Raw genomic sequence first — 144,179 nt, forward strand, 5'->3', positions numbered from 1 at the left:
ACTAGTTCCAAATCAGTTTTACAGTGAAAAGGGCAGGAATTTGAAACCGGCACTAGGAAACAGAATGAGATACCAGAGTAAGTGTTTCTCCTTAAACCTTTTCCCTTTGTGCTAGATGAACGAACGTCTCCCCACTTGCTCAATTCTGAGAGGAAACTGTGTGCGTAAGCCGTACTTCACCTAGATTGTTGGAAACACAAAGTTTCTTTTTAGCTGGAAAATACAAAATACACATATATATGGGGAGGTACTAGCTCCAACTCGGTTTTCAGTGAAAATTAAAGGAAATTCAACAGGCACTAGGAAACAGACTGAGAAACCAGAGTAATTGTTTCCCCTTTAAACCGTTCCCTTCGTTCTAGGTGAAAGAATGTCTCTCCACATTCTCAGTTCGGAGAGATAAGTGTGTGTGAAAGACATCCTTCACCGAGCTTGTTGGGAATGCAAAGTTTCATTTCAGTTGGAAACAACACTTCATACATATATTTGGGGAGATACTAACTCCAACTCATTTTTACAGTGAAAACGGCAGGTACTTAAAAGCGGCACTAGGAAACACACAAAGAAAACAAAATATGTGTTTCTCTGAAAACTGTTCCCTTTGTGCTAGATGAACGAACGTCTCTCAACTTGCTCAGTTCTGAGAGATATATGTGTGTGAAAGCCGTCCTTCACCTAGACTTTTGGGAACACATAGTTTATTTTCAGTTGGAAATTACACTTCATACATATATTTGGGGAGGTATTATCTCTAACTCGGTTTTACACTGAAAACTAAAGGAACTTCAAATCGGCACTAGGAAACACACTGAGAAACCAGAGTTAGTGTTTCCCCTGCAAAACGTTCCGTTTGTGCTAGAATAACGAACGTCTCCCCAGATGCTTAGTTCTGAGGGATATGTGGGTGTGAATGCCTTTCTTGACCTGTTCTTTGGGAACACAAAGATTCTTTTCAGTTAGAAAAAACATTACATACATATATCTTGGGAGTTACTAGCTCCAACTCGGTTTCAGAGTGAAATTTTCATGTACTTCACACAGTCAGTAAGAAACAGAATGGGAAATCACAGTAAGTATTTCCCCTGCAACCCTTACAATTTGTGCAAAATGAACAAACGTCTCTCAACATGCTCAGTTCTGAAAGATATGTGTGTGTGGAAGTCGCCCTTCACCTAGCATGTTGGGAACACAAAGTATCTTTTTATTTGGAAACAACACTACATATATCTATATGGGGGTGGTACAAGCTCCAACTCGGTTTTTCATTGAAAACTGCAGGTATTTCTATCTGGCACTAGGAAAAAGACTGAGAAAACAGAGGAAGTGTTTTTCCTGCAACTATTTCCCCTTGTGCCAGATGAAGGGACATCTCTCCACATGCCCTGTTCGGAGAGATAAGTGTGTGTGAAAGCCGTCCTTCATTTAGATTTTTGGAAACACAAGTTTCTATTCAATTGGAAGGTATAATTCATACATATATAGGGGAAGGTATTAGCTCGAACTCAGTTTTATATCGAAAACAGCAGGACATTCAAAGTGGCACAAGGGAACAGACTTAGAATCCAGAGAAATTCTTTCCCCTACAACCCGTTCCCTTTGGTCTATGTGAACGAACGTCACTCCACATGCTCAGTTATGAGAGGTAATTGTGTGTGAAAGCCGTCCTTCACCTAGCTTGTTCGGAACACAAAGTTTCTTTTCAGTTAAAAAATACAGTATTCATATATATGGGGAGGTACTAGCACCAACTCAGTTTTAAAATGAAATCGACAGGAATTTGAAACCGGCACTAGGAAACAGATTGAGAAACCAGAGTAAGTGTTTCGCCTGCAACACGTTTCCTTTGTGCTGGATTAAAGAACGTCTTTCCACATGCTCAGTTCTGAGAAATAATTTTTGTAAAAGCCGTACTTCAACGAACTTGTTGGGAACACAAAGTTTCTTTTCAGTTGCAAACTACACTCCATACATATCTATGGGGAGGTACTAGCTCCAACTCGGTTTTACAGTGAAAACTGCAGGAACTTCAAACCGGCACTAGGAAACAGACTGAGAAACCAGAGTAAAAGTTTCTCCTGCAACCCGTTCCCTTTGTGCTAGATGATAGATCGTCTCTCCATATGCTCAGTTCTGAGAGATAAGTGTGTGTTAAAGCCATTCTTCACATAGCTTGTTGGGAACACGAAGTTTCTTTTCAGTTGGAAACTACACTACATATATACATATATATATGGGTAGATACTAGCTCCAACACGGCTTTATTGTGAAAATTGCGTGAACTTCCAATCGGCAAGAGGAAACAGACTGAGAATCCAGAGTATGTGTTTCCCCTGCAACCCGTTACGTTTGTCGTAGGTTAACGAACGTTTCTCAACATGCTCATTTCTGAGAGATAAATGTGTGTGAAAGCCGTCCTTAACCTACCTTTTTGGGAACACAAAGTTTCATTTCAGTTCGATACCATACTACATACGTAAATATTGGGAGGTACTAGTTCCTTTTCGGTTTATTGTGAAATCTGTATGATCTTCAAACCGGCACTAGGAAACATATTGTGAAAACAGTGTACGTGTTTCAAATGCAACCCATTCCCATTCTCCACATGCTACGTTTCGAGAGATAATTTTGTGTGAATGCCTTCTTTCCCCAATCCTCTAGCGAACACAAATTTTCTTTTCAGTTGGAAACAAGAATTCATTAATATATATGGGGAAAAATTAGCTCCAACACTATTTTACATCGAAAAATGGATGAACTTCAGACCGGTATTTGGAAGCAGACTCTGAAACCTCACTAAGTGTTTCTACTTCCACCCATTTCCTTTATGCTAGATGATCGAAAGTCTCTCCACATGCTCAGTTCTTAGAGATATGTGTGTGTGATAGTGGCCATTCACCTAGCTTGTTGAGAACACAAAGATTCTTTTCAGTTTGAAACAACACTAAATACATATATATGGGGAGGTACTAGCTACAACAGTCTTTTACAGCGAAAACTGCATGAACTTCTGACCGGCAGTTGCAAACTTAGTGAGAAACCTGAGTCTGTGTTTCTACAGCAATCCATTCCCTTTATGCTAGATAAACGAATTCTCTCTACATCCTTAGTTGAGATAGATTAGTGTGTGTGAACGCAGTCCTTCACCTAGCTTGTTGGGAACAGTAAGTTTCTTTTCAGTTGGAAAAACCACTACATACTTTTATAAGGGGAGTTACTAGCTCCACTTTGATTTAAAATGAAAACTGCATGAACTTCAAACCGACACAAGGAAACATACTGAGAAAACAGAATAAGTGTTTCAACTGCAACCCATTCCCTTTATGCTAGATGGATGAACGCCTCTCCACATGCTCAATTTCGAGAGATAACTGTGCGTGAAAGTGGTCTTTAACCAAGCTTCTTTGGAACCCAAACTTTCTATTCAGTTGAAAAAACTCTACATACATATATAGCTGGACGTTCTAGGTCCAATACGGTATTACAGTGAAAACTGCATGAATTTCAAACCGGAAGTTGGAAACAGACTAAGAAACCAGAGTCAGTGTTTCTACTGTACTAGCTCCAACTCGGTTTTACAGTGAAAACCGCATGAACTTAAAACCGGCACTAGGAAACAGACTGAAAAACCAGAATAAGTCTTTCTACTAGAAACCACTCCCTTTAAGCTAGATGATCGAACGTCTCTCTATATGTTGGATACTTAGTGTTAAATGTGTGGGAAGTCTTCAATCTTCTAGCTTGTTTGGAACACATTTTCTTTTCAGTGGATAACTACACTCTATACATATATATGGGAAGTTAATAGCTCCAACTCGGCTTTACAGAGAAAACTTTATGAAATTCTAATCGGCTTTAGGATAATTTACTGAGAAACCAGAGTAATTTTTTCTACTTCAATTGGTTCCGTTTATGCTAGATGAACTTACGGCTCAACACATGCTCTATTCTGAGAGATAAATGTTTGTGTAAGCCATCAAAAACCTAACTTGTTGGGAAAACAGTTTGTTTTCAGTGTGTAACTACACAACATGCATATATATGAAAAGGTATTAGCTCCAACTCGGTTTTACAGTGAAAACTGCATGAATTTCAAAGCGGCACTGGGAAACATACTGTGAGTCCAGGATAAGTGTTTCTATTTCAACCCTTTTCCTTTTTGTAGATGAACGAATGTCTCTCCACTTGCTCAATTCTGAGAGTTAAGTGTGTGGGAAACCTTCAATAATCCTAGCTTGTTTGGATCACACAGTTTCTTTAGGTTCGGGAAATTCACTACTTACATATATAATGGGAGGTACTAGCTCCAATTCGGTGTTACAGTGAAAACTTCATTAACTTCAATCTGGCAAGAGGAAAACATACTGAAAACCCAGTAGAAGTCTTCTTAGTAGAAACCATTTCATTTAAGCTAGATGAACGAACGTTTCTCCACATGCTCATTTATGAGATTTAATTGTTTGTGAAACCATCAATCTCCTATCTTGTTGGGAACACAAAGTTTCTTTTAGGTGGGGACTACACTACTTATATATATATATGGATGTACTAGCTCAAACTCGGTTTTAGAGTGAAAACTTCATGAACTTCAAACCGGCAGTAGAAAACATACTGAGAATCCCGAGTACTTGTTTCTACAACCCATTCCCTTTATGCTAGATGATCGAACGTCTCTTCACATTCTCAATTCTGACATTTAAATGAGTATGAAAGCCATCAATCACGTAGCTTTTTGGGAACACACAGTTTCTTTTGTGTGGGAAACTATGCTAAATAAATATATTTTGGGAGGTACAAGATCCAACTCGATTTTTCAGTGAGAACTGCATGAATCTCCAACCGGCACTAGGAAAACATACTGAGAAACCAGAGCAAGTGTTTCTTCTGAAACCCATTCCCTTCATGCTAGATGAACGAACGTCTCTCGACTTGCACAATTCTGAGAGTTTACTATGTGTGAATGTCTTCAATCAGCTAGCTTGTTGGGAACACACAGTTTCTCATGAGGGGCTAAATTCTCCACATTTGTATAAATGTGGAGGTTCTAGTTCCAACTCGGATTTACAATGAAAACTGCATGAACTTCAAACCAGCACTAGGAAGCATACTGAGAATCCAGTGTGGTTGTTTCTACTGCAAACCATTCCCTTTATGCTAGACAAACGAATGTTTCACCACATTCTCAATATTCAGAAATGAATGAGTGTTGAAGCCATCCTTAACCTACCTTGTTGGAAACCCAGAGTTTCAGTCCAATGGAAACTACTCTTCTTTCATATATATGGGGACTTACTAGCACGGACTCGGTTTTACACTGCAAACTGCTTTTACTTGAAACCGGCTTTGAGAAACATGCTGACAACTCAGAGAATATGTTTCTGTATATCACTTAACCTTCAATGCTGGATGAAAAAACGCCTCTCCAAAGGCTTACTTCTGACATCTGAATTTGTTTTGGAGACTTCCTTCACCTAACTTGTTGGAAAACCAGAGTTTCTGCTATAGGGGATCTACGCTACTTACATATCTAAGGGGAGACACTCGCTCCAACGCGGTTTTCCACAGCAAACTAGTTTTACATTGAAAAAGGCGTTAGGAAACATGTTTAGAAATCAGAGAATTTGTGTCTAGAATACCACTTCCTTTTATGCTGCATGAAGGAACGCCTCTCAACGTGCTCAATTATCAGATCTGTACGAGTGTGAAAGCCGTTCTTCACCTAGCTTTTTGGAAACCCAGTGTCTCAGTTCAAGGTAAACTACGCTGCTTTCCAATATATGGGGATGTACTAGCACGAACTCGATTTTTTCACTGCAAACCGCTTTTACTTGAAACCGGCTTTGAGAAACATGCTGAGAAATCAGAGTACTTGTTTCTGTATGTAACTTAACCTTCAAGGCTAGATGAAAGAAGCCTCTCCACAAGCTCACTTTTGACATCTGAATTTCTCTTGGAGCTGTAATTCACCTAACTTGTTGGAACCCCAGAGTTTCTTGTATAGGGGAACTATGCTACTTACATATGTAAGGGAGGGCTCTCGCTCCAACTTCGTTTTCCAGATCAAACCGCTTTTACATTGAAACCGGCATAAGAAACATGCTCAGAAATCAGAGAATGTGTGTCTAGCAGTCCCTCTGAATTTTATGCTGGATGAAGGAACGCCGCTCCACATGCACAATTTTCAGGAATGTAGGAGTGTGGAAGCCGCATTTCACCTAGCTTGTTGGAAAGCCAGATTTTCAGTCCAAGGTAAACTTCGCTGCTTTCATATATATGGGGATGTACTAGCACGAACTCAGTTTTTCACTGAAAACCACTTTTACTTGAAACCGGGTTTAAGAAACATACTGAGAAATCAGAGAACGTGTTTGTACATCTCACTCTGCCTTTTATGTTTACTGTGAAACGCTGGTTTGAAAGAAAAATCACTTTGCTTTGGTAAAGTGCTTTGAACCGAGTTCTTCCGCTTTGATATGTAAATTGGGTAGTTCCCGTATTCCAGAAATTCTGGTTTTCCAACATGTTAGGAGAAGGACGTCTCCAACACAAATTCAAATGTCAGAAGTGATCTTGTGGAGAGGCCTTCTTTCATCCAGCATTGAAGGTTAAGTGACATACAGAAATACTTACTCTGAATTCTCAGCATGTTTCCTAATGCCAGTTTCTAAGGAAGAGCGGTTTGCTGTGGAAAACCGTTTTGGAGCGAGAGCCTCTGCTTAGATATGTAAGCAGCGTAGTTCCCCTAGACCAGAAACCCTTGTTCTCGAAGAAGTTATGTGAAGAATGGCTCCAACTCACATTTAGATGTCAGAAGTGAGCATGTTGGGAGGCGTTCCTTCTTCCACCATTGAAGGTTAAGTGACATACTGAAACACTCACTCTGATTTCTTAGCATGTTTATGAAATCCGTTTCAAGTAAAAACGTCTTGCAGTGGAAATGCGAGTTGGTGCTAGTTCGTTCGCATATATATGAAAGCAGAGTTGTTTCCCTAGTCCAGAAACTGTTGGTTCCCAACAAGTTAAGTGAAAGACGGCTTCCATACATATACAGATTTGAAAATAGAGCATGTGGAGAGGACTTATTTCACCCAGCATAAAAGGCAGAGTGACATGTAGAAACACATTCTCTGATTTCTCAGCATGTTTACTAACGCCGGTTTCAAAGTAAAAATAGTTAGCTGTGGAAAACCGCGTTGAAGTGAGTGCTTCCCCTTAGACATCTTAGTAGCATAGTTCCCCTAGACCAGAAACTCTGGGTTTACTGCAAGTTAGGTGAAGGACAGTTCCAACACACATTCAGCTGTCAGACGTGAGCATGTGGAGATGCGTTCTTTCATCCAGCATTGAAGGTTAAGTGACATACAGAAACATTTACTCTGATTTCTCAGAATGTTTCGCAAAGCCGGTTTCAAGTAAAAGCGGTTTGCATAGGAAAGCCGAGTTGGTGCTAGTACGTTGCCATATATATGAAAGCAGCGTAGTTTCCCTAGTCCAGAAATTCTGGATTCCCAACAAGCTTGGTGAAGGACGGCCTCCAAGCTTATACAGATGTGAAAATAGATCATGTGCAGTGGCGTTCTTTCACCCAGCATAAAATGCAGAGTGACATGTAGAAACACATTCTCTGATTTCTCAGCATGTTTACTAACACCGATTTCAAAGTAAAAGCTGTTTGTGTGGAAAACTGCATTGGAACGAGTGCCTCCCCTTAGATATGTAAGCAGCGTAGTACCCCTAGACCAGAAACTCTTGTTTTCCAACATTTTAAGTGAAGGACGTCTCCAGCACTCATCCAGCTGTCATAAGTGAGCATGTGGAGAGGCGTTCTTTCATCCAGCATTGAAGGTTAAGTAACATACTGAAACACTCACTCTGATTTCTTAGCATGTTTCTGAAATCCGTTTCAAGTAAAAACGTCTTGCAGTGGAAATGCGAGTTGGTGCTAGGACGTCCCCAAATATAAGAAAGCAGCGTAGTTCCCCTAGTCCTGAAACTATGGTTCCCAACAAGTTAGGTGAAAGACGGCTTCCATACATATACGGATTTGAAAATAGAGTATGTGGAGTGGCGTCCTTTCATCCATCATAAAAGGAAGAGTGACATGTATAAACACATTCTCTGATTTCTCAGTGTGTTTGCTAACGCTGGTTTCAAAGTAAAAGCGGTTTGCTTAGGAAAACCGTGTTGGAGCAACTGCCTCCGGTTAGATATGTAAGTAGGGTAGTTCCCCTAGACCAGAAACTCTGGGTTTCCAACAAGTTAGTTGAAGGACAGCTCCAACACACATACAAATGTCAGAAGTTATCATGTGGAGAGGCGTTCTTTCGTCCAGCATTGAAGGTTAAGTGACATACAGAAACACTTACTCTGATTTCTGAGTATGTTTTTCAGAGCCGGTTGCAAGTAAACGTGGTTTGCAGTGAAAAACCGTTTTGGTACTAGTGCATCCCCATAGATATGTATGTAGCGTTGTTTCCCTACCCCAGAAACTGTGGGTTCCCAATTAGCTAGTTGAAGAACGGCTTCCAAACTCATACATATCTAAAAATTGAGCCTGTGGTGTGGAGTTCTTTCATACAGCATAAAAGGTGGAGTGACATATAGAAACACTAACTCTGATTTCTCAGCATGATTCTGAAAGCCGGTTTCAAGTAAAAGCTCTTTGGAATGGAAAAGCCTCCTGGAGCTTGTGCCTCCCCTTATATAAATAAGTACCGTAATTCCCCAAGGCCAGAAACTCTGGGTTCTCAAAAACCTAGGTGAAAGTTGGCTTCCACTCACATATGTTTCCAAAATGGGACAAGTGTAGAAACATTCCTTTATCTCACCTAAACAGCAAGGCTTCATCTCAAGCAATTACCATGATTTCTCTGCATGTTTACTTGAGTAGATTTAAAGCTAAAAGCATTTTTCACTCAGAAACCTAGTTAGAGTTTTTTCCTGCTGTAATATATATCAGTCGGACAGTGCCCCAACACCACAATTCTTTGTTTCCAGCAGTGTTGGTGAAGAATGGCTTCCACACATATTCGGTTTTCTCTCCTCTTCACTCTTCTGCTTAGACATCAATGCAGGTTGTGTATTGTGGAAGCCAAGGAAATTTTTTTCAGTTAGGATCAGCCTCGGAGAAAACTGACGCCTGCTTCTGCTACTTTTCCCTGCTAGATTTCCTCTTGGTACATTTCCAATCCTCAAGAGTGAGTTCCTTTAACCAAGTAATTATTTCAAAAAAATGAGCAGGTTTCCATAGGGCCACTACTTCTTTTATATTCTTGCTTTTTAATACCTCCCTTCCATATCTTTATCTCCAGGTGTCTTATTTCTATGTCCTTTGGCTTGGGCTGATGGCTAATCAGCATTAGTGTAGAAATTGTTGCTTGATATTACTGATCTATATTCTTTCCATGGATATTTGATTTATCATTGGATTTTAGGGAAGATAGTTTCTTTAAATAAATTCTGGTAAGTAACTTGTGGGGGATTCTGATTCTCTTTGGCTAGAATTATAATGCTTAATTTCTGAATAAGTGATACTTTCATAGAGCTCAAAATTCCACAGGTTTGAGTGCCACCACTGTCCTGAAGCCTTTTATACTTTTCTATGGGGGCACCCAGACCTGAGTGTGTGTGTGTGTGTTTGTGTCCTTCTGGACTTAGTTTAGCCTGAAATGAGCAAAGGCAAGTACCCCCCATTTTACACAAACAGACGACTTTCACAATTTGATACCTTTTAAAAATATATGAACTGTAATGTTGCAGAATTTGACAAGAGGCAGTGACCTTCAGGGCTGTCAGCAATGGAGGCAGAGCAGTTGGAGGGACAGCAGGTGCTCGTGCCCAGAGGCTGAAGTCACACAACATCCACAGCCACCTCTGGTTAATCTTATACAGTTGGTGCTGTATGCAGGCTTTCAGGGCTGTGCCCACCTCCCCACCAAACATATATCTTAGGAAAAGTGGTGAGCCTCAGTATGAGAAACAATAAAGAATTAGTAGGGGAAATGAGTTTATTGTTTTTAAAAAAAAATTAGCATCCAGGTAGTTTAATTTCAGCTCCTAATAGACTGATGTGTTGACATTCACAACGATGCGTAAACACCTGCAAGATCATGGGGCAGGACCGGAGACTCTGAAGCAGCAATCACCACACACAACTTTCACTGCTGTCCTTGACAGCCTTATAGAATTACTTGATTAAGAAAAGGCCATAGATGTTAAATATCATCATTTTGAGAAACCAGTTCTTTTGAAATCTTATATACTAATGTAACTGAATTGGATAAAGAAATGCTAAATGTGTAATAAAGTATCCAAAGAGGTAATGATTACTGAAAACACCACAAATTGGAGAAGACCACAGCATAATGTGCGTATATATTTTAGTGATCTGGAAGAATCAGCTCAGCAGTGTATTCGAGACATCTAGAGATGATGTCAAAAGGGGGTGTCCTTGGATAGTTTTTGTGAATGTTAGAGTGAAGTCAGGGTCAGGTACACAAATTTAGTTTAAAAGCAAAAGATGAAACAGATTTCTTTTCAAAAATCTATTGTGTCTGGTTAGAAATAATCAATTCCAGGGTCAAGGGAAGGGAAAAATAAACCTAGTGACAACGTGACTGTTTCAGGAGCTGGTAGTAAAATGACAGTTGACAATTGTGTAAATTAGATAAGATCTTGATTTCCAACTGACCCAAAGATTTTTAGTCCATGTGCCAAAAATATATCAAAGAATAAATAGTGATCTATGTTTTATCAGCTCTGTTATCCCCCCTTCAAGCCTGCATTCTGATTGGGAAACTAAGAACTTCTACTGCAGGGAGGGGGATTTTCAAAAATGGAGTGTCCCCCAACCGAGAAAATAAAGAAAATGTAGCCATACACTGTAGAGACACAGGGAGATCTGTTGAGCCAGATGACACTTGCTTTACTGTCAACTAGTAGGAGGTGCAGCTTTTTGATGACTTGGGTACCACGTTGCTGCCTTTCTCAAGGTATTGCCCACGGCTCTTGAGAAGCGATGAAGTGGGGCCAAGGAATTAGCCTCCGAATGCAATTTGCCATGGAAGTTGTCTCTATTCTCCACTTTTCAGCTTTAGCTTAGACAAGTTGCCGTGTCTTGCCAAGTGAGCTGCAGACAGTAAGCGCGTCTTGAAGCACACAGCTCTTTCCTCCTCACTGCAGCAGAGAACCTCTGCATTGGAGCATCCTGAGATGTCATCGATGGTCATTTTTCATGTTAGGAATCAGTAAGGATGCTATGTCCACATGGATGAGGAGGGTAAGATTTCAGTCTCTAAAGTGGTAATGATGGGTTGACCTTTTCACTTAAAGAGTCTCACATCAACAAATACGTGTCTGTTCTGGACCAAGAAGAAACAAGTGCTTGAAAAAGAATAGCTTGAAAGGTCAGTGGGACATGTCAGGCATCTTCTTCATGTCCTCAAGTTCGGGTATCCAACATGGTTTTCCTATCCTGAGTGATACTGACAATTTGCAGTGCTCTGTGCCTCATTTATACCAAAGGCTTTCCTAAATAAAATATCTAGAAACGGTAACATTCTTGATATGTGTTAAACCGGGGGAGATGAATGAATTAAAATTAGTTCCTAATGTGCAATGATTTTTTTAAAGACATCAATTTTATAGAAACTTTTGAAGAATTAAAGTGACAGAAAATTACAAAGCACCTTTTCCTTCTTGTAAGAAAGGGTTCTGTATTCCTTTATTGATGAATGTAACATAGAATCAGTACTAATATTGTTTGTATTGTATTTAGTTTTTACAGAGTGATTCACAGATATTCTCCTATTTTATCTGTGTAATGACCTCTGGAAGATAAGATTTCCTAGTTATTCTTTTTAATGTCTATTTTTAACTCTGTCTAAAAGCAGATTGATTGAGCCCCATTTGCTCAGTTTAGAAGGCTGGACTGATTAATTGTGTCAGAACATTCCAGGAGGCAGAGGAAAGGAAGAGACATGGGTTCTACATGATGGAAGCTGCTCCTGAAATGATTTGACCAGCAGTCTTATCCATTTTTCCCAAGGCTGGAAACAAAACACAACCAAAGACATGGAAACCAGGGAGGCCATGTGACTCCAGCCTTGGCACGTAGAGTCACGGCTATACTTCTGTGTCTTGGAGAGGAGGATGCTTTGGGTCTCTGTTCTACAAACTCTGTTTTGCTTTATCTCCACACTGTCTTGTTTTATTGGCATATGCTGAAACTTGATTTACATTTCATAGCATTAAAACAAAAATCAAGATCTCTTTATCATTTATTTACTATTTGGTAAATAGTTTTTGGTGAATATTTAACTTTATTATTAGGTCTTACCATGGCAATGTACAACACCTAGTTCCCCAGATAACAGCAGTAGCTTAAACATGCGAAAATTGTATTTCCCTCTTACATAAAGAAGTCAAGCAATCGGTAGCCCAGGGCTGGTTTGCATGATGGCCCCTGGGTCAGAGAACAAGATGCCTGTTATCTTCAGCCCATCAACATGATGGCCCAAAGTGGCTGCCTGAGTGTCAAACATCAGGTCCAAATTCCAGGCAGCAGAGAGGAGGGAAGAAAGGTGCTTCAGTTCCATTTTGGGATGGTTCTGTAAACTCCCATGTAGCTTTCCTGCTTTTATCTTGTTTTAGACAGAGGGCTGAGAGACAGCTTGCTATGAGGAAAGCTCAACTCAGGACCAGACATCTCCCTCGATGGGAGGGGAGGGAGTGGGCTGGGAGGAACCGATCATCCTGCACATGGTGTAAGACACCACGATGAGCCGCCGGGGGCCTCTGCAGTCCTTCCATTGCTTCGGGCTGCACTGATCGTTTTGTAACGGTTGAGATTTTCACGTAGAGGTGCGTGTATGCTGGGACAATTGCTCGGTTCATTTAAACTAGTTGCTACCAGAGCAAGTTGGAGAACACATTTGTTCTCAACTTCTAGCCAGTGACCCTCCCGCCAGGTTTCTGTCCTGCTCTTCATTTCCACATTATTTTCCAAGACTTCCGGAGGAAATGTAAGCAGGCTGATGCTCAAATGCTTTTATGTGTGATTCCCCCCTTGTTCTTTGAAGGAACAACAAATTGCCTAGAGAAGAGTGGACGAAATTCCTATCCTCCACTTCTTTAAAGCTCTGAGATTTGGTGTTAGGAAATAGAAGAAAATTCCAGAAAAACACTTAACAAACATTATTTCTTTCCAATGTGATTTGGAACAGCAAAGACAATATATTTTATAGAACAATTTTTAAGACAACTGATTTGGCAGTAAGTTCACATAATGAAACTTCCAACAAGTCTTTATATTTCTCCTGGAATTTCCTTGGTTCTTGGTGTAAATTATTAATAATTAATATCAGCTTTCTATTCTTTCTCTTCCTGTAGTTGTAGAGTTAACGTGAAAATAGCTTGTTGTGTCACTGAGAAAGCCTCCTGGTCAGCCTTCTAGTTAAACAGCTTGTGTGCGTTTCAGTGGCAGGTGTGCTAAATAGTAGTTTTCAGGCACTTGAGGGATGCCCATCACACCAGCATTGTGGGAGCCTATTTCTCACCCACGACCAGGTGAGACCCTCCTTTCCTCCGCTGCCTCTCCCAGGCCCCCGCATTCTGGTTCCTTCTTACGACCCATTTTCATAAAGTTCAGCCCTGCACCAGCAGAGCAAGTCTTGGTTTCTCAAGGATCAGGATCTTAGTTTTAGGCTTTCTGTTAAAGGACAGTGTATAAAATCAGGCAAACTTATGTCTTTTGAGGTCTCAGGATCTCTGCAATTAAAACAAGAACTTGAGTTAAATACTATTCTTTTCCACTTCTGAATTTCTATAACTCCACACAATAGCTTTTTTATTAATTAGCTAAAAAATTTTTCCAGATTATGTTTTCCTAAGATTCACAAATATCTGTTACTTTATATTTAAAGATGCTATATTTAAGAAATGGAATAATTATTTACTTTTAAAAAGTAATTTAAGTCAAGAAATGTTTGATACTGAATGTTTACTATGAGTTCAAGTATGTAAGCTTAATTTTTGTGGTACTGTCGATAAACCACACAACATGAGAGTTGTGGGTTAAGTTTTATCTGGGGCAAAATGAAGACCAGAGCCCAGGTGACAGCATCTCAGAGAGCTCGGAGGAACTGCTCTGAAGTTGAGGGGTGGCTCAGCATTATATGAGATTTCATTGAAGGGGGACGTGCAGTCAAGTATACGTTAAGTCAGAGGCTGCTGCTAGTCGAGGAGCAGGTGTCTCTGTTAATGATTTCAGTGCCTTTCTAGATAGGACGAGATGCAAGAATTTGGGCTCTTAAAATTTCCTGGAAATGTCTAACTATCTGAAGGCTTTTCTGCCCATTTTCCCAGAGCACAGAGCACCCAATTCCAGATCTCCAGCCAGAACTACTTTCAGAGGGTGTTCAAGGTCAGCAGCTGCAGTGGCTCATGACTTAATCAAATCAGAGGCAGATGACAAGTACCAATTTTTAGTTGACAATATGTATATATTGTAGGAAAAAATTTACTTTCCAACCCTACCCCTGTTTTACTTTTAGTTAGAGATCAACTGATAACTGTTAGATGACTTAAGTCAGACGAGGGGGCGACGGAGTCGTCTCTTGAGCCGGCCAGTGATCTATGTCAGCCTCCTTGAACACATTCAATTTTCTTTCTGTTCAAACAGCATGCATCTGATTTTATGAAGTTTGGAGCCTGTCCTGAGCACATGGGTCCTGGAGGTGGCCCTGTTCCTGTGGTCTTTGTTTATTCTGTGAATTATGGTGTGAATCTTTATGTGCCCAAACTTCATCATAATTTCAAACTTTAAGGAATTAAATATGGGAGATGGATGCCAAGTTCTGGGAATAGATTTTCAGGATAACAGCCAGGATTGGTAAAAAGTAGGGAGAATGGATACAGTCTTTAAAAAAGATATGCTATTTTACAATTTCTGCAGATAAATTAAAGTTCTTGTTGGGATTCTATCAGGAATGTTTAATTGGGAGACCTACCTCCCATTTTCATGAAATAAAATAATTTTATTATTTGTTTAGTGCCTACTGTCTAGCAAATAAGTATCCCCTTTGCATATAGTTTTATCGTTTAATCTCTACAAAGATTCCCTTGAGAACACACGTGTCACAGGTGAAGGAACCAAGATCATCCAGGGTAAGTGGCTGGAAGGCAGATGGGCTGGAGGGCTTACCCTCCTTCAGGCTGAGACAGAGACACCAAGGTTTATTGACAAGCGTGTAGCTGAAGTGGTTTATTTAATACTTTGCTTCCTTGATGAATTGGATCTCTTGAAATTGTTTATGTCTGGCTTATCTTCCCCTCTCTCCTCTGCCTTAGGACTTCTCCTCGTAAGTAGTATGAATTCAGCCAGAACTGATTCAGGAAAATCAGAAAATAAAAAAATAGCCCACACAAATGTCTGATTAGTCCTTGTAATTCAGTACTTCCTAAAACTCTTAGAAACGCAAGGAAGGTGTGTTACCTCAGGGACTGAGTGCATTTAAAGAGTGGGAAATGTAAGTGTGATCTGGTAAAGGCACAGGCTCTACAGACAAAGATCCGGGTTTGGATCCTGGCTCCACCGAGTACTGGAAACATGACCACCCAGAGCCTCAGGTTCTTCATGTGTTAAATGGGCTGATGGAGCTCACCTCCAAGCGGTCAGGTCAAAATGAGATGGTACGAGTGACTCTCAGGCAGAATGCTTGGCAAAGTGCTAGTTGCTCTTGCTGCTTTATAATGTCCTCTTAGGTAATTCCATTGTCCATTGGCTTGCAAATACCTCCTCATTTGATTTAAGAAAAATAACATGCCTTAAGAATTTTAAAAATAAGGAATGAAGACTTACTGATTAATGCTGGGTGTATTTTTATAGGTCATTTATTAAAAAAAGTAGGAGTTCTCTAAAGAGAATTTATTCAGTGCACCTAGAATATGATTCAGTTAAAAATGATTTTCCTTTAAATACTTTTCAGAAATTTTCTGTGATATTTTTCTTGAATAGTAGTTGAAGATTTCTGAGGAGGTTTTACATTTAGAAAAGTTTATTCTTGTAACAATCGGCACATTAAATAAATGATTTGTAACCCTGGACAGCATAAGGCCCTGGCTTTTATTTTTTTTTAATATATATAATTTTGGTGGTTAGTTCTATGACATTTTATTGGGTAGAATTATCTCCCATTTCCATTTTACAGGCAGAGAAGATGAGTCATACGATACTCAGTATACAAAAGCAGCAGAGGCTGATTAATTTGGGCAGAAGAGTAAAAGGGTGTGGAGAAAAAAATCCTTGATTCTCAAACTGGACACATCCTGCGGTGATGTGCAGCTGAAACGGATTTGATTTTGCTTCTAGGTTGTCCTAGGTTTCGACGCATGTGCCTGGGAAGGTCTCTCGGGCAAAGATGTTAACTTAAGAAGGTTGTCATTGTAAATGCTCTTAAGAGCATTAATCAAATTCCACCGCAAATAAATGAACATGTTTGGAAGATTTTCCACCCTCATGTAATTTCCAGAAAACAGACATGATTCACTTGCTAAACCAAACACACAAGTATAATAATGAGCCTGGCTCACATGACTGGACAGCACGGAGGGAGCCTCATCTATTGGCGTCGGTTATGCTGCAGGAAGCGGACCTGAAGTTTTAATTAGAATTTATTTCCTGCGAGTGCTGCCTCCGTGTTTTTCTCCCCAAAGTAAGGAAGCGCCCTCCTTGCCTGGCCATTAGTCTGCAGAGCCCCGCGGCTCACACACTCCCCTGCTCATCAGAAGGCTGATGGAGCCAGTTTGCTTAGACACGCTTAGCTACACTCGCAGCGGGGGTCATCAGTCTCTTCTGTGTGTTGACCTCCACGTGCAGGGGAGAAAATCAACTTTAGCTGCTGACAAACGCTAATTAACTACCAGTTGTTTCAGAGGGACTGTGAAGTTGAAAACTGGTGTCACTTTCATTTTTATATGTTGGATGCTGACAAATTGCACTGCGACACCCCCACTGCAAGTACACCCACCAGGGAGGGTATCGGAGTTTGAATCTGTGTGTTTTAGTATTCAGATCCTGGCACTGGTCAGCTTTCAGTGTTCTCACTGGGTTTGGGAGACTGTTTCTCGAGCGATTTCTTTGGCTTCCAATAAATTTGCAAAGCCGTCTCCTTCAGTGGAGTTCTGATGAATTGAGTTGGGAGGAGCATGTGAAATTGAGGCGGGCAGAGAGGTGCAATGAAAACTGGCCACCATCTGGTTACCTCTCATTTTTTATGGGCCAAAAATGCTTGTCTTCTTTTCTTTTCTCCTCCATCCATCCCTTCAGGTCAGGGAGTCGTCTTCAAGAATTTCTTCCTAAAATGTAAAGTAATGATGAAGGCAGTGTGTTTCTGTGGTTGATTTCATTTGATTTGGGTTCATTGTTAAAGGTTTTCTGGTGAGGTTCCTATGAGCTCTTAAAAGCTGGAAGAGCAGCACAGCCAAGGAGAGAAAGTCAGAGAAACGAGTCAGCGGCCCCTGTGAGGTCTGGGGGATGAAGGCAGGAGGTGGGGCAGATGCAGCACCGAGGCTTCCCCTGCAGCCCTGAGGGCAACGTGCGCATGTAAAGCCAGCGTCTCTTGTCACCATGTGTTCTAACAGGACTCCCACTAAACGAATGCGAGGAGATTTGGGGAGGCCTTATCATTTACCCTCTTGTCAAACATCTTTAATGCTGACTGTATTTATTCAAGATGACACAGAGATCACCTGCAGAGCGTGAGGGAGTGGTGCTTGCTTCCTGTCTTGCCCGCCCCAGGCTCACTCATCAGACTCCTGATTCTCGCAGGCACTGCAGTGCCCTTGGGGGGAGCTCTGCTCCTGGGGGTCTCTGCTCCTGTGGGGGGAGCTCTGCTCCTGGGGGAGCTGGGCACGGGAATGCGCACATTGGAGCCGGTCGCACCAGCGCTGATCCCTCTCCACCTGATGAGCCCTTTGTGTAAGTAGTACAGGTGGGATCCAGAGTCTTCCTGTGTCTACGGAGTTCTCCAGTAAAGCCAACTTCGAGGAAAGAAAGAAAATGCCTAATGTTCCATGACTGTGTCCTAAGGGTTTAAAGCTCACTGCAGAGCACACGTCAGATCTCATCCAGTAAATACTCTGGGGTCTTTACTCTGACTTGTCATAAATTTGGCATTTTCATAATGTTATTTCTCTTAAAATATGTCTAAGCAATTATTTTTGTGTGATGGTTATTGTGCGTAAGGGTCCTGAACAAACTGTTGTGGATGGAAGTGTGGGCATCAGTGGTACCAGGAGGGCTGGTGGCCCTGAGGGCTGCCCGAGCTCCACACCATTTGTTACCAGCAGTCTTTCAGATTGCATCTTATTCCAGAGCTCACCGGGGCTCCCATCTCTCACTTCGTGTCTTGAGAGAATATTTGTTCAGAGGGGAGGGGACAGGGTGCTTCCAAGTATGGGTTATGGGGTTCCCTGTCTAAAGGTGGCACTGGCACAAATCCTTTATTCATGGAGCAATGAAGCCCCCCAGTCTCGTGGCTAATTGGGCCTCCCTGTCCTTCTTCATGTTAGGAGCCGGAGGGCTTGGGTTAGGCCCCCAAACCTGTTTTTGGTGAGCTTTCAGCCCTATCACACCACCTGGCTTGTCCCGTTTCAGTCACATGACTTTGATTTTTGCAGGTAGGTGTGAATCCTGGATAGTGCCTGGGACTTCCAGGTTTCCCCTACAGTAGGGACACTGAAGAAATTTCACCCCATAAGGTGTGTTCGGGGGCCTCGAGGACAAGTAGGGACCCACAGACAGGTGTCTGGATGGTTGGCGATCAGGCCCAAGTATTGGAAGAACAGAGATTCCATTACTGTTTTAACAGTGAAATTGAGGGAGTAATTCTGGAAGGTCTGATATAACTGAGATTAAAATTATTATATGGTTTTTATTGTTAGCAGTAGTGGTTTTTAACCCTTAGACCCAGTCCCCCCTGTTTATAATAAATATTTTGTAACCTTTCTTTTCTGGTGCCCGGAAGTGAACGTCATATAAAATGTAACCTAACTATAAATATGATAAACAAATACGTAGATGGAAAGATGTGGTGCCTAAATTCTTATATTATGGGGTATTTTACATTCTATGCTAATTAGTGGCCTCTCAGGACAAAAGGCACATACAAAGGGAGTCACTTCTAATAAACTATTTTTCCAAGCCTTACCTAACTGGGAAACAAGTGGCTTCACAATGTTTGAGCAACTCCCAGGTCCCCGGAGAAATCTCCTTGTCAGAGTCACACTTGCTGATGGTGTCCTGTGCTAAGTGCAAGCAAATGCGGTTCGGAAGCTGCCCGGGGGCTGACTCCGGGGATTCCTTCTCCGTCGCAGCTGTGAGGGAGCCTTGTCTTTCCTGACCACAACCACAGAGGCGATTTTGAATCTCTGAAAACTGCCATACCAGTGTATAGCACAACCCTCACAAGATATGTTGAATAAAGTAGAAAACTTTAAGTGTCTCCTTTAGGATAGAAATAGGGTATAAAAGAAATAAATTAAAAAATTCTAGTGCCCGAATAAGTGCTACATTACACTGGCTGCATTATAAGGTTAGAAAACTTCATTACCGCTTTACATACCACATCTTGTAGTTAGAGTTTATTAATCTTTTTTTCCCTAAAGAAAAAAAAATCATTTGATATGTTCTTGTGTCAGAGGTGACGAGCAGAGAGCAAGTGTAAACCCGGGAATTGTGGTGCTGGTTAGGCTAAGACCATCTCCGTCACTGCGCAGATCATCTTTACTCATTTTACTGCACTTTTTAGAATCACCTTCTCACTTGGAAAAACCCCTGTGTCAGTTGGATTTGTTAGTAAAACAATTCTTTTTCTTACCTAGAACATCTGTGATGTTTTCAAGATGATAAAAAAATTTGCCCATGGCATTTAAACAGTTGCTTGTTCCCATAATTCATGGCTCACGGTCTCGTATTTGTCACAATTGGAGAACTGTGTTTACTTTCTGCAAATTCTCATTGCTTTGGTGATGAAGGGACACATGTCCTTACTGGATGGAGTATGACAGTAGTTGTTTGCATTCTCTCCCTAAATCTGGAGTCCTGTGTTACGTTTCCTGTTAACTTAAAAAATAGGAATATTGTTATTTACCTAAATATCTAACCTCACACCAGTGGTGCATATCAAATTGGTCCAAATAGGAATTCCAATATTAAATGAGACAGTAATTTCACAACCCACTGTTCCAAAAATTTGGATTGATGGTTCAATTCTACCAGGAACATTAGCTGTTTTAATTGAATGAATCATTGCTTTTTCAATAAAATTTTCCATTCCATCTGCTCTTTTGGTTTATTGTTCTTCAGTTTCATTTGCTTTCTTTCCCAAAAGTATATGATTTTGGCTTTTGTCATTGAAAATCCTTGCTGGTTTTGCTACCTCATGCTGGAGAGGAAGGCTTGTGACTGTTTTATAGTCACTGGTTTCATGGCTTTCTGAGTGCTTAATGCCACGTTGCAAGGGTGTGGAGACCTAATGAAGTGTGTACATAAAAGGTTTAGTCTACACTGAGTGCAGGGTTAGTGTTCACAGCCCACGTCATCAGTATCATAATTAATCCATTACAATCATCCTCTATTAATCAGTGTTATCCTTCTAACGTCTCGAGGAGAGGAAATTTAGTAGTCTAAATGCAAATCTTTGCCAAACTTTCAGTCAATTCAACACCTTTAAAACTTTGCTGTCAATAGGACTGTGTGCCTGCTATCCCTGCTTCTGCTCCTCCTGACCCAGGATGTGGTCTCCACAGCTGATGATCCGTGAGACAGTGGATTCTTGATCCCATGGCTCTGTGTGTTCTGAGACATCTGGGGACTTCAGCACTGTTTTAGGAGCTTTGGGTCCCACCTCTTCATAGCATTGCTGAGATGAGATCTGTGGGTTCACCCTCATTCTTGAGTGTACGGTGCATTTTTTCTAGAACCAACACACACCACCGTGGCAGCACTGCTTTGACCACGTGCTGGGGCAGTGTGTGCTTGTCAGTTCTTGGGTTTAAATTTTCTGTTCTAATTTCTAAAATGGGGTATATTAACAGAAACACTCCATGTAAACAGAAGCTCTGTGGGGTTTTCAGCAACTTCTAAGATCATAAATATTCCTGAAGCACCTAACCTTCCTCCCAACAAGTGAGGAGCAAGCCGGCAAGTACTGGGTGCCTGTGGCGGCCAAGCTCTGCAACCCAGGCTGCTCACCGAGGAGCAAGGAGAAAATCTTAAAAACCTACTTCCATGCTGTCTTTCACAGGATCGTAGAAATGAACGTTTTAATATCTACAGAGGGGTGATTTTTTTAAATAAATTTTTTATTTTTTTCCTTTTTCAATTTTATTAGGTAGAATTATTACAGTTCAGCTTCACATACACATATTGCATGTAAATACATGTATAGAGTATACTGCATTTTTTAATTTACATATATGTACTAATTATTCATTCTAAGAACAGATTAGAGATTTAGATTTTTAAAATTACAGTTACCAGAGGATTAAGGACATCTAAAAAAGAATAATAAACAGAATATGGTAATCCAATCACAAAGGACAGTCAGATGTGCTTACATATATTCAAGAAATCAAAATAACATTTAGTTCATTTGTGGTCTTATTATTATTGTTATTAATATTAGATTCCCCATAAATGAAGCCATATGGCATTTTTCTTCCTCTTTCCACCCTACTTCACTTAGAATAACAGTCTTCAGGTATATCCATGTTGTTGCAAATGGCATCTTTTATGGCTGAGGAGTATTCCATTGTATATATGTATCACCTCGTCTTTATCCAGTCGTGTGCTGATAGACATTTGTGTTCTTTCCATGTTCCTTGTTCTATGTCCCTTCTGGCAACAATTACGGATTTTAAATATTTTCCACCTTAACAACCTTCCTGAAGGAGATGTGGTAACTGGAATCAAAAACAGTTACAGCACAGGGTTGTGTGTGATGGGCCCTGGGGGCTTGGTAGAAAGGTTGGCAGAAAGGATTTCAGATTCTGATCAAATGAGTCCTCCTCTTGTAGCCCTGCTGACTGCCTCTCTCACGGCCTGCCCTACAAGTCTGACCAGTCCCTTCTGTGAATCCTACTCTATTGTGCACAAATTTTGTCCAATTGGTGTCATCCAGCAGGGACCTTAAGTGAGGCACCCAAGCTCCTGTGTTGCTTTCTTCCATCAGCCCTTAACTTCCTTGGGAGGCAGGACTGTCTCATTGCCCCAAGGATCCCTAATGCCTAGTGAGATGCCTGATACAGCTGGTACTTAACAAGCACATGGGTCAAATGGAAAAACCTGATCAAAGAAAAGGCCCTCATTTCTCAGACATACCTACTTGAGTACATAGGGTAAAATGACATGTCTTCTTGGATTTGCTGTCAAATACTTCAACAAAGGACAAATAAAAGAACAAAGGTCTGAATAAAGGAAATATGGAAAAGTTTGTGAATTCCTTAATCTCGGTGATAGGCTTATTGTACTATACTTACTGATGTATACTTAAGTTAGTTTATAATTTTACTGTCGTTAGCTGAATAGCAAGTATTAATACGTATTAATTGAAATCCTTAGAACTGACCAAACTTACCCCACACAAAATCCTTAATATCCTAGTAGTTTGTCTTTCAGAAATCTTTTCCCACAAAGACAGGAAAAAAGGGAAAGGCAGATCCGTGGAGTATTTCCACGTTGTCAAAAGACCAAAGGCCGATAAAAAAGAAGAGATTGTAAAAAAGATAAAGAGGCTGAAATCAATGTCCGGAAAACCTAGCTAACACTCCTCAGTGGCGCAACTTAACTCACCTCAGCACTGCCGCATCAAGAATGGGGCAAATAGAACCTAGTGGATTTGTTTTTTTAATAAACACATAATGATCCATTTCCTACCACAGGAAATTATGATAAGACTGAGTATAAGTTCTAACAACAAATATTGTACAAATCATAATTTCTACTTGATTCAAACTGCTTCTTCTATAAAATTTGAATCTTTTTATTCTTAAGACAGATTTGTGGCATACGACCTAGTGATAAAATTTTCAACTGGCTTGTATTAAAAAAGTTCACCATAGTGAGAGTTTATTACATCAACTATTGCTTTTTGGGAAACCCATATGCCTTGTCACTCTCTTTCATAATATTTCCTGTGGAAAATTCAATCCCTCATTCACAAAAGGGCTGAGAAAACGGTCTGATGGAAAACCTTCATACACTGCAACACAAGAAAATGAAAATGACAGTGAGCAGCCCGTGAAGCCGTCAGACACACACAGCGCAAGGCTGTGTTCCCGCCGCGAATTTCTGTAACCAGCAGGGAAAATGTGCATTTCAAAAAATAGACATAAACACTTTTCAGGAACTGAGCACACAATTTCCCTTTCAGGGTTTAGTGGGCTTCCATTTAATTCTATGAGAAATGTTTAAAACAACAGAACAACAGCTGAGATAGGGTTTAAAGTACCTATTATGTCTTAGTGAAAATAAAGCCAACTGATAGTTATCATTTTTACTTTATTTGATCTCACTCTCTTACTTTACCTCCCCAACCTCCTCCACAAAATGATGGTGAACATCCCCTCCTGGGTCAGAAGGCTAAGTAGAAAGTACCAATCACATGGAGGTGTGCTTTGTTGTTTTCTTTTTCAAAACAAACAAGTTTCATTCATGTGATTCAATAATTAAGATCAGAAACAAAGTCTACTCAATAAATGGTAGCCAAGACATGTCGTCATAGCTGCCCATCAGGTTTGGCCCCACGTTACACACTTTTACATGGACATGTGCCATGTGCTGTCATGGGAAATGATGAGTGGGGATAGGGCATCTGCTCTCACAGGGCACACAGCCTGGTGGGGGAGGCGGTGTTCAATCATTGCCCTTTTTTTAATGTACTTACAAATTATGGGAAATGCTATTTAAAAAGAACAAAATGAGTCAATGAAAGTGAAAAATACAAGGAAAGTATTTAGGCTGAGGGAAGACAGGGAACATCTTTGAAGAGCTGACACTCCACTGAGACCCAAAGGACAACTCCGGTGCTGCAGGTGAAGGGCAGGGACACATTGATAAAGGGCTGATATCCAGAATATACCAAAATCTCTTTAAACTCAACAAGAAGGATGAACAACCTGATTAAAAAATGAGCAAAATGCCTGAACACACACCTCATCAAAGAAGAAAACTAGATGCCAAAGAAGTCTATGGAAAGATGCTCCACAGCATCTGTCATCAAGGGGATGCAGACTGGAACAGCGAGGTACCACTGCACACCTGTCAGAACTGCCAAAACGCAGAACACTGACAGCACCGAATGCTGGTGAGGATGTGGAGCGTCAGGAATTCTCATGCATTGCTGGTGGGAATGTAAAATGGCCCAGATACTTTGGAAGACGGTCTGGCAGTTTTTTACAAAACTAGATGTACTTCTAACATATGATCCAGCAACTGTGCTCCTTGGTGTTTACTCGACGAAATGGAAACTTATGTCCACACACAAATCTGCATACAGATGTTAATAGCAGCTTTATTCATAATCACCAGAACTCAGAAGCAACTAAGCTGTTCTTCAGTAGGTGAATGGATAAACTGTGGTCCAGCCAGAAAATGGACTATTATTTGGTGCTAAAACGAAATGAGTTATCAAGGCATGGAAAGACATGGAGGAACCTTAAATGCTTATTACTAAGTGAAAGAAGCCAATCTGGGAAGGTTCCGCAACTGTCTGATTCCAACTGTATGGTGTTCTGGGAAAGGGAAAACCACAGAGACTAAAAGATCAGTTACTGTCAGAGGCTAGAGGGGAAGGAGCAATGAATGAGGTGCAGCACGGAGCACTTTAAGGTCACTAAGACAGACTACTCTGTATGATGCTGTGACGGTGGATACATGTCATTGCACATCTGTACAAACCCACAGAGTGCACACCACCAAGTGTAAATCCTAGTGTCAAGTCTGGGCTCTGGGTGATGATGACGTGTCAGTGAAGGTTCACCCATTGTCGCAAATGCACGCTCTGGTGCAGGCGTCAATAGTGAGGAGGCTGTGGGGACCAACTGCTGTTCATACACCGAATCCAGCCCCAGCCACCGCTGTTAATAAAGCTCTGAGGGTGTGTGGAATGTCCGGCTGCTCTGGCGTCTGAACAGCAGAGCTGAACAGCTGCACCAGAGATCAGGAGGTTTGCAGACACTGAAATACTTACTCCCAAGCCCTTGACAGAAAAAGTCTGCTGAGCCCTGTTCTAAACGAATCACAATTCACCCTGATGAGACAGGACAGCAGGGCCCAAACCAGGCATGGTTAATGGGACTGATGCGATGTTTTAGTTCCAACACCTTTGCTGAAGTCCTGCGGAAACAACGACAGACTGTAGCCAGGAAGCGACTGCAGAAGGAGTCGGTAGCAGGCCTTCCCGCCAGGCTCCGGGATGCCGGGGGCCGCGCGCTGCACGGGGGCCACCCGCTTGAAGAAGGCGGACTTGCGGTGGAAGCCGATCAACTCATAGAGCTCGGAGAGGATGCTGCACTGCTGAATTCTCTCCTCGGAAAGCTGAAGCACAGGGAGAAAAGCAACAAACATCTGAACGAAACATGTAAGTGAAAAAAGACCCGTAAAAAACTTTTCCCTTAAAACAGAGACCCAATGACACAGGAAGGAAGAGGACGGCTGACTTCATGCACTGATGGGACCGGATGCAGAAATGCAGGGAAGCAGCGCTGTGCAAACGCTCCTGACCCCCTCTGGGCCCCACCTCTCCACGTTCCGCCTGTTCTTTTATTAGAAAGTCCCATATTCCCTGAAACAGAGGAATCTGATAACTAAACATGGGACACAGAAAAGGGAAAGAGGAAAAGGAAGGGAAAGTAAAGGAACAACAGTTCATCTAGACCCTAGGGTTTGGGCGGGACTTTCACCAAACACACAACCTCTCAAAGCACAGAGCACACAGTGAGAAGCTGACAGAGTGACTGCAACTTCTGCTCCTTAAACACCAGCTACCTGCCAGCACACGCTGCGCCCGTTACTAAGTCATTACAATCATTTCAGAAACTATTACTACCCCGGCTCACAGGCAAGGAAATCTGAAACTCGGGGAGGAATTATTATCATCCTGGACAAAGTCCCACGGCCCAGAAGTGTCAGAGCCTCCGGCAGACACTGGACTAAAATGCTCCACATCTCCACAGGCCCTGAGCCTCAGGCTGAGGCCAAGTCAGGTCTGCACGGACCAACAGCACGAGTCTGTGGGACAGGGAATGTTCCCACTCGAAGTGCCAGGCCAAGGCCCTCAGGAACCTATGTAATGAAACCAAATCCCCAAACTCATTTCCAACGCACTGCCCTGTCCGGGAGGACTGCTCGGCACATCTGGCTTATCACCTGTGCACAGGCTGTGCAAGGGTCCCAGACAGTGACGTGACGTCCCAGTGGAAGTTGCTCGGAGACCGCTTCATCACAGGACAGACTCTCCCGGCTTCCAACGTTAACTCTCCATTCTATTTCCAACTGTAAAGTAAGTTTAGACTTGTTTTCCTCTCCAGAAACAAAGAGAGTGTTAACATCAGCGGGAAACTCAAGACTGAGGAAGAGTCTCCTGGCCATTTGGAAGGATAGGCCGGGGAGGGAACGGAGACAGGGATCAGAAAGACCCGTGTTCCAGTCCAAAGTCTGCACGTCACTCGCTTTGACAGTTTCCTTTTTAATACAGGTGATAAAATCGAATTATGATTGTTGGGAAAACTAAATGAAATAACGTATGCCACTAGCATAGGTGTAAAATCATCCATGAGTGTTCCAGAAATGGACGTGACCGTTGTTAGTTACTGTCTGCCAAGTCTTGGGTGTTAAGCCCACATCAGCCAGCCAGAGATGTGCCAGAGAATGCCTCAACAGCCAGCAGCCTTCTTCATCTTTGAAACTCACAGTGTCCGAAGATCAGGCAGTGGTGGAAACTTTGGGGCACTCTGGAGGTAGCACTCAAATGATGACTTTAAAAAGCTGGGGAGAATTTAGGGGACCATACAGTTCAAATACAGAAAACTCATTCCATGTCTACAAATATTCATCTCTAGCCATGATGATTCAGAGAGGAAATACATATTCAAACGTACATCATTTTCCCACATAAGTGCATCAAAACAATTTGGAAAGAATGTAACTTTCTTCTCTAGATCACACAGTGGGGATTACAAGGTTTGTACTGAGAGCCCTACTTGTAAATCATCTGCAAACGTAACTGGGTCCACTATCAGTCATCATCATTCGAAGGGAAGGATGGAAAAGAACAAAGCCAAGCTAATACGCCCCAGTCTTTGTTTGGTTACGATGTCACAGTGGAGACGGACAGGTCTTCAAGGAACCACTCTGCTGTGATCACGGAGCCGGGGAGCAGGATGGGCGGCAAGTTGTATGACGCAGCCGTAGCTGTGCCCGCGCTTCTAGGCAGGTACCCAAAGTCGCCTCGACAAGCTGTCAAACGCTTGTGCCCACGTCCTCATCACCTGACATGTATTAACGAGAAATGGAAACCTATAAACGGCCAATACCCTCGGTGGGCACACCGTCCAAAGAGCAAAGTCACAGTTTGACAACTGGCCATCTCGGTTCCCTGGGATTCATCCTTGGAGAACCTTAAAAACCACTCCTCTGTCCTCAAGAATTGCTGCCTACTTGTCCTATCTTTGGCTCAGGGATACAGCACGTTCACGTGGACTTTAATATCTGCACAGATTTGACTGTCTTTCTCCAGGTTCACTTGTCCATTCTGAAGAGGCCTGAGTTAAGTCCAAATTCCATAAGATCAATTCCCTCCAGTGACAACTCAACGAGCCTGCAATTAGAAACCAACTGAACAGGACTGTCCTCAGCTAAAACTGTCACCCACCCTTCACTGCTTTCTTAATCTCCTCTCCTGGCTAATTGCAACAGACTAACACCTCCCTCCACCAAGTTCCCCAACTATGTCAAATAGAAAGTAAGGTCCATAAAAGAGGAGACAACTCCATAGTCACCTCTGAATTCCTAGCACAGGGTAGTGTCAATAAACAGAACTATGATTATGGCTTCTTTCCTTTAAAACCTTTCTGGTTATTTAAATGAGACCATGGAAGGGAGGTGTTTGGGTCCAGTATCTTGATCCAGAAGACTCTGGAGGCCTTTTTTGGAATGGCTGTCCACAGATTCATTCAAAACACAACTTCTCTTTCCGGGAGGAGCTGTGATTTTCTGCCAGGAGTTTGTTGTCACTCTCATGCCAGAACAGATTTAAACTAAATACTTACATTGGATATGTTATTTTTCCCCGCTTCCAAAAAAATTGACTTTCCTTACTTCCTTGCCTTGAGGAATGCTTTTTTACTTTTCTTTCTAATTCACCCTTTTATAAAGCAGGATTCTCAGGATGTGCTTGGCCTTACATAAGAACAGCCATTCAACTCCCAGTGTGAGAGGCCTCGGGCTCACCTCCTGCCCTCCTGTCAAGGCAACTGAAACTCAGTTCAGGAGCGAACCGGCCCCCCAGGGCTTCTAAGGCTCACGTATCTCCCAGAATCCCTGCTTTCTGGTTTGTCTTGGCTTCTGAGGATTTCCCCTCACTTTCTTGACAATTTGCTGTGCAGCTTGAAAGATGAGGAAGGAAGGTCTTATTTCTTAATCAGCATCATAAGGAACTTATGTAATGAAGGTTTTCACGAGTTTCTAGAACCCTCCATTGCCGAGACAGAAAACACACTAGATATTTTCTAAATTTAGCTATCATGTGCATTTTTCCTTTGCTTTTGTTTTCTTAACTGCTAACAGACATTTTTTAATTAAAAAATAAAATAAGGCCCCAAATAGGATAGAACATTGAAGGGGCAAAAAAAATTAAAGGGCAAAGACAGAAAAATGATAAGTACTCTACAAAGTTAATAGAATACATACACTATGGATCAGATCAGCAATTCTCAGTAACAGCTAATTGAAACCTGACCATGAGGTAAAACCCCTCTCCTGTCAGGAGATGGACAACAGAAGATAGAATTAAATGAACAAACTAAAATTCTAAGTCTGGCGAGGTACAGAAGGCTACCAGCAAAATGTGTCATCTTCTGGAAAAGAGGGAGACTCACCAGCTCCTTTTTGTGGAGCCTGAGCCCAGGTGAGGACGGTGAAGTGAGCTCTCTAAGTACCCAATTAGCAAAGTGAGTGATGAATAAAGAGACGTGAGCTTTGATGACAGAGATGATACCACTATTCACTTGTCCTGTAAAGTATGTCTTCATGTTCAGTGATCAATACCTCAGCGTCCTCAGGGATTGAGATTATAGGAAAATGCACAGCCCAGGCCCAGACCTCCTCTGTGATTGTGACACTGCACTTAGATGTCTCAAGGGCACCTCCAACTCCACCTGCAAATAAATGACTTCACGGTTCTCCTCCCATAACCGTCCTGCCCAGTACTCCTGGTCGGGGGGGAAGGTCTCCCTGCCTCTCCCAGCTCAGGCCCATCACTCACAGATGTGACTGGACCCCTCCTTCAGGGCCCAATTTCCTCAGTCACCGAGTCCCACCACCCACACCTGTCCAACCAGGTACTCACTGGCACTCCCTCAGCACTGACTCTGTGCTGGGGACCACGCTGCACACTGCACACATGTAATCTCACTGGATCTCCACAGCAGTCCCGGGAAGTCGGTACATCACTGCTTCAATTGATTAGATAAATTGTTTCACTTCCTTGAGTATGTCATCCAAAGTGACACGGCTCCTGAGCCACAAACCTGGGACTGAAAACCACTTGAAAACTGAACACTGCTACACCTCGCAGCCACCCTACTCTGATTCATCACATCACCTCCTGCCGAGCCTTCTAAATGTTTCTAAGCATTCTACAAGACAAAAGTGATCTACGAGAGCACCCCACTCCCCTACTTAAAATCTGTCAATGACGGTCCACTGCCCTTAGGAGAAAGCCCCACCAATCTCGAGCACAGCCCAACGGCCCGGCATCCGCGTTCCCTGCGCAGCCGCGCCGCCTCACCCACCACACAGACCTACACGTGCCGTGTCCAGGACAGGGATGCTGACTCAGTACAACCCGGGGCTCGCCTCACTCGAACAATGATCACCCTCTTCAGTGGTCACCCTCTTCAATGCTGACTCTCAGAAAAATATTTTCTCAGGATGAATCAATCTTTTTCCTTACAACTTCCCATCATTGATAATGAGCTCCCCCCAAAAGAGAGAAGACCTAATCCTCAGTCTCCTTATCTGAGAATAACAAGGAAATATGAGAGGTTTTATGTGAAATAATATTCATGTGAGGCTGAGGGACAATTCCCAACATACAGTAAGCACTCAATATGTGCTTACTTAATATTAATAAAATAGATTCCAATCCAGCAACCTTAAATCAATGCTTTATGGCTTTGTCCAAAAGACTACCGACAAACTATTGGACGAACCCCTTTGAGCAGATCAGCCCAAGCGTACTGGGATAGGTAAGCCTTGACTCCAGTTACAACTGCAGCCAACCAGCACTACGGGGCTGGGGCAGTTTGCTCAAACTCTTACATGTTGCTTGAGCATTTAGTTGTAGTTATTGAATAAAGACAGGTATTATATAGTCAAAGCTCATGAAACATAAATCTTCAAAGATTGATGCAAATTAGATTTCAAGTACAACCCTCTCACTAGAAATTATTTGAAAATTATAGTCTTAGCTCCTCCGCACATCAAAAGGGCATGTTCTTAATATATCTGACTATATACACTGAAAGAATTGTTTAAAAGAAATTAAGATGAAGCCATCCTGAATAAGCTCTCAGTATCATCTGCACAAAGCCCCAAACAAAGGTCTCATTTCTCACTTCCACATAGGTGTTCAGGTAGCTTAACCTGGGTCTTGGTTTCTTATGACACGGGGGTGGGAAGAATTGTGGATAGATTTAAGAAGCAAATATACATCTAGGGTATTTGCTGTGTAGGAATCCTAGAAATAAATAAATTGATATCTAGTCCCACCCTTAGGAAGCTCAGCCTTTCCAATTACAACAGCATTAAAAATAAAATGAGAGATATATTTAACAAAATTTTACAAGATTTGTACATTGAACATTTTGAAGTATCACCAAAAAAAGTTTAAAAGATCTACATATATGGAAGGCATCCCATGTTCATGGAATGGTAGACAATATTGTTAAAAATGTTAAGACTCCCCAAAGTGATCTACAAATTTAATGGAATCCCTATCAAAATTCCAGCTGACTTCTTTGCAAAAATTGAAAAACTGATCCCAAAATTCATATGGAAGTGCAAGGGACCCAGGTCAGCCAAAACAATCTTGAAAAAGAAGAGCAAAGTTGGAGGACTCACTCAAAGGTTACTACAAATCTATAGTACTCAAGTCATTATGGTACTGGCATAAGTTTGGATGCATAAATCTATGAGACACAATAAAAAATCCAGGGGGGAAACTTACATTTACAGTCAGTTTTCCAGAAATGTGCCAACAACACTCCATTGAAAGAATAGTCTATTCAACAAATGGTGCAGAGACACCTGGGTATCTGAAGGCAGAAGAATGAATCTGGAATCTGGACCCCCATATTTTATATAACAAATAAAATATTAATTCAAAATGGATCACAGACAGAAACATAAAAACTAAATGTATAAATTTTCTAAAAGAAGACATAGTACAAATCTTTGTGGTCCTAGGATAGGCTATGGCTTCCTAGATACAATACCAAGAGCACAAGTGGAAAAAAAAGATAAAATGGACTTCATCATAATTAAAACCATTTGTTACAAAGGGCATCATCAAGAAAGTGAAATGAAAGGGGAAGGGGGTAGCTCAATTGATAGAGTGCGTGCATAGCAAGAAAAATAAAATGAATAAATCTAATTACCTCCCCTATAAAGAAATTATTTTAATGTTTAAAAAAAGTAAAGTGAAATGACAATCTGCAGAATAGGAGGAAAATTTTACAAAGCATATATCTAATAAAAGACTACTATCCAGGATATGAAACAAATGCTTACAACTGACCAATACAAAGAAAATCGACCCAATTTTTAAATATGCCAAGGATTTAAATAGATACACAATTGGCCAATAAGCATATGAAAAGATGCTCAGCATCACTAGCGAACTCAAAATCAAAATGATATCTCATTTTAAACCCACTAGGATGGTTATAATCAAAACATGGACAATAACAAGTGTCGGTCAGGAGGCAGAGAAATGGGAACCCTCAATACACAGCCGTTGGAAAGGGGCAATGGTGCAGCTTCTTTGGAAAAGCCTGGTGTTTCCTCAAAAGGTTAGAGTTATATAGCTCAGCAATTCCACTCCTACATATAGAGTCCTCCCTCAGTATCCTCGGGGGTGTTCGTTTCAGGAACCCCCCACCCTGGATTCCATAATCCAAAGATGTTCGAGTCCCTTTACAACCAGCCATCTGGATCCATGAAGTGGAAACTACAGATATGGCGGGCCAACTGTACAGCCAACAGAATGAAAACATATTCTCACAAAATCTTGCACATCAATATTCATGGCAGTATCATTCAGAGTAGCCAAAGGTTACAAACAATATCCATCCATCAATGAATGGATAAACAAAATTACCAAGAATAGGCCCACAAACTTTTGGTCATTGAATTTTTGACAAAGGAGGTGAGAACATACAATGGAGTAAAGACAGCCTCTTCAGCAAATGGTGTAGGGAAAACTGGACAGCTGCATGTAAATCAATGAAGTAAGACTACTCCCTCACAGCATACACAAAAATGAATTCAAAATGGCTTAAAGACTGAAACATGTAGACAAGACACTACAAACCTCTTAGAAGAAAACATAGGCAAAACATCTGACATACATCTCAGCAATGTTTTCCTAGAGCAGTCTACTCAAGCAATAGAAATACAAGCAAAAATACACAAATGGGATCTAATTAAACTTACAAGCTTTTGCACAGAAAAGGAAACAAAAAGCAAAACAAAAAGACAATCTATGGAATGGGAGAAAATAGTGGCAATAAATGAAACTGGCAAGGGCTTAATTCCCAGAATATGTAAACAGCTTTTACACTTAATAAGAAAGAAAAACAAACAATTCAATCCAAAAATGGGCAGAAGACCTAAAGAAACATTTCTCCAAAGAAGACATACAAATGGCCAATAGGCACATGAAAAAATGCTCAATATCATTATCAGAGAAATGCAAATCAAAACTGCAATCAAGTATCACCTCTCACCATTCAGAATAGCCATCATTCAGAAGTTCACAGACAGTAAATGCTGGAGAGGCTGCGGAGAATTGGGAACCCTCCTACACTGTGGTGGGAATGCAGTTTGGTGGAGCCATTGTGGAAAACTGTATAGAGGTTCCTCAAAAGACAAAAAATTGACCCCCCATATGACCCAGCAATCTCACTCCTGGGCATATATCCAGAAGGATCCGTTATTCAAAAAGACACCTATACCCCAATGTTCACAGCAGCACTATTTACAATAGCAAGACATGGAAACAAACTAAATGTCCACTGACAAATGACTGGATAAAGAGTTTGTAGTATATTTCTCCAATAGACTACTATTCAGCCATAAAATAATAATAAAATAATGCCATTTGCAGCAACATGAATGGACCTGGAGAATGTCATTCTAAGTGAAGTAAGCCAGAAACAGAAAGAAAAATACCATATGAGGTCGTTCACATGTGGAATCTAAACAAAACAAAACAAAACAAAACAAAGAAACAAAAAGATAAACTTATCTACAGAACAGAAAGAGACACAGAGACATAGAAACCAAACTATGGTTACCAGAGAGGAGAGGGTGTGGGAAGGAATAAATTGGGAGTTCAAGATTTGCAGATACTGAGTATATAAAGAATAAACAGCAAGTTTATACTGTATAGCACAGGAGAATATATTTAATATCTTATAGTAACTTGTGTTTAAAAAGAATATGAAAATGAATACAGGTATGTTCCTATTTAACTGAAGTGTTGTGCTGTACACAAGAAACTGACACAACATTATAAACTGACTAGACTTCAATGAAAATATTTTTAAGTAGACCAAAAACGAAAAAAAAGAAAAAGGATATTATCAAACAAAAAGAATAAAGCACTGACTCAGGCTACAATATGGATGAACCTTGAAACTTTATGCTAAAATAAGCCAGACACAAAAGGGCAAGTAGTGCCATTTAAGGTGAACTGTATCTAAGCGTTTACTGTAATACTCCTGTAAATTTTCCGGAGTTTTGAAGTCTATCAAAATCAAAATAAAATGTATTATTCATTAAAAACATAAAATGATTCCTCACAGGAGGGCTTTAATTATGAAATGCAGAAATGCTTGTAAAGCTCCTGGAACAACACTTTGCACGTCCACACACAGACACTGCTGTCACTGCCGCTCAGAGGGTGGTGCCAGCGCTGATGAGGGCTGCCTCCACTCGCTCCCCTGCAGACAGTAGTGAAGGCCTGGGCTCTGACAGGCAGGGTGAGCGTGAACCTGGGTCAGACACAGCCACGTCCCAGACTCTGCATTACCCAACTTTCTTATACAAACTGCAACATGTAATGCAAACATGCTAGAGGGATGTACCTTACAACACAGGGAATACAGCCAATGTTTTACAGTAACTATAAATGGAGCATCTATTGTACACCTGAAACATATCATATTTTAAATCAGCTATATCTTTGTAAAAAATTAAAAAATAATTTTAAAATGTTATCAATTTAATATTCAATTCGGTTTTTAAATAACTACTAAACAGCTTAGAATATATAAAAGCATTTAAGTGTGCTGTTTGTTTACATATTTATTTACTTTCAGCCTCCTGCTAAAAGAGAAATTAAACAATTTTTTTAAACACAGCTTAACAACCATAACAACAAAAAGGCAAAACTGAGAGTGAAGAGAAAATGGAGATCCAATATTTAAATGAAACCAGGGGGAGGTAAATTCATAAAAATGGATTCCATGAAGTCAGGGCAAGTGTTAAAGGCCGACTAGAAATTCAGATGTAAGATTCTTGGCAGCTAAAGCAAAAAGAAAAAGATCATGGGGTGGGTGGTAGAGCATGTGCTTAGCGTGCACGGGGTCCTGGGTTCAAGCCCCAGGGCCTCCACTCACAGATAAATACACCTAATTACCTACCCCCCCAAAAGAGCCCCAAAGAAAAGAAAAAGAGAAATTTCCTTACAAAAAAAACCCTGATATTAAATTTGGATTATACACTTTAAAAAAAAGAAAAATAGAAAAGATGAGTGACACTGTGAAGGAAAAGCCCAGCTGGGCTAACGAGCTAAGTCACAAATCTTAGTGTGATAAGTGTCGGTTTAGTGATCTAAGTTCTGCCGGGCTAACTCGTAAATCTGAAGTTTAGTGTCAGTTTACTGGGCTAATAAGCTAACTCATAAATTCAAGGTCAACAATTGTCAGTAACGTGATCTGTTCCAAATTGATAAGTTCCAGTGTACTGATTCCTTGCTATTTGTTGTTTGAGCCTTATTGGCTAAAACCCCATACTTGTAATTAACCCTATAAAACCTCATGTGCAGGTCTTGGAGGTGCTCAGAGCTTCGGAACAGAAGCCCCTCTGAGTCCGCCGGCGTAATAAATCAGAGTGTTTGTTTCTTGGCTGGCCTGTTGTTTCTGTAACAACACAAGCGATAATGCCCGTGAGATAAATCTGCGATGGCTGCTGGCAGGTACCCATGTCTCACATGGGAAAAGCTGAAACATCCTTCTCACCACTCAGAGTCATCCTCAGCCCACCACACCCCTCCCTCTGTTAAATGCAGGAGCACAGGCAGGGCCCGGCCTTTGCTCTCTCTGTGTCATCACAGTGAGACAGGATGGAAGGGGGCAGAGCACAGCCATTCAAGGAAGGCCACAGCAATTAACATCAAAATGGTGAAGGATTCAACCCCCAGTAGGCCTTGAGGCTCAGGATGAAGAGATTTAACTTCTAGCAGAGCTTGAGCTTCATTATACATCCATTGTAATAGTAAAATGGTGAATAACACGCCCCCAGGCACAATGGCAGTCCCAAGGCTAGCCACAAAAGTTCACAGGGTGGGAAATGGCCAACTCCCTGGGAATCCCAGCCCCTTGCCCTTAGGCTGGTCCTTCTACTTATTAGCATAAGAAAACACCAAGCCCATGAAAACCAGCAACACAGCGCCACCTCGCGGTCACCCCTCTCTCTCCCTCTTCGGAGAAGGCCCACACTCTGTCTGTGGAGTGTGTACCTACTTTTAATCTGAGCATCAAACCCCCACACCTCGTGACGTTTCTCTTGCCTTTCAATGTATCTCTCTGAATAAATCTACCTTTACTCAACACTGGCTTGTTCTTGAATACTTTACTGCACGAAGCCAAGGAACAAAATCTGGTGGGGCACATCCCAAGGGCTCAAAAAAAGCCTGGGACACAGCCCTTCTTATGCCTCACGTTTTCTTTTTTCTTATATCAACAGGACTGGGTTGTGAAGGGAGCTCTGAGGCCCCAGCTAAGGGACAGAAGCAGCCCCCAGGGCTCGAATTGGCGGGCAGCCTCTTCCCCAGCAGGGGCTTTGGGGTCTGCCCCGTTCTCTGTGGTTCTCTGTTGTGCTGACTCCCCAGCCACAGAGCGTTCTCCCTAGGTCTGTCCCCACAAAACCCTTCTCTCCAAAATACAAGCACGTCATGTCACAGTCCTCTTGTTCAACCAGGAAATGTTCAACCCAATTTTTCCCTCCACAGTAAAGTACCTAACTGTCCTCCCTCACATCCCACCACTTCTTTCTTTGTGAGAACTCTTCACTCCCCACACACCATCCTGAACGCAAGTGCCTTGCTGGCTGGGACCGAGATGATTCAGTCTCACACAGCCTGCATCCTTTCACTTTCCCCTTGTTACCTTAAAAAAGCCTTTCCTGAGTCACCCATCCATCTGATTCTGAACTTCATAAAGTGCTGAGTTTGCACTCACTGTGTGCACACCTCCCAGGTTTTGGCTAGTTTTCCTTCCCAAGATCTTCATTAAGGAGCTGCATCTAGAAGTTGAAAGAGGCTATTCTTACATCTGAGTGGAGGAGCCTGCAAAAAATTTAAGTGGCTTTGAAGAGAGAGTTAACCAGGGACAGAGAGGTCGCAGGTCCTAGTCAACAGTGTCATGAGGCAAACTGTTCTTCAAAGACTCAGAGTGGCTTCTGAACGCGGAGACGGCAGGGAAGAGGTGACAGGCAGTGAGTGGGGTGAGTGACACAGGGTACGCTCCCCCAGCTGGGGAAGAATTGGATTTTGTTCTAGTTTTCCATACAATTCCTTACTATCTTTTTCTCTTATTCTCACATACCATTTCCTACGAATTAAGAATATCAATGTCAGTCATTTGCGCCACTTGGGAGAAGCAACACGATGCCATTCACAGGGCTGGGACATGACAGCCAAACCAGTTTAGGTTGAAAGACCAGTGGGGGTATTTCCAAGGTAATCACAGGCATGCAGCAAACTCCCCAGCTTCAATGACCTCATCTCAAAGGTGGGCCAATAAAACTACCAAGAAAAGTGCGTGATGATTATGGCTGACATCTGTTTACTAGGTAAGTGCCCGTGACAGCTGCAGCTTAATGGGGAATGAGTATGATTAACAAGGCCCTGTCTACCTGGCCACACGCTCACTGCCTTCCTGCCTTGGTGCAGCAGCAGAACTTGTTTAGCTGAGATGAACGCCCCCAGAGCAGCCCCGACGGGAAAGCTCCCAGCTCTGCACGGCGAGATGTGTTCCATTCCTTCTCAGTGCTGATCACAGTTTGCTGTCCTCTGTTTTTATGTTTATCCCTTTTGTAACTGCCTCTCCTCCGGAGTTTTTGCTCAAGAGGCGCAGGGCCAGGTGTGTCTTGCGGCCTGACGGATATTCTGGGCTGGGAAACAGCCGACCACACATCTGGCTCTGGTGCTGAACGGAGAGGGCAGAAGGCCCTGGGGCCCATGCTGAACCGAGGACCCTGCACCCAAAATTATGGTCTGACTTTGGGCAAATTACACAGTCTTCTTTACCTTGAGATTCCTCATCTGTCCATGAAAATAACTGCCCATGACACACAGAGTTACAAGGATTAAATGAAATCCCCAAATTCACAACCTATTCAAGGGGCCACCAGTGCATCCTCAACAGACACATGCTGCCTTTACGGCTCTGACACACGCCAAGCGGGGCGGCCGCACACAGTGAACACTGCTAAGTGCCAGTGTGTTAAGTGCTCCATGTGTGCTACAATACTCTTTAGAACTTACAACAATCCCAGGAAGAAACGAATATTATCATGCCCATTTCACAGATTCACCAACATGTTAGGAGAGGTTACATTCTAGTCCAAGGCCCTATGGTGAGGAAATGGCGATTTAAACCAGAATCTGGGCCCAGGCCTAGGCTCCATCTCTCTCCCATCCACCTGACCACTTGCCTATGTATTCCACCTGTCCAATACCTAAGTTTTCAGCCGGCCAGCTCTTAAATGCAATGTGTACCATCGTTTGTCAATGTTGGTTAATTACCATAAACTGTTCTCAGAAACCACTACAGTAAAGAAAGGTGGACTTAAGGAATGCAGACATTGCGTTCTCCTGTAATGTGCAGAAACCCTTCCCTACACCACCAAATCCAAATATATGCTTCCTCCATGTTTATGTTTGCACACGGCTTATTAAAGAAGAAGTTACCTGCAGTAATTCCATCTTGGTTGCTTTCCAAGGTTGCAGATTATCCATAATCAGTCCGTGGACGAAAATACTACAATGTAAATGAAAATACTGCAACCAGGTCAGTAAACAAAGAATGCTGAAACCAAGTCATTAGCGGCTGCAGTCACCCCCCAGCAAAGACAGGCCCCTGCAGTAACTCACAATGGTGCCCTCTGAGCAGACTCAGAATAAGAAAGGACAGGATACTGGTCCTAGATAGCTAGGTGCTTGTCTAAAGAATGAATTCATTGAGTCCAAAATATTTGCTTCCTCCCATACATAGAAAAGCACTAAATTCTTGAACTTAAGATACCTGGCTTTCTTTAGATAACAAGCTATCTTTTATTGTTCCAACAACCTGGTCTTTGTTGTAAAGCTCCTATATATCCTAGCTCCTCCCCAACCTCTTGGGAGCAGTCCCTCAGAGAGATCTGAGAGGCTGTCATCCTGGCTCGAGTCCTCCCACCAAATAAAACATAACTCTTAGCTTTTAGGCCGCACATGTATTTCAGTCAACAGTTTTGGACACCATGAAGGGACCCAGAGCAGACTTTCTCCACCTGAACTGTCCGAGCAACAGGGGCCTTTGTACCAGCAGTGGCCCTTTGTTCCTATCCGCCTCCTCGGGGAGTCCATATGAATTTCGGTGAGTCTCTCCTGGTTCTCGGATCTCACATATTGGTCGATATTCCTGAGATTTATTTGGCGGTGTTTCCAGGTATCTGGCCCTCCAGTTGAAGGAGACTGGGGGGAATTACCAACCCAGTGGAGATATACTGGGTGGGGCCTGGTTGAAAGATAACGGGAAATACCCACCTTGAGACGTCCGATGTGGTCTGGTGGAAACATATCAGGAAAATAATCACCCAGTGGAGACATCCCGAGTGGGTCCAAGTTGAAAAACACTGGGTTCAGGGCTGAGTGGTTAGGTAAGTGGCTGGTCTAATGTTTTCCTCAATTTGGTTACATCCATTGAATTTTTCAGGATAAAAGTAAAACTCTTATGAGGAATCTTTCAACTCCAAAAATGGGACCCTCCTCCTGGCTGGTAACAGTTTCTCGGGTGACAGAGAATCTTGCAGGAATGGTAGAGGCAAAGACTTCATGCCATAGAGTTGTCCCTGAGGGAAATCTTACTAGCAAATTTATTCTGAGAACCCGACCTTACAATGGGGAATAGAACTTTCAAAAAAAATAAAAATCAGAAAAGAAAAGAAAAAGAAATGACAGATTGCCAGCCTCCAACTATTACCCCAGCCAGGTTTATGTACGTACAAAACTTAAAACATTAATTGGAAATTAGAAAAAAAATCTCACTCTGAAAGTAACTAACCAGGCCTGATAAAAACATTTTTTGGAATTCTGAACTTATAAAAACAAAATCCCCGTTAGGGGGAACTTGGATTTCTCTTCCTGTGTCCTTGCAATATAAACGTTTTATCTTTCTCTGGGTTTTTAAGTGTGTGTATGTATGTATATATATGTTTACTTTCTTTTTAAAGGAAACCTTGGACTCTGCCATACAAAAGGTACAAGTATCGTGTACATATGGTGGCCACGCAAATAAATTGGATTCTAAGCAATTCTTTGATTGTACCAATTGTCAGATATTTTGCCATCTTAAACTTTGTTTCATCAGCCTGGACCACAAAGGCCTTTAGCTTTTGGAGAGTAAACCTTTGAATTTTATTTAGGCAACACCCCCACTCTCATGTGGAAGAGCCTCTTCATCTTATTGGTTTAAATATATATATATATATATATATATATATATATATATATATATATATATATATATATAAATTGATGGCCATATGATGGATCCTTTAATTTGGAAAAACTTTTAAATTGGTGAAAGTTGAAAGAGATATCATTATAAACAGCTGTTTTATTGGTACCTATTAAAATCAATTTTAAAGGTAGAAAAATATATCTAATGGTTAACCTAATAACTTAGTGAGAAAAATAAAACTGGTTTGAAAAGCTACATTTGTGTTTTTCCTTTCCGATAAACGGTTCTAGAGATGCTAATAAAAACTTAGAATAATTAATGTTAATTAGGTTGAATAACTGAAAAAGGATTGTTAAAATGTCGAAAAAAAAAAGATAAGGGGCTTATCCCAAGTGGATAAATATTTTTATATGGTTATTTTGAATGAGATAAATAAAATGGACATTTTTGGATTTAGGTACAAGGTTTTGATACTACACTACATAAAGTAAAAAAAAGGGCCGAAGAGATAACCTACTGCCCCCCAACATTAAAGTTCAAACAAGTCCGTTTTATTTGCCACAGTTTAAAATATATGTATATATAGACTGAAATACTTGATCAATGATTGGGACAACAGACCAATTAATCAAATTAAAAACAGAAGGGTCTAAGCTCTTTGGCTGAAACTTGGGCATCTAGAGACTTTTCTATAAAATTAGATACAATGCACACACAAAAAAAGGCTTCTGGCACTCCTTCTAGAAATAAGAATTATTGATTAAACCTAATAAATACAAAAATTAAAGGTATAAGACAATAAAATTGAGATAAATTTTGTAAAATTGGTATATTTAAATGGTCTTTATATAAAACTTTTGCTTAATTATGTTGTGGGATAGATCTGTTTCAATGGAAAAACGCTTCCCCTTCTTGGTATTATAAGGCTGGGCACATATCTGTCCCTCAGAAAATATTAATTGAACAAAGTAAAGGAAACCAATAGAGTTACATGAGCCGTCCAGTATAAAGTAAAACTAAAAACTAATATTCAGTGGCTAATAAAAAATTATAGTAAGAGGTTTACCCTGGGTTTAACTTATAACTCAAGGAAAAGAGACCTTACTAAATGCCTTATGCAAGCTTTGGAAGACATGATAAAGTAAACCTTAAAGTTTTAAAACATGGAATTCTTTGTTTACAGCTCTTCTCACTGATAAAAAAATGCCAATTAAGGAGATAAAATTGGGTCTGGGTGACAGAGCAGTTCTCTGGGGAATTGGAAGAGTGTGTCTTTGTCTTGCAGATCAGAAATGTAAATACAGCAAACAGTGACCTAGGACTGAGCCTAATTAGCTCAACGAAATAAAACTTAAGGCCAAGAAACTTTTGGCATTTTAGAACTCAGAACTCTGACGGGTCCTTCAGACTTTGTCAAGAAATCTTAAATGTCTGTTCCATAAATAGTAAGCCTTAGTGATTTGAGCAAGCAAATTCAGCTTACTCCAAATATTATTATACCTATCTTATAAGTAAGTTTTAAAGTGAAGCTATGAGATCTCTAGCTTTTGTCTTTTTATAAGACTGCATACACATTATAGATGTGAGATACTTCTACAGCTAAAAAAAAAAAATCAAAGTCAAAGTGCTCTGCTTAATTGATGTAAAACATAAGAGCTTACAAATTAAGTATTTTTAAAATAAAAACTGACCAAATTGAATTTCAGCTTCACGTGAACTGGAAAATATTCAATATTAAGATAATATTTGATATTGTTTAGTTTAAGAATGTTCTAATTAATATAGACATCTTTAAAGTCATCAATATTAAGTATAATATCTTTACTGTACCTAGGTTTAATGAAAGTCAAATACTATCCTGTTATATCTGTTGCAGATTGGTCAAGAAAAAAAACAAACAGTAATATGGTGTGGTAAAATTTTAAGTAAATTAAATGCAAATGAGATGAGAGCTTTGGGTAAATTTTTAAAATATATTTTTAAAATGTATGCTTAAGATAATCTCTAAATGTTTGGTATCTTTAAATTCTAGAGTTGTACTAAATTAAGTCAAATGATAGGATTTTATTAAATAGCTATGCCATTTTCAGATAAAACAAGATTGAAATATGAATTACTTAACATGTAACTTCCTCTTACAGAGAAACTAAAGGTGTTTAGAAATATTAATAAATGGTTGGTGCCACCCTGAAATAATCTCTATTATTAAGGGATGATCTCAGTATCCTAGGAAAATAAGGTAAATGTGTAAAGAAGATTTAAGAATGGAATTATATTTGTTAATGAAAAATAGTGAATTTCTCCTGAAGCTGGTTACTTCTGAATGGAAGAGAAAATAAGGGACACACTAATATGAGTATAGAAAGCTGTGGAAGGCTTGTGGAAGAGGAACCCTGAAGAAAGAGTTTCGCACGTGGTCGGAATTGGCTAAGTTTAGAATCAACTTGGGCAAAGTAAATGAATCTTAGAAGTAAGCAGGTACAAGACTAGATTTGGTTTTCTCTCTGTTAAGAGGAAAATATTTTCATAAAATGTTAATCCACCTTCAGTAACAGATTGTAAATCTTCTTATACCACTTAACTGATCTGTTCTGCCTTTACTTTGACGCATTTTCTTGTTAATGAATTACTACTACTTTACAGTGATCTATATGTTTATCTGACCAAGTGTTCTGAAAACTTTTAACAAGCTCCCCAAATATCAATTTCTAATTAAAGTTCTTTTAATCTCCACTTAAGTTTGGGATGCTACAGAGGGCCCCTGAAACATCCCAAAGAGAGATTTTAATCTAGTAAATTTCATTTGGCATGTTAAATAACACGGTATTGTCAAATGAATAATAAATCTTCTAACATTATATTGTATGAGAAAATATTAATATAGATATTGTAGAAATTATATGGACTCCCTAAAATTCTGGTATATCTGAAATGTTACCAGTGATAATTCTGGGTATAGTGACCAGGTTTCTTTATCGATTATAGTGTAACAGTTTAACCATGTTTTAAATCTTTTGTCATTTATAGACAGTTAATGGTTGTCTTCTGATGGTTTTGCAAAATGCTTTCTCTTCAAGGAGATTTACTGATTTCTAATAAATTTCAAACTATAGCAGTGAACTAAACTGGGTAAGAAATTTTAAAGTTCCAATGAAAACTGTGATTAAAAGAATTAGTTACATGGGACTGAGTAAACTGGTGAATATGGTTATAATTTTTGATTTTGTTTAAAATACTACTGGCTTTTAACCTGTTTCCCAGACATAAAGAATCTCTTTTCTTTAAGCTAGTTATGATTCACAGCAATTTGATAAATTATACCTATGTAATCAGACTTGGAACAGTTATCTTTTCTCTCTATCAGATCCCTCAATAGACTAAAAACTCTTAGGTCCCCAGTGGCTGTATCAGACAAATGAGGAAGATCATCTCCTAACAGATATAGGAATCTCAAGGTATTTTAAGGATTTTAAAGAGAAAAGAATTTACCTAAATCTATAAGGCAGAAATCCATGACAAGCCCTTGACGGGGCTTTCCTGGCCTTAGCAAACCTTATTAACATTCTACCCTGAGACTCCTAATTAAAAGTTCCAACACAGCCAATTTAAAAAAGCCTATATGATCAAATAATCAGACTTAACTTGTAAACAAATTAATCTTGACATGGCATTATTTGAGAAAAATGAGGGTAACTTTAGAGAGAAAAAAGATTATAATTTAGTGGATATTACATTCTAGTTTTGTTAATTGAGGTCCGTATTTACTAAGACACTTCCCAGATCATTCCTTGCTGTTATGTCACATTGCTGTACGGTTTAATTGAATTATGAAAAGGATACTCTAGGTTTGTTTCTGAAGCTCAGTAATCTATCCTTGGGTAAATTTCCAATGCCCCATGACCTGCAGCCAGGGGATTATACATACTGGAACAGGCATGACTTAAAGAACTGTCTCCAACCTGAATGGAAGGACCCTTTATCAGGTACTCTTAACTAGACCATACACACCAAAGCTGAAGGAAACGGACTTTCGGGTTCATTTCCTATCAAAAATAGACCCTGCAGTACACTGGCCTATAGAGCACTGCTCACCTTAAAACAATGCCCAAATGGAGAAAAAGTTACCAGGCCAGGATGAGAAGAAGACGACATCTGAGGTAGAGAGCTGACCCAAGACACCGGACCAGGGCTGCATAACAATAACTGTGATAATTTCTCCTACCTTTAATTATGAACTACTCCAATTGTTAAGTTTATGGTAAATTACCTATGTCTAGTACTTCTGTGTTACCTTGGTGGGTTTCCCTACTCCAAGGCTCTAACAAGATAGCCCTCAGAAACGTTATTCTAAAAATAAATTATAGTTCTGTTTAGGCCACTGTTAATCTTACAAGGTGGGAGACCTCACCTGGCCAATTAATACCTGCTCTGAGCCTGACCATAAATATGAACTTTCTCATAAGATCACTCAAATTCAATCAGAAACACAAGCAAAATTTTAACCCAAAAATACAACTCCTTGACTATTAAATTCTTACTAGTGACTTTATTAACGTTAGTAGCTGTATTACTGATATACTGCCTATTTTATAAAATTGTTGTCTGTTACATTTCCCAATGTGTAACTAGGCCTACAAGACTGATGATGGCTAAATATCTTGAAGAAATAGATAAAATTTATAACCCTGAATAAAGTAATTGTAATAGTGTGATTATAGGTATGGGAATGAGCAATGAAGGGTAAACACTTCTTTGATCATACTAGACTAGTAAGACAGGTGATCCAGAGAACTTATAGTATCAACAGGGCCTGATAAAAAAACTAACACCTTGAATGGCAACTCAGAAAATTCTTCACCTGAACTAGGATTGAGACATCCTAGCACCATGGGACAAAATTGGTCATGAAATGTCTCTCAAAATATTGGTCGAATTTAGGACCAAAGGGGAGCACTGTGAATGAAAGTACTACAATGTGAATGAAAATACTGCAACCATGTCAGTAAACAAAGAATGCTGAAACCAAGTCATCAGCGGCTGCTGCCACACCCCAGCGAGTGCACGCCTGCAGCCCAGCCTCTCAGCCACTCACAGTGGTGCCCTCTGAGCAGACTCGGAATAAGAAAGGACAGGATACTGGCCCTAGATAGCTAGGTGCTTGCCAAAGGAGTGAATTCAATGACCCATATGTTTGCTTCCTCCCATACATAGAAAAGCACTAAATACTTGAACTTGAGATATCTGGTTTTCTTTAGATAACAAGCAATATTTTATTGTTCCCACTACCTGGTCTTTCTTGTAAATCTTCTATATATCCTAGCTCCTCCCCTACCTCTTGGGAGCAGTCCCTCAGAGTGATCTGAGAGGCTGTCATCCCTGCTCAAGTCCTCCAGCCAAATAAAACATAACTTTTAACATTTAGGCTGAACATTTATTTCAATTAAGTCCCAGAATAGACACAACTCATCAATTCTGTAATGGAACACAGTGGATCAGGAACCATAAGCGTGTTTTAGTCCATAAAAACTACGGTTTCCTCTTTCTTCCTGTCATTATACAATCCCACCAGAACTCATTAATTTGCTGTCGGCTCATCTGGCAACCAAACTCAGAGAAGAGTCAACTCAGCAGAGTGCTCTACTGGGAAGAACACCCCGCAGCAGCACTGCAGGCTACCTGCCCTCTCGCACGCTCTGCTGACCCTTGGTGTCCTCCCTGGAGACCAGGCCAACAGAGCTGTACCCAACAGCAGCGAAGTCCCACACGTTAAATAAATCATTTTATTTTATATGATATTTTACTTATATACCCATATCTGAAAACAGATTTGCCAGAAGCCCAAATCTTCAGCATCAATCTGCAAAGGCAAATCCAGTCCGCAAGGGAAAACAAGACTTAAGACGAAGCTAAGACGTCCAAAGTACTCTCCACGACCTAAGGCCTCCAAAGTCCCCTCCAGGACCATCAACCAAACTGCATGCAGGTCTGCAGCTGCAGGCGGCAACATGTCTGCATTTAAAGCAACCCCTTCCTGCCCTTGGGCGCTACAATGTCCCTCTACGCCCTCCCATCTCAGGGTAAGAGCAGCCGCTGCAGAACCTCACAGGGCAGCACTAACAGGACTGGACAGAGGATCAGAGCTAAACTAAGCCTTCTGATGACACGAGCTTGTCACTTTGTCACTTTACAGACGAAGATATATATATAGAGAGGTGGGGTGATCTTGCTCAAAGTCACACAGCTAATAAGTGGCAAAGTCTATAACTCTGCTCCTCCCTTCAGCGTGACGCCCCAGCTGGGACGCCCACAGGGTTCTCTTGTGCCTGCCTGAACAGTCCTTTCCTGTCACTCATAACACACCAAAGTGTCTGACCCTAGCCTGCCTTTTCAGCATCTTTCCCCTGCAGTCTCGCAGGAACAAGGCGGTTCGGGCCATTGTATGACTTCTGGCTCCCAGAAGCCTCCGTGCTCAGGCTGGTCTTGCCTGTGCATCCTTCCCCCTGCTCAGAGGCTCTTCCTCCCCTGCAGGAGGTCGCTTCCAGTCTCCACAGGGACACCCCCTCAGGGAAGCCCTCTTCTCACCCTCAGCAAAGCAGGTGTCCCAGGCCACATCCTGAGCTGCCCCATTAGGACTGCGGGTGCCCAGGTTTGCTAGTCAGACCAGCAGCCTCAGAGCCAGGGATTATGCCCGGGTCACCCTGCAAACCTACTGCCCGCCTCACAGCCCCCAGCCAGCAGGTCACCTGGAAGTCGCAGCAAGTGCCCCACCCAATCCAGAAGTCTCTTCACTTGCCAGCACCGCTGATGACTGGTCTCCAACCTTTGGTCAGTTTCGGACAAAACAGCAGCTTCAACTGTGAAGCAGGGGGTTTCCTCTTCTGCTCCCCATCCTTACTGGAAACGTCAAGGGAAATGAAAAGGTCTTTTCTCAACCCTTTTCTGATGACACCCTCCCACCCACAATACTCACATGCTCAAGAGCTTTGGGCCTACCTGATTTTGTTTCCCTTACGCTAAGGGGCTCAAAACACTGCGGGATTCTTTCTCTTTTGAGGGTATTTGTACTCAGCTTCTCGGCTTTAATCTGTTTTTGTCTCCTTCAGTATCCCTAGAAGTTGCGACTTCTTACTCCCTTCAGCAGCCTCCCTCCCAACATCCAGTCTAGGAAATCAGCTGTGATGAGGGGCCCGGGGGCAGTCACAGAAGATGCAACTAAGGCACAGAGAGGTGACATAATTTACCCGAGAAGATCAGCTTCAAGCCCCAACACTGTGTGTCACGTCCCTCTGTTTAACTCTTATGCTAAGCGAGCTAACCTTTTGTAGATTATGGTTATAAACAGATGAGGTATCAAAATACATACAAGGACACACATCAACTCTAAGATGTTCATTAACTCCACTATTTTGTTTCTATTTATTTTATTTCTATTAAAAAAATTAAGAACCTCTGCAGTCAATATACCAAAATGTTACTGGGCTTTAAATACAGAATATAGAGGTGTTACGTGTGTCATTACTCATCCTTATTTGTATGTTCACAAGACAAACTGATTTGAAAGTCTCTCTCCCCTCCCCCTACTCACTACTGGCTCTCACCAGAGCTCCCAAACCACACATCTAACAGCCTTTCACTTTACCTATAGCTGAACTCATCAGTTTTCCCCCAGAACTCCCTCTGCAGCTTTCCCTCCTCAGAGCACTGCAGGACCATCATTTACTTCATTAATCCACCCAGAAACCTGGGCCTTACTCCATCCTAACTTCACAGACAGTATTCATCCTTTCCTTTTTACCATCTAAACATGCCCTCTATCTGTTCGCCTTTACCCACTGACTGTCCCACCGCTCAAGTCTAAACCACCAACACTCCCCACCTGGACTCACGGGTCTCCAAAATGGCCCCACAGCCACTCTCCCATACTTGAGACAAATGGGATTGTGTCACTCCCGCGCTTTTTGGACTCCTTTCAAACCCACTTTTCTTAGAAGAAACTCCAAGTTCTTCACCTGATGAAGGTCTTTGCCATCAAACTGTCAGCTCAGGGAGGGGAGGACACGCCCTCTCCCCTCGGCCCCACCCTCTGGCAGAGCATCAGCTTGGGAGGACCTGCTGAGCTACACCAGCCTGTATTCTAAACCTGGTCTTGAGTTCTTACCAAACTGCTTCACTTATCCATACAAATCCAAGGTAGAATAGAAAGATTTTAGATGTTGAGCTAGACTATTGATTTGGGGATTTTGCACTAGCAACCTGCAAGTACATGTTCTAATGATTCTGTCTTCTTAAAACCACACCCAGATTTAAGTAGTACTTGTGGAATGTCTTCGGAGTAAAAGGGACTGTACTTTTACAGACTTTATGTTTTATAACATGAACAACTCGGACAGGGTCACAAATGGAACTGCCTCACAAGTGACAGAAGACAGGTGAGAGGCATATAGCAACAGGTCACAAAGATGGTAAGAGCAAAGTTGTTTCTCCAACCCCTCAAAAAAATTTTGAAAGAACCGAAAACTCTGAATTTTGAAAGTAAAATACTATCATATAAAGAAATAAAATAATCCTCTTCATCAGGGTTTCAAGATCTGACTCCAGAATTTTTAGCATGCAATATTGAATCCTAGCACAGAAAAATCAGATGGACTAGTGGTAAGTAAGTTCCAAGAAAACTGCAGTAATTCCTCCACTTATAAACGGACATAAACTCACCTGCTGAAGGTGAATGTAGACCGCATTCTGGAGAATTTCGGAAGCTTCCAGGCTCCGCTTCTCGATGGCGAGGACATGGACAGCTTCAAAGCATACTTCTAACTGAGTCGCCAGCATTCTTACACTGCAGCGGGAAACGGAGGCCCTCAGTCAAGAGCAGAGATGTTCCTGTCGTGTCTCGCAGGCCGTGCCTCGGGGACTCCGTGCCCTGTAGCAGCCCGGCCCCAGGTGAGGACCCGCAGCATGGCCCACCCAAGCAGGAGGGGCACTGTGCTTGAGAAATCCCATCCCCGATGGGGGCAAGAGGGGCTGGTGGGGTTGAGTGAACATATAAATGCCCACAGAAATATGCCTGCATTCATTCAAGTGATACGATCAATAGTAGCAGGCTATTTAACAAAATTTCAATTGTCAGTGGAAATTTACCATTCCTTTCCGCTTGTCCCCCACTCTGAGACAGGCTTAGGCTCTCTCACACCGGCAGCTCTGATGCAATAGTTGTGAAGTCGTTTCACTTTGCTTCAAGTGTCCTCACTTCCTGTGTCGCTGTGATTGTCATCTCTTAACACAGTCAGATGTCTTCATGGATCTCTCCCTGCGTTCCTTGCTCCTGCTCCTCAGATCCTGACATAAAGGGCAAGTGAAGACACATGACCAGAAAAGGCACCGTGGACTTGAACGAAGTCCTCAGTGATCCCCTAGGTGAGTGCTGCCCACCACTTACCTTCGATTCTCAAGGTTCTGCCCAGGGTGACATCCAGACAGGAAAGCGTCCTGGCCAATTAAAAGCTGTGTGGCCTGGGTGCGGGGACAGGTGCAGGAGCTGGTTCCAGAGCCGTGCCCCTCCCCACCTCTGCTCCCCTCTCTCCCGAGGCCCCACTACCAAGCCCCCAGGCTCCCTGATCTTCTGTCCTTCTCGTCTAATCTAATCCAAGCCCTTTTCCTCTTCCTTTATTCCCTAATTATCCCCAGTTGAAGTGGTTTTTCAGTCACAGTATCTGAAAAAAATTCCGGCAGCTGAAAAAGAGGTCTCCAGAGGTCAATGCCCATACACTGGTTCCTGAAGACAGCCCCTGATTAGGGGGGCCCTCACCAACACTCACGGGGCATCAGACATGTTGCAGGGCTGGCCACCCCCAACAAGAGTTTGCTGTGACACCAGTGCCCGCAGAGCATCCCTGCTCTCATAAATGTATTTGGCCCACTTATCTGTTACTAAGAAGCAAAAGTAAAAATATTGCTCATGTTTCTTACTAAAATTATTTATGAGGTAGAAAAAGAAATTGTAATAGAAAAGAATAAATTTGACTGCATGTTAGATCTGTTCCTTTGGCTTTAAACCTGTGCCGTTTTCTAGGCTCATACTTGCTAGCTCTGTACCTTTTGTAAAAGTAAGCTGCCTTTAGCCTGAAATATCCAGGAGAGCCTATTCTCCGGGCTCTGAACTTTCAGGATGTTAACTCTTCTACACTTATGTAGAGATGGCAAGTTGCAAAATAGAGAATAATCTTTTTTTTTTTTTTGGAGGTTTTACAGGGGCACCATGATTTGACACACATGGACAGCTGCAAGAAAAAAGGACTCCAAGAACAAACAATTCGTACAGCAAGAAGTTTGCAACAACCAACCATACCCCCGCCCCTTTTTAGTCTAAAAGGAGACTGAATTCTGACTTGGGGAAGAGGGTTCTCCAGGATATCAGTATACCATCTTCTAAGTCTGCCAGCTTTTCAAATAAAGTCACTATTCTTTGCTCCAACACCTCATCTCCCGATTTATTGGCCTGTCATGCAGCAAGCAGAACGAGTTTGGACTTCATAACAAAATGACTGCATTGGTGGTAGTATGTCTCCACTCTTTCCTCAATTCCAATATGTCACAACCTATCAATTTTATATGCTATTTAACAACACAACCAAAAAACCTATCATAGGGAATTGATTCTATGGAAATAAAGTTATTTCTATTCCTTCAATACTTGTTTTTCTTTTCTATTTTATTTTGTTTTGCTTATTGAAAAGAAATTAAAAGTGAAATCATTTTATTTCACCTATTTTTTTACAGCTACATATTTTAAATACTACAGAAAGATTTAAATTGCATTAAAAATTGTTCATATATTAGTATAAAGATATATACACAATCAATGCGGATTAAGAAAGGAATGGATATTTACTAAAAATACACTGCACATCCAGTCTTTTACAACCATATCCTGGAATATAAGCTCTAGAATCCAGGGTTCCCCCACTCCCTTTCTCACTGCTGAGTGCCTTAGTAATCAACAACCAAGGCACCATCATAGAACAACGCGATCAGTATTTTAGGTATAAATGAGGGAATTAGCTCATTCAATTCTAAAACAAAAACCTTAAAATAAATACTGAACTTATTTACAGACAAAAAAAATTGTACACAAAAAGTAGTTCCTTCCCCAAGGTCAGAAAGCTAATAACTGGTAAAGGCAAGATTTGAACTCATCTGCCTGATTCTAAAAACTAAGGTGGAAATCACATTTGATTGTGGAGGGTCCAGCAGCACAGCCTATAACCCTATCTTTGTTCAGATCTAGCCATAGACAGCCTGAGACAGCACCCTATTCCTATGGAACTCGAGGGCTAACGATAACACAAAGGATTTTATATCCAGTAGTTTCTTAGGTCTCATTTATTTAAAGTGTCAGCAGGTCAGCAGAAAAAACTCTGGGAAATATGAGTGGGTTCAGAGCTTTTTGCTGATTAGAAACTCTATTTATCAGGACAGAGTGACCTTCCCATGAGAGGCCACATGGACCTAAACTAAAGGCAGGTGAGCAATGAAAACTAACAAGACCCTGGAACTCAAGCAAGAAGGATCCCTGCCATCCCCCACCAAGTTGCCTCTTCACCCGCGTGGACACGATGGCAGAAGATCCAGGTTCTTGTCCAAGTTACACTATCATGGATTCTCACCCATAAACAGTTATGACTCTATGCTGTCTTAAGGCCTTCCCAACACAAATATGATGACACCAACGTCTCAGCAGAATGTCTATGTCTCCACTTCCTCTCTTCTATTAGGAGAATAATTCTATGGCCACAAAGCAGAAATCCAACTAAAAACACCATGCACGAAGCCAGGTGAAGTCTGCGTTACACACTTCGCTCTCATGGTCAGTGAATGAAAACTCAGAATAAGTGGTTCTTCTCCCTCAGTAAGTGGGAGGTAGGCTGATTGTGTGTGTGTGTGTGTGCACGTGTGTGTGTGTGTAAATCAAATACAATGAATTCTGGGATGTGTACAAATTTTTTTTAAGTTACTATCATTTCATGAGGATGAGACAACCTTTAAACTAATTTGAATCTAGTGTTCTGAGACAGTCTCAGGCTCTTTTGGTGGAGGAGGGGAAAGGGGAAAGGAAAAGAGGAAAGAAGTAAACGAAGCAAAGGAGTAAGAATACTGCTAGTGAAAGGCAAGACATTAATTTTGTTCCTACTTGCATCACACACAAATTAGGGACTGGCTTTCCCCTGATGTCTTGTCGAGCACTGAGTTGCAGAAGAAGAGGCGACAGCCCATTTCTCACTGAACCTGTGACAGTACTTGGCATCTTATAGACACAAAACATTTACCCTGATCAAACACTCTAGCAGCAGGCCGTAATTCTCCTATTTTGAGAGACAAGAAAACAGGAGTTCAAAGAGGGTATATAACTTGACAAAAGTCAGAAGACCAGTAAACAAGAGAGGATGAATTCAAACTCAGATCTGAATGCAGAGTCTGATCTTCCCACTCCCAGGGCTGGAAAATCCTTAACACACAGGCTTCCCAGCTCCCCTGCAGTGTTCCTGGCACCAAGCATTTCCCATGGTGATGGTCTCCAGTTCTCACAGACACAGTGCTCTGTGCAGCCAATGACTGCCATCGGACCTTGTTCATCTACCTGCCACGCCCACCAGGCTTCACCATACAGGCAGGAAAGCTGGCTTTCAAGTGCATACAAATCCATCCCTGGTCTTACCTGGGCCCTTCGGAGGCCTCTCCAGCCTAAAGGCAGCCATGAAAGTGCTCACAGTTTGTACATGCGCCACACTACCTCTCTCCATCTGTCTCCCCACCTATACTACTTAGCTATGACCATTTTGAGAATCTTGGAAACAAATTTTGAAAAACAGAAAAGAAAGGATTCTGGAACAAGTATTTAATACTTACAATTTTAAATGACAAGTTACAAAGTGAGTATTGACAATCCGAATCTGCCTTCCTAGGTGTCAGTTTAAACAGTTAAAAAATATAATCGCAAAAAATTCTCACTTACAAAATTAACTGAAACATAAACAATAATCCGGAATAAACTCAAAAATAATGCCCATGTTCTACATGGAGAAACTACAGGACTGTAGTGAGGGGTAAAGTAAGAGATGTGCATGTAGAGACATCAACATATTGCATGGAGGAAAGCAGTTTTGTAAAGATGAAAGTTCTGCTAAAGATAATTCAAAACTTACTAAAAAATCCTATGAAAACCCTTATCTGTTTTTTTTTTAACTTGAACAAAGTATTTTAGAAATCTTCAGGAATAATAAAGTCATAATACTAGCCAAGAAAATTTGGGATGGAAGGAAAGAATCAAAAAAAAAATTGCACTTTCAGATATTAAATAAATTTTTACATTACGTAAGTTATGGTGCTGGAATAAGAAAGTAAGATTGACAGAAAAAACCATGAGCTCAAAAAGAGACTCTAGTGTACATAAGTAATTTGTACACGTGGGAATTCAAATCAAAGAAGCAAAGTATGAATTCAATAATTGTCCTGGGACAATCAGAGAATCACCTGGATAGAACAAATTCTATTCCTGTCATAATGAACACCAGAAAATTTACAGATAGTGATGTAAATATTAAAATGTACTAATAACAGCAAATACAACTCTTTGCTCATATTAATTCAACTTCCCCTCATTATAACAAGTACTATTATCATCTCCATCTTAGAGATTACAAAACCTACAGAAGAGATTTGTACCATTATAAGAAAGTATTTCTGAGAATAATACCAAAAATAAAACCGAAAAAGAAGACATTTACTATCTTAAGTATATTTTGGGCCACAACAAAAGTAAACCTACTGAACAAAATGAAAGGCAAGAAATGACAAGTAAAAGCTGTGTGATGCATGTTGATGAAGACAAGGGGTTAATGTTCATAACATACAAAGAGCTGTCACAAAGCAACAAGAAGCTCCCTCACTTAAATGTGTGCAAAGGACAAAAGGGATCATTCACTTTTTAAAAGTCAGATGGCTAATATGTGAAAAATGCTGAATACCTCACTTGTCATCAAATGCATGCTAAAACAATGAAAAAGCACTTTTGCTCATCATATTGGCAAATATTTTTAAAAGATATTCTAGCTAGTGTCCATCTGTGAGAGAACAAACTGTGAGCGACGTGTTTGGAGGACGACATGTCAATGGATATGTAAACTCTGAAAAACGTGTGTACACACAGACTCAACTCCACTTCTAGGAATCGTTTCGTTTAGAAAAAAAATCAGTTCAAAAAGATGTACTCATCAGGATATTTTCACAGCACTGTTTACAATGGTGGGAAGAAAAGCTGAAGTGAAATCATATCCAGCACTAAAGAAATGGTTACATAAGTAATTCTACATCTTTTCATTCCCCACTGGAGAAGAAATTTCTAGAGTCACTTGAAAAGAGCCAGTGATGAATGTAAATGTCACATCCAGGGACTAAATTTCCAGAAGACTTAACTAAAGGAATACTCATACGAGTTCACAGGAATATTTGCAGAAGAAGGATGCCAGTCAAACATCTTTTCTGACCGTGGAAATTGGAGAAAACTGAAGTGTCCACCATCAAGACAATGATGCGGTAAATCACTGTGAGCTGTGGGCTCCGATGGGGCCGGCGTTTCGGCATGGTCCAGGGCCTTGTCCACAGCACTCTCCCACCATAGGTGTCCTTGCACAAGAGGCCACACCTGAACATCAGGGGACCCCTCCACTCTATCTGAAAGGACCGGGTGAGTCTGGAGTGGGAGGACATCTATGATATACCCCTGAGTGAATAAAGCGAGCTGAAGAAAACATATAATATGGCCTTATTTTTCAATAAAGCATATATACACACACATATACATAGATTTCTCAGATTCGTGTATGTATCTATGTATGTATGTATATATATATATATGAAATATATATGTCATGAAATATATAATGTCATGAAATATATACACCACATTGTCAACAGCTTTTACCCTCAGGAAATAAGGGGAAGGGATATAGGGGCCTATCGGTACCACCACAGTTCTCTTTTCAGTATTTCAGTAATGTATACTTGGAATTTAAAAGTTTATTTAAGTCCGAAGCAAAATGGAAGATGCCTCCACAAGACAGAATGCTATACCGGTCATTAAAAATCATACCAGGGGAGTTAGAATATTGTAGTAAAACGTATAAAAATCCGAATGGAAAATGGAGGTCTCCACACAGTAAACAGGCACAGAGTGCTCGCTGGTTTTTATGAGATAGTTGATACACACTGATGAAAATGACAGAAAATAGATGTTAAATTGTTAATTATTATCTCTGAGTAGTGGGACCAGGATAGCCTCTTTTGTCCCTTTTTTCAGACTTATTATATTAAATACACATTATTTTTCATCTGAAAAAAGCATTTTTAAGATGTGTAGTACCACACATTGAAGAAAATACACAATTACATACAGAAACAAGTAACTAGGAGGCACCGCAGCAGCGCCACACAATGTAGAACGGGCGATCCTGATTAACACCACGCAGTTACATAAGGACCCACAAAGTGAGAGCACCTGCTGTAATAGGACACGGCCCCCTTCTATTTGTCGGTTGTGTCTTCAAGGCTGAGGCAGTTCTGAGCACGGACACTGTCAGTGCTGGTGTCTGGATGGATGCCACTGTAGGTGAGGGCACCTGCAAGCCGAGAGGAAGAACAGAAATCATCCTCTGCTTTTTCTGTCCTGTTTCTTTCTTACCTTAAAAGAGAGGCATAAATAAGATAAACTGTGAATCTTCCCTACTGAAATTTCAGTAATGAAACCTTTCTTAAAATCTTCACAGCTTATATTCTGCCTATAACTGTCTTTTCAACAAAGCATCATATTTATTAAATGTTAATTAACTCAGTTAATTAACTCCCTGTTGAAACCATCTATTAAAGAATATGAAAAGCACTACGTAAAAGCACCACGCCTGTAGTGACTACCTTAGATGTCTTGACGGCAGTGCAGTCAGCCCCCACCATCCCGTGGCTCTGAGCTCCTGATGCTGCTAAGAGAGCACGCTGTCGCCTCAGGTGGAGAGAAACGGTGAAAGCGTTCTCAGAAAACTACAGCACTGACAAAACTTAACTGATAAATCCCAGGCTCCTTGGAGGCTGTCATTTTCTGTTTCTGTCCAGACACAGTCAATGAGCAGAACCACCCCATTCCCGAGCCATGGGACTCAGGTGGGAATGAGTTTTGGAGAAATTTCCAGGAATAGAATGTAACCAACTATATGTAGAACTCTGACAAAATAAAAGATGCAATACTCTGATTTTGAAAACACTCAAAATATTCTCCTAAGCCTTAGTAGCTGGAAAGGCTGGGCTTCTCCTCAGCCACTTATTTATTTCACAGCCAGTGAGCATCTCCCACAAACCCTGTTTCCCTGTGTCTGTTGGGAGCCTCAGGCACACACTTGCTGTCGATCTTATAAGTCACAGGGCAGACGCGTGTGTCTCACGCCTGCAACCCTCACACAGGCTCGAATCCTAGCCTCACGGTCTGAAATTGGCCCCATTTTCTCACCTGTTTATTTGGTATCTGTTCTTCTGTAAGCTGCCTAAAATGCTTTTTGGAACAAGTCAGAAGAATGAGTGGGTAGAGAAATGGACAGATGGACAGGTGAGAGATGGGCAGACAGACAGAGAGACTCCAAGAAAAGGGGAACAAAGAAAATTTCCTGTGCAAAACCCTCTTCTAGTCAGGGAAGAAAACCACCACGGAGAAGTGTGAAGAGGCAGGTGGCTTAGGGCTGTTTCCTGGATTCCATGAAAAGTCACACCAAGAGATGAGAGGGTAGAACTATAAATAATAAAAGAAAAATCACGCATGCTTGAAAAATATATCTACAATATGTACTTTCTAAAGAATAGATTCAAATCAGAAGAGCCCAATAACACAATCATTGGGTATTTACAGAAGTGAGAATCCCACCTCCAATCCACAAGGCATTCCTTTGGAGCACTGAGGGTCTACACGGTACGGCCATAAAGCCGTCTCCGCAAATCCATTCTATCCTGCACTTACGAGGAACGAGCAGCTGTGCTCGGGCTGCCACACGCGTCATTTACACCCCACAGCACCTCTAAGGGGGAGGGACGCCTAGCGAGCCCCATCTCTGCAGGACAGAAAACAAGTCCGGGAGAGGCTAAGCCGACCTACCAGTTCTCCATCTCACAGGACTGGTCACTCCATAGCAGGACTCGAACACGGACCCACGTTTGTAATCACAGTACTACGGTGCTTTGTGTGCTTTTTCTGTGTATAATACATTTGTTTCCGGCATGAAAGGATATTTAACAAATGTTCGGTGGTCTTGTCTATCTCCTTAGCTCACAATCAATCTTTATACTGTTGAGTTGTACTCTTCCCCTGGAGAAAGTAACGGAAAGAGCAGGAGTCAGAATGAGGTGGGGCTCCATCCTTTGGTACCTCATCTCATCCAAGTCCCCAACGAGGGAGAAGGAGCAAATGTTCTCTTCATCTTTTAAAGAGAGGGCTCCACTTATGGTGACTTACTCAACTCCAAAACCAAGGCTGGGGGAAGGGCACAGGCAGCAACCAGAGCAGTATCACCTGTAGGAAGGCGAAAAGTGCTCACGGGAGAGCTAAGGGGTGTGCCTCATTTAATTTCAATCGATAAAAGAATACCACAGTCTAAAAATACTAGCATGCAATGGATTTGCTCTTCCTTGACATCTAGCAAGTTTCCACAGCCCCCATGTAACATCATCATGTACCAGTGAAAGGAAGAGTCTACAGACAGGGAAAATCTGTACCACAGGCAGGCTGAAAACCAGGCTGGAGGAAAGGAAGAGAAAGGGCATAGTTAAGAAGAGGGGAAAGGCTGGGAAAAAGACATCATCACAAGGACTCTCAAGCATCATCCAACAATCATATAATCATTCATTCAAGAGAGAGTTACTGAGGTCTTATTTTGTGCAAGATCTTACACAGGGCAAAGCAAGAGCACAGTGTCCATGGTGGCAGCAATTGGCGGGGATCAAATACACTTCTGATCCCGGTACCTGGCACACTTGTCCTCAGTATAAAGGAAAAGAATAAAAAGTAAAATAATACTCTGTAAACTCAACGCATTGTTGAAAAAAAATTAAAGAAGACCTAAATACCTGGACAGACACACCACGCACATTCATGGATCAGAAGACAGCGCTCTTGGGATGGCAGTGCTCCCCAGAGCGATCCGTATATTCTACGTGGTCTCGATCACAATCCCAGCGGGCTCCTCTGCAGAAACTGACTAGCTGCTGCTACAATTCATATGGGAATTCGAGGGTCTCAGTAACCAAAACATACTTGAAAAAGAAGAACAACGTGAGAGGACTTGTAATTCTCAATTTCAAACCTTACAACTGTATCTCCACGTGAGTTTAGACGCCATTTTTAAGTTATTATTGTGTTTATCCTTATTTTCCAAATTCTGTACAATGAAAATAACTGTTACAATAAGAAAACTAAAAAGTAATGTATCTTTATAACATGCACAACGATTCATTCATTGGGAAAAAAATATTTTAACTTTAAAGAGTTAAACAAATATCTAGTGAAAAAGGAATAATTAAAAACAAGAGTGCATTTACATTTTTCATAAATTGAACACTGAAAAACACAAACACATCAAGTTTCTAGAGAGACCGATGCAACATATTAATAGTTATTTCCAAAATTCTAATTTAATGATGAAAACTCAAGAAAGAGAAAATCGTGATTGACAGCCAACTGCAAACACATGGAGAGCAAAGGCCTAGAAATCACAGTTCCTTTAAATCTGCTACTAACTCAATAGGAGAGGAAATTCCTCACTGAGGGGACAGTGGAATCCCATGCATAAGACAGTATACACAGTACAAACTGCACTAGAATCGGGGGTGATTTTCTTAGAAGAATTCTAAAGTTACAACATTGCTGAAAAACTATAAATACACTGATAGACAGATTAAAAGACACAGTCATATATATTATATAGAAACATATGAAGTCTGCTCCCATGTTGCATAGATATACAAACATATTTGTTCATTTATGGGCACTGATTACTTTTTCCCAGGTAGAGTATTTCAACTAAAACAATCAATAATGCACTCCTCCGGTCAAATCTAGTTGATAATTTACTCTGTTATGTAACCATAATGTGTCTAAGATAGATCTAAAATTAGTGAAAAAGAGCTTTGTATGGCTTCTTGAACTCTTCTCAAAATTCCAATCTTAATTTTAAAATAGATCTGAGCAGTATTTCTATATGATCTTTTCCCTCGTGAAATAAACAATACAGTCTGTTGTCAAAATTCTGTCCTTACAATGATTCACGAGCACCGTATCCTCACAAAACTGCTGGACAGCAAGGCACTATCCAGACACTGTGACCAAACAAGTGAAACACAAGGAAGACAGTGACCCTATTCTGGAGGGCTTATAATCTGTGCCAACACCGGGGATTTTATTTGATTGGTTTGATTGGGTTGCAAAATGAAATCAATCAAGTACTTTCTTCTTTGAGCATTCTCTAAGTCATGACTCTGCTGTTAGTGTCATGAGCAGGAAAGACTTAAGCATGACTTGATTAGGTCAACTAGCAACAATCATCACAGGGGAGTGAGTAATAAAGAAGTAAACTGATAGCAATGCTTCTGCCTACATGAGAAATAAAATAAACCTACACTGATCTCTGCAACAAAATGAGGAGATGAGGTCCCCAGTGAGAAAACAAACAAGAAATCATAAAAGGAAAGACTTTTTTATTAATGATTCCAGGAAGGAGTGGAGCATGCTGGTGAAGAGCACAGATGCTTGGGACAAACATGAGGGTCTGAACTCCCACAGTACTGGGTAGCTCTGACACTGATATGTCAGTGAAATTTTCTGCATCTCAGTCTCCTATCCATAGACTGAGGACAACAACAGCACCTGTCTCCTAGAACGGTCCTAAGAATTAAGTTATTTTATATATTAAAGTTTAAATAAAATACTTCAGATTTTAAATATTACCCCAAAAGCACAAGGAACAAAGAAAACAGTGATAAATTGGAATTCATCAAAATGTAAAACTTTGCTTCAAAGGACACCATCCAGATAGTGAAAAAACAACAGATAGGAGAAAAGTTATTCAAATCATTTATCTGATTAGGAATTTGTATCTTCAAATAAAAAAAAAACCTCCTACAACTCAACAGTAAAATGGTAACTCAATTAAAAGTGAATAAAGGATCTGAAAATGTATTTTTCAAAGAAAATATACAAATGGCCAATAAGCACAATCAAACGATGTTCAATATCACTAGCTCTAAAGGAAATCAAATCAAAACCACTAGGAGAAACCGCTTCACACTCACTACAATAGGTTATAATAAAAAAAAGAGTAACAAGCACTAATGAGGACACAGAGGAAGCGGAGCTCGCAGCAGTTGCTGGTAAGGATGTAACACAGCGTGGCCACTTTGGAAAACAGCCTGGCAGGTCCTCAGAGAGTTGAACATTTGGTTTATGAATGACGCAGCATTTCTGCTCTCTGGTCACACACGTAAGAGAACTGAAAACAAATGTCCACATAAAAACTCCTACAGGAATATTCACGGCGCCATTACTCATCACAGCCAAAAAGCAGAAACAACACAAGTGTCTATCACCTGATGAATGGGTAAACAGAGGGGCCCAGCCATACAGTAGAATATAATTAAGCAATAGCAAAGCATAGAGTACTGACACAGGCCACAACGTGGACAAAGATTGAAAACGTTACTCAGTGTGAAAGAAGTCAGTCACAATAGACGGTTCCATTTACATGAAATGACTCATTTTACATGAAATGTCCAGCACAGGCAAATCCACAGAGAGAGAACAGTGGCTGACTGGGGCTGGGGGAGGATGGGGAAGATGGGAATGAATGCTTGTGCATAAGGGGCTTCCTGTTGGGGGATGAAAATTTTCTAAGATTGACTGCGATGCACAATTCTGGGCATAGAGTAAAAACCGCTGTACATTTTAATGGGTGAATTGTATTAAAAATGTTAAGGACAAAAGCACGTAGGGCCAGTACCTTCAAATAGTAAATTCAAATTGCTAACTTTTATTACAGGAAGAAGAAACTGCCCTCAGCATGAAAGCAGCAGATCAGCAAATATGGGTTAATTGAAACTGGACAAGAGCATTTCACTTGAAACAGTTGCTGAGTGTACACGAAATATTCAGAAATAGGAAAATCATCTTGACATCACGAAGAAGCATTCTGCTTCAAATGCAGATCAAATATTTAGCAAGCCCAGCTGCTAGAAATGACCAGAGAAGAAACCTGGTTCTTAAAACAAGCACCACATCCAACAAGGAAATGGTGGTGAGGAAAGCAGGAGGCTGAAAATCTGGAACAGTTAGCTACAAATAATTTCTCCACTGAAAATTCAAAAATAAAATGAAAGTGACGCAATGCTGTGCTGGCCTGATGTGAATGGGCTTCCTCCGGTGCTCGACAGTTCTGTAACCCCGAATGAGAGACTCAGGAGAATCAGCATGGCTCCTGGCAGTCCCCAAGTGACTGCCCACCAGCACGCCGACCACCATCACATCTGCCAGGGTTGAATTGCAGAGAAGAGACCAACTTCTAAAAGGCACAGGAAATTTTGACAAGGGAAGAAAAGGCTGTGGTAAGTCCCGGGACAGAGGCCCTATGAGCAGAGGCCAGAAGGCTGCAGGTGAACTGGGGTGGCCCTGGGGCAGGAAGGGACCACGGAGGAGCAGCTCTCAATTCTCTACTCTCTCTCCCTCGGGTAGGAGAGATAAAGCCTGCATCCTTCTCACCTGGAACTGTGGGTTCTGGCTGGAATAAGTCTTACCTACAGGGAATGATTACTCAATACTCTGTGGAAAAAGTCAAGAAAGCGAGAGGGAGTAGGGAGCCAACTCCACAAGCCTCTCCAATGCTCCCATATTTATTGTGTATAATCAAAGGAAAAAGTCATTAACAGTTGTGTGATAGTAAGCAGGAACTTGGGGAAAGAAGGGATGAGACAGAGATTGCAGAATCCACCATGAGTACAAAGACTTAGTGTATCTTTAGGGAAGTCATGGGGTGAGGGGAACAAGATACATTCTTTAGATATGTGAATTACAAAGCAGACCACCAGACCAGCCAGGTCCTTGTTTTGGGGATAATAGACTATCTAACTGCACACAAGCCCAGCGTTTATAGCTGAGGGCCTGGGTCATTGCTTTGCAATGAGCAGAGTGCAATCTAAAACCTCAACTATGCAAGCAAAGCATTGTCTCTGCTTTTTAAGGCAAGGAGACAGGAGTGAGGATACACAGGCCCCTGCTTGCAAAGCAGTTACTAAGCATATATTTTTCTTCTTAAAGTTGACAGGCAGCTGGGGTCTGTTAAAATTTGTTAAACCAATCATGGGCTCCCACATGAAACCATTATTGAGGACACCCTAGGGTGACAAATCCTGGCTTTGGGCATTTTCCTGCCAGCTTCAGCCACTCTAGCAGGATCTAGGCACATCCCTGAATAACGATCCCACAGTACCACCCACACTCTTAACTCCTGGTGCTTGAAACTTAATTTTAGCTCTACACAACTTAACGTAGAAAAGTTTCAGAAATAAAAGATATTATATTCATTTTATATCTCATAATCGGACTGATTTTTCTGATTTCTCTAAGCTGCTTCTTCTTGGTAAAGCACCTAATTCAGCAGGTGAATTCCGTACTTTCCTTTGGGCATAACTAGCCAGTTTGGTCTCGCTAACTTCTATTGGTCAAATACCGATACACTTAATTGATTTCATTGTTCATCAATTTCAGCTGGGAGTAGAGGGAGTGTCACTTTGATCCTCAGCCCACCCTCAACTCTTTATCATCAGCAACTCAGGCCTCCGGAAAACAAAAAAAAAAGCATTTGTTTCCCTTCTGCACTTTCAACAAACCCAACAGGATACATCAGCCTGGAGAAAGAATTCAACACATATGTTAAAACAAAAATCTATAAACCTGAAGAAACTCCATCTCTGAATCATGTTACACAATGACATGAAAGTAAGTGTGTCAGGCACAAAGCATGGGTGAGCCTGACCACCTGATTTCTATTCTTCAAAGGAAGGAAGGTTTTCCCATTTTTAATTATCACTCTGTCATTGTTTCTGATTAAGCCAAAAAATAGTTTATGAAATAATTAAGCACTGCAATAACAGATTATTGTTGTATCAATTACAGAAGACATTCAGAGGGGTTAGGAAAACCCACCTCTGTAAAAAAAATGCAATATTTCTTCCCCTGTGAAGAACACGTATACAAAATGCAACAGAGAATTCAAACTCTTGTGGAGAGGAGCAAAACCCACAGAAACAAAGCAAAGTCATTAGTATGAGTCAATTCAAAATTCACTGGACAATCATGTTCAATGCATTCAATGAAATTTAAAGGCACACTGCAAACCATTCACTTAATGATCTGCAGGCTAGAGGAAGAATTTCTCTCTTTAACAGACAACAGTAATAAATAGGGTGAACCACCAAACAAGGACCAAAGAACAATCAGGTTTTTAACAGTTCTGATAAATCAGCATGTTCTAAAGATCAAAATCCAAAAATTTTAAACATTCATTCACACCACAATGAAACAAGCACTTAAAAAAAAAAAAAACCCAAAGAAACTGAGCACATAGATCATGTACCTGGATCAATGAGAACTTCATGTACCGCTGGAAGAAAGAACAAGCTATAGCCTTTTACTTGAAAAATAAAACTACTTTTAAAGATAAATGCTAAAACACATTTCATCATTCATGTTGCCTTGAAAAATCTGAGGCACTTGTATCTCATTAGAAAAGCAATTCTGAATAATAGTATGTTACGATTCAGTGCCAGTTTGCTTTAGAATAAAAAAGAAAACAAAAGCTACTATTTCTCACATCCTGCAGTGTGTGAAGTGCCTCCCTGCCTCTTTCTCCTCCCGTTTTCTAAGCTCATGCTCCCCAACCCTTCTGAAACAAGTATGAGAACCTCTTATTCCCACCAATATGCCAAATGACAAAAGAATATCAATTTATTTGTGTAAATATATGCCTACAGCTTAAACTAGAGGAGAAATATATCAGAAGTCTATATGGAACTTCTTTCTACCTTCCTGAACTCACACACACAATCGTTCTCACACACAGACATATTCCCCCGGGATTACTGGGCACTTCACAAGCTTAGGATTTCCAACTTCTAGAAGATAACTTTGTAGTTAGTTTAAAATACAAAACTGTCAGCTTTTGAAAGCCTTGTTCATCTGCTAAACCATCAAAATATCAAAGAGACCCAATTAGCCTTCTCTGTAGTACGTAATTCCCCATGATGGCAAAACAGACCCTAAGAAGCACTGGATCCAAGTCTCGTGTTTATCACTAGCTATGATAGTTTTTAAGCACATTAGCATATTCAGAAAGGTATGTCCCAACAGCATTTATTCTTATTGAAATACAATACGTGTTCAACTGCCTATATAGAGACTAAGTCCCATGATGGTGTTTAAGAGCTATTTTGTGTATTGCAATATGTAGTTTTAAGTGCAGACAAGGAGGGTGGGTATTACTCAGTTGTAGACCACCTGCTTAGCATGCACAATGTCCTGGCTTCAGTCCCCAGTACCTCCAAAAAAATAAATAGAAATAAGTGCATATTTAAAAATAAGAGTAAAGTTATAAAAAAAATGCAGACTAAAAACCACTGCCATCTAGGAGCCACAATTACAATAAAAAACAAGAGTTTCTATCAAATATTGACTATATGCCAATCACAGAGACAACCACAAATCACACCTGACAACCATCACGTGTGATTCTCAGCAACCCTACTAAGTAGACACGGAAGAGAAACCCGACACTGCGGATGAGGAGACGAAGCTCGGAGGAGCCGGGGACGCTGACCGTCCTGCTCCCCGTGACAACACGTCAGCCCAGGGCAAGCTCTGACAGAGCTGTACTGAGGGGACACCCAGCTGCATGGAATCTTGGGGAACTGGGGAGTCCTAGAAAACTCAAAAAATTGTTCAGTGAAAAACCAGCTCAAATATATTACACAGTGCCACATCCTTTAAACAAGGAACACAACTGAGACCTTTTTGATGCCTCCGTGTCCTTTCTGCGATCATCAGTTTCTTGCCCTCTCAGCACGACCAGTGATGATTTGGACCCCTTATGAAGTGCACTCAGATGGCAGAGCTTTTAAAGCTGTTTTATGAAGTTTGTAAGACTCTGTCTATGCCTCACACAGGCGGTCACCCATCACTTCTCACCAGTGTGGATGTACCACCTGAAACCACTCCTTTCTGCTTTTTAAAATCCCTTCATCTAATCCAGACATTTCAACAGCAAAGAAGCAGCTCAACCATAGACAGTGGACAGCTCTTCACCAAATTACTCGAACAGCCCATTGGACTACCTGGAAGCCCTTTTCTTCTATTAAAACCACTTCCAGGTACTTCATCATTTTCTGATTGGTGAACTTGGCCGCTGACTGGCCTACTCAGAGAGCTCCCAGCCTCACATACAGGGGTGGGCGAGGACCCTGCTGTTGGGGGAAATCAGTGAGGAAGGCGTACATCCTCCAGTCAGGTCTGCACGGGTAGAAGTGCCACAACGTGCTCAGACATTATACCGTCAGCACCCCTGGGCTCCCATGGACTGGTTTCACATTAACCAAACTCATGACACACTGATGCAAGAAAACCAGAAATTTAACTTATTAATGTAACAGAAGGAGTGAAACTATGAACCAGACTGCAATATCAGAGTTCAACCATTAGTACATCTTCTCCTCAATGGCCCAATCACGGGCAGGCAGTCACATGGCAAGCTTGGATAGAAACAGAGCAGGAAGGGTTTCTAGATAAATTCAATGGACTAAATTTCTGTTATACCAACAGATCTACTGCCTGGAAAACAACGCTAATCATGGTGCACTTTTCATGGACAGTGGCCGAGACACGACTGTGAGCACCTGTGTGACTCTCCTTTCTCTGTCCTTTCTGGGCTAACTGATGCACAGACGTTTAGAAATCCAAGGATGCAGATACATATAAACACCCAAAGCCCATTCTAGAAGCCTCAAAACCAGACAGCCAGGGTTAAAATACTAGCTCTGCCACTAACTAATTTTGTGACCTTGGCCAACTTATCCTCTGTTTGCCTCAAATTCCACACTGTAAAACTGGGATAACAATCAAACCTTTCTTACTCGCTTGTTGAGAAGATTGAAGGATTCATTTCTGTAAAATGCTCAGAAATGAATGTAGCACATTTTTGGTGCTCAACAAATGTCAACTTAATATTACAGTGGTTTACAAGTCTCCTTTCTAATCATCTTCTCTGTTTCCTGGCTAGACTAAGTCCCAAAGGAAATCCTTATTTCTCCTTTTATAAACTCTTAGGGTCCACCCTTCTGTTCCAACCCACCATGTCTTTAAACTGAGGGAGGGGATGCTTCCTCCCCACTCCTCTGGGCCACGGAGAGTGCTTCCCCCTTCACACCCCTGACCCCTGGCTCACAGCTAGCCCTCCTCACACTAACAGAGTGAGTTGTGATTCTGGGGAGACAAGCAGGGCATGTGAAACCCTTCCTTTCCCTCCAGTGTTGGCCACCCTTGGGAAGCACCTGGGATGCTCAGCTCCATGGCAGAACAGCCCTGTGCATTATGGGGCTGATCCTCTCAAGGGAAGGCTCGCTGTGGTCCAGAGCTACCTGGGACAGGGTAAGTCTCTACTTCTGGGACACAGTATCATGACACTCATTTACCCACAGCCCTGAAGTTCATGGAGAACGTGGCTTCATCAGTAACAAAGAAGACATTTATCGCCTGCCTAGTCTTTTGTGTCATCTCTCAGTTGGCTGCTGGAGACAACATGTGTATAAGTATTGGGTCCCCTTAGGCCCCAACATATATGATGTAACAAAAAATTCTGTGGCTTAACGTTGGTTCAGGGCGACTGTGTAACAGTTCTGATTCTGCTGATGCTAAACTATGGGTATAGAAATTATAGAACCTCCTCAAATATCTTTCATCATAAAACCAACTTTTCTTATTTACCTGTTTCTTAGTAATTGTCAAAGACCATCAAATGATGGCTTCACATAAAACAGCAGCTAAAGTTTATGAGCCCTCTTGACATACCCACTGTGGTAAACACTTTACATAATTTCTAATTATCACAATTCTACAAAGCAGATACGAGCGTCCCCATCTCACAGATGAGGGAAAAACTCAGAACGAACTGACTCAGGCTCACGTGGCTCAGTGGCAGCGCGTGCACACAAACCCAAGTCAAAAAACTACACCCTTTCCTATATGTACCAAATCTCCTACCACCAATTAACACACAGTGGCGGGTCAATACTCAGGGAACTCAACACACTTTTTAGCTTTAAGTTGCTCCAGAGGCCGCTTCTAGCTCTTTTATAAAATCCCGGCTCACTGGTTTCTAACACTGGAAGAAAACTCCGATTTTGCCATTGTTTGCACAGCAAGTCTGAAATGTTCACAGGGAGATGACAGAATAAAACTAAGATATAAGCAGAGTAATTTTTCCAGGTAGACAGGCACAATGGACATTGTGCTATTCTGAAGCATTAAGCAAAGTAATCAAAATAAAATAACGTTGTTTAAGCCTTCTTTTACAAACAGGAAAATTAAGAGTGTAAGAAGGTGCAACAGTGCCACCTACGGCTAAAAAGACCTTCCAGGTTGCCGGGAAAGATACAACACAAAAATTGCCTGTAGGATGAGAAAAGAGAATCAGACAACTTAAAGCTTATGTAGCACATACTGCACTTTGCTTCGGGGGAAGGGTGGGGTATTCAGTATTTAATCTGATATTGCTAATACTCCTGAATATAAACAAAAGACATAGGCTCATGGAAACTCATCTTAGAAGAGGAAAGAATCAAGTCCAGCCACTTCATTTTACAGGAGGGGAGACTGAGACTTTGGATTTGTCCTCCTGTCAATCAGCAGCAAAGCTCTCCTAGGCCTCATGTCTTGCTCTGTAGCAAAAACCAACAGATCCGTACTAGGCCTATATTCATAAAAGTCACGTCTGTATTTTTCCAACAGTAGGTAATCTAAGTATCTTGCAAAATACTTCTCAAAGAGCCAGAAAATCACACAAGTTTGTTGAAATACAAAAACATTTATTTACATATTAAAACAGCATGAGCTTTATTCTGTCTATTAAAAAAGTGACATGTGAAATCAAAATTTTGATATTTTAAAACCTGTTAAGAGTGCAGAAAAAAAAATCAAAATTTTATTTAATCACAAAACAGAGAAGCTTATTCCCTGAAAATGATTAATGTGGATTTTTCTAAACTTAATGGTTCTGGTCAGAATCCCAGGAATTTAAATGTCTGAGTGGATGATTACACGGCAACATGAATTCTGGGTTGTAACAATACACATTCTGTGTAAATAATTTTCAAGGTCCTCTGCTTAAGGCAATTTAACTAGTCCCTGTCTCACTAGAATGATACAGATTTCATTAAAACTTCATACTGCCCTAGAAGTAAAGAAAACTGAATCCTTGTTACTTTAATCCATATTCATAAATATCATATATATACATAATGAATATGCATCAGAAATAAGCTACCCTTTTTAGTATTCAGAGTTGATACTTCTAAAGTATCAGTCATTGTGACAGTACATTTTTATTAAGCACCTCTACGGTGCTTTGTATACAAAGCGTCTAACTCTCACAGTCAGACAAGGTAAACGATATTACTCAAATTTCACAAATGACAAAATGTACTTAAGCCATGAAAACAACTAACATATTCATCATCAGGAAAGGAAAGAGTAAGGATTTTATTTACAATACTCACTGACAATCTTTTCTTCCATACTAAGACTACATAAAACCAATTCAGTCTTTGTAAATTTTTCAGTCAATAAGCGCCCCTAGAGAAAAACAAGTAACATCATTAGCAACGGTTGGACGTTCAAAGCCCAATTCTCTTTTGCACTATAATTACTTTTAATGATTTGTTTTTAGTGCTTACAGAGCACTAAAACAAAAAAATATTAATTTTAAGTCATTACCTGAGAATAAATCATTTGTGAAAATGTACAATTTTATTTTATGCCACTCTGTCTCACATTCTCACTGGTGTCTCTCCTTTGAAGGCCTCATCAGGCTGAGATCGCTAAAATCGGTCATTTATGGACTCACAGGAGTTCGGGAAACCACTCAACGGGATACTGATTAGAGGAGCAATTGAGAATGCATCCTGTGCAGCCTGGATTCCAGCACCGAGCTAGCCACCGCCAGCTGCGTGTGATTTGGGACAAGCTGGCCCATCTCTCAATCCCTCAGCTGCAAAAAAGGAGACACTGATACCTACGCTCAAACACCTGCTATGAAGTAAAACATGAGGAAAGCATTTTGACTTTAGGTATGTGTCCACTCACAGCGAGTTGGTCATTATGATGATGAGGATGGCTGTTAATAAATTAAGCTAGACCAAAAAGTAGAAATCACCATAAAGGAAAAACACTTTAAGTCAAACAGCATTTCCTTTTGGAGTGGACTGCAGAATATTCTATTGATTTTTTTAATAAACCAAATTTTGTCCATTAATTATAGATTTACAAGTTCATGGACAAGTCTCCAGAAAAAGTATTAGAGGCCTCTAACCTCTGATTACTAAGAAAGTAAAGTTTAAAAAAAATCAGGGGGGATATTTTACCTCATTTGGGAGAGTATGTGCTTAGCATGCATGAGGCCCTCAGTTCAGTCCCCAATAACTCCATTTAAAAACTTTTTTAAGAAATGGAGAATTAAAGCAAAAATTTGGAGGAATACAGAATTTTTTTAGAGACTCAACTCAGATTTAAGATGGGGAAAAAAACTTCCATTTCTCAGAGGAAATCTTGAGAACTATGTAAACTGGATCTGAGATGTCTAGTCTTTTAACATTATTCATGAATTCATATTACCAAGTCTTAAAACTACCTGATAACCCACAGTGGTGATACTGATTGTAACAGCTGCCAACGCGGATCGAGCTCCGGCTAGGACTGCTGTGTACTGACATCTCTGCCCCTGAGGCCTCACCAGGCTGAGAGCACTAAATTTTGTCATTCATGAGCATCTCATTTAAGTCCTCCATTTGTGCTTCTCACTCCCCCCTCACCATCTGAGGGAAGCACTGTTATCATCTTCTCCACCCGCAGATAAGGCCACTGAGGCACTGAGACTAAACCCGTTCCAGGTCACATTGTTATTAAAGGATGTCTGTATTTCTGCTGTTTTTCTTTTGACAAAGGAATCTGAGATATCAATTCAAGAGAGACTGTTAAATAATCAAGTCTGTCTGGCCTTCACAAAGAGCAGATACTATAAATTCCTGATATAGGATGAGGCTGCTGCCACAAACTGACTCAGCTTGAAATTAACATCCAAAATGAAGCAGCGGATACACGTACGTATTCATGACTGTCAACTCCGCTCACGGGTCTGGGCCCTTCACTGCCTGAACTGGGGTGAAATCCCCACCCGTGTCATGGAGGTATGCACGGCTCTTCCAGGTCTCACCTAGGCTTCAAGGGCTTTTTCCCCCACAGACTGTCCTCAACGATTAAAAAGCTCTCAAGATTTTTACATCATGCAAAACTGAAAGACATTTCTGCAGATGGAGCACTTTCTCAGGCTTAAACCTTTTTTGCCTAAACTCACCAAGGGGGAAAAAGAAACATGACTCTACAAAGTCTCTGACCCTCACCACTCACAGGAGTAGAATGGCCTCAGCACAAGATGACTCTTCATATTGCAGGATGAGAACAAAATAAAGCCACCCCAACATCAGGCACTCCCAGAGACAGCGCTCAGCAGTCTTCTGCACTCACAGTTGTGCAGCCCTCACCACCATCTATTTCCAGAACACTTCATCACCCCAGAAGAAACCCCCTGTCACTAACAGTCACTCCTTAACAGCCCTCCACCCAGCCCCTTGCAACCATCACCTGCTCTCTGCCTCTGCATGTGCCTATTCTGGGCATTTGAGATCACTGAAATCAACAATATGTGGCCGTTTGTGTCTGGTTCTTTCACTTAACGTGCTGTTATCAAGGCTTGTCCATGTTGAAGTGGCATAAGCATCTCTCTCTCTCTCTCTTTTTTTTTTTTTTGAAAACGTTAAAGTTTTTTAGAAGGTGGTAAGTACTATCAAAAAGAGTATAGTGGAATATAAGGGACTAGGTTTCGAAGGGAAAAGGGCGGGTTGAGTAGTCAGGGTGGACTTCCCAAAGCAGGAGGACTTTTTCATCTTCCCTTTTAATTTTTTTCTTTTTTATTCACTCTTACATCTGAATAATGTTCCACTACATGGAGATACTACATTCTGTTCATCAATTCAGCAGCTATGTATGGATGAGGTCCAGAAGAATGAGTTTAAGAGGTGACTAGCAGGGATGGCATTTAAACAAAGGGCAAGATGTGCTTTAAACGAAAAGCCAACCAACAGAGGCACAAGGAAATTCACTGCGTTTCTGAGCAAAGTGCTTCCTTGCTTCGGCAGGACTACCATGCAGGGCTGGGGCGGATATTGGAAGGGATCACGGTGAGGGAGTCACCTGAGAAGACTCCCCACTGCAAGCAGCTCAGACAATTCTCCTCCCTCATCCTGTATTTTTAAAGCCATGTTTCTATGTTTCTCTTATTTCAAGTAATAGCACTTTAACTACACATCTGATCATCTGCATCAGACCACCTTACCTCCAAGCCACAGAAAATCATTCACTGACCGGAGCAGCTTCAGGACATAACGGTGATGGATCAGGGAGTCCTGCAGCATCCCAGCCTGCAGGCACAAACCCCACATGTGCCCTGTTGATGTCCAGAAATTAAAATGCGTGGAAATATCTCACTGCTGGTTCATGACATCTACCCCCAAATTACCCCCAAAATCATGCTGGCAAAGCACTATTCAACCCTCTCACTACAAAAAAAAAAAAAAAAAAGCTAAGAAGGCAAATTTAGGCTCTTCCATTGAAAACCAGCAACCGTCACTGCCAGTATCTCCGCTGGAATGCTCCTGACTTCAAAAACCACTGGGCAGTTACTTTTCAAACGTGTAACGCATATATGTATTCCACGTAGATGATATTACAGAAGGATTTTTCTTTTCAAAAGTTCCAGTTGCAACATTAGCACAAGAAAGCTTATGTTTCAGCTCTAAAAAAATTCAATTATCTTCCACTTTCTTAATGTTGATCCTATTATTATTTTATAAAGGGAGCTATGCTGCATATTATAAACCAACTGTTTGGCTTCTGCAAACAAGACCTTTATGACCTCACTATTTCAGAGCAAACTTTAATGATGCTTTGAGAGTTGGGGCCTGGGGCGCTCACTAACAGCTCTTTAAATACAGACAAGGATGTGCTATTAAGTAATGCAAAGGCTCTAACTCCACATTAACTCAGAAACCAAAGAAACTACACCAAAACGTTACTTTATCATTTTTAAATATTCCGATTCTTTTGAATATTAAATTTCTTAAAAGATATAATTTCTTTTTGAGAAAAACAACAGCTGTATTAAATTTCCTTTCACCAAGAAAGCAATCTTTATCAAGAATAAAAACCCCTATAAAAATCCAAAAGATGGGACGTTTCTAGCTAAGTGAACATGCAGATCTGAAAACAAACATATGTCCTATCAGATCTCACTCGAACGAGCACAACAAAGTACTAGCGCAACTACCCTAGAACTTACCTCTTCTGTTCCAAATGTTGGCTGAGCTAAGATCATCAGCCAAGGCAGGGAAGGAGAGAAGAGGAAAGTCCACCTGGCGGCCTCCATCTGTTTTCTTCCAGCCACAAGGTGCCTCAAGGGCGGCCCCACTAACAAGCCCTCCCCATAAGGAAATCCGTCATCCACATGCCCCTGCCATCCCCAGGCAGCCCCGACGCCCCACTCCCACTGATCACCTCCCAGCCTGTGAATGGTCTTCTAATGACCCCGCCAGTTGGTGGCAACCTTCCCCTCTTTCCCGCTACACACACACACACACACACAAACAGAGCCAAGGCAGCCTTCCCAAAGCACAAATTTGATCACATCAACCCCCCACTTCAAACCATTCAGAAGCTCCCTGGTAGAGTTCTAGCCCCACCCCTGACCCTGACCCTGACCGTGCTCGCCCACCCTCACCTCAGTACCCAGGTCCCCAGTGACCTCAGGGGCCCCCTGACTTGCTCTTACTTCCCACTTGCCTCCAGGCTCATTTTGACTGTTTCTCAAGGAAGCCTTCCCTCCCTCCAACCTCTGCAATTTGTTCCTCTGTTCCTAGAACTTTCTAGGTTAAGTCAACTTCTGACACTGCTAAGCTCCCAAGAAGCAATTACATTTTGCTTACTAATGTGGGTCCACCCTCTCTCCACTAGAAACTCAGAAGTGCACGTGTTATGAATAAATGAATGACGGGGTGGGTCTCAAAGGGAGAGACATACCTGCTCTCGCCCATCCCGGCCCTTCTTTCTGAAGAATATCAGAAGCAAAACCAGAAGTACCTTTCCTGAGGGTCACTTCCTGCTGACACCCTTCACTGCCTCCTGTGTCAGTTCTAGTAAAACCCAAGCTCCTCCTAAACCCTCCTCCCAGGCCCTCTCCAGTGTCCTCCCCAGCAGGGACACCATCCACCCTGGACCACAGAGGTCAGTCTCCATGAGTCCCCACCCCACAAACCTCCAGGCCTCTGCCCGGGCTGCACCTGCCACCTGAGCCACCTTCTTGACTCCTTCTCCTGGCTGACTCTTACTCTGTCCTCAGAACTGAATGGAGAGCCCATTTCTTCCAGGAAGTCCTCTCTGATAATGTCCTTTAGGTCTTGGCTGGGCTCACTCTACAGCAGCACTGCATGGTGACCAAGTGGTGTTTATCCACCCACTCCTCTGAGACCATGACATCTTGGAGGCCACGTGGGATAAAGGAGTGAGACGATAAGAGGGGTGGGAAGAGCAAAAAGCAAAATCAGAGCCCAAATCCCAAATTTAAGGATTCTTTCTCAGAAAAACAGAATAAAAATTTCATAAATGTGTCATTTGGTTACGATTTTTGTGGCTCATGGAAAGCAAGAGCTTGGTGTTCTAGTCCAAAAACCAAGTTACATACAAAGAAATGTATATATTCATATATAAAGCAAGCCAGAACTGCTCGACAACGGTTTGCAGTTAAATTCCAAAGGAAATTTGATAAAGGCAATTTCTCTCTCTCTCCTTTTTTTTTTTTTTTGGAATCATATAGTTTCAGAAGCGTTTGTATAACTAAGTGATGGCTACAGCCCATGATTCCGCACTGGAGTGTTTGGGGCTGAGGAAGCCCAGATTACATGCACTGTGAAAATGCAATCACACCAACACACTGACAGGCGCCCTAGTGGCTGAGCTGAATTTTCAAAGCAGACAACCTTACAATGGAACACAGTTCTATGTAGAAAGTAAGAAATGCAATGTTCTGTACTCAATTTCATACGTTATATGGGCCATTAACCAATAGTGCATCTTGTCTAATGAAACCCAAAAATAAATTGCCAACGTCGATTTTCTCCATCTGATCGTTTTATGTTAACATTGGTTATCAAACCCTCAATCCATACAGAAACCTCAGGCTTACACTGCAGCAGAGTTACATCCCGCGGAAGAAAGCCGATCAAGGAAGAACTGGAGAGTTCCCCTTCAGAAGCTGCTAAGTCTGGTTTTGCACCTGTACATCATTTGCAACCACGTCATCGTCAAAGGAGTAAGACCTAACCTCTGTGGGGCGTAAAATACTGCGTTGCTTCCGAACAATCAAAGAACACTGAGCTTTGTGAAACAGTCCTGAGGCACTTAAATCGCACTTTTTCTGAAAGGCTCCAAAACAGACCTACTTGACCATTCCAGGTACAACAGGGAGGTACCGGAATTAGTAGAGAAAACATGACCTTGAAGTCTGACAAGGCCCTTCTTGAATCCTGCTACAGCATTTACTAGTCACTAAATGGACCAATAACTTAACCCCTCTGAGAAGGCTTGCCAATCCGCAAAAGGGGGCTGCCACCACCCACCTGGGAGGCATGGGGGTGAATGCAACATGCAAGTAGGGCTGCCGACTGGTACCTGACACAGGGACTGGCTAGTTTCCCTCCGCTGCCCTTCTCCCCCTTTAAACTTGCACTGTTGCCTCTGGTAAGGGTCAAGCCCCCGCAAGAGACTGCCCGATTCTTCTGTGTATCCCCGGATACATGACTTACCCTTAGGAGGCCAGAAAAACTGCCTCCTCCCCAGTTACTATCAATATTCTTTAGAGTCTGGGTTTTTTTAACTCTATTTTGCAGGGAGACTATTCCAGAACTGTCCAAGCACCATTCTCCAGGTTGGCTCCCCTCCCAGCACCCATCCCTTTTCATCTCAGATCCTCTGTCTGATTGCCTTCTGTTCATGGGAAAGAGAGTCCGGTAGGGTGGGGACTCCCTAGGCCTCCCTCCCTAACTGACAGGTAAGTGTGACTACATTCTCCCCACTCCCCATTCCAACTCCAGCTTCTGAGGAGTCTCCCCTCCAGGACCCTGCAGCCTCTGCATCGTCCCAAGTCGCACACGTGGCCACGACCCTCCCTTTAGATTTCATCCTGGCTGGCCCTGCCCACCACCCGGCCCTTTAAGGATAAATGGCATTGCTCTGAAAATCCCAAATGCCGCTGACTGACACACCAAAGCTGCATTGTCTGGGCTTTCCTCCAACCGAGGCAAAGCCCTGCCCTCCATCAGCCTCAGTCTGCACCTCTTGAGAAGAGCTAAGCCACATGTAAGGCTGTGAACACCAGCTAAGAAGGACGAATCCCAACGTGTATCTCTAGTCCGGCACCTTCAGCTGAGCCCCAGGCTCATAGAACCGAGTGCCTCTTTGAAGTCCTAACTTCGATGACAAATGACATCTTAAAAATGCCTCATGTCCACCATTTACTCTGGAATTCGATTCCTGGCAGGTACCTCCCAGACTCCCCATTTTAGTAACAGCCCCAGCACCCACCTAGGTGTTTGAGTTCACATTCAATTTCCCCTGTTCCCTCCCACCAGCCCTGCCCTGGAATCAGTCCTGTTATTTCTGTCGCTAAGCCCATCTCAAGTCTGGTTCTGCAGGGACCATGGCCATCACCCCACAAGCTCACAGCATGGTGCAGTGAGTCACAGTCCTCCGAAGGGTGCTCCCTGGAGGAGGAGGCATCTCCTGCCGATGGTCACCTCAGAAGGCACTGGATTCTCACACAGGAGGACCAGGAGAAGGGACTCAAGGTTCTCCCGTGGTCTGAGCTTTGAAGGACCCGAGGTCTGGGGGAGCTCCTAATTAGCAGACACACTTGCCAGTGAGCAGATGAAGATGGAGGAACCCAGGCAAGGCTGTTCTCACTCTGACCCCTGGGCTCTCAGGAGCCATGGGAAAGGCCTGTGTCCAGGGCACAGCCCACCCATCACAGATCCCAGCCTACATTTGCCAACCCGGACAGCCTAGACTCCTTCTATTTGTGACACTTACTTCTTTTCTGTTCCCTCCGAGAATGTGATGGACTCTTTCAGAAAGTCTGGCCTGTCTCAAGCGAGACCAAGTCAGTGAAGGATGAAGTGTCCACATTTGGACCAGAGCATGAAAGGAGAAACAAGGCCTCATGGCCAGCATGATGGTGGTAGCCAAACCCTTCCCCCGGGGGAGATGAACCATGGTGGGGGTGAGAATGCAAGGTCCTAGTTCGGCCAAAGCATCTTCCTTCGGGTCTCACTATCGAAAACTAACGACACGGCTGTCAGTCTTGGACGTCAGCTGCAACAGACACAGAGTTAGCTATTTACTGCAAACGTGGGTTAAAAGTAAAGGCCGGTACAGGGAGGCCTGCAGGGCTGCTGAGGCAAACCACAGACCCGGCTCTGAATGCCCACTGGCTGAAGCAGAGAGGGAGCTACGGTCCCATTTAGCAGTCCGTTTGTCCACCAGATCCAGGTGAGCCAGCCTCTTTGGAGAAGGCCATGTTGTCCTGATACTCAGAAAAACCAGCCTCGTACAAGGAAAAAAAGAGTGGCATGGATTATAGACCCGGTACTGTCCCTTTATGAAGGCAAATTAAAATAAATGGCAGGGGGAAGTTGAATGCAAAAAAAAAAAAGTCACTGCTTCCTCCAACAGCATCCCCTGCAGCTGCTCACCCCCGAGCCGGCCACTTCCTCCTCACCAGTGACCGCCGGTCAGTAAGCGCCATCACGCACGTCACACAGTGACAGCCAGGAACGGCGTGCTGAGCACTTTTGTGTAAAAGCAGGAATTGAGCAAGGTGCTGCAGACTTTGACTTTCCAAGTTTAAATACTCCATGAAAAGAATCCCTCAGCAGCAGCCTAAATCAATTCGCATCTCACTTCTTCAAAACAAATTTAATAAGGGCGCATTTGTCACCAAATATAAGGAGGACCAAACAGGTTCCTCAAAGCAAGGATTTTAACAGGTATCAAACACCAGTGGGTGATGTGCTAACAAAGCAAATATTCCAAAAAATTAGAAAATAAAAAGTTGACTAGGATAATACATGGATCAAGGCAGCTGTTAAATTTTTGCTTTTTAAAGCGATGGAGACAGCACGGAGGGCAATCTTGCTATTTCCAATGCAGGGTGTGCACAGCCCACCTTTTCAGACGCAACAACATGCTCACAGGGCGGTACAAGAGAAAAAGGAAAAAAGAAAAAGGAAAAGAGGAACAAGCGAAAATTAGAAAGAAACAAGAACAAAAGTGACTTTGACAGCATGTACAAGATCTTACGTGAGTGTGATGAGGACAGGGACGTGGGGAAGGTAAGACCCACCCTCACCTCCTGCTCCAGGGAAGGCAGGGGCCTGTGGGGATCGGCGCTGCCGGGGGACATCAACTTGGTCATAGTCCCAAACCAAAATTCCACCTACATGCGTCTAGATAGCTTTTGAGCTACAAAATGTGGTTGCATTTCAGGCTGGAAAGTTTTACTCACTCCCACCAAGAGCAGCAGGAGAGAATTAGGCTCTGCTCCTGCACCAAAACATTGTTTTATAAATTAATGACTGCAGAACAGTAAAAGGAACAATGGAGTAAAAGTGACTGGAGAACGTGCTTGACCCGAGCTCACTGGCCGCGTTATCTCACTGACGTTCAGATGCTGGCTGGGCGCTTATTGTACCAAAACAGACAGATCCACCAGGATGGAGTTTTAATGCGCTGCTGTATTTTGATGCCGAGAACCATGACTGATACACGAGGTTCTGGGTAAACAATGGTGACAGTGTCAAACACTATGGGCTAAGCACACATCCAGCTACTCCGCCAAATCCCAAGGACAGACTTCAAAAGGCAAAAAAAAGCTGGCATTCTCTGGTGGGTCTACAGACTCAGAGTCAAGCAGTTGCTGAGCAAACATGTCACCAGTGCCTCCTATGACAAAAGAGGAGGCACTGGACAGGGGGCTGGGGCAGGGCTCCAGGCTTCCACTGCTCACCCACCGGTCTGTGCAGGGGGAGAAGACAGTCCCTGCTTACATTGCATCGATGCACCTACCCGGACTAACGCCTGGGGGCTCAGCAGGAGGTGACAGGTGAGGTGAACGGAGCCAGTCTGGGAGTGGCCCGGTGCTGGCAGCTGTGCCTTCAGCAGTGCCCGGGCTCCTAAAGTTGCCACCTCATCTCCAAGTAGCAGAAGGGGAGTGTGGACATGTAGATCACAGGGCCCTGTGAGGACAAGTACAGATCATGGCCATGACATGCCTTGCCCCTTCCTTAAGCCATAGAGGAATGTCCGGGAAGGAACTGAAAATTCATCCAGAGTTTGACAGGCACCACAGGCAGGTGGGACTCGGGTCCCCTGTGCCTCTCACTCACAGGGCTGGTCTGGACTTTCTTTTTATCAATTCTCTAGAATCTTCTCCTCCAACTGACCAACAACCAGAAAGTAGGATCTCATCTTAGGTAAGTTCAAGAATCGCAGAGCACCGCCTCCACAGCGGGCCCGGCAGCACGTGCCAGGTCCTCCGACCGTCACCTGTGGGACCGCCATGAGCGCTCTCCAGACTCAAGGCCCGAGGCTGTAGGCCGGGGGGACACAGCTTCCCTCACTCTCCCCAGCAAAGTGGGACCAACTCTTGGCAAAGACATCTCAACCTCTCCTGCCCGAGGGACAGCACGATGGACAAACGGGGAAACAGAGCACAAGATGGGGGTTAGGCAGCTCAGAAGATCTCGTCTGCACTTTCGAGGCAATGTGAGGACTTTGACGTAATCACAGGGACAAAGTGAAGATGAACCTTTCCCTGCTCTGTCCCATACTCCGTGACAAGCCTTTTCCTGTGTAAATAGTTCATTCGGAAGTCCCTGGCGGTGTTTCTGATGTCCTAACCTGGCATGGTGACTGTCGGGCATGAATAGAGGGCCTGAGCCATGCAGGTGCTGGGCCTAAGAGTCAGGAGACACCTGCTCCACCCTCAGCTCAACCAGAGCCTCGTTCTGCATCTCGGGATTCAGCATCTTATCTATAAGCAAAGGGATGAGACTGTCCCAGGAAAGGCTGCCCAACAGTAATGAAATGAGATCCATTTAAAAAGTTTCCCATTTGCCACATTTAAAAAGTAAACAAAGAAATAAACAAAAAACAAATACTAGAAACTGATTTTAAGAACAGACCTTACTTATTCTACTGTATGTAAAATACTATCATTTTGACATGTAATCAATATAGAAAGTAACAAGGTAGATTACATTCCTTTTACTAGATAAGTCTCAGCGTCTCATGTGCATTTGACCTACAGCACATGTCAGCTCAGACCAGCCTCCTCCCCAGTGCTCCTAGCATCAGTGGCTGTGGCTACTCTATTGGACAGCAACTCCAGGGGTCCCACCAGGGGTCCTGGCTGAAAAGCGGGAGAAAGTGTCCACAATAACCATAAAAGGATCGCTCTGAAACAAAGGCGGATTCACTTTTAAATGTCTGTAAACCGGCGGGCTGCACCTCCCTCCACCCTTGGCTACAAGACAGCCCTCTTCCTTGCTGATCCCTTCCTGGATGTAGGGAAGCAATCTGGCACACAGCGAGGGTGGCCGGGCTTCCAGGTAGACTTACCTGCTGTCTGTGTCCAGTCCCATGAAGTCCTCCTTCTCAAACAAGGTGCAGAGGAGTGGGAACTTGTCCCCAGACTTGTCGGGTCCCATCCAGCCACTTGTACTTGAGCATGATGAAGAGTGACTCAGTGAAGTCCTCGATCCACTTCTCCACCAGCCTGCAGTCCTCGTAGTTTGAAGGCCACGTTGGTGCGCGGCTGCTCGGCTACCTCCCCATGCAGCAAAAAGACAAATAGCTGAGAGACATTAACGAGGTGCCATACAGCTCCTCTGCACGTGGAGCTTCTCGAAGGCCTTGGCCGAGAGGCAGTCTGCAATGGTGACAAGGCCCACTACATTGCTGTGGGTCTGGAAGTCGCTCCACCCATTCTCAGGCACATAGTGGTGCCTGTAGTGGATACAGAGTGCCCACTGGGAGCCGCACAGGCTGATTTGGCTCACCAAGGAGATTCGCTTATAGATGCAAAAGAAATTCTCCTCTGAGATGATCCCAAAGGCTTGGATCACCACGGGGAGAATCTGGTCGTTCTCAGCGCACTGCACGTAGAGAGGGATGCTCATGTTGCAGCCCCTGATGAGAGGGGAGAGGAGATCGAGATACATACTCTGCTGTGGGCCCCTCTGGGTTGTGGTGACCTGGTGTGTACCAGCCAGAAGGCAAGGGAAGCCCAAGCAAAGGCGGGGGTACAGTTTATCCTCAGTGTCTGCACATGGCTACCATAGGTCGGATCACATTACCCAGCTTTTGGTCCAGGCTTCCTGCCCATGCAGACCAGGGTCATTTCTTGTTTTCTGTTCCAAGCACCTAGCCAGACCCTGATGCAAAGTCAGTGCTCAAAACTGCTGAATAAAGAAATGAACAAAGGAACTGCTTTCCACACCCCTTTAAGCAGAATATAAAGAAAAGAACCACAGTGGGATCAAAAGATCTGGATTTCAACTCCAATTTATTTGAACTCCTAAGCTGCAGAATAATGGATAAGATAACTTGCTTTGGGGAGGAGGGTACAGTTCAGTGGTAGAGCACGTGCTTAGCAAGTACGAGGTCCTGTGTTTAATACCCAGTACCTCATTTTAAAAAGTGAAACAAATAAACAAACCTAATTACCCTCCTCAAAAAAATATTTTTAACTCAAAATTCAAAAAAACACCTTGCAATTGACACAACATTGTAAACTTGACTATACTTCAATTAAAAAAAAAGAAAATCCTTGCCTAACAAGAATATATCTGGATTACAGAAGTTTGCAAATGTAAAATGCCTAGGTTACAACCTGCATAAAAAGTGGGGACTGTACAAATTTATTATCCCTACTTTATGAGCTATATTTCCTTTGGGGTGGGTTATAACCTCTCAGAGCTAATTTTCTCAGATTAAAAAACAGAAAATATTACCTGATTCTCAGTACTGCTGAAGAATCTGATAACCCTATTAAAGCATCTGACACACAGAGGTTACTCAATAAATATTTGTTGAATGAATGAATAAACATGCAAGTGAATGCTGCCCCTGCTACAGACCATCACAATTGTACTGCCTGGAAATCCCAAGCCCATGTTCCACCCGACTCTACATTAACCATGTGGGTGAACTGTGCAGGTCTGTGTGCTTCTCTAAGCCCCAGTTTAATCATGAATAGAAATGAGGGCAATAACACAAACCTCAAAGGGTTAGTGAGTCAGTAATGAATTGTCCCTGAATTTTGCAAGATTGAACCATTAAGGAAAATTGGGCAAAGGGTCCATAGGCCCTCTCCATATTATCTCTTACAACTACATGGGAATCTACATTACATCACAAAATTAAAAGTCTAATTTTTTAAAGAGGCTATTGAGGTTAAATGAGCTCACTGTCTCAAATAAGGAACACACAGCACAAATAGGACAATCCCTAGACCATGAGATACACTCAGTTAAATTACCCACTGAACCCACTGGTCCCTCCAACTTCAGAACACGAGGATGGGTCCTCGTGGCCAGAGGCCACTGCACCTGAAGCTAACAAAGCTAATGGTCCCCACTTCCAAGAGCCCCTGTCACCACCCTAGGTCTAAGTTTGTGTTTGTAATTTTTTTCTTTTTATTAAATAGAAACCCCCAATTGCATAGCCTTCAGGTCACCAAAATCTGACCACAGAGATCAAGATGGCAGCCCTTCTTGGTGAAACAATAAAATGAAAAGCCATTTCCACAAGAACTCTGTGTAAATCTACTAGGGAACTTCATCCTGGACTGAGGGGAAGAGGACTGGGGAGGAGGGGGCAATCTGGGGCACAGAGAACCATGGGCCACCTGTCCCACGATGGACTTTAGTTTCAACACTCACCCTCTAGGAACTTCAAAATACACACAGAGTGCTATGGACAAGATTTTTTTTTTTTTAAAGAAATCACTGACTCCCTAGCAGGTCTTGTTTCTACTGAGACACAAATGGATTATGTGTATAATGTTTCTCAAAACCCTAAAATACTATCACCCCAACTTGACACATGAAGAAACTGAGGGAGAGAGGTTTATCATCTTGTGCAAGATTAGAGAGAGGCCACATCAGACACCGTATTTAAACCCAATCCCCTGCTCCATTGCTCACACTAGAAAGTGTGATACACTGCCCCTTTCCTGCCCTTTCCCTGCAGTAAATCTCTGAAGAGTCTTTTCTGTGCCACCTGGAATCACAATCACATCAGTTTTCCACAAAGAGCTATGTCACTCCTTGGAGGACGTATCAAAATCTAAAGGGTTGGAATGGGAGGAGAGATTTGCATTTTCTGTTTCTCAAAGGAAACATGGCTTTAAAAGAAACTGAAAAGGACTTATCTAGGCTATGGTCTCATTGTACAGAGAAGGAAACGGAGGCTCAGAAGAGATTAGGAAAGGTCCTTATTAACAAATATTGCCTGAGTGCAGCAGCAAGCCAGCCCTGGGCACTGCTGTGGGAGGATCTGGGAGGCCCAGGAGAATGAGTGTTAGAAAAAGGAAAGAGAAGAAGCATACAAGGCGCTGTCTCTACATCACCATAACATGGAATTCCAGCAAATTATCCAGTATGGGTGCAGCCAACATTAAGATTGGCTAGAGAGGTTATAGAAACCTGGAAGTCTCAAGCATAGTGGAAATTCCAACATTTACTATGTTTTTTTCCCAGTTCAAGCATCAGCTCAGTGGGCACTCTGTACCAGGGACTACATGAGGCCTGGAGTTCTCCCAAATACAGATCTCTATTACCACATGTGCAAACCACATAAAGGCCACCAGAAGAAAAGAGCCCACAGATAAGATGGAATTACTGAAACTGAAAGCAGCCAAGCAGCATATATTAACTAGGAAAAATGGTGCTGCTAGAAATGGACTCATGGGCATAGAAACAAACTGTGGTTAGCAGGCAGGAAAAGGGGGATTAACAGATACACATTAATTAATATAAAATAAATGACAAGGACCTGCTATATAGCACAGGGAACTATATTCAAGTTCTTGTAATGATTTGTACTAAAAACAATCTAAAAGGAATATATATATGCATATGTTAATAACTGAATCTCTGCTGTCACCTGAATCTAACATTGTAAGTTAACTACACTTCAATAAAAAATAATTAGAAAAATAAAATTAAGTCATTAAAAAAAATAAAAGAACACTGTAATACCTGTAGCTGTAGGTGGTGGAGAATTCTGGCTGCAAGCAGCAAGTCCACTGGATCACTCCAGCACTGACTATCACCCTTTCTGACCATCAGAGAGTCACTTGGCTTCACTGAGGTTACTTTTCTCTTCTGTGAAAGGCTACAATTGCAACTAACAATGTATAGAATTTCATCATTCACAAGCCCAACAATTAGTGAGGACCTCCCATGGGCCAGGCTCTGGAGAGATGAAAAGATAAGGTCTCAGATATATTCATGGGTAGAAGAAGTTTTTGCCATAAAGACATTAATTCTTCCTGTTTTGGTAGACAGATTCAATGCAATTCTGATTAGAATGCCTATCAGATTTTTCATGGAATGTAACAAGTTAATTTATGGTCAGGAAAAGCCAAGAAACTTCTTTAGAACCACCACTGGGGAAGAGTGGATAGGTCATTGATTTCCACTGTTCTTTCTGAAGTGATGAAAACGTTCTGGAATAATAATGCTTGCACAACTGTGAATATGCTAAAAGCTGCTGAATTGTACCATTTAAATGGGTGGACTTCATGGTGTGTGAACAATATCATAATAAAGCTATTATATGAAAAAATATTTCTTGACAATTATTTTCACCTCTATACAACTAGTCTGCCACACAATTTAAGAAAAACAAAAAACCAAAACAAACCAAACTGTGCCAGGAGCTATTTAGGACTGCAATGTCCCTAGGTCTCCAACGCCTCTGGTGGTGATGTTCCTGTTAACACACACTAGCTGGGCTGGGCTACTTAGGGACTGTAACTATCTTTCTAAAATCGACGTTCACACGTTTCACCCTGGGAGAGGGAAGCCTGGAGGATGTCACAGCCTCATGCCTTCAGATCATTTTTAACTGAACCAAGCCCTGCTTTCAACACTGTAATCACTCTCACTATATAAACACGTGACATCATCAAGCACCGCCATCATAACACCTGAAAGTGTTCAAGGAATTTACCTGCGGCAGAAACACTGAGGGAGACGGAAGTGCCCTCAGCACTGACGCTCCATTTTGCCGACTTCACCAGGAGAAGCTGGTATTTACAGCCTGAGGCTCTCAGCCCGGGGAGCAGCGCCCACGCCACTGAGCTGGTCCTGAGGGAGCGGGAAAAGGAGAGGAGGGCAGCCCCGGGGTCACGGGGCAGGGAAAGCGGGGTGGGGGACGCGGGCTACAGCCCCGCTCGGAGGCCAGACCCAGCCCCAGCCGCCCGCCCCCGTCCGGGTCCGCAGACCCTGCCCGCCCGGGACACAGCCCGCCCAGGGGCGGGGACGGGCCGGCGCCCGAGGAGAGGCAGCCCGGGAGGAGAGGACTCGCGGGCGGGAGAGGGGAAAGGGACGCCAGCCGCGGACTGAGGGGAGCCTGGCTGGGGCGAGAGGCGGCAGGTGAACACCTGGCCCTGGACAGCTGTGGCCGGGGCGCCGGGGCAGGTGGCGCGGGCAGAGGGGCCTGGCCCGAGCAATTCAGCTGAACACAAGCTGACTCGCGCCCTCGCGGGCTTTGACACGCGGACCGCCCTCCTGCAGCCGCCTTGAACTTTCCCGTGAGCCCCTACCTTGCACTTCCACAGCCGGAGGCCCCGGCCCCAGGCAGGAGCCAAAGGCCTACCGGTCGACAGAGCTGAGAAGCCTTTGGGGCCGATCCCCGGCTCGGAGCTGGAGCTTCCAAACCTCGGTCCAGCTGGCACCGACTGCGCATGAGCAGGAGGGCCAGCGATCCTCTGGGTTCTGCGAGAGAAGGTGGGGAAACAAGGGAGGGAGAAGATGGGAGGAGGAGGGGAGAAGGGGAAAAGTGGAGGGAGACAGATGGACAGGAGGTGCAGAGAGAAGGGAGGGATCTAGAGAGGGGAGGGGAGTAGCAGAGATGGAGAGAAAAAGCTTTACCTCTGGGGGCATCCCGACACAGGCGGCAGTCCTGCCTCTGTACCCTTCTCTAACACTTCAAGGCCCGCAGCTCAAATTTTCCCTCACTTGTCCACCCCTCCAGCCGAGGCCTCTGCAGAATCCCTACGGGTATCACATCCGTTGCCCCCACGCGGAGCTGGGTTTCCTGTTGCTCTCGGAACCAAGCACCCGCGGGTGTTGCCGCTCAGAACTACCTTGGGAAGAGTATATATTCCCCTTTTACACGCTGAGAAACAGGCAGGCACGATCTCTGCCTTAGCTCCACTGTCCCAGGTGTTGGGCTGCCTGGGAGCGGGAGGTACAAGATCAGAGCCCCAGACAGAGCAGACTGCCTGAGTGTTGGTGCATAGTCCCCATCCCTCCTGGGTAAACCACACACCACCCTAGTGGAACCATCAAGGGCTCACAGTAGGTCCCTGGGTGTGGGAGAGCTGTCCTCAGTTCCAGTGCCCAGCTTGCTAGGTAGATAGGAGTGTTACTGAGTCCAAATTCATTCTCCTCAGTGCAGGACAGGCCAATAATTTGGGAGACCAGGTGTTGGGGCATGGAATAGCCAGTTTCTCTAGACCTTGATAGCAAAATAATGTCCTGGAAAACCATCTCCCCAAGTCAGAATTCAGGCTCCTTTCCTACATGCTTGGTTGTAGCAAACTTCTCGGTGTAGGAATTCTTTGTTGTTAGAATCCTTTGTTCTTGCAGCTATCTGCCTGGGTCAAATCTCTGTAAACCCCCAGCAAAACAAACGTTATTTTCTATTCTGTAAATTGTTATCTTTATATGAATGGAAAGTGTTAAATATCCTTAAAGGTCAGAGCCTTGAAAATAGGCTCTCCTGTATATTTCAGGCTCTAGGCAACATTGTTTCACAAGCAAGATGAAGCCTAGGAGACAGAGCACAGGGTTAAAGTCAAAGGAAAAGATCTAGTATGGAGTCAGATTTGCTCTTTTCTATTACCCGGGCAGAAGGCACTTGAGGATTTAAACCCCTTTAAGTTAAAAATAAGTAAAAGTTTAAAGGAATTTACATACATAGGTGGGAACGTGCATAGCATACCTGGAAAAGCACACAAAGGATAGTAAACAGTGGCATCTCCAGGGAGGGCTGAAAGAACAGAGGATGAGGGAAAACTTCTTTCACTTGTGTATTTTTGTGCTCTGTTTGAATTTTTTTAACCATATGCATGGATTTCTTTTTCAGTTAAAAAACAATTGTAATGGAGCAAAGGAGTAATTAGCACAGCAAATACAGCAGCCATGGAATCACTGAGCCATCAGTTTTAATTTAAGCCAGGAAACATTTATTGACTCTCTCCTATGTGCCCAGTGCTCTTTTAAGAGTTCTTTTATTATTTTTATTATTATTTTTTTTTATTTTTATTTTATAAAATAATAACATGCTATCCCTCACCCCTGCCCAGGGTTGGCGGAAAACCAACTGAGTTTTTCTTGAGTTGTTTTCCAAGGAGTAGAGATGATTTATAAACAGAACACATCTTCCAGGCAAAAGAGTCGGAGTGGTTTTCCAGCAGGCCAGACAGCTATGAAGGGTTTACAATAGAGGCGCCCAGAAGCTGAGAGAGAAAGCCTCCAGGATCCTACAACAAGCTGCCCAAAGTGCCTTCTCCATGGCACTACAGAAATAGGAAAGAACAAATATGACTCCATATTAGATCTGTTCTTCTGACTTTAACCCTGTGCCCTGTTTCCTAGGTTTAGTCTTGTTTGTTCTGCACCTTTTGTAAAACAATGTTGCCTAGAGCCTGAAATATACAGGAGAACCTATTCTCAAGGCTCTGACTTTAAAGGATATTAACACTTTTCCATTCATATAAAGATAACAAGTTACAGAATAGAAAATAACATGTGTTTGTTGGAGGTTTACACAGATCTGACCCAGGTGAAGAGCGGCAAGAACAAAAGATTCTAACAACAATGAATTCATAAACCAAGTTTGCAACAACCAAGCATTCCTGCTTCCCCTTTTTAATATAAAAAGAGCTTGAATTCTGACTTTGGGAGATGGTTTTCCAGGACATTAGACTTCCATCTTCTCAGCTGGCTTTCCAAATTAAAGTCGCTATTTCTTGCCCCAAAACCTGGTCTCCCGATTTATTGGCCTGTAATGCACGACCAGAACAAGTCTGGACTTGGAAACACAAACATACATTGAAAGTAAACATTTGGTATATTAAATGACTTGCTTCCACTCTTCTTCCTGACATTTTCTTCTCTTGAAAACTCCTGCTATGTTTATTAAAACCCTGTCATGTGGACACATTTGCATCTCTAGCCACTACCCTTCCAGGTAAGAACTGATGCCAAGAAGTCAATGGAAGTTGCCAGAAAAGAGCAGAAGTGGTTACTGGCTGATGTTCAGGAGCAGGCTGGGACACCTGACAAGATGTCATAAGTACGGATAGACAGCTGGGCACCAAAGGAGAAGCTTCTAAGCCTCCATGAGGGACTTGTTGGATAGGAAGGAAAAGTCCCAACCTATAGCTCTGATCCCACCAAGAGCTTCCTTGGCGAGGCTGGACAATTCACTTAAATTCTCTAGGCCCGTGCTGTCCAACATGGGAGCCACCAGCCACATTCAGGATTATGAAGTTACTCTGTAGCCAGACAGAATTATAAATACATATTTTATTGCAAAGGTTCAGCAAGTATAATATTTAAAAACATTATTTGTTATCTTGCCCTAACGAGTTATTTTTGTATGTCTAGCTTTCTGTGGTTTGCAATGCCTGCGACTAATGTTTCCCTTACAGTGAGTTATTTTGAAATTATAAGTTACTGGACACAGTACCCTCATATCACACTTGAAAAAAATTGATCCACATAATCAAGGTGATCTGACTTAGTAGTAATGAGCAGGGGCTCTGGGGTCAGCCAGCCTGAGTATAAATTCTCACTCTGCCTCCAGGGGATTCTGTGTGAATCTTGGAAACATTGTTATTGTTGTTGTTGTTGTTGTTGTTATTTGTGTCTCTTTTTCCTTCCCTTTTAAATAGCGAGGAATATGTAGACTATATCTCGTACAGTGTTACCAGGATTAAATGAGTAAACGTCTGTGCTGCCCACTTCCCTGGGTTTCAGCATTCTCCAGGCAATCAGTGTCAAACTCAGAGGCATTCTCCACTGTCTTCGTCAGTCTGGGATGCTGTAACATATTACCATGGGTCAGGTGGCTTAAACAACCAGCATGTTCCTTAAGTTGTGGAGGCTGTCAATGTATCTGGGAGAAGATAGCCTTCATAGCTCGAAGATGGCTGTCTTCCCACTATCTTCATGGGCCATAGAGCAGAGAGAAGCAAGCAATCTGGGGCCCTTTATAACGGCACTAATCCCATTCATGAGGGCTCCACTCTCATGACCTCATTTTATCCTAGTAATCACCTCCCAAAGGCCCCGCCTCCCAATACCATCACCCTGGGAGATGGGGTTTTGACATATGGATTTTGAGGGGATGCAAACATTCAGTCCACACATCGGCTAACTCTCCCCAACATGCAATCATCAAACCTGTAGCTAATTTCAAAGTAATGTTTATATCTCTCTGCCCATTTCCATTCCTGCATCCACTAACACTGAAGCACTGTTATATTTTATTCCTTATTTTTCTGGTAGAGATTTAATTGATTCCTCTACTCCAATGCTCTCCTCACACCAAACAGTCTTATTAACAGCCCTGCCAGGTAGGTCTTCCTTAAAACACCTTCCCACTTCACCTGGTTGTTTTTTAGGTGTAAATGTCAGAATCCTCTCCATACCCCAGCCTAGAACTTTAATCCCTTACACTACCGCTCACTATGTTATTTTTCTATTACCACTGTAACAAACTTCCATAAGCTTAACAGCTTAAACCAGCACAGATTTATCACCTTATTGCTGTGGAGGTCAGAGATCCAACACAGTTCTCACTGAGCTAAATTCAAGTTACCAGCAGGGTTCCTTCCTTCTAGAGGATCTAGAAGAGAATTTTTCCTTGTTTTTGTTTTTTTTTTCCCAGTTTCCAGAGGTCACCCACCTTCCTTAGCTTGTGCCCCACGACTTCCTCCATTTTCATGGCCAGCAGCCTTTCTGAACATTGCTCCATTGCTACACCTCCCTCTGATTTTAAACTCAGCTGGGCTATGTCCTCCATTTTAAGGACCCCTGTGATTACATTGGGCCCACCTGGACAATCCAGGCAACTCACCATATTGTCTCATCTCAGGATCCCCTTCTCCCCTCCCATTAAGGCATTATGTACGTGGCTGTGACACTCACCTTGTGTGACATTTCCTCCCATGAGCAAATTAAGGTTCAAGGCACTTATGAATGACTTTTTGTTTTTCTTCCTTAGTCTTTCTACCTTCAGTATGTGTGGTGAGATTATATGAATATTTTTTATTTGTGGCCCTCCACTAATCTTTAATAATGTATCATGGGTTTAAAAGGCTAATAGACAATTTAGAAGACAGAAATCCTCTAAGATTTTTCTCCTAATATGTCTGTCATCCCTTTTGCCATGTACAGTAACATGTCACAGTTGGCTAACCTGTGGCGCGGGAGGAACATGATTCTGCCACCACACTTCCCTCATTCACACCAATTTGATGATCGGCTAACCAAGGATCTATGCTCCCCACTTCGCTTACTTCCTCCTCTTTTCCACTGACTATCCTGTTCCCACTGCTTCCTTCATTCACCACATCAGGATTTCATGACCACATTCTTCTCTAAGTAAAATGGATATCTTGCATCTAATGTCTAATAACTGTTCTTATTGTATATGCACACACTGACCTACACATAACCCCACCCATCTCTTTATTTTCCTAGAATCTTCCAGAGGAATCAGTTCCATGATAATGATGATAATGATACTGACAGTGATGACAGGGGCCTCTCAAGGATTCTGATAAAGAGGGAATCAATAAAGGGAGGGAATCATTGCAAAATTCCCCCAGAACAGGCTTAAACGTAAATAACTGTTAAAGTGTTTAATGAAATTGACTAATATTTTACTATTTTTAAAACTTTGTAACACTGAATTTAAAATTTTAATGGGAATTTTCATTCACCCCTAACCAAGATTCAACTCTAGGACCAAAATCTAACGATTTCTATCTTCTAACAAATTGTCCACTAGCCTTTTAAACACGTGATCCTTTAAAAAGGGTAAGTGCTGGGCTGAAAATAAGCAGGATTCATATAATCTCACCAGACACAGTGAATGTGGAAAGACCAAGGAAGAAAAACAAAAAGCCATTCATAACGTCTTGAACCTTACGTTGCTCACAGGAGAAAATTTTAGCCAAGGTGGGCGTCACATCAACATGACTCCTGAGTGGGACGGGGAAGCCGATCTTCCTCATCAGACATTTATGCTGATTTGTTAGATGCCAACACAGTTTCCTCATTGGATTTGCTTCTAACAAGTATGGAAGAGTTTAGGCTCTACCAAGAGCAGACTAAACATTTTCCCCTGCTGTCAGATCACTGGACTGAATGTCCCCACAAGAATGATATGATTATGTTTCATAGGGAAGTCTTCCTGAGAAGCAACAGGCTTTTCGAGGGCAGAACTGCAGGTCCCCCCATGGGGGGCTTGAGGAGGGCAAGAGGGGACACTGGAAATACAGGAGGAGTGAGTTCAGATACTGCTGCTCAGGTCGCCAAAGTCAGCAGTGCTATGTCTAAGGATATGTCATTCTCCCAAAAGTTCCATGAGTGAAGGAGCCTGTGAACACTAAGCAGGTTTTTAAGACACAGCAGCACATAATTTGCATCACAACTCAATTACAGTATGTTTTAATATTTGGAAAATAATTAGCCCATTGTTATTTGAAACTGCAGCAGTAGTAATAGAAATAAAAAAGACTGAGCTGTCTTGGAGACAATAATCAATAAACAATTCTAAATCTGCAGGATTCCTTGACAATATGCAAGCAATGAGCTAGATGTGTGCTGCAGATACCTCTTACTGCAGGGGTCACCCCTGCAAAGCACAGAACTAGTTTTCTCAGCAGACATAGGGAACCAAGTCAAGATTCCTAATCTTGAGAGGTTTACTATATGGCAGGGAATATCAGACAAGTACATACAGCCAAATATGAATAAATGTAATCAAATATTATGAAATGTGAATGGAGCACAGACGAAAGAGAAATTCCTTTCACCTGGGATCTAGAGAGACTTCTTCAGAAAATGTGGCTTTGGAGATGGCCAAATTCACGGGTGGAATTTTGGCAGAACAGGATGTAAGGAATTTAAAAACTGATTCTAAAATTCATATAAAAATGCAAAGGATCCCAAATATCCAAAACAACTTTGAACAAGAAAAACAAAGTTGGAAGACTTACACTATCTGATTTTCAGACTTCTTTTTTTAATAAAGCTACAGTAATCAGAAAGTATGGTGTTGGTGTAAAACAGGAAAATAGAATAATGGAACAGAATAGAAAGTTCAGAACTAAGCCAACAGTTATATAGACAATTGATTCTCAAAAAGGATGCAGTGGAGGAAAGGATCTTTTCAACAAGTAGTGCTGGAATTGTTAGATAGTGATATGCAAAAAAAAAAAAAAATGAACTTTGATCCACACCTCACAAAATATACAAAAATTAACTCAAAGTGGATCATAGATCTTAATAGGAAATCTAAAACTATAAAACAGCTAAGAGAAAAAGCATAGGCTTAAGCTTTATGACCTTGGGTTTGGCAAATATTTCTTTGCTATGACACGAAAAGTATAATCTATTTTAAAAAGTAACTGATAAAGTGAACTTTACAAAAATGAAGACTCTTCAAAGCTCTTCTAAACACTGTGAAGAAAATGAAAAGACAAGCCATAGACAGAAGCTATTTGCAGATCATATATCTGGTAAAGGTCTCTCTTTGTGTCTGATCCAGAATATAATGGTTTCAAAACTCAATAATAATGCAAACACCTGAATGAATGAATGAGGCCAGAAAACACACATCAGTAAAGATATCCAGATGGATAATAAGCATATGAAAAGATGCTGATTAAAGATGCCATTAGTCATTAGAGAAATGCTTTTAAAAACCACAGTGAGATACTAGTACACATACATACTAGAATGTATACCATTAGAAAGACCGACCTTACAAAGTGCTGGCAAGGAAGTAGAGCGACCAAAACTGATACACACCACGGGGAATTTACAATAGCACAACCATTTTGGAAAACTTTTTAACAGTTTCTTTAAAAAAGGTAAACACCTATCTACCATATAACCCAGACATTCCTCATCTGATGCTTTAGAAAATAGAAGCATATGTCCATACAAAGACTTGTAACCAAATATTCACTGCAATATTATTTATAATAGCTCAAGTTGTAAATAACCCATGCATCCATCAAGAAGTAAATGGAGAAACAAAGGATGGTCTATCCAAACAATGCTCACAATAAACTATTCAGGAAAAACTCAGCACTAAGCAATACTCTGCTATAAGAAAAATAAGCTATTAATACAGCAACACAGATGACTCTCAGAATAATTACACTGAATGAAAGAAGTCAGACAACATAGAGTAGACACTGCATGAATCCATTCATACAACGATCTTGAAAATGCAAACCAGTATGTTGTGATAGAAAGAAGATCAATGGTTTCCAGGGGAATAGACGGGGAGGGAGGGAGGGACAACAAAATGCAGGAGAAGAGTTTTGTGGGTGATGGGTATGTTCACTGTCTTGAATGTGGTCATGTTTTCTTGGGGATATACTTATGTCAAAACGTATTAAGTTGTACACTTTAAATGTGTGAAAATTATTTTGCCAAGTATACCTCAAAGATGTTTTAAGAAAAAAGGCACTTCTGTCCTGACACAACTCAGGGCCTGATTGGAGTGAGATGATCAGTCCCTCACTCTGTCTGCCTAACGGGAAGGTGGAAAACCTCTCATGGAAGATAAGATATGGATTTTTCATTTGCAATGTCTGCCATGTAATAAAGAATTTCTAGACATGTAACATGTCAAGACTATGTGATGGATAAAATGAGAATAAGAATCATTAGACCATGGATGAAAACCCCCGGGTGATGTAGGCATCAGAGTTACCAATAAAGGCTATGAAATACTTTTAATATATTCAAGAAAATAAGGAAATGATGGGAGAATATATAACAGGGTCAAGACTTTCACCAGAGAAATATACTGGAATGTATTTTTAAGAAAAATCAAACAGATACTCTAGAACTGAAGCTTTCAGCTCTGGAAACATGTAAACAGAGCTAATCAGGATCCATTTTAAGTAAAACTTTCAGTAATGCCGGATAAAATACAACAACAAAAGTAACACAGAGCTAACTATGGAGAGAGAAGTTCCCAGGTGACAATAAAAAGAGGACACTTAACGCCAAAATGGTAATCTTGTGAGCTGATGCCACCGCACCCTGGAGGGAAGGGGTTTTCATCTGCACATAAATAGGGATACAATGTCCATTTAGGAAATAGGGTTCATACCAGATGTAGAAGAGTCTTCCTTTATAGAAACCTCTGCATAAGACGTATTGGAAGACTTGCCTCTTCACTGAAAGGGAGACTCACAGTTCTCCACATGTGCACACAGGAAAGGGGTGAAACAACCGGTTCTCTAGGGAAAAACAAAGTCTCCCTTAAAAAAAGTCTAATCTCCACGCCCCTGCTTTATATGAATGTGGAATCCAAATTGATACTCCACTTAAGATTCCGGAATTCCCAAACCAAAAAATATAATAATTCAAGGTTCATCATATCACCTGGAGCCTTAGGATAAGCAACACAAAATTGTTCTCTAGGGAAACTTTAAAAACCAGGATGTAAGGGACAATCATAGGAAAAAAATTGTACTCACTATAGAGAAGATCCCACAACTCTGCACACACACAGACACACAACTAAAAACAGAAAGAAATCAGTGCCACAGGGAAGAAAGAGCTAACCGTAAAACACAGGATGATTAATATTCCAGAGCCTAAAATTATGAAACAATCTAAGAGAGAGCATAAAATAAGTATGACTGAATCATTAAAAGGTAAAATTAATCTTATATAACATAATGAACAATCAGGACATCATGAAAAAGAAAACAGATCAATTTTTTAAAGAACTAAACAGAACTTCTGGAAACAAAATACAGATATCATTTGGTATATAAAATTCAATATATGGGCTAAGTAACATTTTAATCTTCAATATCTAGTGTGTTCATTAAAATTCAACAGTAATCTCTAAAGTAATTGTTTAAAAAGAGAATAAAAATAAAGAAGTCAAAATGAAGAATGCAAAATAGGCCGGTCACTATTCTAAGTTCTTCATCTATTTTATCACTTAATGCTCACAGTCTTTGAGGTGGATAGTACCACTTTTTTACATGAAGGAGGTGAGTCTCAAAGGGATTACATATCCTGGTTACATGGTTAGAGAGGGAGGGAACCAGTCCCGGATAGGCTGTCTCTAGACGCCATGCTCTTAACCATGACCGCAAGGTATATAACAGGCAGGAGAAAAGCAGAGAAAAGCAAATAGAATTCACAAAACAAGATGCCAGAAATAAAACATGATCACTAATCACAATGTATTTAGATGAAATAAATAATGAGTTAAAAGATTTACCGATTTCATTTGTTAACCTGAGACAAAGCAAAATTAAAACTTAAAACTGGTTGAAAGCTTAGAAGAATAACAAAAAGAGGTCAAAAGTTAGAGCCAGAAAAAGAGACACCTGAGAAATACTAATCAATGGAAAGGGAATCACTCAAGCCTCCCTCAGGTTCATAGGTACCTGAAACCCACCTTGGCCTGACACTTACCAGCTCTGTGCCTGAGCGAAACACTCAGTACCCCGGAATCTTCGTTCACTCACATGTGAATGTAAGGAAAGATCCCTCCTTCCATCCGGAAAATTTGTATTGACTGCTGTGCCACGGGTCCTGGTCAAGCCACCTGAGGTCCGTCAGTGAACAAATAAGGATCCTTGTCCCTGTAGTACTGAGGAGGAGCAGAACATAGACTACAGTCGTGACACTCATGTGAAATATATGGTATTCTAGAAGGTGATAGAAATAATATGATCAGGGAGAGGGGGTTTCTTGGGCAGAGACAAGGGGAAGGCAGTTTCCAGTTTAAAATGAGATGGCCAGAGCTGGGCTCACTGAGGACCTTGAGATGGGGGTGCTAGTTGCTGAGCTCCCTCTAACACAGCACCGCACACTGGGTGACGTGAACCACAGAGGCTCACTGTCTCACAGCCCTGGGGGCGGGGAGTCTGCAGGCAGGGGTTCAGCAGGGCTGGTTCCTCCTGAGGGCTGGGAGGGAGAGGCTGGTCCAGGCCTCTCTCCTTGGCTTGGAGACGACCATCTTCTCTCCACATCTCATCACGTCATCTCCCATGTACACGTGTCTCTGTGTCCACATTGCCCCTTTTTATCCGGACACAAGTCATACTGTATTAGGGCCCACCCTAATGACCTCTTCTTAACCAATGACATCTGCAACAACCCTATTTCCAAATGGGGTCATGTTCTGTAGTCCTGGGGGTTAGGACTTCAGCATATGAGTTGGACAGAGACCGGCCAGGGTAACAGGCCTGTGGGTGCATGTCTGATGTCCCCAAGGGCCAGCAGGGAGGCCAGTGTGGCTGGAGCGGAGTGAGCCAGGGAGAAAACCGGAGATGAGCTCAGCTTGGGGAGGGGGAGGAAAGCTGTAAAGTCACCATAAGGACTCTCACTTCTTCACTGAGTGAAATGAGAAGCCATTGCAGGATTTTGAGCAGAGAAGATCACACCCAGGGTCTCAATCATGCCTGACTTAGGCGATGAGGATGAAAATATTCAGGCTTTTGAGCTGATAATAGTTAGACTACATGTTGGACTTTGAGTTGATGGTGTAGTAAATGAGACTCTGGAGGGTGTTGGGATGAGGTGGATGCATTTTGCATGTGGGATGGACAAGAACCAGTGAGGCCAAAGGGAAGAACTTCGTAGAATAATGGCCCCCAACATGTCCACGGTCTGGTCCCAAGAACCTGGGAATATGTCACTGTGCATGGCAAAAGGGACTCTGCAGGTGTGACTGTCAAGGACCTTGGGATGGCAGATCACTGTGGGAAAGCAAACGTCATCACGGAGGTCCTTAGAGGAGAGAGGCAGATTGGTCAGAGACAGAGATGTGAAGTGGCAGCAGAAGTCACAGTGACACAGGGCCCTGGGCCAAGGAGTGTGAGCATCTCTGCAAGCTGGGAAAGGTAGGAAGATGAATCCCTCCCAAGAGCCTCGGTGTGGAATGTAGACTTGGCCACACATTGCTTTAGCGCACTGTCATTGACTTTGCACTTCTGCACCCTAGAACAGTGAGACGATGGATGTGTGTTACTTTAAGCCACTGAGTCTGTGGTCCTTTGTTACAACAGCAATAGGAAAGGCACTCAGGAACCAACATGAACATGAAGCACAGGCTGCCTGCTGTACTGGCAGGAAGTCCTTTGTCTCTGATCCTGGGGGACTGTCCTGTCTTCTGGCAGCATCCACACACTACCTCATGCTAACCTCGCAGCTTGCAGGGGGTCAAATCTTAACCCTGCACAGTTCTTGATCATGTCATCATGGGTAATTTTCCATCTTTTAAATACACTTCAGTCTTCTAATTGAGAGACTGTGTACATAATTATCAATCTTAATAATAAATAACTGTGGTTTTATTTGGTTATTTAAATTATGAATAATAATATTCACATTAGTAAAAGTTATTAAAATCAACATTGTTCAATGAAAATATCAAATTTCTTTTTGCATGAACATGTATTAACTACAAGAAATGTTCCATGCTTTGTTCTACAATTTAGTGTTAGAGTATTAGAGAATAATATTTTCCTCAAAAGTTATTATGGTGAGGGGATTTCTTTTGGTGGTACAGTTCCTACATAAAATCTGGTGCATGGCTCAGGCCACTGGGAATCGAGAGATGATAGAAATAAGGAAGCATTATAAACACAGAACAATTTTTAAAGGAATTAAAAAACTGGATGTGTGAAAACAAAGAATCAGAGAATATTCTGGTGAAATAAAAGTATTTTTCAGCTTAAGCAAGACACTGGGTGAATAAATCTAAAATGAAAAAACCACTCAGAGATTAGCAGCGAGTCATGCATGCAGTGTGACTGATCAAAACCAAGTTGTTTCCAAACCAGTGTGCAGGCTTGATGCCTTCATCAATCAAGTCTGTGTGGCACCAGGCCACCTCGAATACATGTTGATGAGGTATTTATAAGCTCTTAAACATCCCAGCTCAAAGCCCACACACGAGCCACACTATCATCACCTACACGTCTGCAAAACACACATCATGGTGAATAGCACTTTTCTTGCCCAGTAGCCGGTGGCAGGGCACTGTGAGCAGACAGAGATACAGGGACACAGGGACACAGAGGCACCTCCCCTTACTCAGCTGAAAACCTTCCGTGCATTCCTGGGGACAGGATTGTCATAAAATGCACCATGCATTGATCCTCCTCCTAGGAAAGAAACAACAGGGTTGTCCTCAGGTTTGAGCAAGGGTGGCCGGGGGATCTCAGTAGAGCTGTTTCAGCACAACCAATAGAAATGTCGGCCACCGTGATCAAGAGAGACGTCCCCTGTCATCTCGGTAGGCACTTGGGCTCCTGACAAAAGCTGGGCTCAGTAAAGGGTTGAGTAGAAGGCACAGACCTGAGGGATGCCCCAGCGAGAGACAGGAGGTAGGGCCTGGTTTATACTGCTCTGGGTGTATCCCAGCCTCATCAGAATACGAAATCAGAAATTTGCAAAACAGAGCTGGGATGGATCACCTACTCCAGACTCCTCTCCTTAGAGTTAAAAGGGTGGCAGCCCTGAGAGGCAAAGCAACGTGCTAAAGGCAGAGCCTGGAAGTGGTAGCGCCAGATGAAACGCACCGTGCCAACCCCCGTTCAAGGACGCTGACACTGAGTATGGGGCCAAGGTTTCCAACTAGGAGAATGAGACAGTGTAAATACTTTGTTCCCCCCAAAACCCCAAATGTTTTTTAAAGGCACAAAAACTCACTTTAACTAGCTCTCTTCTGAGGGGGCGCTCTTCTGTCTCCGTCTTTCTGTCTGTCTCCATTTCTCTGTCTCAGACACAAACACATAAAATTTCGTGAAAGGGGAATTCCTGCCATACAAAGACAGACTTCACATCTTCAGAGAAACACTTGACAAAGCACGTTTTCTCAATTCAAGTCTTTGTGTGAGGTCTGAGCAACTGGCTTATCTTCTAGAACAATTGGTGGTTCCAAAATCAGGAAATCATCTTCCCCAAAGGAAGAATTCTGGTCCTGTTGATGAAGTTGAGGATGTCACATTTCATAAGCCTGCTCGGCTCCTCCTCTGGCCACCTGCTGCATCTGATGTCTTCCTGGAGCCGAACATCACTGTCAAGGGCTATGGTTGGGATACCAGCTTTGGCCTTGTCCAAGTGGTCCACTTCATTGACGTAGCAGTGAAAGAGGGACCTAGATTCGTCACTGTGCTGCCAGAGAACCCCTTGGGCACCAGAGGTCTTCCAAAGTCTGACACAAAGCTGTTCAGTCTGAATCTCTTCTCGGGATACTCTGCATTGCCATAAAGAAAACCAAAATAAAAGATCGCTCACACTCTAGCTCGGTGACCTGAAGAATCATAGTTTTTGCCATCTACTGAGTGCAAGTCCCTGCACAGAGAATGCTGACAAGCACTGGAAGTGAGAGACATCACTTCTGAACACATACAATTAAACCCAAGGCAAAAGTCACAAGTGAGGGCCCTTGGACAATCCTAAACAGACATCGTTCCCTGAGAATCCTCAATATTGCTGTAGCGCACAACACTGTTTCTCAATGGGGCACTCAGATCATCTTCATCAGAATTAGTTAAAGTACTTCTTAAAATGCAGAATTCTGGGGTACACTCAGCGTCTCCAGAGTTAGGGACCGGTAGTCTGTATTTTCAGAGCCGCCAAGGTCACTGAACATGCTCAGGTTTAACACCGCCGTCTACATCGGGTCACCTGAGTATCGACAATGCTGTCTCACGGGTGGGGGGATTGCCATGTGTGTCAGGGTGCTGTCCTACCCACGAGACTCCCCTGATTCTCAGAACTGACAGTGCTGCCCCATTGGGCAAGAAATACCACCATTTCACAATGCATACGCAGGGCGCCCAACAGACAGATACAATCAGTGATAGGAGAGGGGACAAAGCTCAGGTTCTTGATCCCTTGTTTCACTTACTATGGGACAAATGATCAATTCAAGGGTAATAAATCAGTGAATGAGTGAATAACATGACTCTCGTTAGTCCCACGAGTGCCTGGAAGAGGGAGCCTGGGCACACTGAGAACCATAACAGCCCATCTACTTAATTGCCATCCTCCCCAGATTTATGTAAAGGTTACTTCCACCCAGGCTCCTCCAAGAATCATGCCTGAACACACTCTCAAATCCAGAACAGAACCTGACAACAATTAGGCTCTGGAGTCTGTGTTTAGCGAGTGTGGAATCTCAGCAATTCCAGCTCTTACACCTTGCCTTCCCATCCCACACCTCACTATATGGCCCTTATGACCAGCTCTCCCGGGGCTGGGGCCACAGAACCCATTTACAGGACTGGAAGAATCTGATCATGTAAACCATCCCCCAGATTATCATCAAGAGTCACCTGCATTTCGGGGATCAGTAATCCCAGAAGCTTTGCAGTTCAGGCAGCTGAGGGATTTTTATATCAGTTCTGTCTTCTACTGTGACTGCCTGGGTGACATCAGACAAGGAATTCTCAAAAGCCTGAGCTTTTCCTTTCAGGAATAATCTAATTAACAAATCTCGTTGACCACTCAACAAATGTGATGTGAAGATCAATGATTTACACAGGAGTACAATATTCACTAGGTAGTGGATTTAGAATCAGAGAAAAATCATTTGAGAAAGATTGACAGAATGTAGCTTTAATGCAAATTTAAGTATTCTTACCTTTCAGTAAATCATCTTCCCCTACTTATCACTTCACCCAAGGTTAAAAGATGTTTGAGAACAGGGATGAGTGTGCCAGCAATCTGTGACCCAATAACCTAAAATGTCACCTAGGAAATAGAGGGGAGTAACACATTTTTAAAAACATGGTGAGGATGGCGGGGACATCCCCCAACTCCAGACTAAGAAGCTCTGAGTAATAGCTTTCCTGCCTGCCTGGGGCATCAGCTGACGTGAAAACCCACCCAGAAACCTCACTGTCCAGCAGCTCTTCCGTAACACAGGCTACACTTTCTCAGGATTAAGAATTGGGTCCAGTAACCACTTCGCTGAAGAATAAAGACAAAGAAGAACAAGAGAGTTCTTCCCCTCCCCAGGGGAGAGCCCAGACCTTGGGATGCATGCACTGCGCCCACCTCCCAGGAGAAGGATAAACTGGAGAAGGGCGTCCTGCGAAACTGGGGCAGCAAAGGTTGAGATGGGAACAAATTGACCAGCTGACCAGGGACAGCCCCCTCCATCGCTGCCTTGGCGGCTGCCTCCGCCCCCTCAGCACACCCTGCCCACTTCCAGTGGTTAAGCTGTCAGGGAAACTGCTTTGCTACCTGGGGCAACAGAGGCTGCCCCCAGGCCAAGCTGCAGAGGAGATGGGAGCTAAACCACTAGCTCCCAAGCGGCAGGCTCCACACCCCCGCCAACACCCCGCCACCCCCGCACCCTACTACTACCCCGGGGCAATATGACCCAGAGAAGGGTGACCTGGGAACGAGGGGCAGCAGAAGCCGCCCCCACATCAGGCCTTCAGAGAGATGGGAGCTTATCCTCCAGCTCACCAGGGGCAGCCCCCTCTGCTCTCCACACCCTGATCTCACCGCGCCCACCTCCCAGGAGCAAACTGACCGGGTGTGGGGTGTCGGGCGAATCTTGGGCGGGAGAGGCCATCCCCAGGCCAGGTCAGGGGAGAGGAGAAGAAGCGGCCCCATTAGGAGGGGCAGCCGGCCGTCGCAGCTGCCTCTGCCCCTCGACCGCATCGCGCCCTCCTCCCAGGAGCAAGCTGACCTGGAGACGGGCATCCGGCTTCTTGGGCAGCAGAGGACGCCCCCAGGATTGGCCGCGGGGAAGAGGAGAGAAAATTGACAGGCTCCGCGCTGCAGGTCTTCTACCCCCGCCGTCGCCACCCTCGCACATTAAAGGCACCGCCCAGAGGGCCCCCTCCCCCAGCAGGCTCAATGGGACAGGTGTGTCTGGTGATCTGGGGCTGGAGAGGCCACTCCCACACCAGGCCTTCGGGGAGACGGGAGCCAATCCACCAGCTCCCCAAGGCAGCCCCCTACCCCCGCAGCAGCCACCATTCTTGTCCCCTGACCTCACGGTGGCCTCCTCTAGGGAGCAGGCTGAGCTGGAGATGGAAGTCCGGCGAACTAGGGACAACAGGGTCCACCCTCAGGGCGCACCATGGGGGGAAATGGGAGCAAATGGAACAGCTCCATAGGAAAACCTGCCGCTGATGCCACCACCCCCAATGAACCACTCCGGCCTCCCAGGGTCAGGCCGACTAGGATACACGTGTCTCGCAACCCAGGGCAACAGAGACCGCCCCCAGGAGAAGCCGCGGGGAAGATGGGAGGAAATGGGCCCGCTCCTCCGCTGCAGGCTCCTGAACCCAACCACCCCTGCGCCCTGACTACCCTGCCTCCCGCCCCCAGCAGGCAATGTGGGACAGGGGTGTCCCGGGACCTGGCGCAGCAGAGGCCGCCTGCATGCCAAGCGGCACAGACATGGGAACTAATCCACAAGCTCCCCCAGGGCAGCCTCCCTATCCCCGCAGCCACCACCTTCCCAGCCCCCTGACTGCACAGCACCGATCTCCCAGGAGCAAGATCACCTGGAGTCGGACCTCAGGCAAATCTCCGGTGGCAGAGGTCGCCCCCAGGCCAGGCCGCGGGGGAGAGAAGAAATGGAGCAGCTCCCTGAAACGGACCCCCTCCCTCTGCCGCCGCCGCTGCCGCCTCCCAGGAGCAAGCTTACTTGTTGACCGGCGTCCCGCCTCTAGGGCAGCAGAAGCCGCCCCTGGCTCCGCCGCGGGGGAGAGCGGAGTGAAATGACCAGCTTCAGCGCGGCAGCCCCCCTACCCTCGTGGGCCCCGAACCTTAATGGCACCGCCCCCACTCCGCACTCAGCAAGCTGAGTGGGACAGGTGTGTGCGGCGACCTGAGGCAGCAGAGGCCGCTCCCAGGCCCGGCAGCCGGGACAAGGCAGCTATTCCACCAGTTCACCAGGGGCAGCCCCGCTCCGTCCCCCCTGCCGCTGCCGCCGCCCCTTGACCTAACCGCCCCACCTCCCAGGAGCAAGTTTACCTGAAGCCCAACATCTGGCGAATCTCCGGCGGCCAAGGCCCCCCCAGGCCAGGCTGCAGGGAAGAGAAGAATTCGACCGGCTTGCCCAGGCAGCCTCCCACAGCCGCCGCCGCCGCCGCCGCCGCCCCAGACCATTGCACCAGCCTCCCAGGGTCAGGCTGACTGCGAGGATGTGCACTTGCCTTCTGACCCTGGCCACGTGCCTGAGCACCTCCCTGCACCCCTACACTCCCTGCACCTCTGCACCCGTGCCACTCTCTGCACTTTGCACTCCCTGCACTTCTGCACCCCTGCACCCCCTCATCCCCTGAACTGCCTGCTCCCTCCACAGCCCCTGCACCCCTGGCACCACTTACACTTTTGCACTGCTTACACTCCTGCACCCCTGCATGTCCCACACACCACCTCTTGGGCCTGTGGCAGAGTCTCTGCTTTTAGACCAATGCACAGGAACTCACATCTTTGCCAGTATATGATGCATCAGTGGACGTCTGGGGTTGGCTGCAGGAAGGTACATGTTCCCGGTCACTAGCCTGGGCCACTAGGCTGATCTCTGTGAGGTCACCCAGGAAGGGCTCAGAGATGCTGTTTTCCGGGAAGAGAGGAGTTGAAACCGGTCTTGAGGGCAGAGCTGTGCTCACCAGGCCGTCCACGTTTCATGTTTTACACAGGGCTTGGGGATGTGAAATGGATCTGGCCATGTAAGACCTGCCTGCTGTGCGCCCACCTCAGTCCTGGGCTCTGAGGCAGACTGACTGGCTCCCACCCTCAGGGCCCATTTTGGGCACCTGAATGGTCCCTTGGAGTCATCCCATCAGTTCTCAGGAAGAAGTCTGGCTGCTTCCACCCCATGGCCCTCCCTCCCACTGCGCTGGCCTCAGGAAGGTTCCTTATTTGGGGAAGAAGGCAGCCCACCCCCTACCCCACCCCTCACCTTTCTCTAACCCAGGCTGGTGCTTTCTCTGCCCTTCAGAGTCTGGAAAGCCATTTCTCTTCAGGTATGTCCCTTCTGAGATGGACTTGCTTCCACTAAATTCTAGGTGAAGATGCACCATGGAATGCACTGGGTAACAGAACCAAAATAAATACTTTCTTCTGTGAGGTTTTCTGTTTATCTACTGGGGCTGGGCTATGTGTAGTTTGCTACAGCTATTGGTGTGAGAGGCCAAAACAGCCTGTGTGTCCTTGTTTTCATCTCCCCGCTGTCTTTGGGTTTTCCCTAGACACTCCTGAGACATTTACTTCTTTTAGTTTTATTCCTGTCATTGCACAGGGGCCCTACTGACATGGAGGTAAGGGGTTGGGGGAGCTGGACAGAACAGGGCATCTGTAGTCCTGTGATTAGTTCTCATTGAGCCTGTGCCCTGAGCTGTGACCTCCACAAGTGTGTCTCTTTCCCCTCACCCCAATTTGGGTGACACAGAAGGTATTTCCCTTCCCCCAGGTTGGTTAGGCTCTGGTAAAATAATTTCTCATTAAAAAAACAAACAAATAAAAAACAACTTCCCCCAGTGAAACAGAATGTTCTGGGTGTATTTCAATAGAGTTATTTTCTGTTTTCCAGGCAGGAAGCATTAGGAGTCTTTCTCTGACTTTCAGTCTGAGTACAGGGTACGGTCCTGGAGGTAAAATGCATGAAAAAGAGCAGGGGGCCCCTCTGACTGGCCCCCTGGAGTTGTCATACTCAGACTTCCCCATGCTGAGCCTCCCGCTGGCCTCAGGGACCTGTTAAATCTGCCTGCCCCCGGGGTTCTTACAAAAGCCGGTTCTGCCCTGGGAGCTGTGACTCTCCAAGCCTGCCCGGCTGCCTCTCTGGGTTGGGAGCAGCTTTCCCCCTCAGTTATCTTGTGGACCTAAGAAGAGCAGTGGGTTTGCAGCTCCCTCAGCCCTGGTGTTGTTTTCAGGACAGAAGGAGCAACTTCTGAGCTCCTCACAAGCTGGACCAGAGGCTGGAAGCCTCCATTCCTCTGCCTCCGTGCAATCAGTGGCTGTTTTTCTGGCCGAGTTTCTGAAGATGTGGATTTAAACACACACATCCCAGCCCCTACAGGAGCACACAGTCCCAATAAATCCCCCCAGTTTCGACTGGGAACTACGGAGCCAATGGGGACACGAGTTTCGGGACAACAGAGGCCTGACTGCACGACTTGCTCCGTGGCCTATTAACGTGGTTGCTCTGGGCCTTGTCTGAAGTGGCTTGCTTACAACACCTGGTATGTGGGAAACACAAAATAAGTACTAGAACCTTCACTTATTCTCCCTCCAGGGCCTTCAAACATAGAAAGTAATAAATGAACTCAGACGGCCTAGTCACCACAATGAGGTCCGACCAGCCTGGCTCTCCTGAGTGATGGGCACTAACTTGCACCTTAACTCGGAACAGTAGGGGAACCACCTTCCTCTAACTGGGCCTCTCCACAAACCAGGCACGCCCTCAGCTGAGATGGGGCCAACTCCCCCATTGAGGTGTGTGCTGGTGGCTTCAGTGTGACCTGGCCCTGCAGGGATGTGAACCTGAAGTGAGTGCAGTGGAGGGTCGGGTGGAGGGGGGGTCCATTCTGGGGTGGTAGGGGGCCGGGTAGCAACCCGCCCGGCCTGGTGCCTGGGGCTCCCTAACACTTCCTACAGCTCCTGGGTTGGCTCCAGTCCTGGCCACTCCACACACCCTCCCAGTATCTTTTCATTAAGTCCCTTTTTTGCTTTTATCAGCGAGAAGTGGCTTCTGTTGCTTGTTCAGTGGAACAGTGCATCGGGAAACCAAACTATTTCTAACATCAGTAAAATACCAACCTCGCTCAGCTCGCCGGGCATACCGCGCAGCACAAAGGCCTGCAAAGGGCTGTGCGAACGGCTTACGTGAAGGGTCCTCATCACCTGACTTCAGAGATACAGAAGCTGGTGGTTCAGGTAAAACCTCAGGGAGGGATTGAGGAATCCAAAGCTGGTTGGTTTCAAAGGCTAACTGGTCAGACCAGACCCCTGAGCTGTGGTCAGAAGCCCAGCTCAACATCACGCAGACTCAGCGCCCTAAGTGCCGGGTGGGGCCGGTGGTGTTCCCTTTGCAGGCTCTCGTTGGGGATTCACTGTAGCCCCTTACATGCAGCAGAGATTCCAGCCCCCTTAGCCCCCACCCTGAGTGATCCATGACACAAATCCCGGGAGTGTTTAATTTTCATCTTTGTTTAGGAGGATGAAGTTGGGGCAAGTGGAGGCATAAATTTATACTGACTGATGCAAGGTCACAGCCAGCACCTCCTCCTCGGAGAGCTATGTGCTCCCACAGTGGTGGCAGGGGGGCTGGGCAGAGACCCTCCTCTGGTCCCAGAGGGACTCGCTCCTCTGGCCACAACTGATGGGTTGGACAACAGATCCAGAGGGAGACAGAGTATCTTTCCTGAGAATTTGGAACTGACACACAGAAATCAAGTTCACTCATCTGGGGATTGGCGACGGGGAGGGGCGGTGGTTGGAAATCAAATGAAACCAGAGCATGAAAGTTAGAAGTGAAAGAGAGAGAGACAGAGAGACTGAGCTTGTGAGAGCAAATAGTCAGAAAGAAGGAAAACAATCAGGGGACAGAGGAATTCCAGCTCCTGACTGTCTAGTCTGTCCCAGCCCATCAACCACCCCGCGGGATGGTTAATATCATTCCAGTTTTGCAGATTAGGAAACAGGCTGAAAAAGGTGGGGGCTGGGTTTGGGTGCACAGTTAATTCAAGTGCCGCTGGGCCCCTCATTTCCCATTGCCTGAAGGCACTGTAATCCTCACTGGGACCCCTGCGGTCCCCTGACCGCCCAACACCCTGATCAAACGGCCCCTGCGGGAGTGGGAACCCCTCTGAGTGTGGAGAGTTCCCTGCACCGAGATGCCATGCATCAGCAGGCTCCCGCTCACCCCAGGTTAACATCGCCCCAGCTGGGCAGTCTCCCGACCCGCTTCCCTCCCTGCCAGGCACCCCTGTCCTTACCACCGAGTGTACTTCAGGAATTCAAGCACAGGGATGCCCAAAGCAACACGAACCCACCGGCTGCTGTACAAACAGCAGACTCCCAGCCCCACCTGGGTTCCAAGGGGAGAGTAGGCGTCCTCACCGTTTATGTGTCAAAGACAATCTTCTTCTTCAGCTGGAGGTTATAGAGGAAAATAAAATGTCCAAAACATAGTTCGGTGAGGAATTCCTCCAAGGACCTGACTGCAGAGTCTACAATCAGGTGTACCTATCCCCCAGACTTGGGGTGAAGGTGGATTATTGATCAGCACAACCCCCGGTGGCCCAGCTCCTCGGCTTGGCTGCCCAGAGGGGGCTGGGGGTATGGGTAAGGCCAGGGCACTCAGGAAGAGCACAGAGGAACTGACATCTCCCCTCTGCACTCATAAACCCTTCCCCAAATCTCAAGACATCGGACAGAGAGCCGCCACAACAATAAGGAGATGCCCCATCTCTTCACTCACTCCTTTCAGTTCACTTACGAGCTGAGCATCCACTGGGTCCCAGGACATGACACATAGGATGACCGTTGGGACAGGCTTGGTCCTTCCACCTGGACCCTGTTCAATCTGATGGAAGAATGATCACTTATAAAGAGTTTCTCAAAATTATAAAGAGACCAAAGACAAACTGCAGAGTGAACCAAATTTAAAAATATATATGAAGATCCCCCAGTCTCCCCGCCTAAGGTTAACAGCATAAAGCAAGAAATTCTTGCCTTTGATCACCAAGGAAGTTGTTACCCCCTCTCAGGTGGAAAGGCGAGTTATTCTTTGAGCAGGACACAGAAGTGCTCCATCGGATTGGACCAGGGCATCTACATTCATTCAGCAAATGTGTATAAGCTCCTACTAAGTACGGGATTCTCCTAACTAGACCCGTTCCCAAGGCTCTCGGGCTTTATCAGTCAACAAAATAGACATGACTCCCCATCACTGAGGGCTCAGAGTTTTAGCAGAGGAAACAGGCAGCATGTTAGGGGTAGCAAGAGCTTGGAAAAATTTTTAAAAAATGAGTGATATGAGCAAACTCGGGTGATGGCGGTGGGGTGGGAGGCAGGCAGGAGGGAATAAGGCAATCCTGGCAGATCTCACGGAGTAATGAACTTGAAGCAGAATAGATCCGGAGGAAGAAGGAAGAGCTGGAGCCAGAGGCCCCCAGAGTGAGGGGGAGAGTGTGGGTGGAGAGGCAGAGCACGACGGGTCCTGAGGCCTTTGTGACGGCTTTGGCTCCTAATGAAATGGTGAACCGTTTAGTGAGTTTTGAGGGGAGGGGTGATGTAGTCCAACTTATGCTTTTGTGTTTGTGTTTTTCTGGGGGAGGTAATTTATTTATTTTAATGAAGGTTCTGGGGATTGAACCCAGGATCTCATGTATGCTAAGCGTGAGCCCTACCACTGAGCTGCACCCACCCCCTCAATGTATGCTTTTACAGGCTCCCTATGACTCTGTGTGGATGAGAGATTGTAGGAAAGCAAAGATGGAAACAGGAGGCTATTGGTGTCCAGGAAGGGCTGAAGGTGGCTCTTAGGAGGGCAGGGAGCAGGGAGCAGGTGGTTAATGAAGACAGGGTATCCAGAATTTTCTAACAAGCTGGATTTTCTGTCTGTGTGTGTAAGAGAAAGAGAGAGAAAGGACATGGTTCCAACATCTGGACCTGGACAATGGGAGGGATGTCCTCTCCATCTACAGGGTATGGGACAAGGTGGGGCTGAGCAGGTGGAAAGGGGCTAGTATCAGCTCAGTTCTTCAATGTCATGGTTAAGGGGTGTATTACATATTGCCACAGAAATGCCTAATAGGTAGAGGAGTCTGTTTTCTTTTTCTTTTTAACATTTAAAAAATATAATTTAAATGTATTAATTGTATTATGTGAATGATTTGGGAATTTTGTTTCATGACAAGGTATATGTTATATATAGCCAAATGGAAAATATATCAGAAAAGGGGAGAAATGAGGGCTTTCACATAAACTGACTGTCCATAACGTAGGTAAAATTTCAATAAAACCAGTTTTCAGTGCAAAAACCTCATCTCGGTGTTACATAAAAATAAATGAAAAAGGACTATGTTGATGTATCATTATTTCATGTTACATAACAGCCCGAAACAAACACACTGTTTCACTTTGAGGCTTGTAGAAATACTATCTGCTTTATTCACATAAATACAGAAATGCAGAAATGTTCTCAGGTAAAATAAGCATCTTAGTGGAAATAATACAGATTTAAGCATTTTACATGATATATATGTACTGATTCAAAATTTGGAAAAGTAATTACATAGTAGAACATATGTGTCAATGTGAAACCAAGATGAATGAAAGAAAAAGAATGTGAGTCTCAGGGATAAAGGTCCAGATGGAAAGGGCAAATCAGGGATTCTTGGAGAAATCGAGAAATTGATGGCATGCCAATTTCCAAGGCTGGGTTGCTTCCACCAAAGGAATAGCAGAGAGAGAGAGGAGAGGCCTAGGAACCAGCTCTGGGACACACCCACAGTATATGTTTGGAAAAAAGAGGAGACACTGCCAAAGGACCAGCCAGTAGACCAAAAGCAGACAGAGCGATGGGCTAGAGGTTGAGTGAAGCAGGAACACGGAGGAGGAGGGATGGAAGAGCTGGGTCAAATGCTGCTGAGGCGCCACGCATGATGAGGACTGAAAAGTGATCACTATATTTAGCAACGTGGGGTCACTGATGGCCTTGACAGGGCAGTTTCCATAGAGCGAGGGATCAGGGGAAAAGCCAGAGTGGGTGTAAAAGGGGATGGTTCAGGAGAAGATGCATACAGTGAGTTTAAACAACTCCTTAAATATTTGCTGCAAAGACACAGGGTGGCAATTGGTGGGGGTGAATTAGGGTCAAGGAGTGCTGTTTGTTTCTTTTAAGAGGATGGACGTTTATATACTGATGGGAGCCAACTAGCAGGAGAACAAAATAGATGAGATAGTGAAAGAGAGGATGGTTTTGGGAGTGACAACCCATAGAAGATGGGAGGGAAGGGGCCCCGGGGACTTTTGGAGGAATTGGCTTTCGATGTCACTTGTAATAAGAGGTGGGGCACAGAGAGTGAGGTCACAGACATCAGAAGGCGAGCGGATGTGCTGGGAGTTGCTTGCGAAATTTCTCTTCTGTTGGCTTGTAGGCTTGTTCAAAGTAGAAAAGTAACCTTACCAGCTGAGGGACTAGGAGGAAGAAAGAGTTACTGGAGCCATGAGCAGAAGATAAGAAAGAGTCTTCCAGGGAGAATGGGACAGTGAAAAGAGCAGGGGGAGACGGGGGAGTGCGCTCCCAGAAAGTTAAATTTTATCTTTGATGTCCCCAAGTGTGTGATGTGTGATTACCCTTCCTGCTCTCTACCAAATAAAAATTAAGTATGATTCAGAGGAAATGCTATTTCATTCTAAGAGGCTGCCTGTTTCTCAGGAATGGTCATCTTAAACGGCAAACATTACAAAAAATGTTGAAAAGATGAACCTGTGTACCTAAAATCCCCTATTTTCTATTAATCTGGTTACTATTTAGTTCCCCTATGAATAACACATAACCAATACTGCCGTGATGCAGGTACATCGATGCTTAAAAGGAAATGAGATCTGTGTCCTTTTCCTAAATTCCATGCCTTCCTTAATATGCAATTCCCCTTGGAATTTAGGAATGTCTGGTATAAGAAGTGAGAAACAGTTTGAGAAAATCCCGGCTCAGAATTACACAGCACAACCACATCTCAGAAGTATATACAGCTGTAAAGAATTTTAGAAGCAAAACTCCGTAACTACTCTTAAAGACTTTTGCAAACCTGGGCCTGCCCAGATGTTTCCAAACTGGAAAGGAACTCCAATCACTTGCCTGGTACCGGGACCAGAGGCTGTCCAGCCTTTTCTGTAAAAGCGAGAGAGGAACTATTTTCAGTTTTGCAGATCATTTTGTTGTAACCATGCAGGTCTGCAATAAGAAAGCTAAGAGCATGGGAGACAGGAAACAAATGGGCATGCCCACACCCTCCCTTCCACTCAGGGCAGCTTCTCTGTGGTGGGGAGCTTTGCCACAATCACTTGCTTCTTTGTTTCCATTTGTTTCTTTGTTTCCACCTTACTGCTCAAGCTTAGAACTTCATGTTGGCCTGGTCCTTCTGCATCAATGCAGAGAGAAGGCTGAGCGGGAGTGGGAACCCCACCTGATGGAAAAGAGAGATTGCTGGGAGGGACACTGCGGTGGCCACCATGACAAGACACAATCACACCTTCCGTGGTGAAAGGGAATGAAGACAAGGGAGGGACACAGCAGTGGGACCCCTAGGTCGCCTGCCAGGCTTGCTCTCCCTCCACGGCCACCCTGGGGACCTGGGGGGTGTTGGGCTTCAGCTACGGTGATTAGGCTGAAGGGACTCAATATAAAGGACCCTCCACCTCCTCACTAGGTTCCAAACGCAGCCCCTCTAAGTCCACCCTCTGAGTTTCTGGAACTCAGCTGGAAGTATACATGAGCAGGCCAGACCCAGAGCCCAAGCCAAACACGACAGGGGTCACGTGGGGTTGTAACCCCGTGCTCAGTGGTAGGGGACGCCTTGCAAATCTGCAGAAATCCCTGTTCCGCCTCATTCCTGGGAGAAAGCCCAGACCTCCTCCTGCTCTGTCTGTTCTTCTCTTGAGGCTATTGTCCTGGAGGGATGCAGAGTCCTTGAACCTGGCCCTCCAAACGTACATAAGCAGCTTGTTCAATAAAACAAATTATGCACTTTTTCACATTTGCTAGTTTTTTGATTCCAGAAAGGCTGTGGGACTCATTCTCACAGTCTCCTGTGCCCCCATCACTTGGTGGCCCTGTGCTCATGGAAACACAACTTCCCACAACTGCACCCTGCCTCCCAGCTGGTCAGAGGGGAGTGTCCCACAAAGACACAGATGTTTGTGAGGATCCTGTTCCCCAGCAGAAAGACTAATCCTGGAGCGACGGACAGGGATATGGCCTCCTGAGCCACTGAGCTCTAATTCAAAGCCTAAACTGGGGACCCCGAACATTGCTGAATGACTTTCTGAGTCACCTGGACTGGAGGGGCCTGAATTTTCTTTCCAGGAATGGAGGTAGTGCAGCCTCCATTTTCAGGGCTGACATTGACGATGGATCTAGTTCCCCACTGCACTGCAGGAAGGAGGGGCCCTTCCATCCCACAGCTTGGAAACCCAGCCCAGGGGAGTTCTGAAGCAGTGCATCGCTGCCAGGTCCAGCATCCTTGCAGAGTGGCCTCTGTCCCTAAATGAGCCCCCTCTCTGGGCCTTTCCTGCCCCGACATGACCACACCCCAGTCTGAGCCAGAGCTCGGGGCTCTGCGTGTCCAGGGCACACAGGTGGGACCTGAGCCACGTGTCCCCTGGGCCTCAAGGGGGAGAGGTCTGCCTCTGCATCGGGGGAAGGTGACCCCACATGGCTGGCAGGACACTCTCAATATGGACCTCCAGGAGCCCTGGGAGCAGTTTCCCTACAGGTGTTAGAAGCGATCATCAGGAGGGCAGGCCCCTCTTTGTGCAGACCATCCCACAGTGCTGGGCCCATGTGCTGACCACAGAAATCTACATGCCACCAGGATACCCCAGGCAACCTCACAACTTCGTCACTTGGTGACCTGGGTACCACGGGCTCCTTGGCCATCCCATGAGGGTGGTCCTTGCAGGCATGGTCTCCATGTGCTCCCGTTAAGAAATCCCCCTGGGTTTCTGTGGTCACAGAGCCCACACCAGAAAATTGTAGTCCTGCAGTGACCCCCACAGCAGTCAGCTCCCCTGTGCATGTCCAGGGACAAATGACAGCAATTTATTGCCAGGAACCGTAATGAACATGGGGGTGGGATTCCATACTAAGTTCAGAATTATGGTAACTCACTCTGCACCCCAAAAAGCATCCATGAGAAATGTGTGTATTGGGATGCCTGTGCCCCTAGAAAAGCTGTTCCAGAGGGCTCCTGGGACCCTCCAGCCCCTCTCAAGATTCTCAGTGCCTTTGTCTAAATTTCTATCTCCCTCATTTGGTGTACGGTCACCTGTGTCTCGTGGTCATGGGTCACTTTATTGCATGACTTGGCATGTCTTTAGTGCTCGTACTCCACCCCTGCACTAGACTCCCAAGGTGTTCCCACTGACCCTTGGCTCCCTGTGTGGGTCAGGGGGCCCTAAGTCTGCACCCTTCACTCTCCTCCTCTACCCCCACCACTGGGGCCACCCCTAGGTGTACTGGGAGGTGTTTGTAAATGAGTCTTACACAAGGACATGACTGGACAAAGAAGGACCCCACCACCAGAAAGCACACCTGCTCCCTTCTCTGAAGAGGACCCCACAGCCCCACATTGCCTCCCAGGGTTCTACTCAGGACACAGTCCCTCTGTTCTGGGCAAGGCATCTCCCTGGAATCCTTGCTTCCAGGCAATCTCTCTGTCCTTCTTCAGAGTTTAGAGTTGTTCCAATGTCTCTGATCACCTAGGTGCCCAGCAAAGGCCCTTCAGTGACCTGGAGAAACAAGGAAGATATGTGGCCACAGGTCTCACAGGACACACCTGCAGGGACCCCAGTCCAAAGGGCCGTCCTTCTGCCTTCTCAGGTGTGGATCCCGTGGTACCTTTATGCAGGGGGCCCAAATGGGGAGTGGGGCCCAAAGCAGTTCATGGGGCTCTCTGGGCAGGGAACACTTGGGCCAGGTGGCTTTGCCTGGTTTCCCTGCTGGGCCACTCTGAGAACCCCGGCTCCTCTGGCTGGGGCTGCAGGCCCCCCAAACCTCAGGGCGGAGCCCTTTCTCTCAGCCTCCACTGTCTCCAAGGCCACGCTGGCGCTGGCGTGGGGAAAGAGCTTTCTTGTCCTCTTGTGGCCAAGTTGCCAGAGGTGGATGCTGCGGGGAGCTGGAGAGAGAGGTAGCACTTGCTCAGATGTGAGTGGTTAGGCAACTTGACACCCTGTCAACTAGCCTTAAACATTGGAAAGAGGGCTTTCCCGGGAAAGCTGGAAGTTACTTTCAGTAATTTGTTTAAAGATTTCTTTTTTTTTCCCTTTAAAGACTCATAAAACCTCTCCCAGGTCATTCCTGGTATGGACAATTATCCAGGGATCAATCAAGAACTGTAGAAGGAGAGGGGTGGGGCTGAGGGAGAGGGGAGGGGAGATCATAGCCCACGGAGAGGAGATGCCCCTCCCAGGAGCCTCAAACTGGGCAGTGGCTGCTGGCAACCAGCTCTCCTGTTCTAAGGCCCATTTCATCTGGGGAGTGTTTCCAAAAGAAACAATGGTGGAAGGGCCATGGAGGACACCTAGACCTCCCAGAATAGACAGGAGGAGCAGAGTCACCATGTTGGCCCTGGGCTTGGAGACAGACCTGTAGTGGAGACCACAGGACTTCTGAGAAGCCAGTTTTGAAATAAAGGCAGGATGTGCTGGAATACCCAGTTAGAGCGAGTGCTTCATCATAGACATGTAATTTACATAGTTCTTCTCACCATGAAACTGTGTTCCCAACACGCTACGTGAATGACGGCTTCAACACACATTCATTCCTGAGATGTGAACAGGTGTAGAGCTGCTCTTTCATTCAGCATAATGGGCATGGTCACACCTAGGAACGCTTACCAGGATTTCTCAGCAACAGCCAATTTCGAAATAAAGGCAGTTTGCGCAAGAAAAGTCTGTTGGATTCAGGGCTTCCCCATACACCTGTAAGTTATATAGTTCCCCTCACCATGAAACGCTGGTCCCAACACGCTACATGCATGAAGGCTTCGACACACATTCAGTTCTAAGATGTTAGCATGTGGAGAGCTGCTCTTTCATTCAGCATAAACGGCCTGGCTACACCCAGGAAGATTTACCCAGGTTTCTCAGCTGGTTCCTTCACCCAGATTCAAAATAAAGGCAGTTTGTGCTGGAAAAGCCTGTTGGAGCGTGTTCAGAGCTGTTTCGGGCTCTGTCACAGCTGGAAGGTGCAAACCCCAACCTCCAGAAAGAGGGTCCAGGCCCCCATCCGCCAGGTGGTGTTGCCTTGTTGGGGAACAGTTATCTTTGGGTTATATATTTTGCGGCTCTCTCTAAAAACTGCTTTGATTTAAGTTTGCATCCTAGTCACCAGTTCCAGGGCAACAGAAAAAGCATACCCTACATCCCTTTGCACTCAAGTCTTCCCAAAAGAGCAAATATTTGCCCATGAAAATACCAGCTGCTCATCTAAGGCCCCCTAAATACCCAGCAGTTTGGGCGGTGCACTCTTGACCAGGGACAGGAGAGGGACCAGCAGCCCTCAGGCAGGCTTGGCCTGGTGTGGAAGCTGCGCTGTGGGTGTGTGGTGGGGAGGGCCATGCAGGGAATCCTGTTTGAGGGGCCTTTGTGCACACCTGCATTATGGTCTGAGGTTTCATAAAAAGGCTCCAGGCATCCTAACAGGTCAGATAAAGCCCCCACCCTCGGGCTGGAACCACCAGGAGCTCAGTACCTGTAACAGGGACAGTGCCCGGTGTGGGGAGAGGTCATGGGACACTCCGGGGCAGGGGCAGTGGTGCTGGGGAAGGCAGGGGATGCAGTGAAGGGTGGAGGGAGCAGGGTCCCTTGCTTGGGGGTGAGAGTTCTTGGGGAGACCACAGAGCATGGCACACACCATCCCCACCTCATATCCCAAATTCCTAGCCCCGCCAACAAGGGGCTGCTCTACACCCTCTCACCGTGGCTCTCCTGTAAGACCGCACCCAAAAAGGCATCAGGCACCCCTGCCCTACATCCCCTCTTGGGACAGATCCCGTCTTCTTGGAAACTGCCCAGCAGCGCGATTTCAAGTCCGATAGCGGGCCTGGCGGATCTGCACTTCAGGTGCCCTAACTGGCCAGCCATGCATGCCTGGGCTCAGTCCTCTATCTTGCCCACCGGCAGCCTGGGTCCACGTCCGGTGCAAGTGGAGGCCGCGGAGCCCAGGCTGAGCCCCGCATACGGACAGCTGAGGGTGCCCCCGCCCAGCTGCCCCATAAGCCTCCCCCCAGCCCCCGTCCTGGCAGCGCCCTGGCTCCCATTGGCTCCGCAAGTTCTGCCCTCTCACGTCTAGCCTCGGGAGGACGCAGACGCAGGCGCTAGGGGAGGGCCCCGCTGCGTTGCCATGGCTACAGGCGCCGCGATCCGCGCGGGCCGGCCTGCGCTTCTGGGGCAGGCAGCGGGCTCCGGAAGTGTGCAGCTGCCAGGGACCATGGCGGTGCTTGCTGCTGGGGATGGCGGCTTGCTCCGCCGGGCGACTAGTTCTGGCCTGATCAGTCGGCGGCCGACATCCTGTCTGGGGCGGCGTCCCACAGACGGTAAACGTACGGCCGCGCCGTTGGCGGGGCCAGTAGACATGGACCGGGGTGGGATCCGGGTTAGTGTGGCGTCAGGGAAGGGCTGTGGTCCCGGAAGCGGGTTGGGGCGGGGGGAACAGGGCTGGGGCACAGCCTCAGGCTTTCCTCCCCGTCGGGTGCTGGGGCTGGGACCGCGAGTCCGGGTAGCCCTGGGTGGCCGTGGCCTCCCAGAACCCCCGGGAAGGGCAGGCGGAGGACCCGTCTTTTATGAAGACGGGACTTACATGGGTTTTGAAAAGCCCCAGAATCAGATGTTGGAATGGGGTGGTTTATCAGCCTTGTTTATCTGCAGGGAAATTTCAGTTCCATCCCGATGTTGGCTCCTTCGATAAACTTCAGGAATAAGACAAGGGTCAGTGCCGATTAGCAGTTACCTAGGGCTTGACTCAAAATAGACTGTGCGGGGTGTAGGGATGTTAGATGGTCCCTCCCTCTCAAGGTTGGCAGTCTTCTGGGATTAGAGGCCCCAGTTGAGGATTACCTCAACTGCAGTAATGGAGGTTGTGGGAAACATTAACACAGAGAAGGGAGGGGTGTGGGTGCGGTAACTCATTAAAGAAGCCAGGACCCTTGCCTGGCTCTTGTGTAGGAGGGTCTCGCCTAGGGTAGGGCAGCAGTTATCAAAGTGTGTCCGAGGCCCCTGAGATGCAAGACTATTTTCGTAGAAACGCCGGTATGTCACCTGCCTTTTGCACACTCTTGCACTCCCGAGTTTCCTGTGGGGTTTCTCAGGGAAAACCTGGTCTGTGATACCACAAAATAGGGAATATAAAGGCAGGTAGAATTCAGCTCTCACCAGTCCAAAAGAGATTTGCAGAAATTAAAATCACTGCTATTCTTCTCATTAATGATTTTTGTTTAGAAAAATATACTTATTTTTTGCTTAAGAGTATTAATGGTAACATGTAGTAGGTTATTATTTTTAAATGAACTCATAGCATTTTTTAAAGTTCTAATTTAACGTCTAACACAGGAACTATTGATAGATTTAACCCACATAAACAGCAGCCTTTTGGAGTCCTCAATAATTAAGAGTGTACAGGGGTCTGTAGACCAAGAAGCTTGAGAGCCCCTGGAGAACAGGTGCTCTGGTACTAGTCAGGTGCTTAGAGTTATTAGACAGATGCCAAGATGTCTTCTGCATGTGCTCCTGGACTCGAAGTAATTGGCCACATGGAGATGGGTGGGCAGTGCCTCCACTATACAAACCAGAAGCTGCTGAACGTTCCTTGAGTCTAGGCTATGTGCTGTGCAGGGATTCCCGTTGTATCTGTTCTATCTAAGCCGGGATTCCTGTGCAGAGGCCTGGCCCTGAAGACCCGATCTCCTTTGCTCCCTGCAAGGTACCTTCTGTGTGACGTCAACCCTCCAGAGGGCTTCAGCCTTCTTAGAGGCGTCTGTATCCACATCGCCTTCTTCCTGAAGACCCTGCTGAAAATGGAGGAGTTGGTGCTGGTGCTACCCCCTTGGGGCCACCTCTACCATTGGCAGAGCCTGGACATCCACCAGGTCCGGATTCCCTGGTCTGACTTTTTGATCTCTCAAGTCTCAACAGAAACATCCCTGACACTGAGTATGAACAGTTCATTGCAGGTGAGATGGTGATCGTTTAACTGGGGCCAGACGGTTGTTGTTCTGGTTCCGCTGTGAACATCGGGCTGCCTTGCTTCAGGCTTGTTGGTCTGCTTAGGGGCCCTGCTCATGTTTCCCGCACTGCAGGTGAATTTGATCTTTCCATAGTTTTTCTCAGGAAATAGATCTGAAGTGTATGAGCGCTGTGTTCCCTCCCCTCTGAAAACCCTGGCCTCCTGGTGAGATGGAGTGGTGACAAGGAGGCCACTGCCACAGAGGCCTTGTCCCAGCAGGACTTGCTCCCTGGGCAGTAAGGGCCATTCTTACCTGAAGGAAAACACAATGTGTGTGTAGCATGGGCCACGTGCTGGAGAAGGTATGTAACCTCTCATTCAGTATAATTTGGTCCTGCTCAAGCTTCCCATTTTACTTTTTGTAAGAGGTAAGGGTTGAAGATTTTCTTTGAATAAAGCTATTTAGAGCTTATCTTTTTTTAATTGAAATGTGGTTGATTTACAATGTTTTGTTAGTTTCAGATATACAGCTGTTTTGTTAGTTTCAGGTATACAGCATAGAGATTCATTTGCACATATACATAGTCTATCCTTTTTCAGGTTCTTTTCCATTATAGGTTGCAAGATACAGAATATTTTCCCCTGTGTTCTACAGTGAATCCTTGTTGTTTGTCTGTTTTACATATAGTAGTTTGTAATTGTTAATCCCAAACTCCTGTTTGTTTTCTAAGTCATTGAGTGTGTTTTTGTTTTGTAAATAAGTTCATTTGTACCATTTTTAAAAATTCCACATACAAGTGATATCATATAATACTTGTCTTCCTCTGTCTGAGTTATTTCACTTTAGTGTGATAATCTCCAGGTCCATCCATGTTGATGTAAATGGCATTATTTCCTTCTTTATTACGACTGAGTAATATTCATTTATATCTAAATACTACATCTTTATCCAGTCATCTGTCAGTGGGTGTTTAGGTTGCTTCTATGTCTTGGCCATTTTAAACAATGCTGCTGTGATCATTGGGGTGCAGGTATATTTTGGAATTAAGGATCCCTCTGGATATATGCCCAGGAGTGGGATTGCTGGATCAAATGATAAGTCTTTTTTACTCTTTTGAGGAATCTCCATACTGTTTTCCACACTGGCTGCACCAAACTACTTTCCCACCAAAAATGTAGGAGAGTTCCCTTTTCTCCACAGGCTCTCCAGCATTTATGGTTTGTGGATTTTTGAATGGTGGCAATTCTGACTACTTTGAGATGACAACATTATAGTTTTGATTTGCATTTCTATGATAATTAGCGATATTGAGCCTTTTTTATATGCCTATTGGCCATTTGTATATCTTCATTGGAGAATTGCTTGTTTAGTTGTTCTGCCCATTTTTGGACTGGGATGTTTATTTTTTTATTAAGTTGTATGAACTATTTATATAGTCTAGAAGTTAAGCCATGTTCAGACTCATCTTTTGAAAATATTTTCTCCCATTCCATAGGTTGTCTTTTTGTTTTGTTTACGGTTTCTATTGCTGTGGAAGAAGCTGATAGGTGTATTTAGGTCCCATTTGTTTATTTTGGCTTTTATTTCTCTTGCTTGGGTGGATTGCCCTAGGAAAACTTGCTGAGATGTATGTCAAATGATGTTTTGCCTATGTTTTCTTCTGAGAGGTTTATAGCATCTTGTCTAATGTTTAAGTCTTTAAGCCATTTTGAGTTTGTTTCTTTTTGGGTTTTGTTTTATGCGACTCTATTGTATGCTTTCGATTTGGGGTTACCTTATTTTTCAAGTATATCAACCCATTACTATATCTATTTCCTTTAGACTGATAATCACGTAGGCTCCAACACATCCTAAGAATAATGAGAAAAAGAAAAGAAAGAGAAAAAAATCTATCTTTTCTTGCTACTATCTCCCATTCCCACCTTTTTGTATTTTCATGTACTTTTTCTTTTTTACATCTTCATGTTTATTCTCTTGTAACTCGTTATTGCATTTCCAACTATGGTTTTCCCATTTCTATAGCATCCTGCTTCCTTTCTGTTTAGAGTAGAAACTTTTAATATCTCTGTTTTGTTCAATAATGCTGAATTATCTCCCCACCCCCCTCCCCCCTGCGCCTCTGATTCCTCAGTCCAGGGAAGCCAAACCATCCTAGCCTTCATCGGTTCTGGGAAAGCAATCTTCAGAGTGGGAAAAAACATTGAAAAGTAATATTCTGTGTGTTGCTTTCTACCCTTGCCCAGAGAGTGAGAATCACCTCTGAAGGCAGAGGAAGAAAGTTGGAGGTGTGGAGCACAAAGTCTTTTCTGCTTTTGCTACTGAAAAATAGATTGCTTTTGTAATTAGTGATGATACCGTTTAAATTGGTGAGATCGAGATTCCACAGCTTCAGCGCCTGTGAATAACCAGCTGGGAGAAATCTCTCCAGGGCCCCTGCAGTGGGAAAGGCAGCCCCTCTGAGCACCTGTTGTTCTGTATTCTTCCTGACTCCACATGGGTTCGCTACGCACCTTGCAGGACGATGCAGTTACCTGAGGTGGAGGACGGAGAGACCCCTGCTGGGTGGCGAGCCACAGGAGCCCATACTTGAAGGACAAAGTGAAGAGTAGTGGGGCGGGCGTAGGAACAGAGGATGGTTGAGACACAGGATGGTGTCCTGGAGTCCAGCAGGTGAGGCTGGTGGGGCAGATGGGGCCCTGGGGCATGGGCAGTCCTTGAGGGATCTGAAGCAAAGATATGAACCAAGAGACTGGGTTCGTGTGGGGGTACAGCCCCCCTGGAGGCCGCGGGGCAGTGCAGCGAGCCCAGGAGGAGCGGGCACTTCCCCAAAGTTGGGTTGACCGGTCACAACCAACTCACTGGGGACCGAGAGGTACCGAGATATTGCTAACTTTTTGTCCCTCTTCCTTGAAAAAAACTGCTTCCTGTTGAGTAGCCTGTGTCCTTAGTGAGAATTAAAGACATGAAGCAACATTGCCTCAAAGGTCACCCATTGTGTAGCTGTTAATAAGGGGCAAATGCAAACTTGAATAGATGAAATCAAACATTCATCATCGGATTTTAAAATCCTTTAAAATAAAAATTCTTGCTGTCTTTGTTCTTCATTTCAGGGTTCACTTGGTGGTAATAATAGTAACCAAAGCAACAGCAAACCCTTACAGAACTCTGTCCTGCTGTTCCAGGAACTCAGTGTTCACGACAACCCAATGAGGTGGCACTTTACATGAAGGACAGTCATTAATCACACAGCTAGTAAATGGCAGAGCTGGGACTTGAACCCAAGCTGTCTGGCCCCAGAGCCCAATCTCAGCCCCTTCACGGCAGCTCATCATTTGGCATGCCCGACACAGGCCACTATTAAAGAGAGGCATGACCTTGGCCAAGGCTGCTTCACCGCTTGGTCTCTGTTTCCTCATCTGTAGAATGGGGGTGTGGGCAGTGAACTCTGTGAGCTCAGTGGTCACTTCCTCCAGCCCTGCTATTCTACTGCTTTGAGTTAATTTAGTAAGTATCCAAGCCTCTGAATGGCCCACCCATAGGCTGGCGCTTTGCTAGGCCCTGGGTTACTGAGAAAAGAAAGATCAGCCTGCTTCTCCGAGGAGCCTGTGTCCCTCCACGGGAAGCAGCTGCGAGGCCCAGGCTCCCTCGCTGGCAGTCGGGGGTTGGGCAGGAAAGTCTGATAGAAGATGGAGGTAGAGCCACTCCGGGAACAGTGGTGGCCACACAGCTCTCAGGAGCGGGAGCGTCTGTCCAGGCGGCTGAGAGGGGAGTCCTCATGAGGCCAGTAGCCCACCCCAAACTAAGTCCTCAGGACAAAGATCCAGCCATCCCTGCAGTGTCACCATAGAGCCAGTCCATCCTCATCACTGTGCCCCTGTGCTCCTTTGTCCTGGGGCCTCTCTTCCCCCTACACCCAGAAGACTTTTCCCCCTCTCTTCTCTGAGTGTCCCCTCACTTCACCCGTGGTCCCTGCTTCCTGGGCCACCATCTCTGGAGTTGACGTTTTGCCCCCTCACTTCCCCCGTTTGATCAGGAGCCTGGGTTGGCCTCCTTGTGCTCACTTTCCTCCTTCAGATGATTGCTCCTCCTCTCGTGGGAGCACCTGGAAAACCCAGATCCTTTCCTAGCAGTGCCTGCCACCCTGGCCTCCCTGCTCATCTGCCTCAGCCAGGAGCACCTGGACCACCAGCTCTGTATTGCCTCACCTCCTACCATCAAGACCTCAAAGTTGATTCTCCCTCCACCACCCAGTATGGTCATTGTAGGGTCTTCTTCTCCATCAGCCTGAGCCAGCCACCCCCCATTCACCCTACCCCTGAGCTCATATCCAGGCGGGTCTCCACCCCAGGTCCAGCCTCTCTCCTTTAAGTGCCCACCTCTAGCCGTCCAGCTGCTTCTCCACCAGCCTCCCTGGCCCTCCTTCACCCTCACTGGGGCATCAAGTGCTGACTCGTCTGCTTTCCTGCCTGTCCACGTTCCTCTTACTTACACTTCCCCACCTTCTGGCTCTGCATCCACAGTCAGCACTCTCTTTATGACATACAAAACCCCCTTGAGCCTTGACCTTTTCAGTTCCTCACCAGGCCGACTTCCATCTCGGTTCACCCAGCTCTACTTTTTCTGAGCCTGCAGGCAGCAGGCTCTCCCAGCACAGGTTTCTAAGACTGCAAATCAATGCCCACCATGTTGCCGCTGCCAGGCAATCCTCCAGGATTTCTCTAGTGAGCACATTTCCCCACTTATCACTCAGTGGTGTCAACATTCTCTGCTCTCTGCACACCTCTAACCTTCCCTCTGTCTCTTCCCTGACTCCCAGCAGATGGCCTTGCCTCCTGCTTCAGAGAGAATGACATGTGACTGGAAAGGAACTCGCTCACCTGCAGCAAACCTGCTCACCTCACCTTTTCTCTGTCCCTCTCCCACCTGGACTCTAGCTGTAGTTGTTCTTAATTCAGTGAGTTTAGTTGACATATATATACACAGTTAAAAGCATAGCACACTATTGGCTACCTTCTAGGGCTTACTTTTTCAATTTAACATAGAGTGTGTGATTCATCCACTTCGTTGCATGTACCTGCAGTTCACTTGTTTTAACTGATCTTAAATGTTGTGTGTGTGAAAGTAACACAAGGCAAGTGTAAGCCAGGATACAGGATGCTGGTTACTTCCTGTGAGAAGAGGCCAAGAGCAGGATAGGACACAGTATGTCACTGTCAATACTCCTGTTCTGATGCTGGGTGAAAGGTTCACAACTGTTTCTTAAAATATAGATTTTAATACATAAATACCTCTGACAGGCACCTAAGGTGAGAATGTGTCATGAACCAAGACATACAATGGGTAATATTACATCATTATTGTTATGAAATCTTGTTATAAAATACATTAATCATAATCCTACATTGTTATGTGTTATATATTATATAGATGCATGAATTATATATTATGTATAAAAATACCTATATATGTATTATATACTATCTGATAATAAATAAACAGAACATAATATGCTAGTATATCTACTATTATGTATTATTTAATAAATAATAACATACTCTATCCTGTTATATGACATGGCACATAATCTTCAATCAAATAAAAATATGTCACTATATGTAATAGTAATTAATAAAATTAAAAAAAACAGCCCGCAGCTTTTAACGCCGACACCGCTCCAGCTGTCACTGTGATTTCTCTTCCCTTTCATGGCCGAGGTCCTCACAGTGTTATCCGTTCCCCCTTTCATCTCCTTATCCTGAAGCTTCCTCCTCCTCCCATCCCATGCTGCCTTCCGCCCCGTGGCCCCTCTAGTCACCAGCGGCCTCTGGGGCACTGATCTGCGGGCAGGTCTCAGGCCCCAGCTCACCTGCCTGTCCGCTGCCTCTGCCACCGCTGGTGGGGGCGGGGCGGGGGTCAGAGTGCACCCCTTGTCCTGGAAGAGAACACAGCACAGACTGTGACCAGCAGCAGGTGTGGCCGGGACCTGCAGGACTGGGGGGAGAGCCAGACTGTCTGCATCCAGACCTGGGGCACTTGGAGTGTGAAGAAGCCCCGTCCTCACTGCCCCTGAAGTGAGGAAAACACCCTCAGATGAGTTAAAGTGCTTATGACCTAGGTCTGTTGGCTGGAAAAGACAAACGGGCCCCTAAGGGGAGGGTAGTTGATGTTCCAGGCCCCACCAAGGCCCTAAGTGCTGGCGGGGAACCAGGCTGGACGCTCCACTGGACCCAGTGCCCCCACGGGGGTGGGGCCTTCGGGAACAAGCAGAAAGCCCTCAGTCTCTGGGGGGGAACGGGGCAGTGTGGGAGCATCCCTGCAGCGAGTCAAATGACGTCAGGGATTGTGGGCTCCCTTTTTATGGCCACATCGAGCCTCAGCAGAAACCACAGCAGAAGTGGATTCCTGTCTCTCCAGCTGTCATTGTATCTGAGTGCCAGGCTTCAGACCCGATCCCCTGGGGCACTAGGACAGTTACAGACAGGCAGCTCGGGGAGGCCTCAAGAGGACGGTACTGGCCTTCCTGCTGACACGATTACACAAAGATCAAACAATCCATCAATGGGAATAAAATAAGAAACATAGTCACATCTGGACCCCAAGCTTAGACGTGGTGTATGGGTGACATTTATCGACAATCCAGCGAGGGTCTGGCCAGAGCTAGAGGCCAGGGCAGCAAGACGGGAGTGACACTGAGGAGCATCATTGTGCAGAGGCTGGACTGGGGGTCTGCAGGCTCCTCCCAGGAGGAGCCTCAGTGTTTGGGAGGTGGCTAACATGCCTCCTTCGTATCACCAGCAAGTGATGCCACCTGCGGAAAATCAGCTATAATCCTGAGCCGGATCAGCCCTGGTGATGTGATAAGGGCTCCTACAAGAGGGGGCGCCAGACAGATAGTGAACCAACCAACAGGCTGATGAGTTTCTGGCCTGTGTTTATCGTGCTTTTGTATCAAGAATGAGGAGAGAGTTGAATGGCTCACCATGAAGATTTTAACAACTTAAGAGTGTTCCGTGTCTCACCCGAAGGAATTCAGGAGGTGTTTAGTCCCTGTGGAGACTAACGGCCTCTTGGTTCTTCATAAACCTTGCAAACCCACCAGCCCTCTATGGCCAGACCTTGGCAAGTACCTTCCCTTGTTCTAACAAAATCCTTTCCACCCACGCCTGTGGTAAGCTTTTATTTTTTTTTTAAATAATGGGAATGAAGATACCTTACAGCCTCCTCAGACCTCTCCTTAGGGTTTCAGCCCTTAGACCCCAGCAAGGGGGCCTGCTGCCCTGGGTCCTGCACTACAGAGGGTCCCTCTGGCTCTGACACTTTTCTGGCCACGACCTCCATGGGGTGGATTCAGCAGGGCCAAGGGGACAAGGTTATTGGCTCCATCCCGTGCTCTAGAAACCCAGGAACCCAAATGCCTTACCTCAACAGCCCCTGACCCATTTCTAGTGCCTGCACTGGCTCTCCCTGGAGTTCAGATTCCCAGGACTCACAGAGAGGCCAACGGGCAGCTGTTGGCATGGAGGGTATGGGCAGAGCCCGGATGTGAGGTCTGAGTGTCCCCCTGTGCACATCCAAGGCCCCTTGTGGCAAGGGATGGACACAGCATTGGGAAGAAAATGGTCAGGCTAGTGATCAGAGACTGGGAATCAGCTCTCCCCACACGCTCACTTTCTTTGCCAGAATCCCCTGAGTCTGGGAAATCTAAATTTGAACCTGGCCTTCCCCCTTATAATGAATGTATATTTGTAAAGGCAGGAGTTTAGAACCTACTGCACTTAACATGTTTACATGTATAGGAAGTGAGCTCACAGGTATGCTCTGGTTCTGCACTTCCAAAGGTCCAGAGCAGTTATGTTGGCTCTACTGAGACTGTAAGTGGTAAACACTATCTCCAGAGTGGAGGGGCTCCTGCTTCACTCTCGAAAGTCAGGAACTTCTGAGTGGATAAAAAAATGGACACTGTGACCCTCAATTGTAAATTGTTTTAGAAAAACGCCAAAGTGTGTATGACGTGTGTGTGCGCACATGCGCACCTGGGGACGTGTGCGGTACATGACTGTGACTGTGTGTGTGCGCGCACGCGAGCCTGGGGATGTATGTGGTTCTGTTTGTTATGTGTGTGTGTGCGCCTGAGGACATGTGTGGTTGTGTGTATGGTATGTGTGTGTGTGGTACATGACTCCATGTGTGTGTGCACATGGGGATGTATGTGGAGCAGAGCCAGTGTGTCTGCAAGTGTGTTTGTGTGTATGTGCATGCATTAGTTTTAATAGTAGAAGCTGTTCTTTAGAATTATGAAGTAGTAAAAATTTTATGATGTCCCTTCTGTATAATTCAAATTTAAAATAATCTTCAATAACCAGAAATTTAGTCCCCCTCAGATTCTGATATTTTTCCATATTGATTCCCATTTTACTGATGGGAAAATTGTACCTTAGAGATGTTAACTGACTCAATCAAGGGCATGAAGCTCACGAGCCCAGGACCAGGACGCAGTCCAAGCCATGCTACTCCAGAGGCCTGGAGCCCTGCTCACGATCACGCGTGGCCTCTTGGCGGGGGAACAGACTCTGATAGGCTGTGGCCAGCGTGCAGGCTGCCCAAGCCGGGGACTCGGGAAGCCGGGCAGAGAGTACCAGACAGCAGACAAGAGTGAAGGGCTGCTCAGAAGTCAGATAGTTTCCTAGGTCTTGGATGAGGAAGGAGGCTCACTGCTCATCCTTGATCCCTTTGCTGGTGGCTAAAATGTACAAAGGCCCACGAGAGCACTTCTGGGAGCTGCCTGCCGAAACCTGGAAAAGGACTGCTCAGGACTGGCTCTGCAGTAGGAGCAGAGGGAGGCAATGTCGCCTCCAGGTGGACATCCTTGGTGATGGCAGTAGGAGGCCTAGCAGTCTTGGTATGGAAGTGGCAGGACAAGGTCCTAGTGGATGATCGTTTTCACGTGTCTTAAAAATCATTGCTTCATATATTTTATCCATTTTGTGGTTTATTTTAGGATGGTAAATACGGTCTCTGTTACTCCATATTACATGGATTGATTAATTTTTTTATTGTTAATTTTCTCTTCAGTGATTTGGAAGCTATATTGCCTCTTAATGAAAATTCTCTCTAAATTTTTATAAATGATCTCTAAGTTCATAACTTTATATGTAATTGAACCAGTATTCCTATAAAAGTCTCAAAAGTGAAATAATCTATTAGATCCTGTTCCTCAATAATGATAAATTTAGCATATTTTACCTCTCTGATGTTCCAAATTGTGTGTGTGTGTGTGCTCCAGTTACTACTTTTTAGACAGTTGTTTTAAGTTTGTTATATTAACAAAGAAAATATAGGTATAAACACCTTGGATTTCATTGCTCACTACCACTATTTAATCCCATGTCTTTCGCACTTTTCAGTTATTTACTTATTGGGATTTCCCAATCAACTGGACACATGATTGACTAATTTTTTTCTAGCGGTGGAATTGGAACACTTACATATCTATATACAGATTTATGTTCTCCTGATCAACAACCCTCAGCGTGTTGTTGATGGCCCGAGCCTTGTTTTAAAATAAGGCATTGTTTTTCATTAGCAAAAAAAAAAAAAAAGAAAAAATTTCTTAATTTTAGGTGCTGTCTTTTTATGGCTGTCTAGTCTTGTATGGTGAATGGATATGAATAGAGATTTCCTTAACCTTCCTCCTTCTTTTTGCCACATCTCGAATTCATTGAGAAGCATGTTCTTACCATTTCTCATACGGGCTTCCGCTTTGACTTCCACTTTAAACCATCACCCCACTCTTTTTCCCCATGCTTATTACTGAAAAAGTGAGCTCTCTATCGGATTAAAGGTGGTTCCCGTCAGAGATGTGTGGCTCCCTGTCCAAAGGTCCAAAGGAAGAGAAAAGGAAAGATTCCTATTTTTGATGGTTACATTTTGTCAGGTTAGAGATCTAGTTATCCATGTGGCTGTGGTGGAATCTGCAATATCTTGGCTCATAGTTTCATTTTTCTGGCTTACTAGGGGAGCCGCATTAGCTGGGGTCACGGCGCTGTGGCCGTTGTCAGGATCCCGGGGCTGAGGCAGCCCCTCTCCCCCCTTGTTATTTTGATCTTGCAAACTGGGTCCCAGCTATATGAACCCTGCACATGGCGGCCAGGATTGCCATCCACGCGACGTGTCCCCAGTTCCTCATCGTCCCTCACTGCTATCAGCTAGCTCCAGTAAGGGTACAAGATGGCTTCCACTGCGGTCCTTCATCTTTCCTCTCCAGGCAGGCCCTCCTTTCCCACTAGTGGCCCTAAGCCTTCTCTCCTGCGCTACATAAGCTGAAGGAATTCCTCAGGATTTCCAGCAGGTAGATGGAGCTCTTCTATGTTTGGACCACTTCAGTGCTTGCAGTGGAAATTTAGGAGGTGGGAAGAAGGAGCTTGGGGGTTCTCCGTATCTAGGGGCTCCCTATCCAGCAGATTCAACTAACTGTGGATTGAAAATATTTGGGAAAAAAACAGAAAGTTTCAAAAAGCAACACTTGAATTTGCCATACACTGGCAACTACTTACATAGCATTCATGTTGTATTAGATACCATGTGTAATCTAGAGATAATTTAAAGTACACAGGAGGACACAGTGAAAGAGAAAGTGACAACAAATATATGTGTATACTCATGTATAACTGAAAACTTGTGCTGTATGCTGGGATTTGATACACCATTGTAAAATGACTATAACTCAATAAAAAAGTTTGAATATATATTTTAAAAAAAGTACATGGGAGGATGTACATGATTTCCATGCAAGTCCTATGCCATTTTATACAAGAGGCGTCAGCATCCATGGATGTTGACATTGGGGGGGCAGTCCTGGAACCAGTGCCCCATGGTTACCAAGGGATGACTGGAAGTCCAGGCTCCTTATCACAGCCTGTCAGGTCCCCACGTGGTCTGAATCCTACCTGTACCACACTTCCCTTGTCACTCTCCTCCAGCCCTGGCAGACTGCCCTCAGATTCTTGAACAGGCCACACTCACTGCACTTCATGTCTGGCCCCTAGAAATACCCGTTTCTTTCTGAGCATGGCTCTGCTTTCACAAAATGGGCTGCACTGTCACTAGAGAAGACAGTGTGGAGGTTCCTTTAAAAACTGAAAATTGACTTAACTCATGATCCAGCCTTCCCACTCCCAGGCATATGTCAGAAGAAAACTCTAATTCAAAAAGTCACAAGCACTTCTATGCTCACAGCAGCACTATTTATAATAGCCAGGACATGGCAACAACCCAAATGTCCATCGACAGCTGACTGGATAAAGAAGTAGTAGTATATTTATACAATGGAATACTATGCAGCCATGAAAAACCAAATGTCATTTGCAGCAGCATGGATGGACGTAGAGATAGTCATTCTAAGTGAAGTAAGCCAGAAAAAGAGAAAAATGCCATATGATATCACTTAAATGTGGAATCTAAAAATGACACAAATGAACTTAGCTACAAAAGAGAAACAGACCCACAGAGTTAGAGAAACAAACTTTTGGTTACAAGGGAGAGAAGGGGATGGGAAGGGATAAATATGGGAATTCAAAAAATGCCCCTCTTGGGGAGTGATGGAAATGTTAGCTATCTTGATTGTGGTGATGGTTTTCTGGGTGTAGACATTTATCAAATTCATCAAATACTACATGTGAAATATGTGTATTTTACTGTACAGGAATCATACCACAATAAAGGTGCCTGTAAAAATACAGGAAAAGATTGGCGGCATTGTGTCCTATGTTTTTATGTGTCTTCAGTGAGTGGGTCTACAAGTTTCTGATCTGCCATATTTTCTGAACCAGAAGTGCCCTCCTTCCCTTTTCTTTGGTAAACTGTCAGTGGGTGGCATTTATTCCAGTGGCTTTGACTGCTCTCAGTCCACTGATTAACTGTCAAATCTTTTCCAGCATGGACATCTCAGTTCAGTCCCAGAAATATACTTATAATTGACAAGTAGACATTCCCACTTGATTAGCCCATAAAATCTCAAGCTCTGTATGTTTGGATTTACACTCGCTCACAACTAGATTTACTTCTTCAAACAATGGCATCACTATCCCATCTGATTTCCGAGCCATACATCTGGGAGTTTTCCTTTACTTTTCCACTCCCTCACCCCCGTCAGTACTACAATTCTATTCCTTAATGTCCCCCAACTAAGTCCCCGCTCCTTGCTCCCCACTGCATTAATTCACACCCCTTGCTAGTCTCCCCAGTGCTGTTCTTTAGAGTGAACAATCCACTTTGCTCACTTTTAATGACTAATCTGTGTCACTCTCCTCCTTAAAACCCCAAAGAATTCCCCGCTGCATAAGTGAGGAAGTCCACGCTCCCTGATTTAACGTCACAACTTCTCATCACCTAGTTGCTGCTTTTTTTCAGCCTCAGCTTCCATTAGTTCCCCACAGCCTCTAGCCTCACTGACCTTCCTTCCCTAAGTGCGAAGTGCTCTTAGACACGACCAGACCTCTGCACGAGACACACAATCTGCCGAGAATCCCGTACCCACCACGCACTCTCCTGGCCTAGAGATTTGCTGGAATCCTTCAAATGTCAGTGCAGAAAGCATTTCCTCTCTGACACCTTCCCTACCTTCTAGAACCCTGCCCCAGGCAGTGCAAGAGCCCCTCTGAACATACAGTATACATGATGCCAAGTGACTCTTACCGCATTGTTTTGAAAACCTATTTAAATTTGTCTCTTCCACGACACACTGTGATCTCCTTGAGGGATGGGGGCTGTGTGGTACTTGTCTAGACAGCTAATGTCTGGCACAGACCCCGGGCCATTGGAAACAGTCTGCTGACTCATCAAGAATTGTCGCCTTTGCGATGTAAGAAAGACTACATGATCTCTGATCTTACACCATCCGGCAAGGTTCAAAATAATTTCACACAGAACTGCACAGGCAAAATATGTATATTCTTTTCCTCTTTGTGAGCCCGAGATCATAGGCATCCTGGAACGGAGGTGTCACTCTAAGCTGTCTGTCCCCTAGGCTGTCACGTCCAGCTTCAACATATTTTTTAGAAGTTGTAGGGATACGTGTACATCACCCCGTCTTAGAGCAAACGGCGCTTCAGCCTGACCCAGTTTAATGTCTATATGATAGTCAGAAATCTTCCAAACTGAAGCCCGAAGAAACATTTCCCATCTCTCCTTCCAGTCTGTCTTCCATCTGCATCACACATCCCCACTACTCATCTGCGTCAGGCCACATTCTACCTAGAAACATTGTCGGTGGGACACTTGGACGAGAACTAATTACAGCAGTCATGAAAATGGTCCCATGAACGTAGGCTCTGCACAACAAGGTTGTTTTGACCAGAGGCCTCAGCCGTGGCCTGCAGGGTCTGTTCACGTGTTCTGCCTGGCTTCCCTGCAGACGTTCTGCAGAAAATCAAGCCTGCAGTTAAAGTCATAGAAGTTCCAAGAAATCCAGAATAAAGAAATGAGATTCAGCCCCTTGGGAATATTTTTGAAAACCATCTACTAATAGGAAGAAGAGATTTTAGAGGTTTGTTTCAGAGCAGATGATGTCCAAATGTTGGTGGGTCAGTTTTGTCATTGTTGCTCGCTAGTTGGCTTTCTGCTGCTTCTAACACGCCTCTGTATAGAGAAGTGGCCTGAGTCGGCCCTCAGAGCAGAAAGGTGAGCTGGGCCTGGAGACAGCCAAGCTCTTCTGCTGTGTAGTGACCCACTGAGAAGGAAGGGATGGCCCAGGGCTTCCTCTGACTCTCTCCCTCAGTTATAAACTCTATGAAGGGAAAGTGGAACAAAAAATCTTAATTCAATACGGTATTGTCAAAGTATAAAAATAATTGTCTTTGGAGGGGATGGCATAGTTCAAGGGCTAGAGTACGTGCTGGGTTCAATTTGCAGTTACTCAATGTAAAAAAGTAACAAGAAAAATTCTTTTTAAAAAAAGAAAAAGAACAAAGAAGAAAAGAGATCTCAAACAACCCAAGTTTAAAAAAAAAAAGTCTTTTAAAAATAGTAATCAGCTCAGTCTTTTGCTACATTAGGAGTTTGGGATTAACAGATACACACTACTATGTATAAAATAAATAACCAACTCTCAGGTCCTTAATAACCTAGTTCAACCTGAATCCTTGAACTTTTTTCCCCTAAGCAACCAGTGGAAACCTCTGAAATTCTCATCTTATAAAATCATTCATTTAAAGGCGGTTTGAAAGTTACTGCTTAAAACATTTATTTCAGATTCCGTGAATATAGGTCTAGTAAGAAAGACAGACAATAAACCAGTAAGCAAATAAATATATGATGTACTGCCAGGTACTAATAATTGCCACAAAGAAACATAAAGCATATTAGGAGAGAAAATGATTGAATAGGACATATGTGCGTGCTATTTTAAATAATGTGGTCAGATAAGTCCTCTCTGAGGGTAAAATAATTTGAACAAAGTCCTGAATGAAGCAAAAGAATAAGCCACATAGGTAACAGGCAAGAAAAGCCTCCCAGGCCGGGAGAAGTGTAAGTACGAGACTTGGAATTACAAACAGAGCTGTACTGGTGGGGACCATCTGGGCGGTGAAGATGGGCTGGAGCAGAACGGTGAGAACTGAGGCTGCAGAGGTGGGTGAGGGACCGGATCACACAGGGCCTTGGTAGGGACTCTGGATATCCTTCTGAATACAATGGAAAATCACGAGAGTATTTTGCAAAGCAGAAGAACTTGATCTGATTCATACTTTAATAAGACCGTTCTGCGTAACGTATGGGGAATAAGCAATGGAAGCAGGGCAAGGTAAGCTGATGGGAAGGCACTGGGAAGAGTGCTGCTGACCTGGAGAGAGACACCGAGGTTGGGCTGGGATGATGGCGGAGACGGGCTGAAAGGGAACACAATTTGACAGTAAAGGTCACAGGCCTTAATGCTCGAGTTGGACATAGACACAGAGTGTTTCAAGGTGATGGGTATGTGATATTTGGAGCTGAGTCGCAGTTTTTATGCAGAGACCTGACAGGAGAATAAATTGGGCCCATTGACGTCGGTAAGAAGGGTTGGTGGGTGTTGACTTCCCCGTAGAGCCGCGTCTCTGTTTCTCTGTAGATGAAGTCAGCAGAGCAGGGATGGGTGTTCCTACTTCTGCAGAGAATTCCGTGTCCTCCTCATTGACAAATTCGAGAGGCCGACCTGCCCATCCAATTGCAACATCTTGAATCTGCTTCTTTCTATCCAGGAGGAGATTTCCAACTAAGATGCCAATCAAAAATTCCCGTGTCCAGAGTTAGAGCTGTGTGCCTTTGGGATGATCTCAGAGACGCCTCCACAGAGGCTATGTGTGCTCTCTCTCCCTCAGAGCACACAGTTCCCTTCAGTCCGCTGGGTCTCAGCAGAGAAGATTTCACAAATAGCCCCTCTCAGACCCTGGGGACCAACCTCCCACTTGGCCGAGCTCTGAAAATGAGCACGAGTTCCAGGCCAAGGGCCTTCTCCAGGGCGCCATCTGGCAGATAACATGAGGACAGTGCACAAAAGAGTGGGAGGGTTGATGGTATAAATGGATTTTAATTTTTGCTCTGCGTCTGATTTTGTCCTTCCGTTTTGTTAAGGAAGTGTTCTTAGGCCAGACATGATTCTCCTTTTTTCTTTCTAATTGATCATCCAAGAGGTTTAGATAGGGTATTTGTTTTAGGGTAAGAATCTTAAAAAAAAAAAAAAAAAAAAAAAAACCTTGCAAATTGGTCTTGTTAGACATTTGGACGAGTAAATACTCCAAGCAGTATTGAACCCCCTTGTTCCTCCAGGGGGTCTCCAAAGGTATACATGTTCCAAATCTGGCCCAAAACCAATGAGCTTTTCTTTTTTTTAATCACTTCACCATGGACAAAAGATATAACTAAAGAAGGTGAGAAAAGAGCAGGTCCCCATCATCCAGAGTCCCTCCCAAAAAGCCCACAGAAGTAAAGAGGAGATGAACGAGAGAAACGGTTTATTTATACACACGCAGGAGCCAACCAGAAAAGTAACTACCATGTTAAATGGTGAAAGTTAAAGGCTTTTTTATCAACATCACTTAATAGGGCAAAGGGAGAGGAGAGAATTGGTGTCCATGACAGGTTTTCTTCTACATCTATTGAATCTCAGGTATCTTCAGCTTAAAGTGCTTTTGTATTAACTGTGGGTTCCATCTGACTTTCCATTCCTCGAACTTTGTTCTTCTTTTTCAAGATTCAGTCATGTATTCTGAGCCCCTGGATTTTCCACGTGAATTTTAGATTGATTGTGAAGTCCTGCAAAACACTACCTGGGATTTGGGTAGGCATTTTTGAATCCTTAGATCTATTCGTGGACTATAGTCATCTTAGTAGAATGAAGCCTTCTGCTCAATGAATATGGGATTATTCTCTGTGAATGTAGGTCTTAATTTCTCTCAACAGAATCTCTAATCTATTGTAGTCTTCAGTGTCCAAGTCTGGGACTTCTTCCTCACCTCCATTGGATGCTGATTCAGAAGAGACACGACCTCATGGAGAACCTCTGAAGCCACGGAGCTGACATGGAACTGAGTCCTGAGAAGGCTTTAAATTCTTTTAAAAATAGGATTAATATAATTTAATTACTCCATAGATGAGTAATGAATGGGTCACATTAACATAGGATTTTAATCCTTTTAGAATTAGTAGAGTAATATAGACACATTATAAAAAATTGAAATATTGCCTAAAAGAGAAGAGATTTGTAATTCCCACCCACAGAGGTGTCTGTCATGAATGATTTGGTGCTTATGTCTCAGTCTCTGTGTCTCTCAGTATGTCTCTCTCCATCTCTGTCTCTCACACACTCACAATCAGATCAATTAACATCTATATTGATTTCACACATATGTGGTCGTGCAGATGGGACCCTAGATGCAGACAGTGGGTCTGCATACTTCCACCCTGAGGCCTCCCTTGACATTGGGTTGAGAACAGGCACCCACTTTTCCAACTGCACAGCATTCATTCATCCACATGATCCAGAACGAGTGGAACCCATCCCCTCTCCATCAGCATTAGTTTTGCTTTAATTCTGACTGTTTCAACCAGTGCTGAGATGAACACCCTTGAAAAGGCATTTTTGAATAAGTGTGTAAGGATTTTAATGGGATGAACTCTAAGGATCAGAACTTCTGGGGAAGAGCTGCATCTGTGGCCCTTTGATGCGTCCTGCCCCCTGTTCTCCTGAAGAGGAGCGTCCCTTCACTCTTCCCTCCAGGGTATCTGCCGGAGCCTCTGCCTGCTTACATTGTCACCAGGGCTGGTTGCCACCTGACTAAAGCCCCGCCAGTGTGATGGTGACCGGTGCTGTCTCTGCAGTGTTTCCTTCTGCCTGTGTTCTCACCAGAGAGGTCAAGCATCTCTAACACACACTGGCCACCAGCATTGCCTCTCATTGGAACTGCCTATGTCTGTTCTGTTTCTGTTTAGAACACTGGGTTTCAAAAGGATTTTGGACTACAGGGATGGGAAATCTTCCTCCAAACTTGGGTTATGAGGAAAGATTTTTCCACGTTGTGGTTTGTCTTTCAAGCAGTTTTTCAAGGCTTTTGCTAATTTTTTTGATTCGTTTGGTTTTTTTTTTGTTTTTGTTTTTGTTTTTTTGGCCACACGAAGAGCTAAGTATCTCCCTTCTGTCTTCTGGCTGTGGTGTCACAGGGGGAACAGCAGTGTCTACCCTGAGATTATGCACAGAGTTAATAAAAGGGCTTCATTTTGTACATCACATCTTTAATCCCCCTGGATATCCCCTTAAAATAATAAAAATGATGTTTCAAGTGAAAACAACAAAAAATCACCAGCCCCAGCTTAAAACATGTGGGCAGGGCCAAAAAAAAACACCTTTTTTAAAGTTTCATTGACAGGGAACACCCAGGAGAGGTAAAGACACGCAGAGAGAAAGAGGACTTGGGGTTGTCAGGGGCTGGGTGAGGAGGGAGGGGAGTGCGCCCTGGATCCATGGTTTCAATTTGAGGAAAGAAATAGTGTGAAACTAGATGGTAGTGATGGTCGCACAACATTGTGAATGCCCTTAATGCTCCTGAATTGCACAATTTAAAAGCTGAAAAGTCTATATTTTATTAATGAAACTCTAAAAAGCAAAATAAATGATGCCATAAATGACGTGAAACAAACAAAGGAAACTAAAGAAAACCAAACAAAAACATCTCCAGCAGAAGGGACATCAAGTTTGGGAGGGGGAGGTGGAGGGGACTGATGCTGGGATTTTGGAGAACATTTTGGAGAAGAAGGTGTGGGTGGGTGCAGAGGGGGCTCTGCCCCAGGGGATGGTGATGCCTGAACTGATTCTCCGTTGCCCAGCAGTCCAGCTGCAGATGCAGGTTCAGGAGGAGCAGCAGGAGCGGCAGGAGGGAGCTCGGGGTCTCCTGCTGGATCCAGATCGTCCTTTTTTTGGTCTCTGACATCTTCCCCTCCCCCTGCCTGCTCTGTAACTTTTGGATGTGGAGAGAGTTTTAAGTCTTGTGGAACAGCTCATGCTGTGAGAGAGGAAAATTTTACCCACCTGCCTCCCTTTCCATGTGCCTCTTCAAGGACAGAAACCTTCCCAGAGCTTTCCAGACAGCTCCCATCCAGAAAGTGCCCACAGGATGTGTTCTGTGACTGAATTTTTCCAGACAGGTGGTCTGAGGCCATTGTTTGCTCTGGTCCCAACAGTAGCCTCTGGGGACACCTCCCTGTGTGGCCCAGCCCTCGCCCCTCCCTCACCTACACACATGCACCAGCCCTGCCTTTCTGACCTTCGGGCTTTGCTTCGGGGGCTCCTGGCCCTCCACCTGGCTTGCAGCGAGGTGGGCACGGTGCTCCAGGTCAGAGCCGGGTGTGCTGAACAACCTGTTAGCCCCGGGCAGGTCCCTGGGGGGAGCCCTGGGTGATGTCTGGGTCGGAGGCCTGCCCCACTGATTACTGGGCCATGGTGGTGGGGACCCCTCCATATTCAGACCCACCTGGAGACTCCGCTGGCCCTCAGAAGAGTGGCACAACAGCCCTCCCCTTGGGGAGGGGGCGTTGGTGTTCTTATTCATCAGCTTCTGTTCAGTATGTGGTATCTGGCTCTGCAAAGACAGTGACCAGCAGCTGACCCGGCCTGGAAGTCTCAGAGCCCTGCCCGGCCAGGAACACTCCTGATTCTGTCCACTCGAACCTCTGCTGCCAGATGAGACCGGGACCATGTTCAGCTCAGACTCCCGGGAGGGAAAAGACATACCCAGAGAGCAAGGGCTCCACCTCGGGCAGCAGAACCCTTCCCCGGCTCTCCACATCCCAGCCAGCCACCTTTGACCTGGGCTGTGGATGTGACCGGCCCCCCAGGCCTCTGACCTACTTTTGCTTGAGGAAGAAACCCATCCCCAACATGACTACTCTGTCTCCACCAGCCAGGACGGGGCTGTGTGGCTACCTTGGTGGGATATGTGTGGTGGCCCGGCCTGGGCGGGTCTGCCCTGGGCCTCCCTGTGTTACCTTTGAGTCTCTCGGGCCAAAAGGCCAGAGGTGCCTTGGGTGAGAACTGACCCAGCGCCAGCAGCGTTGGTACAGCCCCTGGCTGCAGGCTTTCCAGGGTCTGCGGCCTCGGGATATTGTGATGCAGCAGAACATGCCTCTGTCTCCAATCAAGTGAGCTGAGTAGGGACTTCTCTACAGAGTGGGTGCCTGGTGACTTCGGTTCCAAGTTCTTTTGGGCTCTATTGCCAGGGAAGTGAAGTCACTTCCTGGGGTCAACTTATCCAAACTTCCTCCTGACACAAAGCTCCCCAAGGACCTTTCTGGGCTGCCGATCTCTCATTTCTCACTCCATGCCATGTCCACACACAGTGACATCAACTCAGCCCCCCCCCCCATAGCCCTGGGGAGGCCTGGATGCAGCCAGTGCCGCAGCTCTGAAGACACAGCTGGGTTCAGACCTGGCTCCCCCACCTCAGCAGTTTTATCACCATGGAAAAGCCACGTGCCTCTCAGGGTCTCCCCAATTCCCCATTGGCACAGTGGGTATCATTCTGGTCCCTGATTCCTAGAGAAGCCATCCAATCTCTAGACCTAGAAACACCTACTGCATCTGTCACCCCCACGGGCTGGCATCACAGGGAGCTCATGCACAGACTCAGCAAAGGAAGGACCCCACAGAGGGCTGGCGGAGGGCAAAGCACATGCCACACAGGCCGGGGTCTGCCCTGGGGTCTGGAGAAAGTCACTTTCTTTGCTGCTTGCTTCCCAGCTCCCAGTCATGAGACTGAAATTAAATACAACTCTGACATCGTCTGCTCTGGCATGCAATCTCCTAGGTCATTCTGTCATGTTGACATACAGGCTCAGGGTCCCATCTTGGCCTCTGTGGTGGGCTGCACCACAATGTCTTCCTATTTTTTGCCTTCTGTTCCCACGCCCTTGTGTGATTCGCATACCCTCCCCTGGAGGGTGGATGGACTTTGGGACCAGGTTCTGACATGTACACTGACTTGTGAAAATGTGCATGAGTTTCACTCATTACCAGCTCCAGTGTTCCTCTTCTCTGTCTCTGTCTCTCAGTGCCTCTCTCTCTGTCTTGTCTCTCTCTCTGTTTCTCTGTCTCCCCCTGCTTTTCTTTGTTTCACTCTGTATGTCTCTTTTCCTGTATGTATGTGTGTATATATTTATGTGTTTATGTGTGTATTTATGTGTGTGTATTGTTTGGGCCCAGGGCAGGTCTCTTCTCAAAATCCCTTGATGGCATATTGATTATTTTGAATTCATGTTACTGAAGAAAAATTATCTTTGAAAATTGTGCAAGAACTTTGGTGGGATCTTCTCTAAGGACCAGCACTGCTAGGGAAGGGATGTTCCTGTGGCATTTTGATGTATCCTGTACCTTGTTCTGCCGGAGAGGAGCGTCCATTTGCTCTTCCCTCCAGGGGACCTCATGGGGCCTCTGCCTGCTCACGTTGTCACCAGGGCTGGTTGTCAACGAGCTAAAGACCTGCCAGGGTGATGGTGGCCAATGCTGTCTCTGCAGTCTGTCCGTCTGCCTGTGTCCTCACCTGAGAGGTCGAGCGTCTCTAGCAGACACCGGCCACCTGCACTGCCTCTCGCTGGAACTGCCTGTGTGTGTTTTGTTTCTTTTCAGAACACTGGGCTTCAAGAGGTTTTTGGACCACAGGGATGTGAAGCTTTTCTCCGACCTTGGGTCATGAGGAAAGCTTTTTCCAGGCTGTGGTTTGTCTTTCCAGCTATCTTTCTTGGCCTTTGTTTTCTGCTTTTGTTTGGTTTTATTTTGCCACAAGAAGAGCTAAGCATCTCACTTTTGGCTCTGGTTTCACACTTAGAACAGCAGTGCCTACCCCGAGATTATGCCAGAGTTACTAAAAGGGCTTCATTTGGTACGTCTCATCTTTAATCCATCTGGATTTTCCTCTCAAAATACAAAAATGCTAATTCACGTAAAAACAAACAAACAAACAAAAAATTCACCTGTCCCTACCTAAGATATGTCGGCAGACAAAAAAAAAAAAAAAAGCCACCTTTTTTATGATTTCATTGATAGGGAACCTCCAGGATAGGTAAAGACATAGAGAGAGAAAGGGGATTAGGACTTGTCATGGGCTGGGGGAGGTAGGATGTGGGGAGCACTTTGGATACAAGCTTTTACTTGGAGGAAGGAAATAGTCTGAAGCAAGTGGTGTTGGTTTCACAGCATTGTGAATGCACTTAATGCTCCTTAAAATTGCACAATTTAAAATGGGAAAAGGCTAAACTTTATTCTTATAAACTTTAAACAAAAATAGAATATACTATAGTAGAAAAGAAAAAAAATCTCACTCCATAGAAGATCTGTTCTTTTGGCTTTAACCCTGTACCCTCTTTTCTAGGCTTAGTCTTGCTAGCTCTGCACCTTTTGTAAAACAATGTTGCTTTTAGCCTGAAATATACAGGAGAGCCTATTTTCAAGGCTCTGATCTTTAAGGATATTAAAACTTTTGCGCTTATATAAAGACAACAAGTTGCAGAATAGAAAATAACTTTTGTTCTGTTAGAGGTTTTACAGAGGCACTATGACCTGGTCTACATAGACAGTTGCAGACCAAGATAATGGCAGACTACTATCTTGGAGAACCATCTTCCCCAAGTCAGACTTCAGGCTCCTTTTTTACTAAAAAGAGGAGGGGCTGCAGTTGGTTGTTGCAAACTTCTTGGTGGAGGATTTCTTTGTTCTTGGAATCCTTTGCACCTGAACAAGTAGGTCAGATCATGGTGTTCTTGTAAAACCTGCAACAAAACAAATTTCTATTCTGAAACTTGTTATCTTTATAGGAGTGCAAAAGAGTTAATATCCTTAAAGGTCAGAGTTTTAAGAATAGGCTCTCCTGTTTATTTCAGGCTAAAGGCAACATTGTTTTACAAAAGGTACAGAGCTAGCAAGACTAAGCCTAGAAAACAGGGCAGAGGGTTAAAGGAAAAGGAACAGAACCAATATGGAGTCAGATTTGTTCTTCTCTATTACAGTGCCTTTTGGTGAGAGCTAAGAGGATGATTCCTGGGTGGGTCCTCCATTGTCCCAGGCTGGGGTTCAGGCAGGATCCCTGCCAGATTCACCATGACTTTGGACCTGATCTCCCGCAGAGAAAGTGACAGTTATTGAATTAAAATTACCTGTCAAAATCCCTTCAATTGCCTGTAAACTATAACAAAGCAGGGGATGTCTCATTGGCCAGTCAACTGCCAGTCTCCCCTGATGCAAGGGACCAGCGTCGTGGCGGGATCCATGGTGGCCTGGCCAGTGCACCTTCCTACTTTGCTCTCCAGCCTTGGCTTCCTCACTTTGAAGCTTTAAAAGCTCCCGTCCCTCTTCCCTCTGGCCTGGTGTGAATGAACAAGGTCCCTGCACACAACTGGGCTGAGCCCAGGCCACGAACACAGCCCCATGCACACAGCCCACCATCTGCTGTCTAACCCTGGGCTCAGGTGAACCCTCTGAACTCCCCCACCCCAAAGGTCCGCGTGCCCAGTGCCTCCGCCCTAGGAGTCCAGACCACCATCAGGACCATCAACCACCCAAGGCCACAGGCCAGTGGCTGGCAGCCTGGGATCACCCTGACCCATCGGGTCAGTTGAGGCACAGGGTGCGGGGATCAGGGTGCCAGGGCGGGAATTGGAACCGCCTTCAGCCCAGCCTGCCTCGCCCTGTAGACTCAGATATTAACTATGAAGGTGCACACTAGGCTGGATCCCCCACTGGTGGCAGTAGTCATCATTACTGGAGCCCGGATTTCCCCACCCCAAGCACCGGGTGAGGGTTGAGGTAGTCAGCTCAGAGTAGGGGTGAACTCAAAGTGAAGGGGACCCCATGGTGAGGGGGTACAGGTTGAGGGGTGTGGGGCCAGCTCAGAGTGGAACTGCCCTGGCTGAGAGGTGAGGGGGAAAATTTCAGGATGTTGGGGTCCTGTGGTGAGGCATGAGGGGTAAGCTTGTGGGTGTAGGGGCCATAGGTTAGGACCTAGCAGGATGGAGTGTCAGGGCAGGGACCTCGGTGTGAGGAGAAGAAGCCCTTTCTTTAAGGTCTGGTGGGAAACTGGGCCTGGCCAGGGGTGGGAGGGTAGTAACAGGGAGGGGAAGGTGATCAGGGGAAGTGGGGCTGGCGGGGTGTGGCCTGGCCCAGGACAGTCGTGGTTCTAGTTCAATGCCAGGACCCAGTCGGTGGCGGGGTGAAGGCTCTGGGGATCGAGACCCAGCGGGACGAGCAGGAGGGGCCCCATCTGGATCCTCCCGGCCCCAGTGGCAAGGGCCGGTGAAGCAGGAGACCCATCCGAGCAGTTTGCGCTGCAGGAGGGAGGAGGAGGGGCGCGCAAGAGCAGACGGACAGACACGCGGACGCCGGAACCCGCCCAGAACGCGTGGAAGCTGGCGGCAGCCTGTTGCTCCTGGACCAGCTCCTGGAAGAGGAACACGGCCTGGGGTCTGGGCCGCCGCTTGCCCTCGTCTCGGCTGCCGCTGCCGGGCAGTTAAGGGGGCGCTGGTGGGGGCGCGCTGCTCGGGGAGCCGGCGGGTGACGCCTGGGCTGTGCGGCTGGGGAGGCGCACAGGGAGGGGTGCGGAGGTGAGGTCCCGGCCGCGCGTCCCGTTAGGACCCTGAGGCGGGTCCCAGCCGCCGCTGTGGTTCATGGTAATTCCGCTATTAGTAGTTCCTGAACCCCGCATTTTTCCCGCCGCTTATACCCGTGTTTAGGAGAGCAGGCACAGCCCCGGGAAGCGGGAGGGTACCGGACGGCTCCGGAGCATCTCCGCCTGGCCCTCAGACCATGGCCTGCTCCTGGGAGGCGGGTGCAGTTTCGGGCGTGGGGCCTCGGGTGGAATGGGGGCTGCACCATGAGAGCCCCTGGATTTGCTCCCATCTTCCCCGCGGCCTGACCTTGGGGGCGTCCTCTAAAGCCCCAGGTTCGTGGTACTGAGGTTACAGGTCAGGCTGCTCCTGGGAGGTGGGCGCGGTGCTATCAGTGTGCTGGGATGGCTGCAGCAGCAGCGGGAAATGGTCGCAAACCCCGCAATCTCACAGGGCAGCCCAAATCCCGCCATCGCAGCCGCCGCCATTCCCTGACAGCACAGCACCCGCCTTCCAGGAGCAGGAGGACCTGTAACCTGAGTTCCGTGAAACTGGGGCAGCAGAGGCCAAGCTCAGGCTATGCGCTGGGGAGATTGAAGCAAATCCACGGGCTCCCATGGGCAGACCCCATAACCCGCCACTGCCTACGACCACACCGCGCCTTCCTCCCGGGAGCAGGCTGACCTGGGGACCGTGCCTGGAGCAGCAGAGGCCAAGCCCTGGACAGGCCGTGGGGGAGATGGGGGCAAATCGACCAGCTTGCCAGGTCGCTGCCCATCTCCATACCGCTGCCCCAGGTTCGTGGATCACTTGTTTTCAAGTCAGTGGGTTCCTGAGAGGCAGGCGTGGTGCAGTCAGGAGGCTGGGGCTGCAGGAAGGGGTGCTGCCCCAGAGGGACCAGATGGACTTGTTCCCATCTCCCCCAGGGCCAGACCAGGGGACGGCATCTGCTGCCCTAGGTTTGCAGGACACATGTCATGTCAGCCTGTCCCTGGAAGGCTGGCTCAGTGTACTCGGGGCAGCCTCAGTGGCTGACAAGGATTTTAGAAGTGGGTTCTAGCACAGCATAACTAACTCTCCTTTCTTCTCTTGCTTCCTCATTTGGTGGCTGTACCGGCTTTTTCATTATAGGTTATTGCTGGATAATGAACATAGGCTTCTGTGCTATAAAGAAGAAACTTTATTTAAAATCTATTTTTATATATAGTGGCTAACATTTGTAAACCTCAAACTCCCAAATTTAGCCCTTCCCATCCCCTTTCCCTGGTAACCTTAAGATTGTTTACTAAGTCTGCAAGTCTATTTCCATTTTGTAGATGAGTTCACAGTGTCTTTTTCTCTCTTTTTTTAGATTGCACATATGAGTCGGTATCATTTGGTATTTTTCTGTTTCTGGCTGCTTTCACTTAGAATGACGATCTCTGGCTCCATCCATGTTGCTGCAAATGGTTTTATTTTGTCCTTTTCATGGTAGAGTAGTATTCCAGTGTATAAATATACCACAACATCTTTATCCAGTCATCTGTTGCTACATTTAGC

General features: G+C 44.5%; 1 long non-coding RNA gene and 2 pseudogenes across 1 annotated transcript; 1 reads left to right on the top strand and 2 right to left on the bottom strand.

Annotated features, from left to right (window-relative positions):
• Window positions 1-21,374: 21,374 nt before the first annotated feature.
• Window positions 21,375-84,319, bottom strand: LOC141574702 (trafficking protein particle complex subunit 9-like; annotated as a pseudogene).
• A 14,991-nt stretch (window positions 84,320-99,310) lies between these two features.
• LOC141574703 (melanocortin-2 receptor accessory protein 2-like) lies at window positions 99,311-106,410 on the bottom strand (annotated as a pseudogene).
• Window positions 106,411-116,747: 10,337 nt separating this feature from the next.
• On the top strand, window positions 116,748-123,965 carry LOC141574605 (uncharacterized). Its single transcript, XR_012501492.1, has 3 exons — window positions 116,748-116,897; window positions 118,280-118,529; window positions 123,343-123,965. It is a non-coding gene; the product is annotated as an uncharacterized LOC141574605 (long non-coding RNA).
• Window positions 123,966-144,179: the final 20,214 nt, after the last annotated feature.

Source organism: Camelus bactrianus, chromosome 22, assembly GCF_048773025.1.
Source record: "Camelus bactrianus isolate YW-2024 breed Bactrian camel chromosome 22, ASM4877302v1, whole genome shotgun sequence".
Taxonomy (NCBI): Eukaryota; Metazoa; Chordata; class Mammalia; order Artiodactyla; family Camelidae; genus Camelus; species Camelus bactrianus.